The sequence below is a fragment of the Juglans regia genome, chromosome 2 (genome assembly GCF_001411555.2).
Source record: "Juglans regia cultivar Chandler chromosome 2, Walnut 2.0, whole genome shotgun sequence".
NCBI classification, from domain to species: domain Eukaryota; kingdom Viridiplantae; phylum Streptophyta; class Magnoliopsida; order Fagales; family Juglandaceae; genus Juglans; species Juglans regia.
In genome coordinates this window covers 33,100,786-33,241,290 of record NC_049902.1, presented here as the reverse complement: position 1 = coordinate 33,241,290, position 140,505 = coordinate 33,100,786, and the positions used below count along the sequence as shown (strand labels likewise).

At 36.2% G+C, this 140,505-nt stretch overlaps 16 protein-coding genes and 2 pseudogenes across 28 annotated transcripts in view; 12 read left to right on the top strand and 6 right to left on the bottom strand.

Moving 5' to 3' along the window:
• The window catches only part of LOC109011807 (NADH kinase), a 9,126-nt gene extending 39 nt beyond the window's left edge, over positions 1–9,087 (top strand). Inside the window, exons 1-5 of one of the 3 annotated variants that reach the window (XM_018993163.2) lie at positions 1–118; positions 6,838–7,083; positions 7,279–7,359; positions 7,812–7,963; positions 8,124–9,087. The exon at positions 1–118 is cut by the window's left edge and continues 21 nt beyond it. In XM_018993163.2, the coding sequence (XP_018848708.1) occupies positions 26–118; positions 6,838–7,083; positions 7,279–7,359; positions 7,812–7,963; positions 8,124–8,502 (951 nt within the window). In that variant the 5' untranslated portion in view covers positions 1–25 and the 3' untranslated portion in view covers positions 8,503–9,087. Of the gene's footprint in view, positions 119–2,639; positions 3,388–6,828; positions 7,084–7,278; positions 7,360–7,811; positions 7,964–8,123 lie in introns of those variants that run through there. The other 2 variants (XM_018993156.2, XM_018993167.2) reach the window with 2 other exon arrangements.
• A 134-nt stretch (positions 9,088–9,221) lies between these two features.
• On the bottom strand, positions 9,222–14,055 carry LOC109011830 (E3 ubiquitin-protein ligase CCNB1IP1 homolog). 5 transcript variants are annotated; one of them, XM_035687876.1, is made up of 10 exons: positions 13,892–14,055; positions 13,597–13,646; positions 12,211–12,352; positions 12,033–12,105; positions 11,692–11,737; positions 11,508–11,538; positions 11,055–11,310; positions 10,427–10,590; positions 9,719–9,989; positions 9,222–9,639 (listed from the first exon to the last, which is right to left on the bottom strand). In XM_035687876.1, the coding sequence occupies exons 3-10, from the start codon at positions 12,278–12,280 to the stop codon at positions 9,633–9,635; spliced, it is 918 nt and encodes a 305-aa protein (XP_035543769.1). In that variant the 5' UTR covers positions 12,281–12,352; positions 13,597–13,646; positions 13,892–14,055; the 3' UTR covers positions 9,222–9,632. The 5 variants fall into 5 exon arrangements, with proteins under 5 accessions (XP_035543769.1, XP_035543772.1, XP_035543770.1 ...); XM_035687879.1 differs by having other exon boundaries at positions 9,719–9,959; XM_035687877.1 differs by lacking the exons at positions 13,597–13,646; positions 13,892–14,055 and adding an exon at positions 13,044–13,110.
• A 275-nt stretch (positions 14,056–14,330) lies between these two features.
• Positions 14,331–21,620, top strand: LOC109011878 (B-box zinc finger protein 22). The gene is made up of 3 exons (XM_018993241.2): positions 14,331–14,710; positions 17,055–17,480; positions 21,039–21,620. The coding sequence occupies exons 1-3, from the start codon at positions 14,528–14,530 to the stop codon at positions 21,306–21,308; spliced, it is 879 nt and encodes a 292-aa protein (XP_018848786.1). The 5' UTR covers positions 14,331–14,527; the 3' UTR covers positions 21,309–21,620.
• A 1,776-nt stretch (positions 21,621–23,396) lies between these two features.
• On the bottom strand, positions 23,397–24,916 carry LOC109011798 (protein ROOT INITIATION DEFECTIVE 3-like). The gene has a single exon (XM_018993137.2). It carries the CDS (start codon positions 24,700–24,702, stop codon positions 23,479–23,481), a length of 1,224 nt encoding a protein of 407 aa, XP_018848682.1. The 5' UTR covers positions 24,703–24,916; the 3' UTR covers positions 23,397–23,478.
• Positions 24,917–26,292: 1,376 nt separating this feature from the next.
• On the bottom strand, positions 26,293–37,727 carry LOC109011776 (protein VTE6, chloroplastic). Of its 4 annotated transcripts, XM_035687786.1 has the most exons (6): positions 31,838–33,104; positions 31,644–31,754; positions 29,462–29,715; positions 28,260–28,383; positions 27,413–27,517; positions 26,293–26,781 (listed from the first exon to the last, which is right to left on the bottom strand). In XM_035687786.1, the coding sequence occupies exons 3-6, from the start codon at positions 29,689–29,691 to the stop codon at positions 26,695–26,697; spliced, it is 546 nt and encodes a 181-aa protein (XP_035543679.1). In that variant the 5' UTR covers positions 29,692–29,715; positions 31,644–31,754; positions 31,838–33,104; the 3' UTR covers positions 26,293–26,694. The 4 variants fall into 4 exon arrangements, with proteins under 4 accessions (XP_035543679.1, XP_035543676.1, XP_035543678.1 ...); XM_035687783.1 differs by lacking the exons at positions 31,644–31,754; positions 31,838–33,104 and adding an exon at positions 37,318–37,727; XM_035687785.1 differs by having other exon boundaries at positions 31,644–33,104.
• A 581-nt stretch (positions 37,728–38,308) lies between these two features.
• On the top strand, positions 38,309–47,338 carry LOC109010418 (annotated as a pseudogene).
• Positions 47,339–48,780: 1,442 nt separating this feature from the next.
• On the top strand, positions 48,781–63,575 carry LOC109011754 (protein FLX-like 1). 2 transcript variants are annotated; one of them, XR_001999377.2, is made up of 7 exons: positions 48,819–48,964; positions 49,545–50,223; positions 50,335–50,498; positions 51,003–51,085; positions 51,223–51,352; positions 58,181–58,237; positions 62,971–63,575. XR_001999377.2 is itself a non-coding variant. In XM_018993074.2 (5 exons), the coding sequence occupies exons 2-5, from the start codon at positions 49,622–49,624 to the stop codon at positions 51,313–51,315; spliced, it is 942 nt and encodes a 313-aa protein (XP_018848619.1). In that variant the 5' UTR covers positions 48,781–48,964; positions 49,545–49,621; the 3' UTR covers positions 51,316–51,553. The 2 variants fall into 2 exon arrangements, 1 of the variants encoding a protein (XP_018848619.1); XM_018993074.2 differs by lacking the exons at positions 58,181–58,237; positions 62,971–63,575 and having other exon boundaries at positions 48,781–48,964; positions 51,223–51,553.
• A 1,657-nt stretch (positions 63,576–65,232) lies between these two features.
• Positions 65,233–67,482, top strand: LOC109011747 (protein Jade-1-like). The gene is made up of 2 exons (XM_018993060.2): positions 65,233–66,328; positions 66,425–67,482. Exons 1-2 carry the CDS (start codon positions 65,327–65,329, stop codon positions 66,473–66,475), a joined length of 1,053 nt encoding a protein of 350 aa, XP_018848605.1. The 5' UTR covers positions 65,233–65,326; the 3' UTR covers positions 66,476–67,482.
• Positions 67,483–67,911: 429 nt separating this feature from the next.
• LOC109011765 (kunitz type trypsin inhibitor 104-like) lies at positions 67,912–68,837 on the top strand. The gene has a single exon (XM_018993087.2). The coding sequence runs from the start codon at positions 67,957–67,959 to the stop codon at positions 68,722–68,724; it is 768 nt and encodes a 255-aa protein (XP_018848632.2). The 5' UTR covers positions 67,912–67,956; the 3' UTR covers positions 68,725–68,837.
• A 3,032-nt stretch (positions 68,838–71,869) lies between these two features.
• On the top strand, positions 71,870–72,757 carry LOC109011739 (kunitz type trypsin inhibitor 104-like). Its single transcript, XM_018993051.2, has one exon. The coding sequence runs from the start codon at positions 71,955–71,957 to the stop codon at positions 72,576–72,578; it is 624 nt and encodes a 207-aa protein (XP_018848596.1). The 5' UTR covers positions 71,870–71,954; the 3' UTR covers positions 72,579–72,757.
• A 2,128-nt stretch (positions 72,758–74,885) lies between these two features.
• Positions 74,886–75,883, top strand: LOC109011731 (kunitz type trypsin inhibitor 111-like). The gene has a single exon (XM_018993038.2). The coding sequence runs from the start codon at positions 74,953–74,955 to the stop codon at positions 75,598–75,600; it is 648 nt and encodes a 215-aa protein (XP_018848583.1). The 5' UTR covers positions 74,886–74,952; the 3' UTR covers positions 75,601–75,883.
• Positions 75,884–76,469: 586 nt separating this feature from the next.
• Positions 76,470–82,458, bottom strand: LOC109011723 (mitogen-activated protein kinase 19-like). Its single transcript, XM_018993027.2, has 10 exons — positions 82,030–82,458; positions 80,383–80,791; positions 79,883–80,010; positions 79,695–79,754; positions 78,852–79,001; positions 78,530–78,685; positions 78,152–78,363; positions 77,946–78,047; positions 77,424–77,587; positions 76,470–77,103 (listed from the first exon to the last, which is right to left on the bottom strand). The coding sequence occupies exons 1-10, from the start codon at positions 82,051–82,053 to the stop codon at positions 76,697–76,699; spliced, it is 1,812 nt and encodes a 603-aa protein (XP_018848572.1). The 5' UTR covers positions 82,054–82,458; the 3' UTR covers positions 76,470–76,696.
• On the top strand, positions 80,100–80,217 carry LOC118347839 (annotated as a pseudogene).
• A 10,215-nt stretch (positions 82,459–92,673) lies between the features above and the next one.
• LOC109011716 (ribokinase) lies at positions 92,674–104,714 on the bottom strand. The gene is made up of 4 exons (XM_018993015.1): positions 103,980–104,714; positions 94,106–94,291; positions 93,174–93,369; positions 92,674–93,087 (listed from the first exon to the last, which is right to left on the bottom strand). The coding sequence occupies exons 1-4, from the start codon at positions 104,640–104,642 to the stop codon at positions 92,975–92,977; spliced, it is 1,158 nt and encodes a 385-aa protein (XP_018848560.1). The 5' UTR covers positions 104,643–104,714; the 3' UTR covers positions 92,674–92,974.
• A 295-nt stretch (positions 104,715–105,009) lies between these two features.
• Positions 105,010–109,289, top strand: LOC109011709 (peptide methionine sulfoxide reductase B1, chloroplastic). The gene is made up of 5 exons (XM_018993007.2): positions 105,010–105,365; positions 106,982–107,093; positions 108,548–108,613; positions 108,709–108,906; positions 108,995–109,289. The coding sequence occupies exons 1-5, from the start codon at positions 105,176–105,178 to the stop codon at positions 109,023–109,025; spliced, it is 597 nt and encodes a 198-aa protein (XP_018848552.1). The 5' UTR covers positions 105,010–105,175; the 3' UTR covers positions 109,026–109,289.
• Positions 109,290–111,432: 2,143 nt separating this feature from the next.
• On the top strand, positions 111,433–120,680 carry LOC109011699 (SH2 domain-containing protein A-like). Its single transcript, XM_018992998.2, has 12 exons — positions 111,433–111,757; positions 112,618–112,809; positions 113,388–113,597; positions 113,862–113,951; positions 114,766–114,843; positions 114,956–115,120; positions 115,585–115,950; positions 116,751–117,034; positions 117,483–117,645; positions 118,538–118,887; positions 120,275–120,352; positions 120,466–120,680. Exons 1-12 carry the CDS (start codon positions 111,611–111,613, stop codon positions 120,482–120,484), a joined length of 2,142 nt encoding a protein of 713 aa, XP_018848543.1. The 5' UTR covers positions 111,433–111,610; the 3' UTR covers positions 120,485–120,680.
• Positions 120,681–122,768: 2,088 nt separating this feature from the next.
• Positions 122,769–125,449, top strand: LOC109011671 (receptor-like serine/threonine-protein kinase At1g78530). 2 transcript variants are annotated; one of them, XM_018992962.2, is made up of 5 exons: positions 122,769–123,212; positions 123,312–123,650; positions 123,851–124,105; positions 124,193–124,326; positions 125,022–125,449. In XM_018992962.2, the coding sequence occupies exons 1-5, from the start codon at positions 123,077–123,079 to the stop codon at positions 125,208–125,210; spliced, it is 1,053 nt and encodes a 350-aa protein (XP_018848507.1). In that variant the 5' UTR covers positions 122,769–123,076; the 3' UTR covers positions 125,211–125,449. The 2 variants fall into 2 exon arrangements, with proteins under 2 accessions (XP_018848507.1, XP_035543428.1); XM_035687535.1 differs by lacking the exon at positions 125,022–125,449 and adding an exon at positions 124,914–125,014.
• Positions 125,450–125,573: 124 nt separating this feature from the next.
• On the bottom strand, positions 125,574–128,272 carry LOC109011678 (fatty-acid-binding protein 3, chloroplastic). 2 transcript variants are annotated; one of them, XM_018992972.2, is made up of 5 exons: positions 127,984–128,272; positions 127,412–127,504; positions 126,407–126,562; positions 126,094–126,308; positions 125,574–125,882 (listed from the first exon to the last, which is right to left on the bottom strand). In XM_018992972.2, the coding sequence occupies exons 1-5, from the start codon at positions 128,219–128,221 to the stop codon at positions 125,724–125,726; spliced, it is 861 nt and encodes a 286-aa protein (XP_018848517.1). In that variant the 5' UTR covers positions 128,222–128,272; the 3' UTR covers positions 125,574–125,723. The 2 variants fall into 2 exon arrangements, with proteins under 2 accessions (XP_018848517.1, XP_018848532.1); XM_018992987.2 differs by lacking the exon at positions 126,407–126,562.
• Between the last annotated feature and the right edge of the window lie 12,233 nt (positions 128,273–140,505).

The following is a 140,505-nucleotide window of genomic DNA, read 5'->3' as shown; positions in this document are numbered from 1 at the left end:
CACTCTACGTAGAGAAACAGAGAAAATGGCGAGGAGGAGACTCTTGTTGCTGTTGAAGCCGTTCGACCTTTACTCAATGCGCCAATCAAACAGTCATTCTCGGGCCACCAACCCCCAGGTAATTCCGTTTATATTCTTTGCTTCGTCTTGATCAAATGGTCGCCAGAACATGAGTCTGTGCGTGGACCCTCATTTATGAAGCAGTTCCTCATATTGGTTCTTTTCTTTTCCTTTTCCATTTTTTTTTTTTTTTGAAATTGATCACTTATGTGACCTATTTAATTTCTCTAATTCTCCGTTAGTTTTCGCTAGTATTGGTTTGGTATTTGCCTAGCATTCGAGTTGTTTGATGTATTGTGGAAGTTGGTATTTTACTTCAGCGCTATATGTATTTGCGTCTTTATTTCAGAGAAGAATCTGTTGGAAACAATAATTACGAAGATGAAAATCAGACGTGGGGAAGAAACGATTTTTTTTCAATTTGAGGCTTGCAAGAAATATGACAGACTCTGATATATTTGATCAAGTTTCATGCTAGTTGATCTGGAGGTTTATGATAAAGTTGTTGGTGCTAAGTCCTAAATTGGTGGTTTACTAGGTAGAATTGGGTTTCACAAATGATGTCGAAGCTTCAATTGTAAATTTGATTTAGATATGGCTAATGCTACCTGCGGCCGTGAAAAATGATTTTAAAGCTGACATAATAATTTAATGTGATGTGACTTTGTCCCGGACACCTGGTGCCAATAAAATAATAATAATGCCATGCGATGTTGAGACACCATACCACAACACGAGTCACCGCAGGTATCTGAGAAGGAGAGATTGTTATTGACATACTGGGTGGATACATGAGTGCAAACTGGACTTTATCAGTGATTCAATTGTAACTTCGAATCTTTTTTGGAGTAGAGCACAAATGTGGCTAATGCTTCCTTGGGTCATGACAAAGTCTAATATGTCTTCTTATTATGGTGGTAGGAGTCGGCCAGGTGGAATGAGTTGTTAACAGAGGATCTTGTGGAGAGATTATAGGGATTCTTTCTATTTGTTATTCGGTGTCCACTGATTATGGAATACCAATAATTCTAGCCTAGATTTATGTATGGTAGTAACTACCTTCCTAGAATAATTTTTCTCTGTACATACTTTATAAGCTTACTCTTGTATTCTGAAATATTATGAATGAATGAAAGATTATACCCTTTTTTAACATGGCATCAGAGACAAGGTTCTAGGACTCTCTGAGATTTTTTTTTTAGAGCAATGGCAGAACGTACTCCCTTAATAGAGAGTTCCCAAGGCGAGAACCCAATTCTTGTAGACTTGACCTCCAGAATATCACAAATGTTGAACCAGACACCAACCTCACCGAGCCACGAATCTGTTGGTGCACCATCGATTGTTATCAAGTTGGACGACACCAATTATGGACTTTGGTCCCAGGTTGTTGAGATGTACATCTCAGGCAAAGACAAGTTGGGATATATAAATGGGGATCTTCCACAACCCCAAGAGAGTGATCCTATTTTTAGAAAATGGAGAACTGAAAACGCAGTGGTGAAGGGATGGCTGATTAATTCAATGGATCCAAAACTGATCGGTAACTACATCAGATTCCCAACGGCGAAAGCAGTATGGGACGCTATCGCTACCATGTATTTTGATGGCACCGACACCTCGCAAGTTTATGATCTCAAGAGGAAGGTAACGAGGCTCAAACAAAGCGGAGGATCTATCGAGACATACTACAACAATCTTCAAGGTCTATGGAGAGAAATCGATTTTCGCCGCCCAAATCCGATGAAATGCGAAATTGATATATAGAGGTATAATTCTATTTTACAGGAGGATAGAGTTTATACATTCTTGGATGGACTGGATGATCGTCTTGACAAGATTCGAGGAGATGTGCTTCAAATTCAGCCATTTCCTACAGTAGAGCAGGCCTATGCACATGTTCGCAGGGAAGATCTAAGGCAAGCAGTGATGTTGACAAAAGGAGATACCACACCTAGTGCTGTTATGCTCTCAAAAGGCGGACAAAAATCCCAGCAGCCACTTTCACTTAATTTTTTGTCCAATGGAAAGCTTAACCCATCAACAAAGTCAAAGTCACAAGCAGAGGGAGGGGGCTGCACACATTGTGGGAATATGAAACATACCAAAGACACCAGTTTTAAGTTACATGGATATCCAGAGTGGTGGCATGAACTCAAGACAAAAAGAAGCGCGATGTTGGTGCAGACAATCATGGCCGAGCCACACTCGTGAACACTGAATCTCAACTATTCCCTGTACCACAAGGGGACTCCTTTCCTGTTGCTGCAAACAAATTTGTGGCCCTTAATGATCCAGGTAACCATGGTTGGATTATCAATTCAGGGGCAATCGATCACATGACATTTGATCCACAAGATTTTGTCGAAACCACTTAACAAAAACGGACGTGCGTTGCCAATGCTAATGGAGTGACATACCCAGTTACAGGGGCTGGAAGAGTGGCACTTTCACCCTTTTTTTCACTATCAAATACTTTATTAGTTCCATCTCTGTCGAATAAATTATTATCTATAGGCCAAGCTACTGAGGACCTGAATTGTTGTGCACTAATGTATCCAAGTTTCTGTATGTTCCAGGATATTCTCACCAAAGAGATTATTGGTCGTGGTACTAAAAGAGGAGGCTTGTACTACATGGATGATTTCGACTTCAGCCAGGCAAATACTATGCTTCGAACTGATGACAAAGAACGACAGATTTGGCTGTGGCATCGTCGACTGGGGCATCCATCATTTTCTTATTTAAAGCGTTTATTTCCAAGTTTGTTTTCAAATTTACATGAGTCTGATTTTAGGTGTGAAACTTGCATTCTAGCCAAGAGTCATTGTGCATCCTATCCCATAAGTTTAAAAAAATGTGAGACCCCATTTACGTTAATTCACTCGGATGTTTGGGGTCCGGCTCCCATCTTAGTTTCTTCAGGGGTTAGATGGTTTGTGATCTTTGTAGATGACTGCACACGTATGACTTGGTTGTATGTGATGAAAAATAAGAATGAGGTGTTTGGAATTTTTCGTTCTTTCCAGAATATGATCAAGACACAATTTTCTGCTAAACTTCAAATTCTTCGATCTGATAATGGTAGTGAGTATGACAATAATGAGTTACGAGAATACTTCCAAGCACATGGTCTTCATCATGAAACCACTTGTTCTCAAACACCACAACAAAATGGTGTTGCGGAGAGAAAAAACAGGCATATCCTAGAAATAGCCCGAGCCCTTTTAACAGCAGTACATGCACCCCGACGGTATTGGGCAGATGCAGTTGGCACTGCTGTTTACTTGCTGAATCGAATGCCATCTTGAGTCTTAAACTTTGAAACTCCAGTACAAGCTCTTGCTCATCATGTGTCATTGTCGTCTGTCTTGATGCTTCTGCCACGCATATTTGGTTGTGTTGCTTATGCTCATCTTCATAAAAATCAGCGAACAAAGCTTGATCCATGTGCTGTTCGTTGTGTTTTTCTGGGGTACGCAGCACATAAGAAAGGCTATAGGTGCTATGATCCCACTACCAGGCGTCTTTATACCACAATGGATGTCACTTTTCTCGAATCTGAAACTTTCTTTCCAAACCACGGTCCCCATTCTTCTCTTCAGGGGGAGCTATTATGTGAAGAACAGAATGTGGACAATTGGGAGAACTGGCCAGGCTTTGAGGATACAAATTTGGAGAAAAATCAAATTGATGAAACACTACTGTCTGTTCTGGTTGGGACTCAACCAAGGCATGATATTGATCTGGTTGGAACTCTCCCACTTCCAGAGCAAGAGCAAGACCAGCCCTCTCCTCACACTTTAGTACCAAACGATCACACTCCTGAGAATACTCCTGAGGTACAGTCTCTAAACCCTTCTCCCAGTAATACTATAGCTGATTCTGTTGGCTTCAAATTACCGTTCAGGTACAACCGTGGTAAGCCACCAAATTGATAATCACCAGACCATGGAGAAAAGAAGACGAAGTATCCGATTGCTAACTATGTTTGCACCCAGAAATTATCACAACCCCTTAAAGCTTTTGTGCACAAGCTATCTTCTGAGCATGTTCCGAGTACAGTACAAGAGGCGTTGAACGACCCCAAATGGATCCAAGCAATAACTGAAGAGATGATAGCTTTGCAGGAAAATGATACGTGGAAGCTTATGCAGCTACCCAAAGGAAAGAAAACAGTGGGATGTAGGTGGGTGTTCTCCATTAAACACAAGGTAGATGGGTTAATAGAGAGATACAAGGCGAGACTTGTAGCGAAAGGATATACTCAAACATATGGTATAGACTATCAGGAGACGTTTTCACCAGTAGCAAAGTTGAATACTGTCAAAGTATTGTTGTCTCTCGCTGCAAACTTAGATTGGCCACTACATCAGTTCGATGTAAAAAATGCATTTCTTCATGAGAATCTAGTAGAAGAAGTGTACATGGACATTCCACTAGGCCTTACTACCTCATCACAAACCGGAGTGGTATGCAAACTGCAGAAGGCACTTTATGGACTAAAGCAATCACCTAGAGCGTGGTTTGGACGATTTGGCTTGGCTATGAGGGAGCATGGGTTCAAACAAAGCAACTCGGATCATACTCTATTCTTGAAGCATCGACAAGGGATGGTAACGGCTCTAATAATTTACGTTGATGATATGATAATTACAGGAAATGATGAGGAAATCTCTAGTTTGCAGAAGCATTTGGCAACTGAGTTTGAAATGAAGAATCTTGGGGGATTAAAATACTTTCTGGGTTTTGAAGTAGCTCGGTCAAATCAAGGCATATTTCTATCACAAAGGAAATACGTACTTGATTTGCTAGCTGAAATAGGAATGCTTGATTGTAAGCCTGCATACACTCCAATGGTTCAAAATCATGGATTGGGAGAACACTCGAATCAAATACCCACGAATAGAGAAAGGTACCAACGGCTTGTTGGAAAACTAATCTACTTGTCCCATACACGACCGGATATTGCCTATGCTGTGAGTTTGATGAGTCAATTCATGCATAATCCTAGTGAAGATCACATGAATGCCGTGCTCCGAATTTTACAGTACTTGAAGTCTTCACCAGGAAAAGGACTCATGTTCAGGAAATATAATCATTTAAACATTGATGGCTACATGGATGTTGATTGGGCTGGGAGTATTACGGACAGAAAGTCTACATCAGGATATTTCACTTTTGTAGGTGGTAATCTAGTTACTTGGAGAAGCAAGAAACAAAATTTGGTTGCACTATCTAGTGCAGAGGCTGAGTTTAGGGGCATGGCTAAAGGACTTTGCGAGCTTCTTTGGCTAAATAGGCTACTGGAAGAAATTGGCTATTCATCTAGTTCTGCAATGAACTTGTTTTGTGATAATAAAGTAGCTATAGAGATTGCACAAAACCCAGTTCAACATGACCGAACAAAACATGTTGAAGTGGACAGGCATTTATCAAGGAAAAGCTTGAAGCTAAGATAGTTCAATTTCCTTTTGTAAAATCGGAAGAACAACTGGCAGATATTCTTACAAAGGTTGTCTCAAGCAAGGTGTTTTATAACTCACTAGACAAGTTGGGCATTGGAGACATCCATGCACCAACCTGAGGAGGGGTGTTGGCGTGAGTTGTTAACAGAGGATCTTGTGGAGAGATTATAGAGATTCTTTCTATTTGTTATTCGGTGTCCACTGATTATGGAATACCAACAATTCTAGCCTAGATTTATGTATGGTAGTAACTACCTTCCTAGAGTAGTTTTTCTCTGTACATACTTAATAAGCGTGCTCTTGTATTCTGAAATATTATGAATGAATGAAAGATGATACCCTTTTTTAGCAGGAATGTGGTGGTGATGTTGTGGAGTGAGGAAGGGGAGAGGGAGGTGGTGGATAGATGGAGGAGTGGGAGGTGGTGAGGGGAGTAGCGGCAGCAAAGGAGTGGAGAGGGGTTTGGGGAGGGGGCATATACCTGGTCTGTGAAATGGCTTATGGTTTATGCTTTAGTAAAGCCTGGAACGTTTTCCAATTTTTTGGATATAATTTTTGTTGACCATGCAAAGGTTATCCTTTGACCATCATTTTCAGCGGCACCAAACGCAGGAAAATACAGAATATAGGTTTTGGAAAATTAAGAATAATCTCACAACTGCGCCCTTACATTCACTTTACTTTAGGTCTTTGCTTTTAACATATCAAATACTTAAATCAACCTCCACATTGAATGTTCTTTAAAATCATTTTGTTACATACTATAGCATTCCCTAGGAAAAAAAATTAACTTTCTTTTTAGGGGAATTACACTTTCACCCACAAACTATCACAGATTTTTCATTTATGCACCATAACTACTAAAAGTCCCAATCTACACCCTAAAGTATCAATAGATTTTATTTTATGCCCTCCATTTAAATGTAACCGTTAAGATTTTTCCATATGACAAAATTTCCATTTATCTCAATGTTCAGATTTTAACTGATGGTGCAGATTGTAAAATATCTGTAGTTGAGGGTGTAAACTGAAAATAGGTGGTATTTTGTGGTTGGAAAGTGTATTTATTCTTATAATTTTTATCGCTTGTTTTTCCATTTTTTAAGGTTTTAAATTTTCTTTTGCTAAATGATTAGAGGAATTTTTATCTTTTGTGAACTTTTCACTACTGTCAAGGGTTTGGAGATTATGTTACAGTTAACTTTGTGAAGTATTTCTCTAACCTCTACATAGATTCTTTTGTTATCACCAGTGTTTTTTGTCAAATTGCTTCATCTTCATGGTTTAGTTTCTTTTGAAGACATTGCAGATGTTACATTACTCAGAGAATAGGCGTAAGGCCCACATGGATGCCATAAAATTCTGTCAGGATATTCTGCAGCAGAAGCCAGTTGATTGGGAACCCATATTACGTAACAATCTATCACAGCCTATCCGTAATGTGGACCTTGTTATTACAGTTGGTGGCGATGGCACTCTTTTGCAGGCCAGCCATTTCATGGATGATTCTGTTCCAATTCTTGGAGTGAATTCCGACCCCACACGAATTGAAGAGGTTAGTTTGTTTCTTGTTACTTACAAAAAAAAAAGTTTGTTTCTGGGTAACCCGTAGAATTTGGCCATCCTATCAACTTATTTGCTTTTGCAGTCTCTCTGTCCATTCTGGAACAATGGCATTCCAAACTTTTATTTTTTGGAGCAAGGACATCCTTATTGTGGAAGTTGATTTACTATATGTTCTTTGGTATAGGTGGAACAGTTCAGTAATGAGTTTGATGCCAATAGGAGCACTGGCCATCTTTGTGCAGCAACTGTCAACAACTTTCAACAGGTATGACTAGCCCGCCACTTAAAAATAAGTACTATTTCAACTCCTCATTTTAGAGTGCTTTGAAGCTGATATAAGGGACAAATGAAGCATCAATATGGATTTTTAGTGCTTCTGTTATGTTCAACCTTTTATTTTGAAAAATAACAATGAGAATCAATGTTGATCTGTTATAAATATAAGCACTCACTACATACTGCCTGCCTTGAAGGAGGTTAGCATTTTAAATATCTTGCCAAATCTAAGTTTGTATGGTGTTAAAGGCATCCACAGAGAGGCTATATCTGGATTCAAACCAGATTGCTGAGCAAAGATAAACATTAAAAGACTTAAAAGAACCCTGAATGAATAGTAAATGAGTATTAGTTGCATTATTTTCAGCGGAAAGCATAATATATATTTTATAACAGCCAAATCGTTGGCTTTGTGATATGGAAATGAGTATTTTCTTTCAGGTACTAGACGACATCCTCGAGGGTCGTAAGGCTCCTTCGGAATTAGCAAGGATATCAACATATGTAAACTCAAAACTGCTGTCAACATATGCTCTTAATGATATCTTAATTGCACATCCATGTCCAGCGGCACTTTCTCGGTTCTCATTCAAGTATGTGGCCATACATATATATATATATATAGTATATGTATGTATGTATGTATGTATGTATGTATAAAACTTATGTTTTCAAGTATTTGTGTGATCTTTTAACAATCGCTGTCCTTTTTATTATTGTCACAAAGTAATGAAAAAAGAAATTTATCTGCAGATTTAAAAGAGATGACCAGCCATTTTCCCCTTTAGTGAACTGTCGGTCAAGTGGTCTCAGAGTTTCAACAGCTGCCGGTTCAACGGCTGCAATGCTCTCTGCTGGTGGATTTCAAATGCCCATTTTATCTCGGGATCTCCAGTACATGGTAAGAGAACCCATTTCTCCTGGGGCAGCCTCTAGCTGGATGCACGGATTAATCAAATCTGATCAGTACATTGAGGTCGCATGGTTTTGTAACAAGGGTGTGATATACATTGATGGTTCTCATGTTTGCTATCCTATCCAAAATGGGGATACTATTGAAGTATCTCCCAAGGCCCCAATTCTAAAAATATTTTTGCGTGACCATTTATTAGCACAGAGTATATGCACATAAAGTTGAGGCTGCATATATTTTTCAGAAAGAAGTGCAAGTTTCTAGACATGAGTTGCATATGCAAGACCGGAATTTTGTAAAAATGAGTTGGTGACAGCACTTGTTCGAGGAAACTATTGATTCTATATGGAAAAGCTCAATATGTAGGTTGAGGTTGAGGTTGCGGTTGAGGTTTCCTTCCTAGAAAGTTGTACTGCTAGTATATTGGCTTGACCAGAATCATCCTGCATTTCTAGGAGGAACCTGGTTTAAGCTCATACGTTTGACAACTGTGGGCAGGCTGTACTTGTCTCTCTGGAGATTGAAAGCTGTATTTTTCAGGTGCCTCCTTAAACATGGGAGCGTTTGGGAAAAACTAATTTCTTTGGATATTCGGCTGATCTCTGTTGCGTTTCTCTTCTGCAAATGTATAGCGTTTACTGGTGTTAAGTTTCCACATTCAAAATGGAAATTCCAAGAAATTTCAAGGCCGTGTTTACAGCATTTCTTCTTCTTCTTTTTGTTGTTGCCCCTATTCAGTTTTTAATTCTGTGCGTTCATGAGCCCACCTGTTACTGATTGGGCTATATGGGAAATAATCGAATACATACTTTGAATATATTTATGCTGTTGAAGAAACTTGTGTCTTTGGATGTGACTTTCAATATCGAGATCAAAGATTTTGACAACCACGAGCTTGAAATTTTGGGAGCTAAAAACTCGAGTGGAACCCAGCAATGTAGATTTCTCAAGATTGGCTCATTGCCCTTTGGCGCGCAGACTCTCCCAAATATTTGAAGTTTAAGCAAATTGTAATTATCAGTTATTTACACACGTGATCTTATATTATCTCTTAGCAGGGCTTGGCAAGAAGATGGCTCAGTAAACTTTCAGATTCCTACCATCCAACAAATGGGTAATTACAATAATATTTCCATGTATTTCTACTCTTGTCTTTGTAATTCTTAGTTGGCAGCTGATTCGCCCAAAAAATGTAAGCTCGGCTGATCAGAACTTCAACAGGACTTCTGGTTCATGGTCCTTGAGAGATTTGCATCAACCTTTTGTGTTTTTTCCTTTTTGGGTTTGAAGTGAGGACAATGCATCAAACATCCCCAAATCTTTCAAATGGAAAACCCTCAACTTCAGGCCTAAAACCTGAAAAGACAAAGAATTCATGACATTTCAGTAATAGGTAGCAGAGCGGAACTTTGGCAGAATTAAGTTAGGGACTTACGTAAACATGTGATCAGGGCGGTTACGAGAGAGCTGAGGCCTCTTAATTGGGGAGAGTATCAAGTTCCTCAAAGTCGTTGAGGGGTTACTTGCTCCAGCTCCAAAAACAGCTTGAGAACTAACCCTTCTGTTACCGGCATCAGTTGGGATGGCTGGTTGTTTTGCTGGTGAGCCAACAGAGATATCAAAGGGGCCAGAGTTTGAGCTATTCTGTCTCGCTGGCCACACATCCTCTCTAGGCCCTGGAGTGTCAGGAGTGAAAAGCGGCCAACCTGCTAGAAATAAGTCAACTAGTTTTTGGAGAGATTCATGCTTCGTTTGTTTTAGATGACTTCGTTTATTTTAGATGAGTTGAGATTAAAATTAAAAATTAAATAAAATATTATTAAAATATATTTTTTTAATATTAATTTTATTTAAAAATTTAAAAAAATTAAATTATTTATTTTATTTTATATAAAAATTTAAAAAAATTATAAAAATTAGATGAGATAAAATAAGATGAATTATAAAATCAAATGAGTCCGCAAAAATGGGTTACCAACTATAAAGCTCAGTCTCATGATGGCATTGGAAAGCAAGACATTCTAACTATTACAAGCAAGCTTGGGAAATGAAAACTTGTTTTTTGGGTGACAATAGATGCCTTAAACCGTCTCCTGCTAATGTTAAAAACATTAAAAAAAAAAACAGAGAAAAAAAAGATTACCTTTTCTGACGGCGTCTCTGTTATCCAATATGTTAGCAGGGCTAGCGAACAAATCAGGTTCATTTCTTGGATAAAAGTTGCCAGCAGGCTGGATGGCCGATCGTTTCGTTGACTCATACTCGCTTCTCAATTGATCATACATTTCATCTAGCTTTCTCTTCTGCCTGGAATTGAAATAGCATATTGTATCAAGGCCCAAGAACCGAACCATTTAAATTTATGGATGTTTGGAGAATGAGATAAGATGAAGAATATATAAATAGTAATAAAATAATTTATAAATAATAGTAAAATTATTTGAATTAAGATATTTTATTAGGTTTTGAAAAATGAGATAAAAAATTGAATAAAAATATTATAAAATTAAAATATTATTACAGTATAATTTTTTAATATTATTTTTGTTTTAAAATTTAAAAAATTTGAATTATTTTTTGTGTTTTGTTTTAGAGTTTGAAAAATTGTAATGATTAAACGAAAAAGTTAAAAATTTGAAATTGAAAGTAATTGTATTTTAATGATATTTGAGAAGTAAATGAGATGAAACCATTTATATTTCCAAACAACCCGTTAGTATCAGTAGTTGGTATGGCCAGTGGCGAAAGATATGACAATAACAGAGGCTGACCTGGATTTCTCTGAGAACTTTTCCTGGAGCTCCTGCTTATCCTTTGACAAGCTCTCAATCTCTTGCTCCATCATTTGGCACCTCTTGGCCATTTTTTGGTATGCAGTATGCACCTGCTCCAGTTTTTCTGTGAACTTTTCTTGCATTGCTTCACATTTCTGCCGGCATTGAGCAACTATTCTGTTCATCTTGAACTGCATTTCCACTTCCTTTTGCCCGATGTAGAACATCACACTTCTGTATGCACTCTTCATCACTGAGTTTGTTCAAGGAAAGATGCGTAGCCAACATCTTACAACATCTATTTCTTTTTTGGGAAAGTCCCTAACAACATTTACAAGACATTCGACTCATTTAATTTAATGTGATGCAGAGCAAGAGTGACATGCAAAATGTTTTAACATTTATGTTACTACCCTGTCTAATTCACGGGGGAATTTGATCAAAGGATACATATCTGTGGAGATATTCCAGCCATGGCCATCTACAACAGAATATGTTGCAAACATTAGCAATAAAAGCATGTGGTAGGAAAAGAAAGGGCAATAGTAGGGAGCATGGTTGGAATTCTTTCTAAAGAACTAAAAGGTATGGAATAGCTGAACATAGATAGCACTTCAAATATATGCTTGCTTACATTTATCCATTCATCGTTTGGATTGATATCCACAGGTTTCATAAGACTGACAAGTTGAAAATCAGAACAAGAGGAAATGAGATTGTAGATTGTTGTATTTAAGTCGGAATGAAAGAACAAAAAGAACAATGAGCGGAAGACACTCTTAATGATATTGCAGGTATAATGATATTGCGGCATCTTGTCTCGGTTTCCATAGAATTCCTCAAAAAGGTGAGAAAGGGAAAATAAATCTAGAATCACATCTTCTTATGTTCGATTCTACGTGTGCACTCCAGGACATGTAAGCAATTGACTATTTCAAGAAAATAAATATTCAAACCACGTCAAAAACCTATTACCTCTTAGAGAGCACTTGGTCACAAATGGGACATGCTCCATCGTTACTGAGGATCTTGCTAGCATCATCCGTGCCTTTTTTGCTGTAAAGGAAAATTTATGCAAAAGCACCAACTGACGCAGTTTACTGAACTAAAAAGAAGAAAAGCCAAAAGGAAAATTTTCTTTAAGCTTGGATACACAGAAGGTGACCACATGTGGTGGAAATGGCTCGCCCTTCCAGCTCTCGCCAACACGCATTGCATCTCATTTCAGCTGTTGGTAATAATCTTTGACTTCATGGCATATATTGGGCTCATAGGAACTGTTAATCACTATACAACTGGGAAGAGATATTCAAAAAAGTTTAGGCCTCCCATTCAGAAATTTTCAAAACTAAGAATCAATTTCCTTCCAAGTCCCTTAAAAGGGTGCGACAAGCTCCGCAAAATAAGCAATGACGAGCAAAGAAAAGCAAAAGCTTTATCCCGATAGAGGCGAACTTATGTAATCTCTGACTTCGATTGCAAACTAGGAAGCAGCATAAAACAGCCCTTTGGATTGCGGAAATTTAAAAAAAAAAAAAAAAATCTACTGAGTGTTCATAGTAGAATTACGTGCATCAGCGGTTTTGAAATCCTTGTGTACCGTTTGAATATGAATTAGATTAAAGTTGAAAGTTTAATAAAATATTATTAGAATATTATTTTTTAATATTATTATTGTTTTGAGATTCGAAAAAGTTGAATTATTTATTATATTTTGTGTGAGAATTTGAAAAAGTTGTAATGATGTGATGAGATAAGATGAAATACTTTCACTATCCAAACATAGCTTAATCTTTGCTGCTATCCAGCCGCACACTTAAATTGAATTAATGCACAAAAGTTTTTTGTCAAATGATGCAAAGCATTGGGCGTGAAATTCAAACCATAACAATTGAAATTTGATTGATAAAGGACCTGTTTTTGGTCAAAAAGCATGTCATTGCAATTTTTCTTAAAGATGCCCAAAATGACAACGTTCAGATGTACCTTCTCAAAGTCAGAAATAGCTCCAGCAATCGGGATGAAAATGGATTTGGATTAAAAAAGATCCTCCAGAAATCTTAAATCATGCTCCATGTAGATTACAGGATCTATTGAGGTGGGCTAGGAAAGAACTTCAACGAAGATGAGTTCTGATAACATAGAATTTGAACTATTAATGCAGCTCTAGTCGTACAGAAATTTAATTGAATAACTTATCATCACTCCATTTTCCCGCACTAAACTTCGTATGAAAAGTAATACCACCTGCTTTCTCAGAGAAGAATCCATTGTCATTTCAAATCAATGTATCTGGTGCTCTAATATGCAGGAATATACATAATACTTAACACAAATCACCTTCAAACCTTGAATTATCGACTCAGCTAAACTAAGTCGTAGAGCTGCATTTCGTTTAATCAGGAATTTATCATTTTCTCAGGTCCTAAAAGGTAAATAATCTATGCTTCAGAAGCTCAAATTATTTTCTTATGCTGCATTTTCTCGGAAACCAAACAGAGTTAATTAGGACTTTTTATGCTTGTAATTAGAGCCATACCTAAAAATCATGAATAATCATTGCTTGTCGATCAAACGCTCACAAAATTCCTGCAATTGCAAAGTCGAAACCACATGAAGTCGAAGAAAAATACCAGCAAAAAGAGGATAATATGATTCCCAACTAATCTCCAATTTCAAGCTCTAAAAGAAAAAGGCGGGAAACTCTGAGGAAGCTGCGGAATTCTCAAGTGTGGTGGAATAGAAGCTCAAGAATTTCCTCTAAGGTCAGAAAAAAGGATCAACAGAATGAAACGGATCCAGAATACTGAGAAGAAATCTTTGAGCAGTTTTACCTTGAAACTCACTCGCTAAGATCTATTGCGCACGAAATTAGAAGGGAGCTTGAATCTTTTTTAGACTTTTCCTTTTTCTCCTTTCATTCTTTCGGATAGAAGAGAGGGCGGAGATAATACGCATTAAGCTTGAGTGCGTGAGACTCGAGATTTAGGATCGAAGATTTGGCGCGAAAAGTTCTTACTCGTTTCGGTTGCTCTGAAGGCAACGGTTGTGGATATATAGAACGTTATATATATCCACAACCGTTTTGGAACGGGCCGGTTCGGGTCGTTTTGAAACCAGTTTTATCATTTTATGTCCTCTAACTAGCGCGTGGAATAACGCGTGTTGTACGAAATGTGTGAAAGAGGGAGAGTAAAGTAGCCAAGAGACAGCTAGGTCGGTCTCCCAGGCCACGACACGATCCAGAGCGCGCCACGTGTACAGAGTCCCAACGCAACCTCAAAAAAAAAAAAATTGTCGAAGGTCGTCGGTCGGGTCGGTCCCCTCTCTTAAACCCTCCCTCCACTTATACGATATTACGATTTCCCAATCCCAATTTCTAGGATTTCGATTCCTCCATCGCCCTCAGTTATCCTGAATTCTTTTCACAGGAACAGGATTTTAACTGGAGAGTTGGATAGGGGGTAGGGATGAAGATACAGTGCAACGTGTGCGAGGCGGCGGAGGCGGTGGTGCTGTGCTGCGCGGACGAGGCGGCACTGTGTTGGGCCTGCGACGAGAAGATTCACACGGCCAACAAGCTCGCTAGCATGCACCAGAGAGTCCCTCTCTCGAGCTCATCCTCTCAGATGCCCAAGTGTGATATCTGCCAGGTATACTTTTACCTACATCTGTAGATTAACACTTGAGAATATCTGAGCCTGGTTTCTGAGTCATTCTGGAGCGCTTCATGTTTAATTCTCGTCTCATCTCATCTCTCTCTCTCTCTCTCTCTCTCTCCGTGTGTTGTTTTAGATTTTGGTATTTTTTTTCACTGCGGCTGGTTGCTGCCAAAAGACTGATTTGGTCTGTTTCTGAACTTCATGTCTTCAGTCTGTGTTGCTTGCAGACATGGAAGTTAAATTCATGTCTTCATTGTATGTTTTGTAATGTGTGTTGGGGTTCACGTCACAGGCGATGGAGAGTTTGCCTCAAATAAATCAAGTAGCGGTAGAATGGAAACGAATAGAAAAGGAAATCAGAATCTGACGTTTCTCGGTGATGGAATTCCTCTCAAACGCATAGTGAATGTGTAAACCCACTGAAAAGAGGGTTTACATGCTATATTGGCTTGGAGAAATTTATGGCATATGGGGTTGAACATGCCTGTGTATGTCAGGCATGCAAATTGTGGTATGAGCATTCGAGAAGGTAGGCAATGAGTTCTAAGTGTTAGAGAAAGTTTTGGTATAGCAAATGAGGTGGAAGGTAAGAACTAGGAAGTTAGAAGTGAAAAAAAAGAAGAAGTTGATCTTGTAAAGAAGCTACAACCACCTTTTTAGTGGAAGGCTATCTATATAAACAGAAGGGATGCAGGTTTTATATGAGGTGATTTCTGTGAAGAGGGTAGAATTCGGGTGGCATAAATACAAGCAGGGTGGAACTTCTTGGATTGGGTCAAGAAAGGTGGAGTGCTTCAATCATGAGGTCTAATCAGCTGTATTAGGGAAGATGTCGGGTATGGCAGATGGGATCACTTGGAATGGGCGTCTTTTGTGATTTAATGATTTAGAAAGATACTCTAATAGTTGGGGATTAAAGAGGATTCAATTCTATAGAACTTTCTTTCCATTTAGCAACATAGATAGGAAGGTGGATGAGATTAATGCCATTCTTCTGTCAGAAATTTCTATTGCAGATGTTAAAAATAGTTGTACTTTTGTGGATTAGCTAGTCTGTGGGGCTAGACCATTATACCTCGATGTACAGAAGAGAGATTAAATGCCAGGTAATAATTGTCCAGTGTGTTACTTGACTTTACCTTCTGCAGTCATCTCTTTAGCAAGTGTGCACAGTGAAGATATTTAAAACCCAAGAGGAATATGCAACTTGCAAAAATCCAGATGTTATAGATAAAATTACTCGACTATTTAGAATATGTCAGAAGGGGCTATGAATTTCATTCTCATCGCAATTGACCCCACACAGCTGAGTGGGAGCCCATGCGGAATCTTTTACTTTTGGCTGTATATATGTGGCTAAGCTTAACTTTGTTTGACCTCCTTGACTTTGAAAAGCTGCACTGCATCTTACAGTTTGGATTATTTTGATGCATTTTGGTGAACTGATCTAGTGATACGACATCATCATTTATTTGTTTATATGGAGTATGGACGTTAGAAGGTGGAAGAGTTTGAGTGTGGTTTTACCAATATGTACAATCCACAAGGATGCAACAACATTATTGTGGTGCAGAAAAGGAGAAGGGATTGCTTGCAACTAAAGTGCAAAATAGATGTTAATGTAGCATAATTTCAAGTGTCCTCAAAATGTTTCAACTTAATCCAAACAGAAAGGAAGTGTAATTTCTTGAATATCGGGAAGGTATCTTACTTATAAAGAGGGATCTTGGAATAAAGTATCATAATAAGGAGTGAAATTTTAATTTATCCATAATTTTTTTTTACGAAAAAAATGAATGTTTAAGCTATTTGATTTTCAAAATTGTGATGGTCACACACATTCTACTTTTATTTTCTTGTTTCACGCCAATTTATTTTTGTGTTTCATCAAATTTTGTTAAAGTTTACTTCATAGGATATTTTTCAAGATTATGTAGTACTTATACATTCTGAATTCACCTTTTGAGAAGTCTTTATGAAACAAGAGCACATGTTTAATTCTCTTTTCCTAGACAGCTTCTATTGACTTGAATGGGCTTAATCTCCATGATTTTCTTGTGTCGTTTTCTAATCCTAGATAGTTGCCTATCTTGTATACATCTTTTGCACGTGGATTCTGCTGTTTGCACTTTTTAATGATATTTATATTACTTATAAAAAATGTTGAGTTTTGGCCTTTGACAATATCCTTTTTTATATGTATGCTTCCTCAATGAATCCTTTTTATATGTATCCTTTTTATATGTATCCTTTGACAATATCCTGTTTCTTTGTCTTTTAAAAAAATCTACTAATATTTTGATAAACTTTTGCTGATATGTGAAACCCATTACAGGAGACAGTTGGCTACTTCTTTTGTCTAGAGGATCGAGCTTTACTCTGCAGAAAATGTGATGTTGCCATACATACAGCGAATGCTTATGTGTCTGCGCACCAGAGGTTTTTGCTAACTGGGGTAAAAGTTGGTCTTGAACCTACTGAACCTGTTGCTTCCTCTTCCTCGGGGAAGTTGGTCTCTAGAGAAAAAGTCCCAGAAACTGAAGCTCGCCCTTTTTCTAGAAGGGACTCGTTGCCATTGGCTGGGCAATACAATGAAGTATTACCCAACCTTGTTGGTGGAGTTGGGGACTTTGCATCATCAAAGGTGTTGTATACTGGGGGCTCCATGGCTGGAATCATCCCCCAATGGCCTATAGATGAATATCTTGGACTTCCTGAATACAATCAGAACTATGGCTACTTAGACAATGGATCATCTAAGGTATGGGTATGCTTGTAGCTATCTGTTACACATTAGATTGGAGGCCATGTATTTTTTTTTTTATAAGTAAAAATTTATTAATATCAATAGGCGTAACCAAGTACACTAACACTAGGTGTATACAAGAGAGAACACCTAGCCCATAATAGAGTACCCCTAATGACTAGTAAGTCCATCCAATATACACCAAGCCCGAGTGGGACAAAACGCTCCTTCCCACAGCAAAGCAACTGTAACTACCCCAACCCTTTGTTTCCACAAAACTAAGACACCACCCAAAACTCTCTTAGAAGCTGCATTCTACATACTACACCTGAAACTAATATTGCACCCCTTCCTACAAGGATGGAGGAAGGCTTCATGCCCTCCCTCTAGTCTTCCCTCAACTTGAACTACCTCCCTTAGTATTGTAATTGATTGTCCAAGTAAGACGCTTAAACTCCCTGCTCTTCTTAAATCTTGATTTCGTTTCAAGTAAGTGACCCGCCTCATTAGCAGTGAGTAGTGCTGTGAATTGGTCGTCAAATCCCCCACACGCTGTTATATTTTGTTAACCTTTTGCAGAACCCAATCCAATGATGAACCAGCTAACGGAGGAAGAGATATCAAGGGGACATCATCTTCCCCAGACTCGGCTCCCAACTGTACACCAGGCCTTAAACATTCCTCCTCACAAGGGTGACAAGCCCAAAATTTCCTCCACACCATCCCCTGCATTCAAATGTCATACCTCCTCAACAACACCATTGTTACTCTCACAAGATGCCTGAAAAGAGATACTGACAAATTGGTTCTCTCTGTCATGAGTGGTGAGGACATGGTCACCATTGGAGGTTCTGGGTTGGCAGCAAACCCACAAATTTCCACCTCCGATGTTGGTGTTGTCATTTCTTCGGCGAGAACTGGAGATGCATCACCCCCTGACGATCCATTATGTGCCACTTCGGCAGACCCTACATCTCCCTAAAGCCTCGGCGTTACACTTAGCTTCGATGAGGGGTGCCATCGTTTCTTCAGGGAGAACGTTGACACGTGGCAGAGGGCATTCCATTTCAGTTGTCTCTACATCGATACTAGAACCCACTTCGAATGACCTTGTTTTCATTTTGACCCTCCACACTCTTCTAGATCCGATTATAGGGACTGGGCCGAACCCAACTTTATGTTTTCTTTTATTTGATTTTAACGATTTTGAGCCTATCTTGAATTCTCTCTTATTGGGTCTTACAACCTTGTTACCTCTAGCTGAAAGCAAGTCTATTTTCATAGATAAAAAAGCAACCGCTTCCTCCAATTCGACAAGTTGGTTTTTCATTTCCTTTAATGTACTATGCATCTCTCTTTCAGCCATATTGCCATAGTCAGACTCCTTCTGCTAGTTCTGACCTTGCATGGTCTGCATAGTCTCCAGGCCACTTTCACAGTTCCCTTTCTTGCCCCTGGAATCAAATTGAGTAGCCAAAGCCTAACCCTTCTTCAGAGTTGCCACATTTGATCGTCTCGCCACCAAGATTGTGCTTGGGTCTGTTTGTTTCACCTCCAAATTAATGTTCTGATGACCGGATGTCTTCTCTTGGCTTTCCTGTCGTGACCCATCATCAGGTATGGATAGAAATTAAAAACATAGCAGCGGCTCTATGTAACTTGACAGAAAATTTCTCCCAACCTAGCCCCTCATACCCTTCCGGAATTACTAGATCACTCTGCCTACCTCCTCCACCATATTCGGTAACAGTCAGGTATCTACCATGTACATTGGAGCCTCGTTGAGCCACGAAGGCTATGTTACCTTTGTGCAAGTGTTTTGTGAATTCCAAGTTTCTCTCCGCCTGTAACACTGCTTCCACCATAGCCACGAGCCACCCTATACCATTACGACCCCATAACTACAGACCTCCAAAGCCTTTTGCTCTTCTCGACAATATTTATTGAGGACCCGCATGTTTCTGGTGAAAGCTCAAAGCCTTTTTTTCCATCCAAAAGCGCACAATCTGACCCATCTCAATCAGACCTTTTGGTTTCAAATGCAGAGGCTCCCAAGCTCCATTCCTCTTTGTTGCCTCGACGAGGATAGAGAGAGAGAGAGAGAGAGAGAGAGAGAGAGAGAGAGAGAGAGAGAGAGAGAGAGCACTGCAGATCTGAACTCCTAGCGACGAGAGAGATAGCTGCGGATCTGAACTCCCAGATCTGTGATTTACCTCCATGAAAGGCCCGACGAGAGATAGCTCCTGTAACCGGAGAAGATCTCGACGCCGGAGTAATCCCAGAAGAGTCACCGGACGCCGTTGACTTTTTATGTGTCGAACGACGCTGCCAACTGGGCCGTTGGGTATTTGGGATGCGACACCACGCACTTAGGGCTCACAGGACAGATAGATCTTGATGTCAGAGTTATCCCAGCACAGTCGCCATACACCGGCGACTCTTTCTGTGTCGTTGGTGCAGTCAAAGGAGCCGTTGGTAGTAGTGCCACCACTTTTCCTAGGAGCCGTCCAATCTTAACTTTTCCTAATAGAATCTGAACTTGACCTTTGACTTGTAAACAAAGTCCTAGGAGCCCCGTGAGCCCTAGTTTAAAAATTGAACTAGACTTGTGGAGGTGGTGCCAGAATTTGGAGGCCGTGTATTAGCAAGGGTCTTTCCTTTGCACATTAGCTTGTTGCTTTGGGAGTGTGAATTTTGTCTCTGTTGTGCTGGGAGTGTGAATTTCTTTCTACTAGGATGGTCATCGATGATTTCTATATCAGACTGGTTGACAGGCATGTGGACATTGCTTGTAATTTGTAAGACAATGGATTATAGTCCGAGGTGTCGGTTTGAATGTTATATATGGATTGCAATAGTGTGGTGAATCTCGCTTGTCATGAAATTGATTTTCGATCAAACATTCAAACCACCTTTAGTGACATAGTTCTGTCTTAAGTTTTTTAGAGTTGCACTTTGCATTAGCCGATCAGAGCGGATTGCATGAATTGCTGATGGAAATTTCAACATTAATTATTCTCTATAACTAGGAAGGATGTGGATCTAGGAGAACTTGCAAATTAGAGAAGTTTCATATTAACGAGTATATAATTTATTGTAAAAGATGCACTTATTATGGTAGTATATCTTTCTTATCCTCTCCTATTGTAATCCGTCTGCAACAAATTTTTTCCCCTATTTTTTTTATGAGTAATAGAGGATTTTATTGATGAGGAAATTGTTTACCTAAAATAATAGACATGTCTTCTAAAGTCAAATGACACGTTTGAATTGGAAGACATGTTTAACTCGGAACAGCTATCATGTATCGTGTTAGTATCTGCGATCCTCTGTGTTCAATATTAAGTCTGAGGTGTGTTTGTGGAATTTCACGAGTCTGCCTCACTTCTCTTTAGAAGTATCTATGCTAGTTGATTTTGCTAGCTCCTGGTTGTATACGGATATATGCAAATTGGTATGCAGTTTGAAGCTTTGTCATAGATTTGGTCTTGCATGATCTTCTTGTTTCACCTGTGCATGGATCAGTCATGGTCGACATTTTAGCCTTTTTTGATTGATGATTAATTGCACCAGGCTGATAGTGGCAAGCTTGGGGAATCCGATTCCCCAATTTTAAGAACTTCTGAGGAAGAACTGAATGATGATGAGTGCTTGGGTCAGGTGCCAGAGGCCTCATGGGCTGTGCCACAGGTCCCTTCTCCACCTACTGCCTCAGGGCTATACTGGCCGAAAAACTATCAGAATGCATTGGAGGGTACCCTTTTTGTTCCTGATATATGCCACTCACGTGCTCAGAATCCCATTCATTCTCAGCATAATGGTACAATCTCAAAACGGAGGTGACAACTCTAATCCCTTGCTGCTAGATTCCATAACTTGGATGTCTCTGGGTTTTGACTGAACCTGGTTTGGGCAGGGTGTGCTAATAGAATTGTTAGGTATTGTCCTCCTTCAGAGCCTAGTTAGTAGTTTAAAGTTTGAACTCTGTTTGTAATTCCAACTACATGTTTGTTATTTGAACTGTCACTTCCCTCTGTAATTAGATATTTCTGATTTTCCACTTACATTTTGATGTTTGTGAGATCTTGCAATAAACGACGTGTTTGGTCCTTACCGGACGAAGATATTGAGCTGTTATCACCATTGATGTTGCCATGCCCCCAACCATTGTCGTGGAAAATGACTCTGCCATCACGTTAATAAAAGATTACCTCTCCTTTTCGAATTTGCTCGCCACAACGGCAGTGCCAATACCTTCTTCTGGTCAAAAAGATAGTAAGATTATTATTATTATTATTATTATTATTATTATTATTATTGGTTTGGAATCAAATAGTTATTGGTTGAAATTTAGGCTATGTTTGAATAAAGAAACAGTTATTTTATCTCAACATTATAATTTTATCAAATTTTCATACAAAATATAATAAACAATTTAACTTTTTTAAATCTCAAAACAATAATAATATTAAAAAATAATATTATAATAATATTTTATTTAACTTTTAATTTTCGTCTAAAACCATCTTATCTCATCTTACCATGTCCTTAATGTTCCTTTTGTCTTTTGACCATCTTCTTCAAAAGTTTCTGTCGTTATTGCGTTTGAAATTGAAGTTATTTTCCATTTTTCGGAGCTTCCCAATTTGATTTTAGGCCCTTCGCTTCCTTTTTTTTTATTTTTTTATATGGAAATAGTCTCATTTTATTAATGAACTGAAGTTATAATTGTGACTTATCAATACATGAAAAAATTTAGACTATAAATTAAATTACGCATAAGCTCTAGGGCTTCTCCACACATAAATTTCTTTGTGGTGGACATTGTTTTAACTTCTCAATAAACTCTCTCCTAACAGAGAAAGCGTTATGTAAACAAAATTTGAAAGCCTCTCTATCCTCCTAGGGAGGAAAGGTACGGGACACTACTATGGACACTAAATCCAATAGCTTATTTCTATTTTATTAAACAGTAAAATAATAAAAAAACAAATAAAACACATAAACAACTAACAACTAAACTACAAAATCACAAGCCTCGGTGTGACCCGGACGTCACGCCCACCGCAAGCATCGGCATCTCGAGCCCTGACGGCACGAGCACACAGCTCACGCACGGACACAACAGCCTCCACTATGCATGTAACACCTACGTGCGAGTACTGGTCGTACAATATCACCAGCCGTGACATCGCCCTCTACCCTCGAATAGCTATTGCCCCAGATTGCGTCCGATCCTAAGGCTCAACACCTCACTTGGGTCAACATATACTAACACAATACATGATAGTTGTTCCAAGCATATGTTACCAATTAGTATGGAGTGGTAATTTCAAGCATATTTTGGGCCAATTTAAATACAACACTCTGTTTTTATTTTTATTATTATTATTTTTGTTGCAAGTATAGGAGTAGGGCTTCTCAAATTCTCGAGGATTTTACTGCGTCTTGAACTCTCTGTGTTAATTGTTATCGATCGTCTGGTCAAATAAATGCAATATGGCATAAAATTTATTATACAGCCTTAAACGTCCTTTGTTTCCACTCTGTAAGTACCAAACCAATATGGCATAAAGTGTAGGGCAAAAAGAAAAAAAAAAAGCAGAATCATTCTTATTAATATAGTGAATTGTTCAAGGTAATGGATCCTTTTAAAATGAGTAATGTTATATACAATACTTTCATCCTATTTTGATCATACTAAATAGTATATGATACATTCATCACTATTAGATGATAAAAAAACATGTAATAAATGATCATTTAATGGTGATAAATATGCCACATTATATTTAATGGGATGAAAATATGGTATATAAAATTTTCCTTTAAAAAGACACCAATCTGTATTGTATTAGGTTATAATTTAAGTGAATTCAATGAATTTGGCTTATTTCTTTGTTTGCTTGTGCTTTTAAATGAGATTAAAAGGAACCATCAAATCAGTTATGCTGCTTTCTTATTTGTTTGGATAACAAACTTAGCTACTTAAAGTTTACATGACATCTTTCTCTTACTCACTACCTGTGCCGGTGCCTTCCTTCGCTTCTTTGAGAATGAGTTCCAAGAGCTTCTCGTACATATCGATGGCAGATTCAAGCATGTCAATGGCTCTGCTCCTGTCCTTTGCCACCAAAGTCAATATCTCTTCCATTTCTAGTGTCTGCTTCATGGGAAAACTCAACTCTCTACCAGAAAGACTTCGATTCCCTGATTCATCGGTTGCAGAAGTCCCTCCAACGCCATGCCCCTTGCCATAACTAATCCTCCCTTTGCTCACCACCATATCACTAATGCTCCCCATCTCATTTTTAAGAGCCATAATGATCTCTCCCGTCTTGATTACCCGAATCCATACACTTCCATCTTCTGCTGCAGATACCAAATTCCGCCCCTCATTTGTTATCCCTAAAGATATGACTGCCCCATCATGTTTTTGGGTCCATTTCACCAGTTCCCCCCCTTGGCTAACAAGTCTTTTGCTTCCAACCATCAATGTTCCCTTGTAAATAGAACCATCTGACCCTGCTGCATGAAACTCAGACTCTGTTGGGTCTAGTGCAACTCCAAAAATTATGCATGGGAATGCCACTGTCCTAAGATGTGTCCCACGTGAAAGATTCCAGAACTTACATGTACAATCCAATGAGCAAGAGATTATTGTAGAGTTGCAGAGCCCCACTCCAAGAGTAATGTCAGTAACTGAATCAGCATGTGCTGGAAATTGATGCAGTATGATATTGCCTCCATTCTCATTTTTTGAGGCCTCTACAAGTAGAAAAATTGGGACAACAACAACAGCACCATCATCACCGCCCGATATCAGAAGTGATCCATCATTACTGATTTTGAGGCAAGAGACAGGTTTTTCATGAGCGGGAAGTGATTTGAGTAGGTTCCCTGAGGGGAGTGACAGGGCATGGATACTGCCTGAAAGGCCACCGGCAAAGAGATACAAACCATCGGAAGTGGCAGTGATAGGAGCAACAGGTTCGGGGAGAGGAAGATGGTGGAAGGCAGTTGAAGACCACCAATTATAGAGGTGGATGGAACCAGAGGCTGTGGCGGAGGAGATATGAGAGGCAGCAATGAAAGTTTTCCCAACAAGAACAAGCCCTTGACGAGGTGATCGGCTGCCAATAAAGCTGGCTAGAATGGCACCTGAGGAGGCATCATAGGCGATAATGGGGCCATCAGGAGAACTAGTGAGGATAATTTCATGCGAGGAAGATGACATTTTTTGCGCAGGCAGAGACAGTGTAAAGCAGAATAGAAGGTTGGTTGAGGTGGGAAAACAAGAAGGGCATGTTTAAGGAGGGCTTTCAGGTGGTTCTGGGGCGTTGAAAACTAGGTGCTCATCATCAACTTTGGCATCTTCTGGCAGTAGGTGCTGGGGAGTCATTTGTGTCGGAGTTGCTTACATGAATTTGCCTCTATCTTCATTTAATTAAATGGTTTTTAGGGTAAAGCTTGTTGATATATGGAGCTGTGTTTTTTTAGCCTTTAATAAATATTATGATTATTGCAACAGAATCACAAATCTCTCAGATCTTTCTACAGTAAGAAATTAATTAGATGTAGAAGTGGGTCCTACCCTAATAAATTTAGTTTACTTTTCTTTTCTTTTTTTCCTTTCCAATAGAATTGGACCAATCCATTATTTTGTAAAACATTTATTGTAAAAGGTGCCTAATTAATTAAATACATTATTTTGTAAAGCATTTTTCAAACGAGTTGTCTTTATCATGAACTTTCAAAAAGAGTAGTGATGATATTCACTTTTGGATAGCAACTTTTTCCTTATTATTTTATAGAAGTTAACAGAAAAAATAAAAAAATAGGAAAGTTATCTTTTTACCGATCAAAAGGTTGAAAGTGAGGTCTAATTAAACGGTATTATCTTTCCTGGCATTCAACCACGCAAGAAGAACGTGGGTTTATCACATGTTTGCCTTTCATCATCGACTCTGTTTGTTTAACACCAGGATGAACTTATTAGAGGATAATTGAAAGGAGAAGTGCTATAATCACAAGTAGATTTTATAAAAATAAATATACAAACTGACATAATTTCATATAATATGTTGAGTCTATTTTATAATAAAAGTATTTATAATAAATATAACTTTATAATATAACATACCACATCAAGCATGCCACGTCAGTTTATAAATTTACTTTTATAAAATCTGTTTATAGTTAAAGTATTTCTCAATTGAAAAACGTTTTAATTAATTTTCACTCATCCATCGATCAAGGTCCAAAATCTGAAAGAAAAATGTGTTTCCACAATTCTACCTCCTAGTCAATTCTATTTTGCTTAATCCAGACCTACTTGATTCTCTTAATCAATCGATCGAGTCACTTCCTTCCACTCGCCTTACAAGGACCTACTGTACTATCGGCTTTAGATAGTCATCTTCCTCTCCCTATCCTTACTTTTCATTCACTTCCTCTCACATTTTACTTGAGTAGTTCTCGGTTGCTCAACAGCTTATCCTTGAGGCTGCCTACCTTTCCTTCTCTTGTGTGGCCTAGCTTTGATCCGTAGGAGCTGGGGCAAAATCTACTCCTATATAATGAAATGCTATTGGATCAAATGACAAAGACATTATTGAAAAAAAGACGGATATTGGATTCGTGTAACAAGATAAAAGTCTCCCATTCCTTAACTAGAAAGAAGGTTGGTTCCTCTATATGTTCAAGCAAAGAACATCTAGAAGCTAGTCTTTGTCTAGTAAACGTTAGGAAATTACAAAGAAAACGATTACTAAAAGAATAATGAAGAACATTTTTCATAAAAAAAATATTCGAGCTAATATCCCATTAGAGTACCCCGAGTCCCTAACATTGAAATTGTTGTCAATAACAAACAAAAAGGTGAAATGAACAGGAGATGAGAAGAAAAAAATAAGATAGATTGCAATCTTACAACTATAAGAGGATTGATATTTTCCCAAATAAAAAAAAAAAAAAATGTTCTATTACAGCTTGGGGGGTGAAAGATCCAATGAATGTTGCACCAAGGTCTACAAAAAATTGGAAGCAATATTAACATCACATCAACAGTAGGAATCATGTATACATATTCTTGAAGTTGTTTTTTTTAATCAAATGAAGATGGAAACAATAAGAATGAGGAAAGTCAATGGCATCCTGTCTGCTACATTTCTGGAGGTCATTAATTCTTGATCTTAACCAATTCACTGATGTCAGGTGAATTTACATGTCAGTTTCGGAAAACAACCTGCTGCATGAGGACGGCTATAATGCTGCCCATGGATATATTGATGATATTGACGACATCATTGTTGAGCTGCAAAACAGAGCAGAAAGATGACCTTAGGAACCAGAGTTCATGAAAGTGAAAGTCAGAAGCAGACTAGCATGTCAGGCTGAAAGAGAGAGAGAGAGGCTCGAATGTAGAGTTAACTCAGTTAAGCAACAATAATATAAGAAAAAATGGACCCAATGAAATTCTTCATAATCCAATTATACAAAGAGGCAGAATGCTGAACATTAGAACTTTGTTGCCATATTCCCCCCACCCCCAAGAACAAAAAAACAAAGCAATGAACTGATATGACGAATTTACAATGTTGACGACTTATTTCTGATCTCAGCCACCGGCCCACCATTACCCAAGTTTTTGGGCTGATAACTTCAAATATATGAATCCTGTTAGTCAACCATGCCACAGCAAAACCCAGAAAAAAAGCCACACCTTCAAAACTTCTGCACGAACTTGCCTATATTCTTAATTAATTCAAAGTTCAGGCTGACTAATGGTATATTTACTATGTCATACAAAACCCAGAACCTCATATTCAAACAAACAGAACACCTCCACCACACACCGATCAGAATTTATAAAGAATAGGACTGGAAAGGTTTGCAGAACAATTGGGATACAAAGAAACCAGGTAATAATTGGAATGGCTGCCTACCCATTGAAATCCTTCCTTCTCCTGAAGCGCAGCACCTATTATGCTTTCCCCAACATTAGCAATCTGGGAAGCTATTACGCATATTATAGCTTCAGCTGCACCTAGCTGTTTCAACAAATAACCCCCAAAAAAACATCTCTCTCATGAAGACCAAAGTTTTAATTGTTACGTTGCGACAGTAATTTGAAATAGTAGTTAAAAGCGAGCTAGATACAGGAATGCAATATCACCCATGTCCATGAAGTCATAAAAGTTAACCTATTCATTCTTATCCAACAAATTAGAATAATGATTCCTTAAATTGATGTCAAAAAGCTTAATACATTTGATAATTCTTACGTTTTAACAGTCTCATATTCTAGGAGAGACTTTTCTATGAACAAAGACTTCTCTTTTCTTTCCCTTTTTATTTTGTTTAATTATATTTATAATAAAGTAGGACATTTTAACAATTAGTCATGATATTTTTTTTTTATAAGTAACAATTAGTTATGATATTAAATGTAAATCAAATGCATCCTTGAGGTTCGTTCAAAGAAACTTGATTATTTATAAGCCTGAATATTCACAAAGCTACAACACATCATATGGTAGATAATAAACTAAATTAGTAAAAGATCAAAGATCAAATTTTCGCTTAGTTGCATAAAAAATACTGTTTCATTACAAAAACGTCATGAATAAACAGTGATAACGAAAAGGATGGCCTCAATCCTTAAGAAACAAAGTGTTTTAGTTGTAAACTTCATTAATATCAATACAGTCGTGTGGTCAAGACTTTTGAAAAATGAAAGCAAGTTTCCAATAACAAGTACTAATAATAGAGTGACAAGATAGTAAAGGGTACCTCACCCATGACACAGCTACCAAAGGCAAGAAGAAATGATGCCAAAAATCCAGCAATGGTTCCCTCGACACTCACAGCCCCTTCTGTTCCCCTTGGGACTACCTTAAGCGTGGTAACTAAATACCTGATCAGAAGCAAAGATCAAAATACACACAAGGAAAAAGTATCCAAACAACGTTTTATTTTGGAGAAGGCATGTGCTGCTTTGAGCAAGGCCCACATATGGCAAACAATAAACCTTTTTTTACTAAGGATTCAAGTTACACATTGACTCACCAGATACACTGCAAGAACTACAAATTTGATGTGATATCAACATGCATTACTTAATCAGCCACCCATATAGTTCACTACCATATCTATTTTTTTAGCCTACTTTTAATAACTGCAGGAACTATAAAAGTGCTTCAAAAGCCGAAACAAACTTTAGTCAATTGGCTTATGCTAATAAGCTGCATTATATTATGTTCCAACACATTTCATACGGTTGGCCACAGTATTGGAACATTCCTACTACAACTATAGTCCACCCATTGAACTTTTGTCCATGACAGATCAAAGTGATGTCATTCCAAAGTAATACGATGAATTACAATTACATATATTACAACCAAGGCTAATTAGACAAAATTATCAATTGTACAGCAATTTTAACCATATGTAGAATCCTAGAAATGATGAGAGAAAGCAAGAAAAGAAAACAATATGGTGATTTCACAGATAGCACATCACAAATTATGATTCTAAAACCTTGCTGCTGAAGTTTGGTTCATAGTAGACTAACCTTAACAGCTTTATAAAAATCTGCAATAGATTGAGTAATGATAATGGCTCTATAACAGGGTTTAGAATTCCACCAAAATCTACTTTTGAATTTATTTATGAGCGAACTAAGAAGAGCATTAATAACTATTTTGATTGGCACTGGGTGTCCGGGAACAGTGTCCCAACTAATCCCGAGGGTACACGGCTTGGCAAGGAGTTTCCCACAAGTGCACCTCAGGTAATTCAAGGAGAAAATCTCTCAGTTAGATGGCCCCTAGAGATTGTTTGCACCCAAGGGGATTTGAACCTTAGACCTACGGGGAGCATACCCCCAAGCCCAAGGCCTTTACCACTTGAGCCAACCCCTAGGGGTTAAGATGAGCATTAATAACATAAAACTAAATTGCCCAAACCACACCAGAAGACGCATTACTTACGTTGTTTTGCCATATGCCTTCCCTATCTCACTTGAGACAGTATCACTCAACTTTGTACAAAAGCTGGCAACAAATCCGAGTTTCCAAACCTGAGAAAATGCCTCTCCCCCTACTCCAAAGATTGAAAGAAAAGCACAGAAGCAACCAGCAGCACTGGAACCAATAACACTAGCTGGTCCTCTCCTTCCTTTTCTCTTCTCGGCAACCCCCTGAGCCTCCTTTTGTGCCATTTTCACTTTTGTTGCTGCTGTGCCCTACCAGATTTTAAAATATATACATATCATTTAGAAATAGTCACTATAAGGAACCTTTTTTTTTTCAGTCAGAAAATAAACTTCAAAAATCATTTTTATGGTTTTGGTACAATCACATCATAGAATAACTAGATATCAACTTAGAATACACCAACAAAACCCACCATTAATAGACAAACACATGAACAATGCAAACACTAGGCCATCAACGAGCAATGAGGAAATAAACTTATTTGAGCAGAGTGAAAAAAAAAAATCGTGGGTACTGCACGACTCAGATTGTATTCAAGAATAGCTTGCTTAGTAATATTATTTATACCCTACCTTGGACCTTATTTTTTAGCATTATTCTATGACTTAGTTTTTTAACAAGTATTTTATAATTTAGTTAAGTTGCAAAACAATTAAATGAGTCAAAAAGCTGTTAGGGGAGTGCCGAGAAGAACAAGGTAAACTGCAAAATCCCATCCAATTTAGCAGAATCAATTAGTTAACATGTTGGTTAACCGTATTCTGAAACACAGAAAAAAATCATTAGCTTATCAAATTATCTATCGAGCTATGTGCATGAGGAAGCTGTGCTCAGCCTAGAATACAATCATGAAGTTGAAAGTACCAGAAATTCCTAGAGGCAACAAACACTCTCACAATGGTAAGCACTTTCATCCCTACTTGCTGCTTGCCAGGCCAAGTAGGTCTTCTTGCAGGGGGTTCGGGGGGTTCTACTGTCAGTTTGTGCAGCAGTTTCTGTTGTCTAATCCCCCCGAGGGGGACTTTGGGGGGTAACGATCCTTTCTAATATGTAACCAATAAGCTATGAGTTTAGTAGTAAGTAGTATGAGGAACTACCAACTAACTAATAGGAAATAAGAGAGCAAGGACAGAACAGAACTCATTAGATCTAGCCATGGTAGCTAGTCGAATGTAGGAGATAATATAACTGTCAAAAAAGAGTGACGTAGATGGTAAAAAAGTAAAATATTGGTTATGTAGATGTTGTGAATTTAGATTTCTTAGGTTTACCAGAAATTACGTTTGTAATATGCTAAACTGTCAAAAGAATTCAACTAGAAATCTATTTTCCCATGCTTTTCTTGGTTAACCGCCAAGCTACCCTAGTAAGGCCTCATTTGGTTACACAGATGAGATAATATGATATAAAAGTTGAAAATTGAATAAAACGTTATTAAAATATAATTTTTGTTTTAGGATTTGAAAATTTTGGATTGTTTATTATATTTTGTGTGTGAGTTTGGATAAAATTGTAATGATTATATGAGAAAAGATACCTAAAGGTTATATAATTTTTTTTTGACGAGTGTAAAGGTTATACAATCCCAGGTTCAAATAAAGCGGAAAGTCAAGCTCTCAATTGTCAGTATCCTTGGATGATGGGTCCAAGTACCTCCAGCAGTGGATCTTTGTAGTAGTAGGTTATACAGGCTTTGCTTTAGAAAGGGGTCAGAAGAAACTACTGTAAGCCTATATTTAGGAGGTTGATCTCTCACTTGAATTCTGTAAAACAATTAGGAGGGCGATCCCTCACTTCAGATTCTGTAAAACAGAAGTGAAAAAATGTATAAGAAAAATAAAGCAGTTAAATTTCACCCCCAAAAAGTTTTTTAAAAAATAGGATCACATTGCCGGTGTAAGTGAAACAAGTCAATACGATATATTGGAAGAAGCAACATGATTGCAGGTTGCCTTATCTATCGAGATTCTCTACTCTTGACTTCGGTGCACTTATTCGGTGTCTTCTGATTTGCACATTGCTGGCCTTCCTCTCTTCTTTATTTCTTTACCTCTTTAAGTTGTATTCTTTCATTTCTTGTCAATATTCATTCCTTGTACAGAGTACAATGTGATCAAATGTACATCAGTATATAAATGAAATATAGCTTATGGGTTTTGGTAAGTTGAACCAATACCTTTTCACAAAATCTTTCATGGTACCAGAGCCGCTATAGCTCACGCCTCCAACGTTCCTGTTCCCTTTGTTCTTCATCAATGGCTTCTGCTAACTCAACTGCTCCTTTGGCCTTCTCTCAACCAAACTTCTCTTAGTTAGTTTCGGTTAAGATGGACGGTACAAATTATCTCAATTGGGTCTCCCAGTTGCTACCTATTTTGCACAGCAATGACTTGCTTGGATTTGTGGATGGTTCTGAGCCCTGTCCTGAGCAATTTGCTTGTGACTCTGAAGGAAAGCCAACCAAGGCTATCAATCTTGAGTATACTCTTTGGAATAAGAAGGACCAGTTTGTTTTGGGCTAGCTCAATGCTACACTGATCGATAAGGTCCTCCCCTCTGTTTTTGGCATAACTTCGGCCAAACAAGTATGGGATTCACTGGCCAAAAGATATGCATCACACTCACCAGCACATGTCAACTGTCTCAAACGCCAACTACAAACTCTTCAACAAGGGAGTGCTACTTGCACCGACTATTTGGCCTCAGCTAAGTCTACCGCCGATCAACTTCTTGTTGTCGGCAAGCCAATGGGTGAGGATGATCTCATTTCCTATGTTTTGAGTGGATTAAATCCTATTTTCAATCCTTTTGTCACTTCCATCTCTTTTGCCTTACATTATGGTCCCATGAGTTTTAATTATTTCCAATCAGAATTATTGTCTTATGAACTTATGATTGAAAGCCAAATAAAGGCCACGGAGCAACCAACTTTTGCAATGCTTGCTGGAAAGAATCACAACCAAGGAAGTCAACTACAGTCAATTTCGCTACAAGTCGAATTTTCCTTCAAACTTCCCTCCCAAAAAGGGACCATGGCAAGGCCAGCACAAGCCACCTTATTCTAAGCCACAACAACAACCTATCAAGCCTAATGGATCCTCTTCAAACTTTATGTCCAATGACAACTCCTATAATCACACTCCATGTCAAATTTGTGGAAAGACAAACCACCAAGCCTTGGATTCTTATCATCATATGGACTACAGTTATCAAGGACGACATCCGCCAACACAACTTGCTGCCATGGTTGCTCAAAGCAACACTGTCCATGAAGAGGAGACCTTGTGGTATGCAGACTCAGGCGCAAATCAGCACATTACTAATGACATTGCTAATTTGTCTTTGCAGGAAACATATACTGGTAAAGATTTGGTGGCTGTAGGTAACGGATCTGGCCTTCCCATCTCCAATATTGGCTCCTTTTCTCTACAAACTCCACAAAAACAATTCTCCTTTCAAGATGTGTTGCACTGTCCTAATGCCATGATTAACTTGCTTTCTATCAATAAGTTTTGTGTGGATAATCAATGTTATTTTCTTCTAACTGACACTCATTTCTTTGTCAAGGACAAGACCTCGGGAGGAGCACTTCTGTAACGCTCCAATGGAAGGCCCAAACCACATGGCCTATACTCCAAAAGGACTAGTCAATGATACAATTGGAGCCCCATTAGAACCTTTTGAAGAGCAAGAACTTCTCCTTCCCAAGCAATGTGGGATCCCATACACCACCTACCCTTATCCTTATCATATGGGGTATCACAATCTCCCCCCCTTAAATTCCCGACGTCCTCGTCGGGCCTGTCCTTCGTAGGTGGCACGGCTCAAGTCCCACATTTCTGGTTGGGATATGCTCTGATACCATTTGTAACGCCCCAATGGAAGGCCCAAACCACATGGCCTATACTCCAAAAGGACTAGTCAATGATACAATTGGAGTTCCATTAGAACCTTATAAAGAGCAAGAACTTCTTCTTCCCCAGCAATGTGGGATCCCATACACCACCTACCCTTATCCTTATCATATGGGGTATCACAACTTTGGAGGGACCAAGTGAAGGTGGACTCTACCCTATCGCATTGAATAAATTTTCTCAAAATAATTGTCGTGCACGTGTAGCTCTCTTTGGGATCAAAACCTCTATTGATGCGTGGCACGCTAGGCTTGGACGTCCTTCCTCTCAAGTGACCAAGCACATTATTTCTACTTTCAAGCTACCTATTGTTGGGTCATTTTCTTAAGAGTCTGTTTGTTCGTCCTATCAATTAGGCAAAAGTAAGCGATTACCGTTTACTCAGTCTACTAGAGTGTCTATTAGTCCATTGGAACTTGTCCATTCCAATGTTTGGGTCTCTCCTATTTCTTCTATAAGTGGTTGTCAGTACTATGTTATTTTTGTAGACGATTTTTCTCGATTTACATGGATGTATCCTATTTCCACTAAATCAGAAGTTTTTCATTGTTTCGTTAAATTCAAAACGTTAGTGGAAAATCTCTTCTCTTGCAAGATTAAACAATTTCAATCCGATAATGGTGGAGAATATACATCTAATCAATTTATTTCTTTTCTTAATTCCCATGTTATTCTTCACCGTCTCACTTGTCCATACACCTTTCAGCAAAATGGGGTTGCCGAAAGAAAACATTGACACATAATGGAGATTGGATTATCCTTATTGGCTCAATCCAATGTTTCACAAAAATTTTAGGTCAACGCTTTTTCAACTGCAATTTTCTTAATTAATCACCTCCCCACTCCGACTCTACAATCGGACTCTCCTTATAGTCTTCTTTTAAAGCGACCACCATATTACTCTCATCTTAAATCCTTTGGTTGTGCTTGCTATCCCCTTCTTTGACCCTATAATTCCAACAAGTTCGCCTTCTGTAGTAAGCAGTGCATTTTTATTGGTTACTCTTCTAATCATCGAGGTTATCCCTGTCTTGATCCCATATCAAAGAAAGTCTATTTGTCACAGCATGTTATTTTTTATGAAAAAAAATTTCCAGCCAAGGATAAGTCCACTCTTGCTCCTCCACAAGGAAAATTTTCTTATGAGGTAAGTTCTACACTCTCTCCTTCTACGGTGCCCACTTCTACATTGCCTACACATTATGTTCTCACTTCCACAAATTCGGTGCCCACCTCACACGAAATTCTTGGCCCTCCCTCCACTGAAAATCTCTCATCCAATTTAATTTTTGATCCTCCTAATTTGTCTCCCACCAATCCCATACCTTCCTCTCATGAAGAAATTGACTCACTTACGTCTCTTCCCCCCACAAATCTTGAGCCCACCTCACGTCCCAGACCTCTCTTGCCATCCTTAGACAGCTCCAATTCATCTACTTTAGACACCTCTTCCATCGAATATCTCTCTTCAAATCACTCCACCGATTCCTCTTTACCACACATTAATTCTCTCCCTCCATCTCACCAAGTTGTGACTCGATCCCAAACTGGTTCCTCACGACCCAAACACTTTCCAGATTATGTCACAAACTATTCCACTCGACATCCCATAACCACCTTGGCCACAGTTCCCTTACCTAAAGCACCTTTGAATTTTTCACAAGCTATTGTTTCTATAGAGTGGAAGAAGGCGATGGATGAGGAATATGCTGCTTTGATTGCCAATAATACTTGGACTCTTTGTCCTTGTCCTCTTCATCACAATATTATTGCCACTAAGTGGGTCTATAAAACTAAACCAAAGGAGGATGGTTCCTTGATCAGCGCAAAGCACGGCTAGTGGCTAAGGGGTTTAATCAAATTAGTGGCATTGATTTTTCAGAGACTTTTAGTCCTGTTATTAAACCCGCTACAGTCAGAATTGTTCTAACTCTTGTTGTGTTCTTTGATTGGGATATTAAGCAATTGGATGTGTCCAATGTTGTTCTTCATGACACTCTTGAATAGGAGGTCTATATTTCACAACCTCAAGACTATGTTGACTTTCAACACCCCGATTATGTGTGTTGTCTTAATAAAGCTCTCTATGGCTTAAAACAAGCCCTTCGGGCTTGGTTCAATCGATTTTCTCAATGTCTTTTGGAGCTTGGTTTTCAAGGCTCTTCTGTTGATTACTCTCTTTTCACTTATCACAAATCTGACATTCATGTTTTTCTTCTAGTATATGTGGATGACATTCTCATTACTTGAAAATGAGAATGTCATCCATTTACTTGAATGTTGATTACTCTCTTCTATTTTACTTGAAAGACTTGGGGCCTCTCCATTATTTTCTCGGCATTCAAGTTACTAGGGACTCTCACGGGTTGCACCTCCGGCTCCAAGCTTGCCGCCTCAAGTGGCGACCCTCTTCCCCATGCCACTGCGTATCGACAAATTGTTGGTGCACTTCAATATTGCACTCTTACATGTCCAAAGATTGCTTACTCCATTAATCAACTTTGCCAGCATCTTCACTCTCCCACCACTACTCACTGGACGACAGCTAAACGTGTTCTTCGCTATCTCAAGGGTACGATTGATCATGGTCTCATGTTCTCCAAAGGCACTCTCCAGTTAAATAGTGACTCTGATTGGGCGGGTGATCCTGATGATTGTCGCTCCACCACTGGTTTTGGTATCTTCTTCGGTTCTTGCTTAATTTCTTGGTGTGCCAAGAAACAACCCATGGTGGCTCACTCTAGCACCAAAGCTAAATATTGGGCCTTAGATTTTTTTTTTTTTTATAAGTAAAAAATTTCAGGCTTTAGCAATGACCGTGGCCGAGCTCTGTTGGATTCGCATGGTCCTTAAAGATCTTCATATCTCCCTTGCTATGGTTCCTCACATTTGTTGTGATAATCTCGGTGCTATTGCTCTTGCTTCCAATCCCCTTTTTCATGCTCGTACCAAGCATATTGAAGTGGATGTTCATTTTATTAAAGAGAAAGTTATTAACAAGGATGTGGTGATTAAATTTCTCTCCACGTATGATCAAATAGCCGATATCTTCATTAAGGGCCTCACTTCTTCTCGGTTTCTATTCCTCAAATCCAAGCTCTTGGTTGGCCTTCCCCCCATTCGCTTGAGGGGGGGGTGTAAGTGAAACAAGTCAACACGATATTTTGGAAGAAGCAACGTGATTGCAGATTGCCTTATCTATCGAGATTATCTGCTCTGGACTTCGGTGCACTGATTCGGTGCCTTCTGATTTGCACATAGCTGGCCTTCCTCTCTTCTTTATTTCTTTACCTTTTTAAGTTGTATTCTTTCCTTTCTTGTCAATATCCATTCCTTGTACAGAGTACAATGTGATCAAATGTATATCAGTATATAAATGAAATATAGCTTACGGGTTTTGGTAAGTTGAACCAATACTTTTTCACAAAATCTTTCAGCCGAATCATGTAATAGAATTCTTTTCTCACTAACCAAGAACATGCTACCAAAAAATGTTCATGAAAGAAATAAACTGAAAAAAGAAAGTATTGACTTTCCAATAAAATCCTATTAAAAGGAAGAAAATTGCTCAAGTGATAAAGGCCTTGAGCATGGGGTATGCTCCTCTCAGGTCCAAGGTTCAAATTTCTTTGAGTGCAAATAATCTCTAGGGTCACACCCCCGGTGTAAAATTAGTGATTTAATCAGTTTCGTATAGAAAAATTTTTGAGGGTGTGGTGTACGGGACCGGAGTTTACTCTGCAGGAACGGATCCGAAGGCTCTGCCTTGGAGAGGTCCCCGACATTAAAAAATAAAAATAAAAATTCGGAACCCACAACCCAAATCAACAAAACTTAACAGACTACTAACTCTCAGAAAAATGTACAAAAAAAATCAAATAAGTACACAGTGAGTGAGTGAGAAAGCTAGATTTTGTTTTCTTGTTGTTGGCTTACAATGATGAAGTAAGTGGCAACGAGAAGGAAACCCGGGGGACCAAAGGCACGCCAAGTAAGATTGCCCAAAAGGAAAGCAGCACCAATGCCTGAAAGAGATAGCCCGTAGACCAGAATTGGTGAACCCAAAACAAAAATGAAGAGGTTGTTGAGGAGAGCGGACTGCCACGTGGGAGGGGAGGACCGGATCACCTTCATTGCCTCCGATACCGCGCTCTGCACGCTGCCTGCATGGGTCGCCATCATCTTTGGAGTTCTACAAGAGTCAGCGTTCGAACTAGGATTTTGGAAGAGAATTATGGTCCCTTTGAAGAGGGTTTTGGAGAGTGGGGAGCGGAGGGACTGAAATAGGTCTCAGCTGAAGAAGAGGTGACAGAGACGAAGCCATTGATCCTTGGTCTTTTTTTTTTTTTTTTATCAGTATTCTTGCGAGTTGCGTGTATCTTACTTAAGTCAAAAAAAAATTTTTTTTTTCCTTTTACCAAAAGAAAATCAAAATCCCAAACATATGTGAAATACAAATATTATTTATGTTGATTATTTATTTATTTGAACGGATTTTATTCTTTATTGTTTTCAAATAATTTACTCAAATGCGTAGATATTTTTATTTTATGTAGAATAATGAAATATAAATATTATTTATTTGGATTTTTTAAGACTTTATTTGTTTTTAAAGATGAAATGAGATTAATTGAGATTAAAATTAAAAAATTAAAAAAAATATTATTAGAATATATTTTTAATATTATTTTTATTTAAAAATTTTGAATTTTGAATTTTATTTTATATAAAAATTTTAAAAAATTATAATAATAAAATAAAAAATTTTTAAAATTTTAAATTTTAACCTCAAAAACAAACCAAACCTAAAGTCAAAAAAAAAAAAAACCAAGCCTTATTTATTCAAGTGATTGTATTCTCTATTTTGTTCAAATAAAATATATTGATGAAGAGAAATTCTATTGGCGACAGTGTTGACAGCAGTATAATGTCGCAAACACAGCCGATAATTAAGGTAATATTATTCTTATTGATTTGACATAGAAAATAAGTTTTTTTTATTTAATCCATAGTATTGATTAATTTAAAATAAAAATGTTTTAATCATTTTATTTATCAATTTTATAATTCTATATTTTATAACAAATGAATATTTTTAATTTTTAATTGTTTGTGACAGATATATGAGGAAGGAATAAATATTTATTATGTTAATAATATTATTTGAGGTGGTAAAGAAAGGAGTCATTCTACTTAATAGTAATTTTTTTTATATAGGATTGTTCTATTTATCATTCATACATCATATATTTTATAAGAAAAAAATAAAAAAAATTATATATAATGTAGAAATGATTAATAGAATTTTTTAAAAAATAATAATAAGGAAAAATATTAAACCCTTTGAATAAAAAGAAATGGATTGAAAAAACTCAAAAATAAAGTGGCACAACCTTGTATTTCTTGTTGATTCGTACCTCGCTTCCTCTCGCTAAGGTTAGGTTTGGATAGTGAGTTTAGATGAAATAAGTTAAAAATAAAGTTAAAAGTTGAATAAAATATTATTAGAATATTATTTTTAATATTATTATTATTTTGAAATTTAGAAAAATTGAATTGTTTATTGTGTTTTATATGAGAACTTGTGAAAATTATAATGGTAAGATGAGTTGAAAGTATTTCTCAATCCAAACTGAGCCTAATAATTCCAAGCGAAGCTTCCATGTTCAATGCCATGACCTCTCTCTCGTCCCCAAAGATCAACGGTGGATGTTCCGGACTAAAGTCAATGTCCCTGTAAAGTGTAAACTCCCCCTCTGTATTTTTTGGGAAATTATGTGAATTGAAAAGATTTTCAGCCCTAACGCAAAACGACATACTTGCAACTGACAACTTATGCTGAGTCATGTAATTCCATTTACATTCATTCATAGTTGGTATATGATTTTGTTGATTTTTATGTTCTCCGATAATGTCTTGTCACAATTATTAGCATGGAACCTACTGTCTTACATTAGCTCTAGAATATTCTAAAATAAGTTTTACATTTCTATTATCTTTATTGCTCACTTTATTCTCTTGTAGTGTATAAATACACACTGCCTTAATACAATGAAATAATAAGGAATTCAGGAAATCAGAGATGCTCGACTAGCAGTCTCCTTGATCCATGGCTATGCCTGTCTCCTCTCCTTTTCCATAGCCAACTTCTTCCATTATTTCTTCTTTCTCACATGTTATTTCCATCAAGTTAACAACAGAAAATTATTTACTGTGGAAAGTTTAAATATCGGCATACCTTAGAGGACAAGATCTCTATTGCTATGTTGATGGAACCCTTCCCTGCCCATATCAATTTCTACCTTCCATCTCAGATGACTTACCAAAAACTAACCCAGATTTTCTTTCTTGGATGCGCACAGATCAGCTGGTACTCAGTATTCTGTTTTGATCCCTCTCAGATTCTGTCATTGGCCATGTTCTCTCTACTAACGCTACTAGAGAACTTTGGCTCTCCCTCTCATCCGTGTTTGCCTCACACTCTCGAGTAAAAGAGTTCTAAGTACGTTTCCAGCTTACTAATCTTTCCCGAGGAGATCAATCTAGCTCTGAATACTTTGGAAAAGTTCAAACTCTTGCTGATACATTGGCTGCTACAGGTAACCCACTTCCAGATAAACGATTCGTCACTTATTTACTAATTGGTTTAGGTCAAGTTTATGAGTCCTTTGTGACCTCTGTCACTACAAGATTTGAACATCTCTCATCTTATGAACTATATCAGCTATTGGTAATTCATGAAAGTAGACTAACTCATACTGCCAAAAATATATTTGAACCTTCGGTTAATTACAATGCACATGGTGGTCAAGATCAACGCGACAGAGGTGTTTTCTGTGGTGGTCAACAAGGCATAGGCCGAGGTAGATTCAATGGTTGTGGTAGTCAATATTCCTCTTCTCGTTGTGGTGATGAAACACCACTCACAAAGGATACAAGTGCCTCGACCCCAAATCTAACAGACTTTACATCTCAAGAGATGTAAGTTTCAGTGAGACTTCATTTCCTCTTTCTCATTCGAAGCCGACTTCCCAATATTTACCCAATCTATCCAACATAGCCCAGACACATACTTCCTTCCCTCTCTTTACATCCTCCATTCTAAGCTCAAGTCCAAGCCCACAATAGCCGCTCCCTTCCTCTATTCCTTTCGTAAGCCTTAATTCTCCTGTGAGCCCTAATTCATTTATTCCTTTAAATTTTGCAAATCCTTCTCCCGATTCTCATTCTTTTCCTTCAATCACTCTCATAAATGATTCTTCATCTCTCATTCTACCAATATCTCCAATCATTACTCGCAGCCATACTAACTCCTCAAGACTAAGAGTTGGCACGGATGGCACGATCTCTTATCCATGACGACTCTCAGCACCATGATCGTTGTTTAGATGATCCCTCTAGCTTTTCAGCTGCCTCCAATTTTTCTAAATGGCAAGATGCTATGTACTAAGAGTACACTGCCCTGCTTCAAAATCAGACATGGAGTTTGGTACATTTTCTTCCTTCTTTTAATATTTTTGGCAATCGATGGGTATACCGAACCAAATTAAACTCTTATGGTTCTCTTGAATGTAGGAAGACCAGATTGGTAACCAAAGGCTATCATCAATAATCGGGCTTAGATTACCATGAGACTTTTAGTCCAGTAGTAAAATTGACCACCAACCATTTGATAATATCTCTTGCTGTTAGTCAAGGATGGTCATTGCGCCAAATAGAAGGGTTCATTGATTCGAATTATCCTCACTATGTGTGCAAACTTAACATAGCTATTTATGGCCTAAAGTAGGCTCCTCGAGCCTGGTTTGCACAACTCAATTCTTGATTGGTTAGGTATGGTTTTTCTGCCTCTCGTGCAGATTTCTCTTTGTTTATTTTGAATCATGGTGATCTACGCACCTTTGTTTTGATATATGTAGATGATATGGTTATCACATCTTCACAACCGAATGTTATTGATAGTCTTATTCGTGATTTGGCTACTACCTTTCCTATTAAGGATCTTGATTGACTATAATACTTTCTTGGACTTGAGATTGATTATTCTGCTTCTGGCTTATTTTTGTCTCAACGAAAATGCATCAAGAATTTTTTAATTAGGAGCAATATACTTCATGCCAAACCCATAACTTCTCCTATGGCAACTTCCATTAAGCTCTCTCAGTTTGACTCTCCTCAATTTGATGATTGTACTCTGTTCAGAAGTATTGTAGAAGGGTTACAATATTTATCTCTAACAAGACTTGACATAGCCTTTGATATAAATAAATTATGTCAATTTATGCATTGTCCCAAAGTGTCTCATTGGTATGTTATTAAAAGGATACTTCGGTATCTCAAGGCCACACTTAATCATGGTCTGTTTTTTAAATCCTCTTTCAGTCTTACTTTTCAAGCTTATACAGATGTAGACTGGGCAGGATGTTCAGATGATAGACGATCCATTGGTGGCTTCTGTTTATTTCTAGGTCATCACCTTCTCTCGTGGAGTTTTAAGAAGTAAAAGATTGTTGCTAGATCAAGCACGGAAGCTGAGTACAAGTCTCTTACATCTACTGCTGCTAAGTTCATTTGGTTACAAACCATGCTTCAAGAACTTGGCATCTTATTATCCCAGCCTCCCACATTATGGTGTGACAATATCGGGGCTACTTACCTCTATCTAATCCAGTTTATCACTCCACCAAACATATGGACATCGACTACCATTTTGTATGAGATAGAGTTGCTGCAAAAATGTTGAAAGTCTCTTTCTGTAGTTCAAAAAACTAGCTAGTTGATGTTTTCACTAAGCCTCTGGTCTCCAAAAAATTTCTTAATTTTCGTAAGAGTCTCACTATTGTTGACACCCCACTGGACTCGAGGGGATGTATTAGCATAGAATCCATTATCTTACATTAGCTTTAGAATATTCTAGAATAAGTTTTACATTTATGTTATTTTTATTCCTCACTTTATTTTATTGTAACTAAATCGATTCCCTTGTAAAGTGTATAAATACACACCGACTCAATACAATGAAATAATAAGGAATTCAAGAGTTTGCTAACAACAATAACATAGCGATTTTTAGTAATGTGCATAACTGCTTGCATTTCTCCTACTGGATTTTTAGACTTATGACTGCTCTTTTGAGAATTGTGAACTTATTATACGATATTACGATCTAAAGAATCGAAATGTTTTTTCTCGTACTTATCCTGTTCAAGTTGGTATTGCATTTATAATATTTTTACTCACTTTCCATGTAAACCTGTGATTGTGTTGTAATTTCTTGTTTACTTGTTTGGTATGAATATCAATCAACGAACCTTTTTATTTATTTTTAAGGACATTTGGAATACAACTTATCCCAAAGCTGCAGATCTTGTGAACACGGAAAACCATGGTACATCGTTGATGCTACAGACAAAGTTCTTGGGAGACTAGCATCAACTATTGCCATTTACATCCATGGGAAAAATATGGCTACCTATACTCCCAGCGTTGGCAACTTGGCATGGGAGCATTTGTGATTGTGGTACGTAATTCATGAAAAAATTTCTCGTTAGTCACTATTTGATACTCTACACCCCATACTTTATAAAAAGCAACCCTACACTCTAAGAAAAACACATCTACACCTTATAAAAAAATTATAGGCTTGGAGTGTGGGAGTGAATAATAGTTGATGAGTAGAATTTCTCGTAATTCATATACCAAAGCATATTTTTTTCTTCAAATTGGCAGCAAGGAATGTAAACTACATAATATGCACTTAGGATTGGGAAGGATCTAATTCTCACGGTCCCTAGTTTTGGTAAAATTAATATTTTTTTCATATTAGTGTTTTTAGCCTCAAACTTCAAATTTGTCTGGCAGCTCTTTATTTATTAGTCTGACATATCATGAAGATGGATCGTGTGGCGCCCTAGACCCCCATGTGTTATTTTAGTGGAGTTCGTGACACCGGGATGATGACCACATGGATCACACACCCCATCTACCAGTGCTTAGAGTGTGTACAACATGCAATAAGTGTACAAAATAATATTCGTAGCAGAGAAATAAAAAGTCTTTATTTATTAAGTACCAGAATTTATTCAAAAACAGTAAAATAACTTTATAAGAATTATACAGTCATCCGACAGATAAATTAAAGACATGAAATATCATAAGGAAAACAAATCCCAAAAACGCTGAACAACTAATCAGCAACTTATACTTCTGGCAGAGTCGGCCCCTCAGGTTCAAACTCGGGCTCTGCGTCAGACTCTACGGCACCATAAAACGGAACCGTAGGGTAAAACACCACAATGAGATTATAACATCTCAGCAAGTAATTAACCAAAATAACATCCAAGATATATATAAAAATCACAGGTCCCCATACGGACATAATCCACATAAAACAACAGCACATGTTCCTTTTCCCAAAATACCCTTTTTAAACCACTCACGCCAAAATCTCATTTTGGTCCAATCATAATCATTATTTTATTAAACATGCGCCACAGTCTCCCCTATGGACCGTCCGCACGACCTGGCTTTCTTCGTCACATCACAGGTAACGTCCGTGCATGAGACTTCATAACGAGTAATGCCTAGTTCCGCGCTCAGCACATACATGGCCAAGCATCCTCTAACCTCACCATCCAAAGGTCACGGAATCGGTACGAGAGTGTTACCATCTAGTTCGTTCCCGTCGTCGCCCTGCGACAATTCAGGGGACGTCACGTCAGTCTGTTACGATCTCGAGTGACCAGAGGAGCTCCGCCGAGATAATGCCTCATCTCGGCTTGGGGTCGTGAAACACACACACCCAGACAACAGAACCAATTTTCAACAGACAACGTGACATAACCGCACAATTTAATAAAACGATAAATATTCAATTCACCAATTTAAGTGGTATACACAATTAATTATCTCAAATAAATACAGAAATACAGTTGTATATTTACATGGGTAACCCGTCCTCCAGTCCGGCCCAAGGCCCAACATTAAATCCGACCATAAACACAATTCAACATTATAACGGCCCAAGGCCTAATTTCCAACACACCAATAGATTCAACCCAACCCGTGAGTTGTGAGGGCTGTTGGGCACTGTTTTGTCGTGTGCCGCCGCCTTGTGCAACTATTTTCCTTCCGCTTGATCTTTCAGATTTTTTTCATTTGTCGTGTGTATATAATTTTTCAGTTTTATTAATAAAATTGTTGTAATTGTATTTTTATAAATTGTAGTTTCTGTTAAACTGTTGATTGTATTAATCTGTTGGATTTGGGCCATGGGCCGTTAAAGTGTTGGGTTGTAACTATTGGTGTGTTGGAAATTAGGCCTTGGGCCGTTATAATGTTGGATTGTGTTTATGGTCGGATTTGATGTTGGGCCTTGGGCCGGCTGGAGGACGGGTTACCCATGTAAATATACAACTGTATTTCTGTATTTATTTGAGATAATTAATTGTGTATACCAATTAAATTGGTGAATTGAATATTTATCGTTTTATTAAATTGTGCGGTTATGTCACGTTGTCTGTTGGAAATTGATTCTGTTGCGTGGGTGCGTGTGTTTCACAACCCCAAGTCGAGATGAGGCATTATCTCGGTGGAGCTCCTCTGGTCACTCGGGAGTGTAACAGACTGACGTGATGTCCCCTGAGTTGTCGCAGGGCGACGACGGGAACGGACTAGATGGTAAAGCTCTCGTACCGATTCCGTGACCTTTGGTTGGCGAGGTTAGAGGATGCTTGGCCATGTATGTGCTGAGCGCGGAACTAGGCATTGCTCGTTACGAAATCTCATGCACGGATGTTACCCGTGATGTGAAGAAGAAAGCCAGGTCGTGCAGACTGTCTATAGGGGAGACTGTGGCGCATGTTTAATAAAATAATGGTTATGATTAGACCAAAATGAGATTTTGGCGTGAGTGGTTTAAAAAGGGTATTTTGGAAAAAGGAACATGTGCTGTTGTTTTATGTGGATTATGTCCGTATGGGGACGCGTGATTTTTATATATCTTGGATATTATTTTGGTTAATTACTTGCTGAGATGTCATAATCTCATTGTGGTGTTTTACCCTACGGTTCCGTTTTATGGTGCTGTAGAGTCTGACGCAAAGCCCGAGTTTGAACCTGAGGGGCCGACTCTGCCAGAAGTATAAGTTGCTGATTAGTTGTTCAGCATTTTTGGGATTTGTTTTCCTTATGATATTTCATGTCTTTAATTTATCTGTCGGATGACTGTATAATTCTTGTAAAGTTATTTTACTGTTTTTGAACAAATTCTGGTACTTAATAAAGAAAGACTTTTTATTTCTTCGCTGCGAATATTATTTTGTACACTTATTACATATTGTACACACTCTGAGCACTGGTCGATGGGGTGCGTGATCCGTGTGGTCATCATCCCGGTGTCATAAACTCCACTAAAATAACACGTGGGGGTCGAGGGCGCCACAGATCGTGTGGTTGACTTTTAGTTTAATTATCTTTTTCTTGGCTACTTAGTTGAATTATCATACTTTAGAAGCTCTCTCTCTATGTCCTTGTTTCATATAATTCTTTAATAAATAGTTTACTTCTAGATATTTGCTCACTGGAAAAAGTGCTTAGGGCCATCAGGCCTTGGGATATTTGTGGTTAAGGTGTTGAAGTCTTGCAGATCATGTTTCTTTCGCCCTTTCCCCCATTTTTCTTCCTATGATTGAATGTGGATGTTGGTTCTGGAGTCAGATTTGGCCATATTTACATATATTTTCTTGCATGGTGATGTCTCATATTGATAGCCCACATGTGCTTTGTTAAAAGGTAAATGCATAAAAAGTTGCTGTCTCTGGAAAGAAATGGACCCAAAAGCTCTATAGGAAGCATTCAGGATGACCAGGTGGTATGAAAGTGGAAAGATTTGACCAGCTACAATAGAGAATTGCAAAAAGAATTATTGAACATGATGTTCGTGGTGTGCTTCCCAAAGGAAGGGTGAGTTTGTTTTGCATATATGCATATCATTTTTTACTCTTTATATGCCAAAACTAAATTATTCAACTGGATCCAATCATTATTGTATACCAAATAAAAGCAATATGTAACCACTATTTCTTGCTCCGCGTGCATGACTATTGACTGTTAATTTCCATTCAAAGCCGAAGTGTTTTCCTCTATTTATGCTAGTTGGGTTACAATCCATTGCTATCTTTGATATATAGTTGTCGCAAGAAAGTCAGAAATGGATCTTGTATGTATTTATTAAGATTAGATGGACTGTGATAAAGAAAATTAGCCTTCCTGAGTCTTGTCAATAAGATAGCCTTCGAGATTTTTGCTGGAAATTGAATAAAAAGTATCTTGCAGACTTGAAATTTGAAAATGAAGATGGAAATCATTAAGTTTTGATAGAGGTTGAAACATAGCATCCATTGCCCCGTAAAAAATTGATTAGATCCATAAAAAAAAAAAAAAAGCATATTAGTTAATACGCATAAATTTGAGTCCCATGATAATTAGATACATGTGGTTGGTAGCTAGAGACTTATTTAAGGTTAAAATCTGGACATAAATTATGGAATGGTATGGATATTAACAAGAAAGGTTAAAAGCATTAAGTTATGATCATTATTAACAAGGACGTAGAAGGAAGGTCACCATCTATGTGGATGGTGATCTCCTCAAACTCTGGGAAATCCTCAACAGTCTAAAATTTTGTGCATATACACATGAACCTAAGGCTTTGTGAAATTTTCAACTGTTTGCCACTTACCAAAAACACTTTTAATTGTTTTCTATGCTTGATATGTGAGTTCTTGGTGCAGCTTGGCAGAGCGCTGTTCAACCACCTAAAGGTTTTACACGGGTCCAAATCAATCCACACGAGGATCAGAGACTGATTAATTTGCCAATAAAGGACAAAAGAATACAGGTAGAAAGATTGAAATTCCTTATGTTTGCACAAAATGCGGTGAGTGATCCTAAGTGAGTTAAAAACTCAACTATTGATCCAAAAGTTTTAAGATAGTTGGCTATTAATTTGGTTAAACATTTAACCTTCAGCATCATAACATTCCATCACGTTTCCGAATCCGACGTCCATGGTGATCCACTCTATCGACATTGACCCGACGGTAGCCATTTCTCTTTTGACAGCTTTACTCATTTATCAGTATTCAATGACTTATTTTTTTTTAATTTTGTTTTGTCAATTGATTGTATTTTCTGAGGTATATTGTGAAAAGACTGATATACCAGAGTAATTAAATATACTATCTCAATGAATGATATAGATTATTATGTTTAAAATGAATAGAGATTTTAAAGGACTATGATGCTTAAATTAGATTTCGGTTGCTGACTGCAAATGACATGAGGAATTATAAGAAAGAATATTCAAGAAGATGAGGTTGGATAGATAATGTCCCCTTTTCTATAGGAGGTTGAAGTCATGAGGCAGTTAATTTAGTTGTGAAGGGTCAAAGCCTTGCAAGTGTTGACACCTGTAATATCTTAAAGTGGACGAGACTCTTTAGGTTATGATTAGCGATTTTACAAAAATAAACTTATGAACTAATGCGATTCAATATGAGATATTGGATCTACTTAATAATATAATGAGTTTTACAATTTAACGTACCATATAAAATCCCATCAATTTGTAAATTTAATTTTATAAGATTTTTTGTAGATCAAGTTGTTCTCTTACGTATTGGAACTTCAGTGCTTGTTGAAAAGTACACCCCTTGGAAGTGCCAAAGTCCGAAAACATCTTAAGGGAGGATTGGATTTTAGATATCTTCATTATTAGCCTATTGTCTTCTTGTGATCGTTATAAAATAAGTAATAATAATAATAGATTGGATTTCATATTTTCTAGCTAGAAACCAACATCTCCATATTCCTTTTCTTAGTTGACCATCTCTCTCTCTCTTTCTAGCTGTTTGCAGGAATGCTTTTGTTGTTGGCTCTTAGAACCTCAAAAGATAAAAGTGGTTCGTGTTTGTGATGGCCTGCCCCATGTGTTAAGTAAGATACTTAGGATATGAGATTCATTTGTATGTAACACATGCATGTTGAGTACCTTAGATATTTGCATACAAAATAGGGTATTTTGGTGATCATGCGTCTACCTATTTCTGAATAAAATTGGTTCAAAATTGCTAATAAAAGGAGCAAAGTGAGGAAGAAAAGGTAAGTATGCATGGGATTGAAGTTGTTGAAATGGTGAACTTCACACGAGGTCCACTGCCAGTTGAGCCACTTTGACGAAAAACAAAATGCTCGACCTCAATTGTTACTGAATATAAAATTAAATAAATATGTAGTGCTTTTGCACCCAACTATTTTATTCTAAATAAACAGCAGCAGGCTCTGCGAGGCCCAGATCTAGGCCCAGTCTCTAACCCACACAACTCAAAATTCATCAAGAAGAAAAATAAACAAAAAATAAACGTCTTCTTAATCAGCATTTTCTTTATCTTTTCGTCTCCTCAAAGCTGGAGAGGAAATCGAAATCCCGAGCCTAGGGTTTTTGAACATACTGTAGTGTGAAATATCCGTGTCTCTGAATCTCTCAATCCACCGCGGACTTCAAATCCTTTACTTCTTAAGGGTAGTAATCTCGCACGGATTTTTTTATTTATTTGTCTCTCTCATGTTTTAGCGTTTTTCTTGATCGATCCATTCATTGAGTTTCATTGCTGCTGAGAAAACGGAGAAGAAAAAAAGATAATGGGATTTCGACTTGTGTGCTTCGTGTTGCCTTTCGGTTTGGACTTGTGGAACTCACTTCATTTTGTTTTCGTTTCCCGGCTGTCGCAATGTAAAGAATACCTGAAATCGATAATGGAATTCTGATTTTCTTTTCGTCTCCTCTGTTTTCTGGCAACCGGACGGACGGTTAGGGCTTTGGTTTTTCCAAAGTTTTATTATATTTTTTTTAATCAGAGACTTCTCTTGTTGTCGTTTCTTTTCCAGCATTTTCTTGGTAGCCAACAGTGCTTTTAAAACTTAATCGTTCAGCTGAATTATCTTTTACTTTGAAGATTTTGGACTTGATGATTGCAAGGGCTTTTTTCTGCGTCTTAAATCTCAATCTTTGCTCTGATATTCTATTGTTGTTTTTTTTTTTTTTTTTGGTTTATTTTCGAATGTTACATCTCGTAGTTGACTGAAATTTTTGGGTTATTCAGGGCCGTCAGCTGGAAAGTTTATCCCATAGTTCCTCACAGAAACATATTTTTAATAACCATATCTTAAGAAAGAAACGATGTCTGGAAGAAATCGAGGACCCCCTCTTCCATTGAAAGGAGCTCCTCATGCTGGATTGCCCCCTGCAGTTCGTGAAGTGCCATTTGGCAGGGGGGTTGGGCCAATGCCCCATCCAGCTCTACTTGAGGAGATGAGAGAATCCCATTTCGGAATGGGTCCCAGGCCGCTTCCTCCTCATCCTGCAATAATTCAGGAGGGTCTTGATGCTCAGTATCAAGAAATTCAGGGTCTCTTAGTCGATAACCAGAGGCTAGCTGCCACCCATGTTGCCCTTAAGCAGGAACTGGAAGCTACCCAGCATGAGTTGCAAAGAATGGGTCACTTTGCAGACTCCTTGCGGGCGGAGAAGGACGGTCAGATGAGAGAATTGTATGAGAAGTCTGTTCATTTGGAGGTGGATCTTCGTGGGGTTGAGGCTATGCGTGCTGAGCTTATTCAAGTTCGTGCCGATATTAAAGAGCTCAGTGTCGGAAGGCAGGAGCTGACAGGTCAGGTACAAGCGATGACACAAGATTTGGCTAGACTTACAGCAGATTTGCAACAGGCGCCAGCATTACGAGCAGAAATTGAGTCTATGAAGCAGGAGTTGCAACGTGCAAAGTAGTAGCTACATTGCAGTATTATAAATTTTTTGGTGTGATATTGAGTCTATGTTCTAGTTATGGTTTTGCTCATTACTGATAATTTCTATTTTCCTTTGTCGGCATTTAGAGCAGCCATTGAGTATGAGAAGAAAGGATATGCAGACAATTATGAGCATGGTCAAGTGATGGAGAAGAAGCTGCTCTCAATGGCTCGAGAATTGGAGAAGCTTCGTGCAGAGATTGCTAATGCAGAGAAGAGAGCTCGTGCTGCTGCTGCTGTTGGGAACCCAGGTATGCAACTGCTATGAGGTTTATCTGGTCACAAACAAGTCATCGCATGATGAAATGAAAAAAAAATAAGATCACCTTTTCAACAGAACGACGGCCTCGTTTGGTTACACAAATGAGATGAAAGTTGAATAAAATATTGTTAGAATATAATTTTTTTAGTATAATTTTTATTTTGAGATTTGAAAAAATTGAATTATTTATTATATTTTGTGTGAGAGTTTGGAAAAATTGGAATGATTGTATGAGATGATCTTGGTAACCAAACCAGGCCTTAAGGAGTTATTTGTATTTATAAGTGATTAATGGGTCAATTTAGGCCAGTGGTGATCCAACTGGCTGTTTGATTATTAAATTCTTCCTTTCATTTTATTTCCATATTTTAATAGATTTGTTAATCATGTGATGCTGATATTATTCCTCTTGAAGCTTGTTTTTCTGAAGCGATCATTGAGTTTTCTTTATATTATATTTAGGTTTATTTTTCTTATGGTCTATTTTATGCAGGGACAGGCTACAACGTGAATTATGGCAATCCTGAGGCAGGTTATGCAGGAAATCTTTATCCTGCTAGCTATGGCATGAATCCTGTGAGTTATCTTATACATTTTGAGTGTCTGTGTGGCTGATATATGCATGTTTAGTTGACTGTGAATAACCTCCATCTTCTGTCTATATTTCTTCTTGCTAAGGATTGGATGTATTGCTATGTCCTTGCAACTTGCAGGCACAGGCTGGTGCAGAAAATTTCCCCCATTATGGACCTGGTCCTGCTTCCTGGAGTGCCTATGAAATGCAACGAGCTCAAGGACACAGATAGACTTTTCTCACTATCACACCAAGCTGTGTTATAACCGGTATCTTGGCCTGCTACTCATTAGATATTTAAGTTTGGAGTGGAAGTCTCGGCTCATGATAAATCCTTGAGATTTGCTCATATATCTGGGTTTTTGTTGAAATTGTATCAGAAAATTGATAATTCATGTTAGCTTGATGGTGCACCATGCTACTTTTCATATGATATCTTCTAATGCAAATATTTTAACCTTTGCTATCTCTAATGAGTCTCGATGTGATTTCTTTTCCTCTTATTTTTTGTATGGGTAAAATATAATGCACTCACCTGTGATTTAAGGTAGTTACTTATTATCTGGCTTAAGAAGTGTCCAAAGTTTACGGCAAATTCTTACACACATTCATCCCCAGTGAAAGTAAAATTTTTGTAAGAGTAGTCTCTCATTTCTTATTTATATTCCCTTGAATAGGGAAGAAATCTAAGGTCGTTTGTGACCATAAAAGCAATGGACTTTGGGAAACTTGTTATGCATACTCTAAGTTCACCTGACATATAGAAGAAAGTAGCTTGGTTTTCTTGTTTCATGTTGTAGCAAAGGTGGTGTAAAGTCCCTAGAAGTGGGGATCAGGAGCCTACGATTCCCTTTGTTTATCAGGCTTGGCCTGGTATGTTCTTGCCCTTAAAATGCTACCCATAGCCCTGCCCGCAGAAAATGATTTTTTTTATTGGTCCTACCCCTGAAAACTTATGGACTGTTTTATAGTGTTATGCATTGATTACATATATCACACTGTTTACATGTTTCTATACAACAGCTTTTGCATATATTCATTTATTCTCAGCATTTTGGGTATATTTGTCTGTCTGAAATTAAGGGGATGTTTGGATGTTGGGAGTTCTCATGAATGGTATATAAATATTCATGAATAGTAGTGAAATTTTTTTTGATAATTAATAATCTTTATTGATGTGAATGAAATTAGGCGATGCCCAAGTACACAGGAAATATACTAAGTGAGGCACCTAATTACATTCTAGTAGGCTAGAAAGAAGATAAAAACTTATGAACATTCTCTCCCTTCAATACAATAGCAGAAAACCACTGGAAAATAGAGAATACAAAAAAGTTTCAGATTTCCCCCACTGCACGCTCCTTGTTACTAAAACACTTGTCATTCCTTTCCAACCATAAACACCACATTAAGCACAAAGGAATCATCCGCCACACGGCTGCTAGTTGGACACTACTATGAGGTCTTTTCCAGCATGCTAATAGGTCCACCACACTCTTGGGCATAGCCCAACTTAGCCCAGCTCTACTAAGGGTGAGTTTGGATATTGAAGTGAGTTGAGTTGAGTTGAGATGATAAAATATTGTTAGAATATTATTTTTTAATATTATTATTATTTTGGGATTTGAAAAAGTTGAATTGTTTATTATATTTTGTGTTGGAATTTAAAAAAATTGTAATGATGAGTTGAGATGAGTTGAGAGTATTTTATGATCCAAACGCAGCCTAAGAATACCAGCCCAAAGCTCCCCAGCCACCTCACAATGTAAGAGCAAGTGATCTACCGATTCTCCACTCTTTTTACACTTGTAGCACCATAGTGAAAATTTTTTAGATGAGGTTTTAATATTAGAGTTTTTTAAAACTGGTGGAACCCATTGAGAATATGTTGGAGGTAAAAGTTTTCTAAAAGAGGTTATATGAAGAGTGTAATAAATAATTTTTTTTTTTTGATAAGTAAGATATAAACTTTATTGATGTGAATGAAATAGGCATATACCTAGTACACCGGAAGTATACATTTGAACACCTAGATACATTCTACAAGTGTTAAACTAAAGATAGGAATTCATGTATATCATCCCCATTTAATACAATAGCTGAAAACCAAAGCAATAAAGTGTGCATAAAATAATTCTTCAGCTCCAACATTGTTCGTTCCTTGTCTTCGAAGCAGCGCATATTCCGTTCCGTCCAAATACACCACATGATACACAACGGAATCATTCTCCAAACTGCTGCCACTTGATGACTGCCCTGCAATTTTCTCCAACAACCCATGAGCTCCACCACTCTCCTAGGCATTACCCAAGCCACCCCGACCCGTCGAAAAATCTCATCCCATAGCCCTCTTGCTACATCACAATGTAGTAAAAGATGATCTACCGATTCTCCATTCTTCCTACACATGTAGCACCAATCCAATACAACACATCCTCTTTTCCTCAAGTTATCCGTGGTTAAGATCTTCCCAAGGGCAGCATTCCAAACAAAAAAAGCAACTCTAGAAGGCACTCGAGACCTCCAAATGTTCCTCCATGGGAATGAGGTGTGATCCTGAGAAATCAGAATTTTATAATACGCTTTTACTGAGAATTTCTTATGATCCTGGAGCCTCCATTTCAAGCTGTCTTGTTGTGCCATAGTAGACCCAAAAGAATGTAACAAGCTGAAAAAATCTGAAACCATAGATAATTCCCAATCATGAATATCTCTATTAAACAGAATATTCCACTGATGCGAGCCATGTGCAAATAATCGCACTTCCGCCACAGACACGTCCTTGTTAACTGCAATACGATATAAAGCTGGAAACACCCTTTCCAATGCGTGCTCTCCACACCACACATCTCGCCAAAAACTGATTCGGTTACCCTCGCCTGCGACAAAACGGATATGATTTACGAAAATAATCCACCCCTTTCTTATAAACTTCCATAGCCCCACTCCATGCCCCCCTCTCACTTCTTTAGAACACCAACCACCCCAATCAACTCCATGTTTAGCATCTATTATTTCCCTCCACAAAGAACCCTCTTCCATATGATATCTCCAAAGCCATTTCCCCAACAACACTTTATTAAAAGTTCTCAAATTACACACACCCAACCCCCCGTAATAAATAATTTAAACAATTGTTTTATTTAAAAAAAAAAAAACCAAACAAATTCAGTCACCCCGTGGTAGCTAGAGCATGACCGAAATTGGGCCACCTTTGTGGTGGCCACGGGTGGCCAAGTCCTAGGTCGGGCCGCCCTTGGTTGCCAGAAACTCTGGCTACCCCATGTGGCAGCCACCACAAGGTAGTTGTACTTTTGTTTAAAAAATATATATTATATTTGAGTGTGGTTTTTGAGTTATTTGAAAATCCTATTTGTTTTTATTATGTACATTTTTCATGTTTGGGAATGAAAAATTCTAAATGAAATAAAACACCAAAGTGCTATAAATTGCTTGATTGAGAACCTCATGGAGTTAAGTGAAGGATATAGCTTATAGTCATGAGATAAAATCACTTAATATTCATTTTGGAGTTTTATCATTTGGTTATGCCAGGTAGATCCAAAAATGCACTACCTTTAAATTTCACTTTCTTACCTATCAAAAAAATCTAACTTTCTGAACCAACCCTTGTTTCAAGTACTCTGGTTAACTGTGTTTTTTGTATTTGTCTGGTCAAGTGTATGATTAACTCCTTCGATAGAATTTGGTATTTGGTGTGCTGGTAGTATTCTGAATGTTGTAATCTATCATTTTATTGTTGGAATGCTCATAGAACTACTAATAGTGAAGTATGCAATTTTTTTGGTCCATCTGTAGGGGATATTGATATGTAGTCTCAATCAAATTTGTTTTGAATGCGCATGAAAGTGAGTTGGAAACAGTTGTGTCTCGTAGTTAAATTATTACTGAAGATAGAATGGATAAAACACTAGTTTCTATATAATTACCAGCCACATACGTAATGCAACGATTTTTGATTAGCCAGGCTAGTAATGCAATGGAAAAAGGTTAAACTTGTTTTTCAAACAGGCTGCTGTTTGAGTTGATGACATCAACTAGTAGCTTGCTATAACTCTTGTTTTTGGAAGCCCATCACTTGGCATTAAGCATTTCCGTGGGTGTGGAAATCTATGTGTATTTTGGGTATAGTTCTGTTTATGTCTCTTTTTAGCTGTAGATATTTCGATGCACAGCTCTATTGACTTCTTAGAGCGATGAAGAGAAGAAAACTGTTTCATTTAGTTGCATAATTTAATGCCAATATGATCTCTGTTTACTGTAGTGAAGTTTTTAGAAAGTAAGTTTATTGGTGAGGCTACGAGTTTTATTAAATGGAATCTATACCCTCTCTCTCTCACTCCCAAAGGAAACAGGAGTAAATTGCAAGAGATGGAGGCTATTGCTCATCCAATGGAAATTTCGTTTTGCCTCCATGTGTTTTGCATATGAGGTTAGATTGAGGATAAGTATAGTTTTACTCAACAGATTTGTACTAATAGAGGGACACCCAATAGTTGATTGAGTCTTATTCATTGTGAGGGGTTATCCTTTCATTGCTAAGACATTCAGAAGTGGGGAAACAAAATGAGTTCTTGTCAAGCGAGTGATTTGTTCTGGAAAGCTATCTTTTATATGTAATTTCTGGTTCTCTTCCTCTTGTGGCTCTTTTGTTGGTTATTCCGACTCTTTATCTCTCCCTTGTTTTGTCCATTGCCACTTAGTTCTTCTCCGTCTCTCCCTCCTCCCTTTTTTCCTTTCTTTGGAGGGCAAGATTCCAGTTTGTGGCTTGTGAGTGGCATGCCACCATATTTGCTCGTTGTATAAGGAACTAGGAGAACTTGGAAGGAGATATCTGCAAAGGTACAGCAGTAAATTGTAAGAGATACCTGAGTTTACCTCCCGAGTGGGAACAAAAAGATACAGGAAAACTCATGCAATGGGAATTTCTTTTCGCCTCCATAGGTTGTGGGTTCGGGTTTTGAGGATAAATATACTTTTAATAAATAGATCCCTATCTGTGTATGTTATCGTTTAAAAGAAAGGCAACCAAGAATTAGTGAAGCTTATTCGTTGTGTGAGGTATTCATTCATTGACAAGATATGTTCAGCAGTGGAGGTGCAAGATTTCCTGGTCAAGTAAGTGATTTACTATTCTGAAAACATCCACCTTTTATATCAAATTATTTTTTCTTTTCCCTTTTTGTTGGTTGTGCCCATAGAAAACACCTGTGTGCACACACCTTGTGTGTTTGTTCAATCAGACTGGTAGGTCGATTCGAATTTTTCTTATAACTACCTGTAATCATGATTGAGCTAGTGTTTTGTGTCATTGCATGAAAATCTATTGGCTTCTCATTGCAATGTCAAGAAATAGTCTGTCTTGATGGTGCAGCATGGAAGCTATTTGAACAATATCGCAAAATGTTCCTTGCGCCAAATGGCAACTCCCTCCCTTATACATAGGGATGGAGATTGGGGTATGACTTTAATTCTGTATGGGTGGGTGAATTGTATATTACATATAAATTGTTTAAGAAAAATCTATTTGAATAAAAAATTGAACTGTTTGAATTTACTTGCTGTTTTGATAGGTAAATCTTGACTGACGGAGTTGTTTCTTGCTGTACTTTTTTTCCCCAATAACCTTGCACATCATTGCTGTTGCTATGTTTATTTCTTTTTGCCTGCCTGTTTCTATAGCCTTTTTTTTTAATCAAAATTAGGAGCAAGGACTATGCAAACATATTTTCAATAACAAGTAAGGTGAAATGAAGTGGTGAAGAATAGATATAGTCTTTAAGGGAAAGGAATCTTCTAAAGCGAGATTAGGCATTATTTATTAGAAGGAATAAGCATTATTTGTAAAACGCTACTTCTGAGGTTAGAATGTGAGGTGCTTGTTGAAGTTGAGTTCTGAGTTATACTCCCATTTAAATAATCACAAGCAACCTTGAATCCCAATTAGTCAGAAATTTCTAAGACAAGAACTTCTATAGTGAACAGCTTTGTCAGTTATTTAGTTGCTGAAAATAGTGCTTCCAACTATGGAATCTTGAGTTTAGACATTCTGATTCATGGAGAAATTGTTGGGGGTTTTAACAAATAGGTCCAATGGCATGTATGATCTCTTCTATGGAATCTTTTTTGCAAGTATGCTAACTAGTGGGATGCTTGATGGATGAGATGAGAAATCTGTAAATAGTAGTGAAATTGTTTGAGTTATGATGTTTTATGGGATTTTGGGAAATGAGAGAGAAAAAGTTGAATAAAAATATTATAAAGTTAAAATATTGTTAGAATATAACTTTTTAACAATTTTTTAATTATAATTTTTTTAAATATTATTTTTGTTTTGAGATTTGAAAAAATTAAATTATTTTTTGTATCTTGTTTGAAAGTTTGAGAAATTTATAATGATTAGGTAATGATTAGATGAAAAGGTTAAAAATTTGAAATTGAAAAGTGTTTGTGTTTGAATGATGTTTGAGAATGAGATGAGATGAGATGGGATGGGATGGGATGGGATGAAACCATCCCATTTTCCAAACAAGCCTTAATTGGGTCTTCTTTTTCTGCCCTGGGTGAAAGATCTGTGAGACAGTTATTTTCTAGACCTCAATTTAACTTTTCCTCACATGAAGATCTAATTACTTATCTAAAACTTATCCTTAAGTCCAGTGTGTTGTCTTGACATTGTTTTCTTATCACAACTTTAAGTTATATGTTACTTGTAAAAAAAGGACTTTAAAGTATATGTGTTTGACCATATTACTTATCAAAAAATAAAAAAAAATGTGTGAGACCATATTGAATTAAATTTAGCGAGCTTTATTTAGGAGTAAGTTTCTCAGATATTAATAAGTTATTGCATGATTTCTCCTTTTAGTTCAGTGGCAGTAATAAATTGAATATTTTCAGTATTTTGGTCTAGTCATACTTGAGTAGTGATTTTAACAAGTTTGGTACTATGTCCTTTCATTTTTGGAGTTCTGTTTCCTTTTGTTTTCTGCCATATTTAGGATTATTTTTCTTGCTTGGTCTGCAACATATTTTCGTGTGTGCTTGACAGTTGACATGCATATTTTTATTTCCAGGTTTACAACCCGCTGTCTCTAAAAATCTTCTCCTTCTGCCATCCGTCAATCCATGAGGTAGATTATTCTATCATTTTTGTTTATGAGGCCATATTTGGATTTACATTTGACACCTTTTAAAAAAAATAAAGAACCTTTTTCTGATTGTCTGGGAGATACGGTAGTGTTATGTTGTGGTTCAGCTGATTATTCTTGTATCCAGTAATCCAACTTTACTTGCACACTATGATTGCTAATTGAATTTAAAAGTGATAGCTAGCTGGCTATTGGTTGGTCTAACCCCTTATTTTGTTTTGGTTCCTGATTGGCGATTAATTCTTATCTATAATTAAATTAAATTCCATTTAGTAAAAAGGGGGAGGGATGCAGGGCCTGTGTTACAGTATTCCCTAAAATTATATGGAAGTTTAGAAAATCTAAGGTGGGGGAATGAAACATGACTGTTTATCCAGGTTCCGGCTCGGGAACCCGGGTTTCGAAACCGGGCTGGAATCCTGATTGAAACCGGTTTTTAAAAATCCGGTTTTTTTTTTTTTTTAACCAAAGCCTATATATTATGAATATTTTTTCATGAAAAAAATGTTGATGCAGCATTCAAACTCTATTTATTTAATTTTTTTAAATAAAAGCCTACATGTTCCTTGACCACCAATAAAAAGCCATGCGGAGAAGAGAGTAAACAAAAAAAAAAAATCATAAAATGGATGATTCATTGGACATAATATGCATTTTCCTTTTTAGTCGGACCGGGTGTACCTGGGTTTTTCTATGTGGGTATCGGCTCGGATGAACAGCCCTAAAATGAGATAAGATGAGAATTTTGTGAATAGTAGTAAAATGTTTTATGAATAGTAGTGAGATAATTTGAGTTAAGTATTTATTGGGTTTTGAGAAATGAGAGAAAAAGTTGAATAAAAAATATTATAAAGTTAAAATATTGTTAGAATATAATTTTTAATATTATTTTTGTTTTGAGATTTGAAAAAGTTGAATTGTTTTTTGTTTGAAAGTGTTTGTGTTTGAATGATGTTTGTGAAGAAAATGAGATGAGATGAGATCGGATGAGATGTAAATTGTTTCCAAACATCTCCTAAGATTTCAAATTTCTCAAGAGCAAGAGCTTTACCCTATCAAGGCGCACCCTTGAAAACATAAAGGGCTCATGTTCCAAATGGCAGTGATTTGAGAGTTATTTTGAATGCCCCGACAAGCAAAAAGACCCACCATCCTTCTAGGCAACACCCATGCCATTCCAAATTTCCAATCTTATTAAAACCGTCATACCATAGTGCTCTTGCCACCTCACAATGAAGTAATAGATAACCGTTTTGCCACATTTTTTGCTAATGTAACACCAATTCATCATAACATTTTGGTTGCGTTTTGGTAGTGAAGTATTCTCAGGTTTTTTTTTTTTTATAGTAAAAATATTATATATATAAAAAAGAGTAACCAAGTACACTGAATGTATACAAGAAAAACACCTTGCCCAAATTAGAAAGCCCCTAATGACCCAAAAAGCCTGTGAAAAACAACCCAAAATACACTAAGCTCCAACCCCAACCCTTGAACTAAAAACCCAACACTACCTGAAAAACCCAACCCGAGCCCCTTGTTTCCTGTCTTCACAATGCTCTCCCTTTAGACTTCCCTCTAGATGAGCTACCACCATTGGCGTTGTAGTTGATTGTCGAAAAAAGATGTTGTAGCTCCTTGCTTTTCTTGAAACTTGATTTGGTTTCAAGCGCATGGCTTGCCTCAATCGCAATAATTAATTCTTTAAATTGGTCTTCACGTCCTCCATGTGAAATTTTCACGAACTGCTGAATCTTGTTAACGTCAGACAGAATCCAATCTGCTATTGGAGGAAGAGACACTAGAAGAGCCACAATATCCCCAGACACAGTATCCAATTGCACTCTCGACCCTAGACATTCCTCTACACATGGCACCAGCGCCAAACCCATTGGTTTTTCAGCAACTCCATTGGTCCCCCATTGGAGATTCTGGGTGACAACAAGTCCCTTTACCTCTGGGTGACAATGAATCCTCCTTCAGACCTCGGCAGTACACCATTTTCCTTCAACTTCGATGAGGGAGCTATAGATTCTTCAGGGACCAAGGGTGTAATACTGTCTATTGATCTTTCTTGTGTTACCTGAGGTGAATGGCGTTCCATTACAGATGTCTCTACATCGATACTTGATCTAGACCCCGCTTCAAATAACCCAGATTTCCTTTTGACCCGCCATACTCTCCTGAATCTGGTTATAGGTACAGGGCCGAATCCAATTTTCCATTTTCCTTTATCTGAGTTTAAAGGATTCAGGCCTATCTTAGTCTTGTTTCCAACAACCTTGTTGCCTTTGGTTGAAAGCAGGTCTATTTTTGTAGGCAAGAAAGTTATCATTACCTTCAACTCGACAAGTTGGGTTTCCATCTCCTTTAAAGAATTGTGCATCTCGATAAGTTGGTTCTGAGGCATGATTTGCAAACCTCTCTCACTCCGATCCTCCGAAGCATGACCCGTCTTTAGAACTGCTGCATATAATTGTCTCGCCACCGTGGATGTACTTGGGTCTTTATGATTCACCTTTAAGTTGATGTTCTCATTCTTCTTCTGGTTTTCCTTGACCCATTAACTAAAAGCATATTCGCAGTTCTGCGTAATTTCATAGCAAACTTCTCCCAACCCATACCTTCATACCCTTCAGGAATGACTACAACACTCCGCCGGCCTCCACCAACATATTCGGTGACAGTTAGAAACCTACCATGCTCGTTGGACGAGCATAGTTGAGCCATGAATGTTTTGTCCCTTTCTTTCACTCAAATGTTTTGAGAATTCCAAATTTCTCCCCACCTGTAATATTGCTTCCACCGTGGCCACCAACCATTCTATACCACTACTCCCCATAGCTAAAGACCTCCAAACTCTTCTGCTCCTTTCCACAATTTCAAAGAGGACCTCCATGCTTCTAGTAAGAACTCAAAAGCCTTTGATATCCAAGCTTCTAGATCAAATCTTCCCGAACTTCATTCCTGACGAATGTACATGCATACAATCACAGATCTGGTTCACCGAAGAAAATGCAGAAGCAAATACGGTGAGTGGGTGAAAATAGATTTGCACAAGCGAAAATTGAAGCAAAATAAGGTCGCCGGAGGAAGACCGACGTCGGAGGGTCCTTAATGGATTTGCCTGAGCCCGTTGCACTTGTCTGTGGTGGAGCAGGAACACAGAATGAAACCAACGGTGAGTGGGTGAAAACCAGAGCTGCACCAGCGAAACTAAGCAAAATTATGGCCGTCGGAGGAAGACCAATGTCGGATGGCCCTTAAAGGGTTCGCCTGAGCCCGTCGCACTTGTCTGTGAAGGTCCCTAGAGGATTAATGCCGGACGGCTCTTGGCGAAATTGCAGGGTCCCGTCGACCCTATTTGTGCTAGCGGCGAGGTGGTGGCGGCGTTATGTAGGTCAGCAGTGTTATGGGCTTTGTCGAGAGAAACTTACGCTCAATAGCAACACAAGTTCACTTGCAGATTTTAAATAAAGCAGCCACCTATTCTTAGGTATTTTGTGAATAGTAGTGAAAAAATAATGATAAAATATTAATATTAGTGAAAAGTAGATGAAAAGTAATTTATCATTACTTTTTCATTACTATTCACAGAATACTTGAGAATACCTCACTACCCAAATGCAACCCTACACTTCCTCAGTCCAACCAAAGAATACAACCTTGGATGGCACCTTGCTCCTCCATATACACTCCCAAGGAAAAGATGTACAACGTTCTGACATGATAGCACGTTGTACATAGATCCAACAGTTAACTTCTTATTTGCAAATGAATCCAAATCATCCTGTCCTTCTCAGCCCAACCAATACTCGCGGTGTACAACAATCTAAACATATCGGAAATTGCATCAATTTCCCAATCATGCACAGATCTAGTAAAATGCACATTCCACTGAGGGCAACCACTAGAAATGTCCAAAAGATCTGCCACGGAAGCATCTTGATTATGTACAATCCGGAAAAAAGCAGGGAATGTAACCTTAAGGGTGCCATACCATCATACCGTAATGCACTAACCCTGGAACCCTCACCAATTACCAAACTAACACGTCTGGCAAAATCTTGCAAATCACTCCTAATGTTTTTCCACAATCCCACACCATGTATACCTCTTACCTCTTTAGAACACCAACCCCAAGCACTCCCATATTTGGAATCGATCATGGCTCTCCACAATATCTTACTTTTCTAACGATACCTCCATAACCACTTCCTTAAGAGGGGGTCCTCCACTTTTGAACCCCCAACCCTCCACGAGACAATGGGGAACAAACCTTATCAGTTAATCCCAATTAACCAGGTGCAACTTGTCCTCCTCCAACACCTCCCCATAAGGTGATTAGAAAGAGTGGTTTTTATTGAGGTGATTCTTCCCCCTTTTGCTTATTTTACCCGAACATAACATCCTAAGGAAAAAAGTTACTTATCAAATGTGCTGTGGAATGCAAAATAAGCTTTATTTTGGCTAGTTGCCTGTGGGATTTTTCTAGACACTGTTCAAATCCAATTGTACAAAGAATTTTTGGTTGCATTACACTGACTGGCTGACAGGAAATCATTGGGGCTTTTTTTTTTTTTTTTAATCTTGTATTTTCTTGTGGCTGGATAAATAAAGTATATGAATGTTTGGTTCGCAATCTGATGACATGATTCCTTACGAATGCATTTTTGTTGATCATTATTCTTACAAGTTAGTATATCTATTTTTAGGTGGTTATCCTGTAAAGTGGCACAAGCTAGAAACCCGAGCTGTTTTATTCCCTGTGCCACCCCCCACCTAGCCTTTATAGGGGCTGCCTGAGATCAGTGGCCTGGCTAGATCAGACTGGTTTATAGAATCGTGTCCACGGACGTATATCACCAATATGGTTTCTATACAGCAGTGGGTTTTGATCCGTGCTTCTTGATCCATCATTCTGACTTGTATTTCTTTCATTGACGGCCTCACCTCCGTGGTTGCGCACAACAACGGAAATCGTCTTTAAATTTTAATGCGGATATGAAAGTTACTTTGGTTCGAACACCCATGGGCTGGTTTGTGAAGGCTCCTTTGTCAGTCAACTATGGTAATCATGACGAGGATGATGAAAATTAAATATGAGCTATTGGTTTTGGGTTTTAACAAGTAAACTCAGATCCATTGAAAGAGTGAGCAGATGATGAAATGCATCTGAAGAGCCTAGTTATGGTTCCCGTATGCTATTTGATGATACAACTCTTCTCATACTGTTTCCATCCATAGCTCCTGATCTCTTTTCTATGTTTTTATTTTTTTTATTTTCTTAGATCATCACGCGAGAGTTGTTGGGTAACTTCAGAGTAAATATAATATAAATATATATATACACCATTGATTTTATTAAAAAATTAGTGACAGTGACTGTTGGCAAAGTTGATGGGAAGTGTCGTCCTGTTAATATCTTAGAGTGCGTTTGTATGTTGAACTGAATTGAGTTGAGATGATAAAATGTTATTAAAATATTATTTTTTAATATTATTATTATTTTAAAATTTTAAAAAATTAAATTATTTATTATATTTTATATTGTGATTTAAAAAATTTGTAATAATAAATTGAGATGAATTTATTTACCAAACGAAGACATGATGAAATTTCGGCCTTGTTTGATTAAGAGTGTTTGGATTTAGATCTTATCATATCTCATCTAATTATTATAATTTTTTTAAATTTTCATACAAAATATAATAAATAATTTTATTTTTTTCAAATCTTAATTTAAGTTTTTCAAATTTTAAAATAATAATATTTCAATAATATTTTATTCAATTTTTAATTTTTATTTAAAATTATTTCATGTCGTCTCATTATCTAAACTAGTCTTGTGAGAGCATCTCAATCTATCTCATCTTTTTTATCTAATTATTATAATTTTTTAAAATTTTCACATAAATATAATAAATAATTTAATTTATTAAATTTTAAAATAAAAATAATATTATAATATAATATTTTATTTAACATTTTTTTCCCATGGACAGACTCGTTGTGGCTTTGGAAGTTTGAATTCACATATTGATTCTTAAATCTACCCTTTCTCCGTTTGGTCAGGTATAGATTATATTGATTGAACAAAGATAAATGGAATAGAATAAATTTATAAAAGTAAATTTATAAATTGATTTACTTCAAAATTATAAAATAGATTTGATAAATTATATTAAGTCACGTCAATTATAAATTTATTTTTACAAGATTATTTTGTAAACCTAATTCAAAAGAAATTTTCAGCATAAAAACATGACTAGATTGTGTGTTATCATGGATAACATTAAGGTTCGGTTTGGATAGTGAAAATATTTATTATATCATATCATTATAATTTTTTTAAATTTTCACATAAAATATAATAAATAATTTAATTTTTTAAAATTAAAAAATAATAATAATATTAGAAAATAATATTCTAACGATATTTTATTTAATTTTTAATTTTATCTAAAATTATATTATATTATCTCACTATCCAAACCGCACCTAATAGGTAAAATGTGACTAGAAGAGAGATGTTACTTCTCTCATATGTAAGTCATGCTTCATTATTTTATGTATTTTAAGTAATTAGTGTAAAAAAAGTTATAAATAGGTTACATAAATTGATATTAATATTTTTATTTAAGAAGATGATATTTGCGTTTTTTAAATATCTGAAAGAGATACTCTTATCACATTTTCACCCTACTCATATCGTACTATTTATATTGAAGTGACATTATCATTAATTATTATAATTAAGAAAAAAAACAAATTAAAGGATTGATTAATAGAGTCATCGTATTACATAACAATATTAATTATCCGAAAAAGAAAAGAAAACGTATTTTAAAGGGAGGGCTTCTTTTCGACCTTCCCGCCATATTCTTGTAAACTTTGAAACAGCAAAAACCCAATTTTCAAACTGATATAATTCGAATTTCGTTTTTAAGTATGTTATTCCCGGGTTCGCTTCCCACCACTCCAGCTCTCATATTCTATCTAGTATCTAGTCTATCCTTTATTTTTCTTCGCACCATCAAATCATTCACAACAATCAAAACCCAGAAACTCATGGATTCCAAACTCTACGGCCTGCCTCCTCTCAAAAGATTCAGGTTGATGCAACAACAACAACAAGAAGAAGAACAACTTCAACAACATACAGGGACGCCGGTGTTTTCTTCACCACTTCCTGCTAAGAAGCGAAAGGAATCCCGGGATTCACCTCTTATTTTCCCTGATCCCATTGCTGCCACTGACAGTGCCACCACCTACTCCTTGCCCGCCAAGAAAAGGGTATGGGCGCTTCAACCCAATTTCATTACCGACGAGGTTGTCTCGCCTCCTTTCGACCTCAATGTCGAATACAAACAGGCTCCAGATCTCGAGGAAGAAAACCTAGTCAGGAAAGAGGAAATCTCATTCGAAAAGAGTCTCGATCAATCTCTTCTAAATACTATTCCCGGAGAAAAGGGGGATGCTACTACTGCTGATGTTGTTCATGTTGATGGTAGTTGTGATGATGATGATGATATTTTCTGTGCTGTTTGCCAAAGCACGGATGGGGACCCCTCAGACCCAATTGTGTTCTGTGACGGTTGTAATCTAATGGTGCACGCCACCTGCTATGGCAATCCCCTCGTGAAGGGTATTCCCGACGGTGATTGGTTCTGCGCCCAATGCCAGATTTCTTCCTCTGAAACCGAGAAATATGGAAAGCCCTCTTCTTGCTGCTTATGTCCAACCAGCGGAGGTGCATTGAAGCCCACAATAGACGGCCTCTGGGCCCATATTGTGTGTGCTCTTCTGGTTCCAGAGGTGTTCTTCTGTGATGCAGAAGGCCGGGAGGGTATTGACTGCTCTAAGGTTCCAAACAAGAGGTGGGAAGACCAGTGTTATGTTTGCAATAGTATAAGTGGATGTGCTGTTCAGTGCTCGGAGTCCAACTGTACTTTGGCCTTCCATGTCACTTGCGGATTGAAGGAGGATCTTTGTATTGAGTACAGAGAAGGGAGGAAGAAAGATGCTATTGTCGCTGGGTTCTGCAAAAAACACACTGAATTATGGAAAAAAGTTAGTTTTATTTTATTTTATTTTAGCCTATGCCATTTGTTATAATGTTAGCGAGATTGAACGATGGAGTATTTAATCGGATTTTGTACTTTGCAGCAACAACAAACTGGAAAGTTCAAGATTGTGGCCAGGGATGAGCGCAAATAGCTTGATTGAGGTCTCATGCCATCCTTTTCTGGTAACCTATGGTTAGATCTGCTGGTTGGTATTTAGGAATAGGTTTTTTTGCTTTCGGCGGCACCGACAGATTCCTGTAGTTTTCACTTAATTATCTTAATTCACGTTTCAATGTGACATCTTTTATGCTTTTGATACATGTTACACGAACATAGGTATATAACCGTTCCCAACTCGTAGGGTGAATCTAAATGTATAAGTTCATCAAATAAGCGTTAATGAATTTTCACTAACCCAAGAAACATAGGTTTGCTTATAAAGGTGACTCATGGGGAAGGCTGAGCTTTAGAAACTTTAGCAAGGCTGTAGGAACTGGGAGAGTAGATTTAATGTCTATGTTCTGTTATTCTCAGGTTTTATAGGTAATAAAGATGAATTATTGTCGTTCTACGAGATCTTGTTCGAGATTTGGCTCCTCAATCTATTGGGTAACTTAACTAGGAATCATCTTTATAATCATGGATGGTGTCCAATCTTCTTAAGAGAATCTCTTGCCAAGACTCCTAACTGTGTCTGAATTACATCTTTGAAGTTACTTTTGCTGATATGTGATAATTGTCTCGAGCTCTTTTGTGTAAGAGTTCCTCCATTTACAGTTTGCTGACGATGATTTGAAGTCAGCAAGCTGAATTCCAATTGCGTTTTTGAACATCTATCAAAATCTCTCGTGTATTTAACTCCTGCACATTAATAAGGGTCTTATATTCATATGGTCAATTGAAGCAGCATGAGTACGACAGCCAACATCACACTTGATTTGTGGATAACACATTTACCATCCTTGCTGAATTGGAATTCAATGCCATAGGCTCCAGTTGCCTTGTTTGAAATGTTCAATGCGAAAGTTTTCCCCTGCTTTCTAATTTATTTAATCCATTGCTATGAGATTTTTGAGATTCCATTTAACTATAAATTATCAGACATGGTTGAGGCTAACAAAGACGTGTCAATTCATAGCCACCGAGCTATATTTATCCAAAGTCTAAAATGAATATAATTATGAGGAGAGAGAGATATATTATATGGGTCTTACAATATTTAATGTTTTTTTTTTTTTTTTTAAATATTTAAGTTTTGGACATTATAAATCTTGTATAAGCATTTAATGTTGTATTTATTTCTCTTTGCATTAAATCATCAAATTCCAATTTGATGAAATAATTGGAAATGATATGAATTGGTTCAGAAACTGTGGATAGCCATGGTTTGACATTTCGTTACTGATTTTTTGGTTCAATTTGTTCCCATGTTGTATCTTGGAACTGCCAAGACAGGTTCACCGCCCGGAACCGTATCCAATTGGAAAGACAACCTCAAACGCAGGTTCTAGAAGTCTTGTCTTCCGGTGTGCAATTACATTACTAGTTATTAATTACACGTGTAATATAAAAAAGTCAAAACAGGATAAGAGTAGTGGACTTTTCTTCACCACTCTTCCACGACTCATCTCAATGATACATAACACGTACGCCCCACACCAAATCTATAAATACCACGCCCTGGCCTTCGTCCCAGACACCAATTCCAAATACAAATTACAAACTCAGAAACCCAGAAATTGTAATTCATCTGTTTTGCGAGAATTAGTACTCGAAATGAAGTTGCTCGGATTGATTGGAAGCCTTGGCAGCATATGGCTGGTCTTGGCCATATCAGCAGTAGTAGCCCAGCCATCATCCTCTCCCGCTCCTGTTCTTGACAGTGCGGGAAGTCCTCTTGCACGTGGTGTAGAATACTACATCAATCCTGCTATTACTGAAAATGGCGGCCGTTTCACCTTGATTGATCGCAATGACTCGTGCCCATTGTACGTTGGCCAAGAGAATCTTTCAGGCCCGGAAGGCTACCCTGTTATCTTCACACCTTTCGCTGAGGAAGATACAGTGATCAGGGAGAATAGGGACTTGAGGATTGTGTTCTCTGCGTTCACGACCTGTGTGCAGTCAACTGCATGGAAGCTTGGCGAGAGAGATCCTGAGAGCCAAAGGAGATTGATTGTCACCGGAGAAGCCCAAAGCAGGCTAAGTGCCGGCAATTACTTCCGGATAGTGAAAGCTGCCGTCGGAGACAATATCTACGAGATTTCATGGTGTCCGACGGATGTTTGTCCCATTTGTAAGTTTGATTGTGGGACTGGTGGTGGTTTGGTTGAGAATGGGAAGAGGCTGTTTGCATTGGATGGAAACGTGCTTCCTGTTATGTTTGAGAGGAAGGCTTGAATTTGTTAGTGCTGCTTATAATGGATACTAAATAATGCTCAGCCATACCTATTTTAATTCTAACTTCAACTTGTTTGAAATAATATTGTATTATATATGTATTCAAAATAAAAGGGATCTCTTTCTCTCTCTCTCTCTCTCTCTCTCTCTCTCCAAGGAATCAACATCAAGCTCATGAAATGGCCACTCATTTGTACGTAAGCATGCATGCAGCAGTTGAAGCTGGGGTGAAGTAGTACTGAAGTATTATCAATTAGGATATGCTCGAAAACAAAACACAAATCTTCTTTTTTGGGATTTGGCTATCTATCTATCTTTCCACATAACGTACGTTGTTAACAAAATTGGATTTTATTTTGTTAAATTTTACATCATACCATGCATGCTATAATATTATTTGCATTTAAAAGTAATTAATCTTAATCCCACTTTCTATTTTTTATTTTTTATTTTGGTACGAAATTGATTCATGCTCAAACTAATTATTATCCATAACTTAATAAGTAACTTGTGCTGATTAATGGGAGGTTTGAATAGTGAATTAAGATGAAATGAAAGTTAAATAAAATATTATTTTTGTTTAAAAATTTGAAAAAATTGAATTGTTTATTATATTTTGTTTAAAAATTTTAAAAAATTACAATGATGAAAGGCTAATGAAATGAAAAATTTCTGGAATGCTTGGTTCGAGGAATTTGACATTCTTTATTTTTTATTTTTTATAAAAAGGACGGTACGTACTCTTCTTTTAAAAAAATGTAGTTAAAGTTTTAAACCAATATTTAGTCACACTAAAATCTTACACCATACAACATTAAAAATATTCAAAATTCGAAAAAAACAGTTCCATTCAACCAATTCAAATTGAATTTGATAAGAAATCAAATCAATTTTAATGAACATTTTGAATCGTTCATTGAACTACTTCAATTAATCAATTTAGACCGACTCTAGCTAATTTTAAACCGATTTGGGCTGATTCCAACTGATTCAAAATTGTATTTATTTTTTAAATTTTCTAATAATTGAGATTTTTATTTTTTTAAAATTTCTTGTAAAAAGTATGATAAAACTAAACATATATATATTTAATAAATTTTTCATCATTTTATTCAGCAAAAATCATAGAAAATCAAAACATAAAACATGTAGCTCTTTATTTTCTTTCATTGAACAAAAGAATTAGGAGATGAATGAATGTTATTTTATATTGAATTTGTGGTTGTGAATAAAATACTACCTTTACCCTGTGTTTATGACTTAATGATCTTTATCTTCTTCGTATATTAGGTAAAAAATTGTTGACAATTGAGGTTCAATTCATGAATTACATATTTATTGAAACTATTTAAATTCATATAATATTTTTATTGAAATTAGTCAATAAATTTATATTTTATACTCTTTTATATATATGATGTTAAATGTTTGAATTGCATTGTATATGATTTTTTTTATACTTTTTTATCAACATTGAAATAATCGATTTAAAATTCATGTCATGAATCTCCAAATTATGCAAATTGTTGAATCGCTCTTTATAACCCTATTACGATTTTCTGACCCTCGAAGATATTACATATATGGTGATATTAAATTAAGTAACCCAAATGCCACTAGAGAATATAATTAATTAAGTGACGCAAATATATATTGTCATACGACAGTCATAAAATTAATCGGTTTACTATGTACGGATTACATTTTTCTTTCTGTATATCGAAACAATAATTATAAGTGATCACCAAACTTATCTTCAATAACAAGAACAAAATAACAAGAACAACATTTAGAATCAACCAAAAGCATAATTAAAGATATATAGATATCAGAATATAATCTTACAAATTAAAACGAACTAATTATTACAATATTGTATCAATTAATGTGATAGTAGTACTTTAAGATACAAAATTTAAAACGTTTGTTAATTTCCAATATTTAAAATATATGAGATTGTAACCTTTAATTGCACCAACTAGCTAGCTAGGATTTTTGCAAATTAGGGTTAATCATAAAACATAAAGAGCGGTGCTACTCTGCCACCTGCAGGCGCTTGCTCATTAATGTGCCGCCTAGTGCAAATTGCACTTTTATTTTATTATTTTTTTGTTTTTTATTTCAAATATTTTTTAAACATATTTAAATATTTTTAAAAAATAAAAAAAATACAAATACTTTAATAGTTACTTCCTTAACCATTAAGAAAAAAAAATTTAAAAAAAATTAAATGCATGAGCTAGTAGTCAAAATGAGGGGGCAAAATGATAAGGCATAGTAGCAATATTAATATTCAAAAGATAAAATGTGTAATTTCTATATATGCGTAATATTCGCATGTGGAAAGGGCTATAGATCATCAGCAATATTGTTTTGTGGATACCATATATAGATATGCGATTATTAATGAAAATTGAATTCTTAGACATTATCTAGTAGTTGTTAAGTTTAGAAATGTTGTAATGATTAGTTTGAAAATTTTGTATTTGAATTATGTTTGAAAATGAGATAAGATGAGATAAGATGTTTATAATGAGATCTATTTTCAAACAAGAAATTAGAGATCCCCCAACAGTTGCCAAGCTTGAAATATTGGGAGCAAAAATTGCAGTTTTTTCCACTGCTTTGAAGATTCCCTTTAATTAGGCACCATCAGCCCGCAGCAGCCATGAAAGAGATAGATAGGCTTGTGTGTAGGCTTATTATTTTGTGTGAATATTGGGCTAGCTAGCTGCTGACATCGGGACAATCCAAGCTTCAAAATAAGTGGCCCAGCTCAGCTGAGTTTGTCCAAAACTATGTATATTGCATATTATCTTCACAACTGCAATTTTGGTGAAAACTTGTAAAATCTTCCATTGTTGTCATGTCTGGCCTCAAAACTCCGTAGACAATTTTGTTACCCAGAACTGTGTTGTACATAAACGACCACCTCGGCTCTCACACGTGCAGACTGCTTGCAGAAGTATTGGTTGTCACCTCGATGATCGTTTGGTACACGTAATTATGATTAAAGAAGATAAGAATCTTGGACTTTTATTCCCCATGCATTCTTTCACGACCCATCTCATAATTGGCATGCATGCAAACATACACGCACCGAATCTATAAATACCTCGCCATGGCCATTGGCCAAGACAGACACCAAATACGAATTAACACAAGTATTATTCTTAAAAGCCCAGAAATTGTTCCTTCGCAAATTCATTTGTTGTACGAGAATACTCGAAATGAAGATGATCGGATTGATTGGCAGTCTTGGCTCCATTTGGCTAGTCTTGGCCATCTCTGCAGTAGTAGCCCAACCATCATCCTCTCCCTCTCCTGTGCTTGACAGTGAGGGACGTCCTCTTGAACGTGGTGTAGAATACTACATCAATCCTGCTATTACTGACAATGGCGGCCGTTTCACCTTGATTAATCGTAATGACTCGTGCCCGTTTTACGTTGGCCAAGAGAATGTTTCAGGCCCGGAAGGCTTCCCTGTTATCTTCACACCTTTCGCTGAGGAAGATACGGTGATCAGGGAGAATAGGGACTTGAGGATTGTGTTCTCTGCGTCCACGATCTGTGTGCAGTCAACTGCATGGAAGCTTGGCGAGAGAGATCCTGAGAGCCAAAGGAGATTGATTGTCACCGGAGAAGACCAAGGCAGGCTAAGTACCGGCAATTACTTCCGACTAGTGAAAGCTGCCGTCGGAGACAATATCTACGAGATTTCATGGTGTCCTACCGATGTTTGTCCCACGTGTAGGTTTAACTGTGGAACTGCTGGTGGTTTGGTTGAGAATGGGAAGAGGTTGTTGGCCTTGGATGGTAGCGTCCTTCCTGTTATGTTTGAGAGGAACGCTTAAGTACTGCTCCTTATCAACCGGAGGCTCTGTCCCTCTCGATCGCTTGTGTAATATTATTGATCAGCACTGAAATTAATATTCAATAAATGGAGCTATAGCTGGCTCCTTGCAATAATAAATAAAGCTTAGGCATGTACGTTCTGTAACTTCTTTAATTGGAAAGAGTAATGCTACATACAGTCGTGGAATGCGTAAACGCCGTGCAGTCACTTTGAAAAAGAGTGGAGTCTACTATTAAAAAATTAATTTCTTTTCAGGTGGGTCCCTTATTTATTCATTTTTTTCAAAGCGACTGCACGGCGACTGCACGCTCACGACTGCAAGTATCATTTCTCAATTAGAAATTAAAGAGTACGTTGTAATACATATATATATATTTTTCGAAACTGAAAGGGTCGAAAATGTTAATCATCTCTTATCTCTCTCTCTCTCTCTCCCTCATGAATGGGATCATTATAATGTGCCTGCATTTCTTGGAATCATAAGGAACATATACATATACATGTTTTGTTTTTAAGGGCGATCGAAGATGAGTTGTTTGAGCGGCACGTCTGCCCTTGTGGTACTTAGGCTAGTGCCAAGCATGTGAGTATTGAAATATATATATATATATATATATATATGTATATATTTAAGCGAAAATATTGGGCCCAATTGCACGCACGTATGGTAGCATGCATGCATGCATGATGCAGATCAGAAGAATCAAGGATCTGCACAAAAACAAACACACGAATGTGTCCTTTAATTTAATTTTTGGATTTGGCTACTGCAATATTAATGGTCCATCTTTCACATATATATATATATATATATATATATATATTATATGTAATGTGATCATTGTATCAACGAATTCAACTCATATGATCCGCACGCACCAATAGTTTCTGTTAATTTAATCGTGTATCATGTCATGCATGCATTAAATTCGCCGATCAAGTTTAGTTAGGAGAGATAGATATATGAAATAAATATTATAATATTTATATTATTAATATAAATTTAAAACATCATTACATACTTAATAAATAATATTAAAAAAACATGCATGAGTTTGGACATAATGTTACAGTACATGATGCACTCTGTACATGACCACCAGTACCGTCATGCGCGCACACGGTTTCTGCCAGAATACTCCAAACAAAAGATGCATTAAACTATGCTAACGTAATTACTATTTTTGCATAATTGCATAATTGTGCATTATTAAATTGCATAATTTCATTATTATTTTTCAGTCCAAATATATAATATTCTGCGTCATCATGTGTCATGTATAGCTGAAAGTTGAGATCATGTTAGTAAGTTGAAATGAAATGAAAGTTGAGATATATAATATCCTGATTTGGATATTAATGAATTGATATGAAATGAAAGTTAAAAGTTGAATAAAATATTATTAGAATATAAATTTTTAATATAATATTTTTTTTTAGTTTTGAAAAAGTTGAATTGTTTATTACATTTTGTTTGGAAGTTTGAAAAAGTTGTAATGATTAGATGAAATGAAATGATAGTTTCACTAAACAAACAAGGCTAGCTAAGAGGCTACATGATTTGGATGTTGAAATGAGTTGAGTTGAGTTATGAATAATAGAATTTTGTAGATCTCATTGAGATGAGTTTAATTTTTTAAGTTGAAATGTATGGAGTAGGTTGAGATGAATTTAACATTTTTATAAAAAATTAAAAAAATAATGAATCACATCAATGATTTATTTGAGATGAGTTGATCGAGTTTAATTGGTTCAACAATCAAACACAGCCTAGACAAAGTACATCTTTCTTGACAGCACGCAATTACTTTTACTAATTCCAACGTTCAGATTCATCTTTGAAACATCAATATTCCATTAATTTCCACCGTGCAAGTTATTGGATTCTTCTGAGATCGACTATTCCTTTGAGATGATGTGTAGGCTGCCAGCCATTTATGGGGTTGGATTTAGCAAATAAATGTGCATGGCGGCTTTAGACCTTCATGGCAATTCAAAGCTCCAAACTTTGTATGGATAGGCATTGAAATGTCACGTTTTTATATGGTTCAACAATATCCTTTGTTGTACATATGCGACCGTGCGTGCATGCGTTCATATATGCAGTCAATGCCCAATTTAACTGAGTGTAAAAAGTCTAATGTATTGCTGTACCGGCAGTATGACACCCTTATGGTACAAGCAATTCCTGAAAAGATAAGATCTTTGGACCTGATCTACGAACCATTTTTCCACGACTATCTCAAGGATTAATACTCCAAAGCCTATATATATAAACCTTGCATACCACCACCAAAACATACATATAAATTTACATAACCCTGCAATATATATAGATCAGTTTCATCTGCTGTTTGATCAGAATCATCAAAATGGAGTTGACGCGATTGGTTGGAAGCCTGAGCTTCTGCATATTCCTAGTCATGATGGCCATATCTGTGGCAGCCCAACCGTCCGATGATGACTCTTCTCCTCCGGTGCTTGACACCTCTGGACGGGCTCTTGAACAGGGCATAGAATACTACATTAAGCCTGCCATTACTGATAATGGTGGTCGTTTTACCTTGATCGACCGAAATGGCTCTTGCCCTTTATACGTTGGTCAGGAAAATGTTTCGGGTCCGGATGGCTTCCCTGTCATCTTTACACCCTTCGTGGAGGGAGAAACTTTAATTAGGGAGAGCAGGGACACTAAGGTTGTATTCTCAGCAGCCACAACCTGTATACAATCAACTGCGTGGAAGTTGGGTGAGAGAGACACAGAGAGTGGAAGGAGATTAATTGTCACAGGAGAAATCGTCGTCACTGAAGAAAATGAAAGCTGGAGAAAAGCAGGCAATTTCTTTAAGATTCGGAGGACTGGAGCTGGGGATAATATCTACAATATCGAGTGGTGTCCGACTGAGGTCTGCAATTTTTGCAGGTTCGACTGTGGGACTGCTGGTAGTTTGGTAGAGAACGGGAAGAGGTTGTTGGCCTTGGATGGTTCAGTGCTTCCTGTTGTGTTTGAGAGGGCTTAAAGATTAAAGTCACCATATAAAATATAAAATGGGGTGGGGATAAATTAATGGAGTACACAGTAAAAGGGAAATAAAGGAAAAAGAATAAGAAAAATAAATGAAGCCTGATTCTATCTATTAGCATGGCTGAGAAGAATTTCAGACTTCCAGTCTGCATAATGATCAGATCAAGGCACGTAATATGCTGGTACCCTATAAAAGTACCAAGTTCTGTATACTGCCCTTGTTGGCTTTTTCATTGTATGGATACTAGAATGAATATATATATAATATATTGAAATACAATTTTCTTTCCATCGAATCTTTTCTTCCCCCCCCCCACCCACCACACGATAACCCGACAGTTTCTTTCAATACACTTGCCAATCATGAGGCTCATTAAATAATGAAGTTACTTTTTGTTCCGAGAATCGGTCTGCCACTATTTATTACCTTACATCTTATAAAAAATACTTCAAATAAAAAACTGTCATGAATAATAACTGTTCAGGACAGACTTAGGCTTCGTTTGGAACCAAAAATCCTCTCAACTCATCTCAACTTATCATTACAACTTTTTCAAATCCCAATACAAAATATAATAAACAATTCAACTTTTTCAAATCCCAAAATAATAATAATAATAATAAATAATATTCTAACAATATTTTATTATCTCAACTCAACTCAACTCACTTCAACATCCAAACGCAACCTTAAAGAACGGAAAATACAGCAAACAAGGTGATCAAAAGATTGGAACAGTGTCCCCCAATTATGGGAGCAAATTATTGCATCCCTTAACTGATTGAGCGCACAACATAATCAAACGATCCCCCCCTCCCAAACACAAAAGCACGGATAAGTCAGACAACGGAACACCAAGATCAGATCCTCTGAAAGTGTTAAAGAACAGCTTACTTTTTATTACCAATTTCAATGATGGGACATATTTAACATGTACATAATCAGAAACAGAAAAAGAAAAACGTAGATAAACCTAGAAAAACCTCTTTCAAGGAAGAGATCCTAACTGCCACCACCTTCAGCTCCAAACCCACGCGTAGATTGTCACCTGAACAGCTCTTGCATATCCACAAAACCACACTTAAGATAGTCAATACTGAAAAGCTCCAGCGTTCCTGTGGGCAGCTACAGCTACAGCAGCAGCACCAGCGGCTCCAAACTTTGACTGTGCCTGCAGCAGTTTTGCATCAATAGTAATTCGGTCCATTAATTGATCTGCCTTGGCATGTGGATTGGTGTTTACATCCATGACCATGCCTGAGGTTGGGTTGCCAGATACGTGGCATTGGGTTTGCGGTTTGGCTTGTAACAAATCCCTGTCTGCCTCTAACCCAGATTTCTCCGGATTTACGGTGCGACTCTTGAAGAACCATTGTGGAGTGCCCGCCTGAGGAGTAAGAACTGCATTTCTATCAAAGACCCTCGAACCATATTCATCTTTGATGTTTCTGCTATCCTCATAAGGTAGAACTGGTCCCACAACTCTCCCTGGTTTTGCTGTGCAGAGAAAAAAGCATCACCATGAGTACAGAATCTGAGAATATAATAATGATTTTGAACTCCCTTAAATGTAGTATGGGAACCAAACTCATATCTTAATACAATATGGGCATCAATCAGATTTATCTTACAATCTTCCATATTTAACAACATGAAACTCATGGAACTGGAAGTGTGAACAATTCCCAATTTTTGCTAGCAAACTCACATATGACATATACTTACAGAAGCCAAAATGTCCAATTACATTTTTCCAAGGAAAAAGTATTCTTGACAAAGAAAGGGGCAGAGTTAAACAAAATTACAGAATGCCATGCCTGTTGGAACTCTTGGTGGAGGCCGTGAAACCTTAGAAGCATTTCCAGAACTTGCATCCGCTGCCCTAAAATTTGTTGAAGTCTGCTCTGCAATTTGCCGGTTCTCATACAAATTCAAACTTTGCCTTGTGCTAGGAGGAATTGTATTTGAGTGAACAGTAGACCTGGAAAAAAAGGGTTTGTATTGGTAAACTACACTCGTCAGGGTTTGCTATAGCCATAGTGAAGCTTCATCATTAACTTAAACCACATTATGCTCTCTAGCAGTAAAATTGTTCAACATTTAAACCGTTTCATCATTAACTTAATAATTAGAGTAGTTTGTAGTTCTGCTCTCTGATAGCATACGTTGCCACAATGTGTGCAAACCCAGAAAATGTGCGCACAACACCTACACCAACTAGGATGTGGATGATTACAGTTTTTGAAAGTTTGACTTCCATAATTTCCTATAATAAGTGGGAGTCTAGTCATTACACACACAATATGTTGGGAATTATTGATCATTCAAACAATCTTTACCGGGGGAGAGAGACATGCTTCCTCTCTAAAGGAACAACCGGTGAACTTTTACCACCATTTTCCTCAAGATATGCAAATTGCTTTCTGAACTGGCCTATACCACTGCATTGAAGTGATATGCAATAAATGATCAAAAGGTATAAACCATAAAGCACTTAAAAGGGGAAAATTATGCAACTGCGCTCGGTAAGAAGCACCGTTAAAACCTAGGATATAGGAAATTTGTGCCTTCAGTTCCATTCACATAGTCTTTAAGCAGTTGAGGATGGTATTCTAGTATCTCTCGATATATCAGTTCTCTTATGTCCTCCTTCATGACCCTTCGCCTTTCAAACTCAAACTCCAACTTTGAGATTGGCTGAGCAGAAGGTTCTCTCTCAACTTTAGACAGTCCCTTAAAGTACGGATCAGCCAGTGCCTGAAGAAAGGAGAGAGGGGTGGGGGGCAGGGCAGGAAAAGAAAACAAACTGTTTCAGACATTGGGGAGAAAGGAAAATAAATCATAAAGATACTTGAGAGATTTATTGGCTAAAAGAATCTCAAGGGTAGTACTCAAAATCCCAAGAATATGAAAGAGAACAAACCTCTTCAGCAGTTGGCCGATCCTTTGGATCAAATGCTAACAGCCTTTGCAATATACTGAGTGCAAGAGGATCTGCATTTGGAAATTTCTGTTGAAAGGGCACAAGAGGTTTTTTTCTCATTTCTATCAAATATTTTCGAGCTCTCTCATTTCGAACCTGCATATGTTCAACACATTTTTTTTATCTGTAATAATATGTTCATCACATTAAAATATCAAGAGCTCAAAAAAGCAATACCTATCACTAGTGCAATCAGAATTGAGAGAGAGAGAGAGAGAGAGAGAGAGAGAGAGAGAGAGAGAGAGAGAGAGATGTATCTTACTGCGGAAATGGTCTCGGGTGAAGGTGTCCCAAGAAGATCAGTGATCAAATCTAATTGATGAATAATACTTTTGCCAGGAAATAATGGTTTTCCTGTCAGTACCTCGGCAAAGATGCAGCCAATACTCCATATATCAATTGCAGGAGTATACTGCAAAAAATTGATAAAACAAGTCAGACAACTTCTTATATTCACCAACATAAGAAAGCAAGCGCAATTGAACTGCTTCAGAGAAACAGACGTAACCTGACACAGTTACCTGAATGACAGATATTTCAACTTCCAGGACAGTTCAATAGTCCTCCCTGAACAAGAATTATTATAGTCTAGGTATTACTGCTTACTATAAGCACTCAGGATATATTCCAAAAAATGCATAATTTTCAATGTGGTACCCACTTTGTTTGGGGTAGAGGACAAACGACCTAAAGTAGCTAAAAGGAAGAGGAGACTATTCTAGATGCCCATGTAAAATACTTCATTAAAGAATGTTAAGTGGTAAAGACAGATGTCTGCAAAATAAATTACCAGAAACAATCAAAACACGACGATGAAGTATTGAGTCTGACAGAAGGAAAGAAATGCAGAAACAAAAGAAGTATGAAAAGAGAAACAAAGTTGCATGCATAATAAAATAAATCCATCAACTTAAGTCACACAAATTGGAGGACTGGCGTGTGGATCCATCCAGCTAACATAGGGGCAGCTAGAGCAAAGACAAAAGAGCATAACTGCACCAATTTGAACCAGTTTTTTTAGTCTAGGAAGCTGTGGGCCATACTCCTATAATATTGTCATTGGATGAAAATAAAGACTAGTTGTAAATGGATGCAAGCCATATACCTTAGCAAAGAATGATCCACACAATTCTGGAGCCCTATACCACCTTGTAGCCACATAGTCCTGCCAGGTATATCAGCAAAAAAAAAAAAAACCCTAAAAGATGATGATTCACTCACTACAGGGGGGAAAAGAATCATTAACTGAGTCAACACTGTAAAGCCAATTGCGAGTGTAACAAAAGAACATACCGTCCAAAATATTGCGGTTGGCATATCACTGAATGCAACTCTAGCTAGTCCAAAGTCGCAAACTTTGAGTTTGCAATTTGCGTTTGCCAATATATTCTTTGGCTTAAGGTCTCGATGATACACATTTGCTGCAACAAATCAACTTAAATCATGTCAATGGTTACAACTACTCCAAGACTTACCCCTAACTCCTCACTGACGAAAAGTTCATTTACAAGAGATTAATAAAATAAGGATCCCCTTGTAGGGAAGGGAACAGCCTTCGGGCTTACCAGCAACTACACATACGGTTAAAGCTTCCCACCTTCTATGGTGGATCTTATACCCAATTTTAAAATACTCATAAAAAAAAATATTAAAATAAAGATGACAATGTGCCGCAAACAAAGACAATAAAAACTGCTGCCAGTATTAAAAAAAAAAATCTAATTGCAGAAGTAACAACCACAAAAAGAAGCAATCTTCATAAACATAGGACAAGCATGAACACATAAAATTACCTGTATGCATAAATTTTAATGCACGTAGCATCTGATAAAGAAAAAACTGATGGTGTTCATGCGTCAAGTCATCATTAGCTTTAATCACTTGGTGAAGATCAGATTCCATAAGCTCAAAAACAACATAGATGTCTTTAAACTCCCTCTTCGATGGTGGCAACATGATACGCTTAATTTCAACAATATCAGGATGCCGTAAAAGCCTGAGCAACTTGATTTCACGTAGGATCCTTATAGAATCAGAGATATGCTCAAAAACATCATGTATTTTTTTTATAGCTACTTTTTCCCCAGTATGTGTGTCAATTGCTGCACAAACAACTCCATAGCTTCCCTTGCCTATAACTTCAAGAATTCTATACCTATTTGCATCACCATAATCGGTGAAAAAATCCATTTCTTTCATGACCTGACAAAAGAAAATTCAAATTTGTGTACATTTAGATCTAATTCAGGTGGTCAGTACACCGTACACAGCAGACAACTGATAACTACAAAGAATCAACAGTATACAATGCATAAGCCTGGAATTAATTTCTTCTGCCTAACCATATAACGAAACAGAAGCGTGACGTATCCAAAATTTAATAGCAGACCACAGATACCCAAACAAAAAAATACCCACATGAGTATAGCCTCAGATCAATAAATCGCCCAACACTGTCCTAAACAACAGTTTCAATCAGTGTTTCCCGACCCTTGTCACAGGTCCTAGTTTCTGATATCATCAGTCAATTATAAAGCCAAAATGGACAACTTTTACTGACCCATAAGACACTAAATTAAAGAAAAAAAAATACAACATTAAAATAAAATTCACAATAAATTAACCCAACAAAATACATTATTTGGGAATAGAATCTGGCACTAGAGACACAAAGCTAACAATTTGCAACAGTATATGAGCCCAGATTCCTCTCTTGTAATTCAATGACAGCATGGTCATACTTTAAAAAAAACTGTGAATAAATCCACATAAAGAAAGAATCTGCATATGCTTGTAGCTTTTTGTTGTTAGGATCAGTAACCACTAAATTTTTTTGATAAACAATTTAAAGACATCGAAACCAAATAAAACTAAATCCAGCGCACATCAATTAAAATCTAACATGCTCATTCGTTATTCATAGTTCCCTATAAGACTATATGGGTAAATTATAAAATTAAATCCAACGCACGTCAATTAAAATCTCACATGTTCATTCGTAATTCATAGTTCCCTATAAGACCATACGGGTAAATTCCCAAGAACAACAGGCGAACAAAAGTGGAAAAAAAAATTGCATGCGTTCTGTGGTTCTATGTTTTTCCAAAATTCTACAACGAAAAAAGAAAAAGAATACAAAGAATCAACAAAAGGAATAGTTATAGCGGCCCAGTTTATGTTTCGCAAATAATTTAACCTTCTAATTTTTCTTTAATTTTCTTGTACTTAGGTTTCATCAATTTAGACGCAGGGTTGGCCACGTTTATTCACGAACTTCGATTGCAAGTTCCAACGGCCAACTTCGTCCTCAAAACATCAAAAGATCGAAGAAAATACTACCCAAACCCACAATTTCACTTTCTTTCCCTTTTCCTTCAGTTTCTCATCAACCAAATAGAACACAGCCTTAAATCAAGCGATATAGAGAGAGGGACAGAGACCTTTTTCGGCTGATTGTGCTGCATACTCTTCTTGCTTGCTTGCCTGCCTTTTTCTTTCAGATCAAACTGAAACTCCAAGAATTCAGAGAAAATCTAACCGCATTTGCCCCAGCGAGACCTACTCCGGATCACGAGACGACAGCCCCTAGTCAGTTTTCGTTCCAAACCCTTCGTGGCACACATACAACACCAAATTCTCATCCAAATCTCGATCCCTACAACTCAAATCACAGATCCGACACCCTATCCTCCCCAAATTCACCATAAAGAAAAAGACCTCCTCACCACCAACAACAAATTATCTCTAACTCAACCGAGAACTTCGAATTCGAAACCTTGCTTTGGGACAAATCGGAGATTTTGAGAGCTGCAGAGAGCTTAAAGTAAAAAATGAGAGAGAGAGAGAGAGAGAACTTGTAGTAACTTTTGAAGTATCGTCTCGTGTTCTCTTTCTTATCCACTTGATATTAATCAAATTTTCTTTTCCTTTTTGCTGTATTTCTAATTTTTTATAAAATTATAGAAAGATTTTATAAACTAACGTTAAACTTATATTTTTAAAGGAAAATGCTATTGTACTGTCTGATTTTGATCACTGATGTATTTTATTTTAATTTTTTAAAAATTTATTATCAATAACTTTGTGTGCTTTTTAAATATTTAAAAATGTATAAAAAAAATAAAATGAACTAGTGTCAAACCCATTGATAAAAATTGGGTGGCCTAGTAACACGATTCATATCTTTTAATAAAATTTTGAATATCATATTAAACGTCGTATCGGTCAAGGCATTAAAATGAAATATTTGATATTGATATTGGTTGAGGATAGTCGATATATGAATAAATTATATATATATATATATTATATTTTAAAATAATAGTATATATATGAATAAAGTATATATAAATACATATATATAAATTATACATAGTCTAATCTGAATTAAGGGTCAAAAAATCAGCTTGTAGTTTGAAAAAATAAAAAATTAAAGAAAAAAATTAAAGGCCGAAATATCGACTGATACGAGTCGAAATACAGGCCGATATAGGTCGAAATATATGTAATATCTGTACCAGACTAGTGGTCGGTACGGCATATACTGGTTGTACTGGCCAGTACGGTACGGTATTTAAAATAATGTCTTTTAGATATTGTTTGTTTTTATAGATAAAATAAGATGAGTTGAGATTAAAATTAAAAATTGAATAAAATATTATTAGAATATATTTTTTAAATATTATTTTTGTTTTAAGATTTGAAAATGTTGAATTGTTTATTTTATTTTATGTGAAAATTTGTAAAAATTATAATAATTAAATAAAATAAAATGAGTTGAAATAAGTTATGACAATAAACGAGGCCTTATCCTCTTCAAGTATTTAATGGTTCCCTTGAAGTTCTAATTTATCAAATTCTAAAAATTAAAAGCTTTGCCATGTTCACAAAAATAATTCACAAAATAAAATTTATAAATTAATGTGGTTAGATGTGATGTGTTAGAGTTATTTTATAATAAATATAGTTTTACATTCTAATATACCACATTACGTCGAATTTTATTTTATGAAATTCTTTTGTAAATAAACATTTTTAAAAGTTAATCAAGACATTTTTTACTGTTCATTATCGTATAATCATGTTAAATATATTTGAGAACTCATAATAAATAACAACGATAAGTTAAATTTATAAATGGGTATAAGGATATTGAGATCCCTTAAAAAATTAAAAATAAATTTTTAAACTTTGAAGATAGGTCTCACCTAAACACATCTCAACAAAATGAATAGTGTGTCATTTTGTAATAATTTATAAGTAGAAGAATCAATAATAATATAAGACATTTCCTAGAGAGGTAAATAACAATACAAGACTTTTTTTTTATTTTTTTAACCAATGAATAATTCATTCCAAAGTCCTTATAAGAAATTGCCTCTATCAAGCCATACAGCTTGTGATATAAAAGAAAGACAAGAATTCCACCACATTACAATATCCTCAACATTTCATGCATTCCTCGTTAATTGGTGCGCTGCTACATTACCTAGCCTGTTCACATGTAGAATATGAACATGTTGAAACCCCTCAACATTCGTCAAATATATTGAATAAGAAATGCAAAATTTGTGAAAAACTAAGTTTGAGAGTTCAAAGCATTTACAAGAATCAAGCAATTTGTTTCCAACACCAATTTTTGAACACCCCTTTGAGCACAAAATTGTAAACCCCTCAACATTGCATTTGTATCAATAAATTCCGGAGAAGCAACATCACCTTCTAACTTACTACAAGCATTAACCACATAGCCTTGAGAATCCCAAAGTATAATTCCAATACCTGTCTTATGTTGATCAGGGAAGATAGCACCATCCACATTTAATTTCAAGAAATCCGGTGGGGGAGGAAACCAACAAAGCACTTTTGTTACTTCCTTACCAAAACCATAAAAAACTTGCACATGTTTGTAAGCAGACTGTATGGAGAGGGCATTATTTACCACAACTGAATATTGATGCACCACTTGCTCATATAAAAACTGGTTCCTACGATACCACAAAGCCCAACAAATAACAAAAAATGTTGCAAGCATTTCAGCACCACACTTATCTCTAACATGTAGCGCCAAATCCCAAAAAGATAAAAGTAGGTTGTAAGTTTCTCAAAGAAGGTAAATACTGCAGGAACATATCATGAATTACAGGACAGAAAAATAAAAGCATGGGCTGTATCTTCAGAACACAGATTGCCGAAAACACATGTATCTTCATCCTTTATCTTTCTTCGTCTCAAATGCTTAAAAGTAGGCAAGTATTCTTGGCATGCCCTCCAGGCAAAAATCTTCATTTTCTTGAAAATCTTCAACTACCATAAGCACTTCCAAAACTTCAAGATCTATCTACATCTTGACCCCTCACTTAGATTTAGAGAAGCTGCCCACTCTTGACTGGAGGGGAAAAACCACATCGTTCCTGAGCCCAAACACTCAGCTGAGCTCAGTCTAATTTTAAATTGAGTCTAATATCTAAACATCCAACTCTCAAATTACTAAACTCATCCCAACTCAAAATTTTTTTACACATGAGACCCACAACCTTTTTCAATTTCTCATAAAAAGAACTAAACACATATTAACATCCAAACATATTTTAAACTCAGTTTAGATGAGTCTCACATAATTATCTTCACTACTCAACTTATTACTATTCATAAAAAACTCAACTCAGCTCAACTTCCAAACGCAGCCTAAAACTTATTTAACTCTTAAGCAAATTTGAAGTCTCAAATTAAGTTATGTCAATTTATAAGCTTATTTTTGTAAAATCCCTTTGTAAACTTAACACTCTTTCAAATATTAGTGTATTTCGTACTAAGTATAAACAACTTATATATTTTTTTAGAAGTGCTACAACCACAAAAATATATTATAAAATTAAACTCACAAATTAATATAGCTTCACGTGATTATAAGTTAGATCTACTTTATAATAAAAATAATTTTACAATTTAACGTATCACATCAAGCCATACATTAATTTATGTGTTTATTTTAATATGATCTATTTGTAGTTAAAATATAACACTATTTTTGAAGTATGTCATTGGAGTTTTTATCGTATTTATCTTTAGATCCACGTACATGACAATGAAATGCTCAAATCGCAATTAAAGTTACAATAGAATTTATTCAAAACGCGCACTATATAATTCAAAGAATATTCTACTTTCATAATATACCATTAAAAATACCAATCTTTCATAGTTTTTGCATCTTAAATACATCAGCATGTATGTCATAAGTCAATCACAAAAGGCAAATATTAAGGTGAGCTAATTTCGTATACGTAGGTGCATGTGTTCAATTAGGACTGGTTTGGATATTGAGACGAGATGATTTTAGATGAGTTGAATAAAATATTATTTTTTTAATATTATTATTGTTTTGAGATTTTAAAAAATTGATTTATTTATTATATTTCGTGTGAAAATTTAAAAAAATTGTAATGATGAGATAAGAAGATATCGTTTCTCTATCCAAACAAGTCCGAATATATTAGACTTTTATTTGACGTACTACTTCTTTTTAAAATTTTATTTAACTCCAATTGTCTTGTAGCCTAGCTAATTATGGGATCAAATATTTCTTAGGGTTTTTATACGAATTTTAAAACATAGAATGAGAGAGTTGCTTTTACATTTCTAATAGGTTATAAAACGTTTATTAATTTTTCTTATGAGGCTATCTTTCTCATTCTAAATCCTTAAAAATATAGAACAAAAATTCTAATTAAAATATTGTAACCAAATGTATTATTCATTATTGAAAAATGTTATTTTGTCCACTCAGCTTATCTGCTCAGTTTGACACCTGATGTATTTTAACTTTTTTCTTTATTTAATAGTTAAAGAAGTGACTATTAGTGTATTTATATTTTTTTTATGTTTTTTAAAAATATTTAAAAATGATAAAAAAATATATATGAATAAAAAAATTGAAAAAAAATAAAAAAGTAAATTTGGTCTAGCTTTAAATTACAGTAGGCTACCGCAGAGTAGCACCGCTCTTCATCATTTGATGGGTCCAAGATCATTTTGTCAAATGGAAAATATAAGACTTCAGAGATGAAAAAATATTATACCATTTATGAAGAAATTATAATCTTTACTATTGTTTGAAATTAGTAGAACGTTGATCTTCCAATTTCATCAATAATGATATTCCCCATACAATTTCCATAAAGAAAAATATATAGTCACATTAATGTTACATGCATGATTTGACAATTCATTTTTATATCTAATTAATTAGGGAGCATGATCAACACATTGAAATATGATAACAATTTAATTAAAAGGTTATTTGTCTCGTGCATGTATATATATAGAGGGGTCAGGGGTCTCATTAAAATCAAACCTTTTTTAATGTATGTGATCATCATGTATTGAAGGTAATTTTTTTAAGGCTAATATGGGTTTATCTATATATATATATATATATATATATATATATATATATATATAAATAAAATTGGCTTCATTGAGTGGACAATCAAAGTGGAAATTTGAATTTTGAGGGCATATAAAGTGATCACATTCGCAGTATATATGTACTGCTTGTAGCTTAATTAGTTAATAGTCGTTAAATATACCCAGATCAAGATTATAATCTCAATTAAGAGGAAGAAGCATTGCATGCACAGATAATTAATTAATTACATGTCATGATTTTTTCTGATTCAAAAACCGTAATACGTCTTACGTACGTACAATGGCAATTTTCATGCAACGAAATGCAAATGAAAAATTCTATTTATAAATCTCATACTATACACATCATTATTTTTATTATTTTCTTAATTTTTTTCTTATCAAATATGTAATATATAGATGATAAATAGAAGAATTTAATTATTTTAAGAAGATTAAAACTAAAAAAAAAAATTAAAAAATTTTTTAAAAAATAAAAAAATTATGGTATATATGTAGTGTGTGAGGCTTATGAATAGTAAAACTCAATGCAAATATGACTAAATTATTTATATATATATATATATGTTACCCTCATGACGACGACTACTCTTATAATTTTTCTTACAATAAAATTATATATCCAACCTCGTATTTCTGCCATGCATGATATACGATGATCTGCCAATCCAAATATTAATTAAAATAGTTTTTGGCAATAAACCAAATTGGTACCATTCGATCCATTTTTTTCATGATTGATTTAATATAACTTAATTAAAATAGGGTTGCATCTAGTGAAAGATACATATAGATAGCTAGCTTAGAGAGTAATTAAAGCATGCATGGACCTGAAAGCTTTAATGTACCATCTTGATATTCACCTGCATGGTGGGAAGGAGAATCACGATATCTCAACCATAAAAAGATTTAAGCATTGTTTTGTTACGCAATTCAAATGAGATAAAATGAGATGAGATGTTTTATTAAAATTTAAATAAAATATGATTATAATATAATTTTTAATATAATTTTTATTTTAAAATTTAAAAAATTAAACTATTTATTATATTTTATATAAAAATTTTAAAAAAATTATAATAATTATACAAGAGTTTGAAAAAGTTGAATTGAAATAACGTTTAGATATGATTGATATTCGATATCTACCAACCCTATACAATTTTAAAAAGAACAAAACTGAAAATTAGGAAAAAAAAAACAGCTTATTATGTACCACATTATATATATATATATATATATATATATATATAATTATATTTGTAAGCCGGTGTACTGTAAAGCACAATACTCTCTATGCCGCTGACATGACAAGACTTAATTAATTTATAAAAAAAATTTAAAATTTAAATCTGTTATAAATTAAATCGTACCGTATTAATGGTGTAAAGAATGTGTTCACACTGACTTATATATATCATTTTAACATCTAGTTGTAGTTGTAAGTTGATTAATTAATTGCTCTTATCTAGCGCGCCGGACAATAAATACGGCAAAAAAAATCCTAATTTAGGTACAGAGCAAGACAAACGAGATCTTTTGCTAGTCATCCGTATATAATCTCGTGCATGCGCTGCCTTTTATTGTCCCCCGCGGCCTGATCCAAAACTCTAAGGAGATGTTTGAATTTGACTTGAGATGAGTTGAGATAGATTGTAAATAATAGTTAGATGAATTGTGAATAATAATGAAATTTATGAGTTAAAGTTGCTGAATAGTAATAAATAGTAATAAGATGAGTTGAGATAAGTTGAGATGAACTGAGATGAGTTTTGAATCCAAACGTCTCCTAAATAATATCAATCATTTTGGCCGTGTTGCAAAGGTCTTTGACTGGTGTCACTCAATTTGCTACCCTTTTTCCTCAAGTTGGCAGCTAAAACCGTAACAGCCACAATTGCAACAATGCATCTGTCTCCATCCATATCTGCTGGCCTGTACTGATCAGAAGACTTCATGGTTCTTGGACCACTTTGTATTGCATGCATTGCTGTTCTTTCTGGAACGAACCTCTAGCTGCTCCTGCATTAATGACATTCACATTGCACTAAAGATCAGCAAACTTCCCTCCGTACCTTTTCTTTTCTTGTTGAAGTTGGTGTCATTGCTCAATAATTGTCTGTGCCTACATATCTATCTGCTGGCGTGCAACTGTGCAAGCAAGCAAGCACGCACATGCGAAGGCTCTGCATTCATCTGCGCCCACACACATTATACACACAGATATATATACAAGCACACATCCGTACAGAAGCTGCATGGCTAGCTAGCAGACAAGTATGAGCGTACGTACATACGCACACAGGCAAGAGGGAAAGTCGAAACCTATTCTGCCAAGCCGAATAAATGCTCGTCGATCGTGACTTTCTTGGGCAATTTGTGCAATTATATGTGCATGGCCCATGCTATATATAGATCATTAAACTACATTTAGCAAGTCGATCGGCCACTTGAGTACGCCCATTGATGGTTAATTTATTCAAAGTGAGGACTAAAAATGGCCCTTTTCTTTGGCTCCATTTTTGTTTTTTCTAATTAATATTGAACCATTTTAGGGCTGTGATCGAAGAGACTGACCAGCTATTGATGAGCAATATTCAACATGTGTAAGCTTAGATAATTACGTTTGGATGTTGAGATAATCTCGAATAATCTATAAATAATAATAAAAAATAAATAAATAATAATAAGATAGTCTGAAGTTATTAACTATTCGAACATTACACGTTACAGTCAATTGTATATGGGGTTGTGAATTCACTGAATTGTTTGAGAGTTTTCTATCCGTAATCATTAGAGAGACGATTTTTCGAAAACTTTCTTTTTGACCAAGTTTTCTATCAACACAAATTGCATGGCATCTTTGAATCATAGACCTTTATTTTTGTCAAAAGGCAACAGCAATAACAGAGAATTTTACAAGCTATTTATGCTTTTGATGATATATAATGTCCTTTTCTGCTGTGCTCGAATTGTGAGATATAATTATTGGATTGAAAAAATAAATAACATATATTATTAATTGCCAAACTTTTGACGATGGCGTTGAAAGAGTTGCATGCATGATAAATCACATGCCATTTCACCTCGTTTCTGCGCAAAGCTAGATTCTCAATTAATAATATGGAAAACACTATGCCTACAGAAGTTTTTTACCGAAATTCTTTACCTAAAATAATATTGCAGGTGTGAGTCAAATCTTGCTTTCTTTCTCACTTTCTCGTTTCAACTCTTCTTCTGGCTTCACTATTCTTATGCATGTTTCTTTTTATTCTTTTTAATGATTTTCTCTGTTCAGAACATCATGTGTTCCACGTCACTCGCCATGAATTTCTCTACTCACCTGCAGTGGTATTTGTTTCAGGACAAATTGCAAGCTCGTTTCTCAAATCCATCGAGCTCATGAAAGAAAAAAAAAAGAAAAAAAAGAAATTAAGTCATCGTTTGGATAGTAAGATGAGATGATATAGTTTTAGATAAAAGTTAAAAGTTGAATAAAATATTATTTTTTAATATTATTATTATCTTGAAATTTGAAAAAATTAAATTGTTTCTTATATTTTATGTGAGAATTTTAAAAAATTGTAATGATGATATGAGATGAATTGAATTCTCAATCCAAACGGGACCTAAATAGTTGCATGCATGAGGCCTTGATTGACAAGTACTTCCATTGTTAGATATAATTTAAATGATTAAATTTATAATTTTGATAAATTTAAGTTCTTTTATGATTTAATTAACATAATATCGCATCAGTGTTGATCTTTGTTTGAATCCTTATAATCTATAGTTTGATGAGAAAAGCATTTTTTGGTCAATAATTTAAAGTTGTGAAAAGAAGAAAGTAAAATGTTGCTTTCTAGCTTTGCAAAAGTATTAAATAAATAAAGACATTTGTCAAAGACTATTCAAAACACTCATAATTGTTAAGCGTACCGTGATGAAGACAAGCGCATAGACTAAGATCATTGATCTTAGGATATCTATATATAACCAAAAAAAAAAAAAAAAAAAAGAAGGATAAACTCAAAAACGTCATGATCCCATGAAGTGTGTACGTCCTTATAATGTGCTAACGTTTGGATAAACTCTTTTTTATTTTTATAAAAAAAACTCAACGATTATTGGACAAATTATATAATGCCAAGTGATCAACAAATCGATGTTGACCTTTGAAATTTAAGGGGAAAAAAAAAAGGGAAAGAGAGGATGATAATGATCATGGCCTGTGTTCCCATTGACACAGCATTATACTGACAAAACTGCTAATCCTTTTGCATGTAATCCTATAATCTTATTACATATAGCTAGCTAGTGTACTTTGTATTGCAGAAGTAGTGAAAAAAGACAGGGAATTAGGAGTTACGGAATTGTACTTCTTGACTTGGGTATCCACCTTTGCTGCCGATCAATGGAATTACCGACAGGATTGGTTCCTGAATGTACTTCATGCAACACTTTCCTTCGGACATGATGATGATCACCTCCAACAAACGACTGGAAATTGAGAGTAATTGAGCGAGACATAACATTAATATTGCAGACAAATTAGAATATATAAGAAAGAAAGGAACTGCGATGGGCGTTAGATGCTCATGACCATGTCTCCTACGTTTGTTGAAAAATCTCTGATCACTTTGTTGACTTCAGCATCTAAAAATGGAGCGGAGAAAGTAATCATTACAAAATGAGAGAGAGAGAGAGAGAGAGAGAGAGAAGATTGCGTACCTTCAAGTATTCTCATGGCAAAGCTCGAATGGGGAAGGGAGACTAGAAGGATGAGGAGAGAAGATATGGTCAAATTCATAGCTTTGTTTCATGAGCGAGATCAAAAGCATGCAGCTTTGATCAATCTTTGGGAATTTAAAAGAGAGAGGTCTTAGTAGACTGAACAGAAAATGAAGGATCCAAGTGAGATGGGTTTTAAGATCAGAGCAGGGTTTGAGCTGTGGTTTGCAAAAGAACTGGATGTAATGCTTTACCTGGGCTGAATCGCCATCAAACTCAAATCAAATGGGCAAAATCTTCTATTGCTGTGACAGGAGGAGGAGCTCAGATCAGGCTGAAGCCCCAGTACCCTGTTACTGTATAATAGGTATGGGCATATGCACCGACGTACGCTCGCAAATCTATACTACTCTCTTACTTTTGTGCTAAAGGTCTTCGTGATGTGAAAGGAATAAGACGCTTCCGATCGAAACCAGTGGATATTAGCTCTGTATATATGTGTAATCTCTAGTAAGATGAGACGTAATAGCCCAAAAGCATGTTGCATCAACATTCGAGCGCGGACTTGGTTTCTCAAACATAATATTTATCAGATTAATGATGTAATATCCCAAGATGGATTGGATTGAATTGGCCATGAATGTATTGCATAAGCATTTAGTAAGTTCTCTGGGAGCTAGATGTGTGATATAATAAAAAATAATTAATTTAATTATAGTAAGTAAATAACAACAGTGCTATTTACATTCAGTAGTTTGATTTCTCATTCCACCAATTAGATCATAAGAATGGCCAAGTTGAAAGAACCTCGTGCAACTTCTCCAGGCAGAAAAGCCCTTCATGTTCCGAAACATCTTCGCCACTGGCTTGTCGGCATCCAAAAGGTAACACTTATACAATAGGAAAAAGAAGGGGGAAGAGTATCTGCCAACATAGCTTATAATACGCTGTAATATGTAATCCTATGTAATATACAAGGGTATAGAGATATATGAGAACACGTTTGTAATGAGCAAATTGCATACAATGTAGACATATCCACACAAAAAACCAGAGAATCCAGAAATATTTTATTTCCTGGGGAAATTTTTTGAAAAGTACTAAGAACAACAGTGATGAGTCTGAAAAGATCTTGCGGAGATAGTACCATCAAGTGAATGAGAACCTGCCTGCCCCAGGGAAGGGCGGGAAGACAGTTCTGAAGGAAGAAGTTGATCTAAATTTTCACTTATGACGAAGATCAGTAACCTGAGAATGAAGAAGATCCAAAACTGATTTCCTATCAGGCATGCTAGGAATAGCTCCCTTCACTTGAACACAAAGAGAAGCAGCTGCAGCTGTATCAAATGGCAGAGAATTACCATAATCCGAGGTATAACTAACATTTTCAAGGATAAAATAGGAAAAAAGCTGCCAGGCATACCAGCAAATTCCAAGCATTCCTTTTTGGACTTGCCCTCTACAAGAGCCACAGCAAAAGCTGCAGTAAAAGTATCTCCAGCTCCAGTGGTATCAATGACCTTTGCAGCAGATATGGCAGGTTGTTTAATCGGTTCTTCACCTTCTACAAAAAGGGCAGACCCTTTGGCCCCGAGTTTCACAAGGACTTGCTTAACCCCCTGAAAGAAGATATATTTAATAAAGTTATGATGAACACTCTAGAATTCCTGGCACCATTTCCAGATGGGTTTCGTATTCAGAATGCAGCTATACACTTGGTTGCTAGACAAAGTTGTTCTATTACTAGTCCTCTTGAATATACCAAAAACCAAGCAAAGTGAATCTTTCTGCATGTCCCTTACGAAGAAAGAAGGAAAACTGAGAATGATTTAAGTACAATGATTATATAATAAGAATATGGTACATCTAATAAGAGCAGTAAATATGCGTGCTATTTTTTTTTTAATAAGCATGAAAGCACAAAATATTTCTTATGCACTAAATAAAAGTATTTTGAAGTCAATTACTTGGAATGGCTGGAACGCCTAGTAGGGGCACATTTCCACAACAATTCAAAAATTGAATGGCCCAAATCTGTAGTTCAAAAATAAGGCCTTCAAAGAAAAGAAGATCCATAAGAACTAACAGTAGCAAAGAGGGTATTGGGATTAATAGACCTGATATCAGCATTACAATGGTCCCATTGATTAAATGCGTGCCGTTTGCGCGAATTTAAGGTTATGTGTAGATATGAACGTAAATAACACAAACAATCAAATTCCAGTTTGCCCAAAAATGCTGCAATCCTTTTCTTTTCTTATTTAAATAAATTTCCAGTTATAAAAATGAACTTCACGAAGGATAAGGCACAAAGCCTTCAACGATGATGGTCATTTTGGGTGTGCAAAAACTCACCATTTTATGGCATTTACCAACAGCTTGAGTAATCAGCTCAAAACTTTCAGTTGGACTTCCTGTCAAACGACTAAGTTCACTTTCATTTGGGCAAAAAATATCAATGAAATTTAATAATTCTTGTGGGAATGGTGCATCCATTCCCCCAGCATCCAAGATGACTGGAACCCCAGCACTCCTTGCAGCCTGTATACAGAACATGATACCAGATTATGCAAAGGACCTAAAGATAAAACAGAGAGAGGATATAAATCTGCAAATGGAAATTGAAACAGAAAAAAAAAAAAAAAAAATTAAACTGCAAGAAAATCAAAGCCTGTAGAACCAACATAAACTTCGATTAAACTTACGAAACACAAGCCGGTCAAAAGAACCAAGATGCAGAAACATTTCTAGGAATACCATGTATCCATTCCTTTTAAAGAGTTCAATAATGACCAGAGGAAGCGTAACAGTCAGATTTCACATTTCCTAATGGCAAGAACTTCCACTTTTATTATGTCCATTTGGCGGAGAAACTAATGTCCTCATAAAAACATACATTTTAAAGCAAAAGCAAGTTACAGTTCTAATTTTGTATTGAACTCTCAAATGATATGGACTGGGACGAAGGCTTTGGGCATAATGATAAGAAGTTCTAAGGGAGAAATCACTTCTACAACCTAGATAGGTCTTTGTCTCTTGTATAACATCTTGTGTACTTTGGCTTTGCCTATTCTTATCAATAATATCGTTTACTTAAAAAAAAAAAAAAAAAGAGAAGAAATATTTTTTTTTTTTGATAAGTAAAATAAGAATATATTCATCCAAAAGTGTCAATTACAAAAGTATCTACTGCTCCCATCCTAACTAGGTGGGAACATTAGAAACTAGAAACTCATGAAATTCCATACCATTAAAGTCCACAGCATGAGCCCAAGTACAAAGGGTCCTAAAAAATAACATTTTTAGCTCCGCTATTGATCTCTCTTTGTCTTCAAAAATCCTCTCATTGCGCTCCTGCCATAAGTACCACATAATACAGTTTGGAATCATCTTCCAAACCGCTTTAATCTGTCTCACTCCTCGAATTGAGGTCCAACAGGCCAAAGCATCCATCACAGTTTCTGGCATAACCCATGCTAAATCTATTCTGTTAAACACCGCATCCCAAATAGTCCTGGCTACCTCGCAATGTAAAAGTAAATGATCCCCCGATTCACCCCCTCTTTTACACATACAACACCAGTCTGCTATAATTATGCTTATTTTTCTCAGATTATCCGTAGTAAGGATCTTTCCAGAGCCGTTGTCCACACAAAGAAAGAAGCTTTGAGAGGAGCCTTATTGTACCAGAGCTTTCTCCATGGAAATTGTCTGTCAGGAACTTGTGTGAGTACCTTGTAAAAGGAGCTAACAGTAAAGACCCCTTTCCTTGTAGGACACCACCACAAATCATCTGTATGCTGGGTATTTGGGCGACAAGAGTATAAAAGGCTATAAAAATCTAAAAAACTCCCCATCTCCCAGTCATGTGCTGCCCTAAAGAAATTGATATTCCAATGGATGTTTCTACCTACAACTTCCATTACCTCCGCCACCATGGCATCTTTAGCATTTGCAATCACAAAAAGTGTAATAAACCTGTCTTGTAGAGTACAATTGGTACACCAAACATCCTTCCAAAATCTGATCTTTGAACCTGTACCCAATTGCAATCTTGTATGTTGATGGAAAACCACTCATCCTCTTCTAATGTGTTTCCATAGTCCCTTTCCAGCTGCCCCTCGAACATCTCTAGTACACCAACCCCCCTCTAGACCTCCGTATTTGTTCTCAATCACAATCTTCCATAAGGCATCCGGTTCCTTGATATACCGCCACAACCATTTGCCAAGTAGAGCCCGATTGAACATCCTCAAATTTCTAATACCCAATCCACCATTGGAGATAGGACGACATACAATTTCCCACTTGACTAAATGGAATTTGAACTCTTCACCTAGGCCCCCCCACAGAAAGTCTCTTTGTATCTTCTCAAGACGTCCCGCTACACTAGCCGGTATAGGGAATAAGGATAAGAAATAAGTGGGTAGATTAGAAAGCGTACTTTTGATAAGCGTGATTCTGCCCCCTTTTGACAAATACATTCTCTTCCAACCTGTTAATTTTCTCTCTACTTTTTCAATCACAGTATCCCAAATAGAAAGCGCCCTCGAGGCTATACCCAAAGGTAATCCCAAATAATTCATAGGGAGAGACCCTATCTTACAACCCAGTGTACCAGCCAATACCCTTAAATTTTGAACTTCTCCAATAGGCACCAACTCAGATTTATCATAATTCACTTTTAAACCAGACACCGCTTCAAAACAAAGCAACAATGCCCTCACAGCCCTCAACTGATCTAACTCGGCATCACACATAATAAGCGTATCATCTGCAAACAGTAAATGTGAGATGGTAGTGGTACCCCTACTCGGCGATCCAATCTGAAAACCACTCATATAACCATTAGTCACTAAGGCTGAGATCATCCTGCTTAGTGCCTCCATAACAATAACAAAAAGTAATTGAGATAATGAATCCCCTTGTCTCAAGCCACGAGAACTCGGGAAGAAACCCTCTGGACTGCCGTTGATTAACACAGAGAATCTTGCCGTGGAAATACACCATCTGATCCATGACCTCCATTTTTCTCCAAATCCGCACCTATCCAGTAGATATAGAAAGAAATCCCAATTAACATGATCATATGCCTTCTCCATATCTAGCTTGCACATAAGCCCTGGGCGACCAATCTTCACACGACTGTCCAGACATTCATTAGCAATTAGAGCCGCATCAAGTATTTGTCTACCCTTCACAAAGGCATTTTGGGGCTTAGTAACGATCTGTCCCAAGACCCCACTCAGACGGTTAGCGAGTACTTTAGCAATGATCTTGTACGTACCATTCACTAGACTAATAGGCCGAAAATCAGAGATCTCAGAAGCCCCTACCTTTTTAGGAATTAAAGCAAGGAAAGTGGTGTTGAGGCTTTTCTCAAATTTGCCAACCGAGAAAAGCTCCTGAAACACCTTCATGAGATCCCCCTTTATCACCTCCCAACATTCTTGATAAAAATCCATGGAGAAACCATCAGGACCGGGTGCCTTATCTTAAGCCATTTTCTTTATTACATCATAGACCTCTTCCTCTTCGAAAGCCCTTTCCATCCTTTTGACTTCCTCCAACTCTATAGTACCAAAAACCAATCCATTCAAAGTAGGCCTCCACCCCACCTGTTCAGTAAGAAGCTCACCAAAGAAATTTACCACATGGTTTTTTATTACTTCTTCTTCTCTACACTCGACCCCTTCAATTTTCAGCATCTCAATGTTATTATTTCTTCTATGAGAATTTGCAATTTTATGGAAGAACTTTGTGTTCCGATCCCCTTCCTTTAGCCAAATGGCTCTTGATTTCTGGCGCCACGACATCTCTTCTTGTAGAATTATTCTCTCAAGATCTGCAACCAGCAGAGTTTTATGTACTTGTTCCTCCTCAGTAAGTGGTCTCCCTTCTTGGAGTCTTTCTAACTCCTGTATTTCCTCCCACTTTGTATTTTTATTATCTTCTACATTGCCGAAAGTATGTTAGTTCCACACCTTTAGATCTCTTTTTAACTCTTTCAATTTACTTGCAAAAATGTAGCTAGGTGTACCTTCAAGATGATACGAACTCCACCATTGTTTGACCCTATCCATGAAACCTTCAGACTTCAACCACATATTCTTAAACTTAAAATATCTTTTACTGCTGCGAATGCCTCCACAATCAAGCAAAATCGGCCAATGATCTGATGCTAGGCGTGCCAAACGAGTTTGCCAGATATCAGGAAAATGACTTTCCAACTCAGGTGAAATTAAGAAACGGTCCAAACGGGACCAAGTCTGATTATTTGACCAAGTTGCTACATCCCCAACAAGTGGAAGGTCGATCAAATTCAAGTCAAAAATACACTCCGAGAACTCCAAACTTGCTGGTCTCAATCTTCTACTTCCAGAACATTCACTTTGAAAACGAACCACATTGAAATCCCCTCCAATGCACCAAGGGAGCTCCCACCAACTATACACCCCTACAAGCTCATCCCACAACATGCTTCTGTCTAAATCTAGATTAGGCCCATACACGCCTGCAAATGCCCACGAAAAATCATCTGAAACACATTTAAATGCGCAAGCTATCAAATATCTCCCTATATATTCCTCCACTTTCTCCACCACTCTCTTGTCCCACATCACCACCATACCTCCCAATGCCCCTGAAGAGGCCAAATAAACCCAGTCTACATATATGTTGCTCCATAAACTCCTCACAATCTTCCTGTTGATCATTTTCAGTTTTGTCTCCTGTAAGCACACAATGTCCGCTTTCCACTCACGAATTAAATGTCTAATCCGAAGACGTTTTTCTACCACATTAAGGCCCCGAACATTCCAAGAAACAATCTTGGGCTTCATTGAGAAATATTCAGCCCCTTCCCTTTTGCCCTATTCCTACTCGAACCACCTTCCGAATTCATCGACCACACATCAATCTTTTCAGTTCCCGACTTTTCTTCGATTCCCCCTTCGTATTATGGCGGTGACCAGCTTCCATAGCAGTTAACAAAGCTATGAACTGCTCCTCAAACCCATCACAAGTTATCCCTACCACATTTTGAATTTCCTTTGCTTTGTGAATTACCCAATCAGAGACTTGGTCTAGAAAATAAAAGTTCAATGGGATTGGATTCCCCACTCTGTTATCCTGAAAACTAACCCCTACCGAAAGCTCATCAAAACCGCAAGCTTCAGGGATGAAGAGTTCATCCTCCACGGAGTGCATCAAATCATCGGAATCATTCTCCTCCTCATCCACCTCAAGCTCCTCCAAATGTCTCACAGAGAGGTCCACCGGAGTCGAGAACCCCCCCTCCCTTCATCGGCGGTTTCTGTCCCGCGTGTGGCGGAGAAAGACGATCCTCGAAACCCACCAGCGCCTGTTGCGCGCAGAACACCGTCGTCGCTTCATCGGCGACATCCTCTGCCACCGTCGGCACTGTCTGTGTAACCGTCGGATGACCCAGCACCGTCGGTTGGCTATCCGGCACAAACCCGAGGCTGCTCAGCTCGGGTGGAAGGTTGCTAGGGCTCGAGGACGATACGGGTTGCTCTGACCCGAGTCCTGTAAGATTCCTGGGCTGGGCAGGCCCAGGCCCAACAAGCTGCTGTCCAGAAGGCCTAGAAGGCCCAGCCCCATCAGCCCGAGTGAATACGGGCGGGCTCCTAAGAATGGTTTTAGGCCGCGCCGGCCCACTCTTTTTTCTCCACACAGCCCAGCCCTTTCCTTTTTTTGTTTTCTGCTGGGCCTTGTTCTGAGTGAAACCCGGCCCATGATCCTTTTCTTTCCCTTTTAAAACCCCCGTCTCCTCCATTGCCTTAAAAGACCCAGTAAACTTCACTATTACAGCCACATCCCTCTGCAGTGAACGCAGCTGTCCCTGCATTTCCGCCAAGTCCTTTCTGACTTCCCACGTCTCCTGACACAAAGCATGGCACGACACACAATTTGGATGCAGCGTTCCTTCCCTCTGCCATGGCCGTTGTCCTCTACCTACAGCTCTCGCACCTTCTTCACGCAGGTTCCCACCGCCATCGCGCAAGTTCGCACCACCCTGCCGCTGGTTAATATTCACGGACAACGCCTCCTTATACGACCAATCTTTATGTCTCAATGCCCCACTACCGAGGTTCCGCCCCCCTCCTCCATGCACACCATCCCTTTTTGAGCCATCCATACCTTTCTCTCTCAGCTTCTCCCTCATCTTCCTCCATCCCCCTCCGTTTTCACCCTCAGGAATACAGATGACATTTCTCCTCCCTCCCTGATTGTACTCTAATATTTCAAGAAATCTCCCTCTCCAGTTAACACATCGATGTGCTATAAGACTAGAGAATCCATTCCGTGTTGCCGAATAAACCTCCTTCTTCCCCTTGCTTAAGCACTCCTCCAGTACCTTCACAAGCCACTGAATTGAAGAGTACCCCAGCTCCACCGAGTACTCTATTTTCCAACTTCTCTCTGTTACTCGCACACCCCCCTCTCTAAGTTTTGACAAGATGAAACATTTGGACTCAATCACCACTTCAACATATTGACCCATCATAATCTTAAAACTTACATAAATCACTTCAGTATTCTTGCGCCATTAACGACTCACCAAAATGAAAAAACATAGTATTTCTTGAAGGGAGAAAGCTCATTTCTTGAAGGGATTATCCCTCCAAATTTGTTTACCCTCTAAGAATATGTTTCATAGTACTTTGAAAGCACATTCATAAGTCAAGTTCGACAATGTAATTTTTTTTTCTCATTTGTTTCCCCTTTAATTCTCCTGGGCATTACCCAAGACTAACCCACACAACTTAAGAAGTCACTCCACATAGCACTGGCAATCTCACAATGGATTTAAAGATGATCAACAGACTTTCCACTTCTCTTGCACATGCAAAGAAGATTAAAACGCACACTAGTAGTAATAAAGTAACATTTAGTTTTCTGCAGACACCGTTGAGTTCATGTTCCATTTGCAGCACAGCTATCGTTGTCAGCTGGAGATCTAGAGTTTTTTCCCCCCTACAGGATTACAGTTTATGTGTTCTACTACATACAGTCACTTTTGTGTACTCTTTGCGCACTCCACTAATGTGATTGGTCAAAATAGTTATTTTATATTAAAAAAAAAGTGACGCAGCCAATCATATTAGTGGAGTGCGTAAGGAGTAAGTAAAAGTGACTACATATAGAGTTTTTGTTTCTTTTATAAGTAAGATTAAACTTAATTTTTAACAACTGTTATGGTAAACTTCAATATAGCTTCCTCACTATTCATTCTACCATTTTGGCTCTGTCATTTCCTCTAAGGATAAGCGATAAACTATAGCTCAGGAAATTTGATCATAATGGCATGGAAACTTATTCCTTTGCGTTTACTTACTGGCCACTTAATTATTCTTCCCAGATTTGAGTTTGCCTAGTATTTAGACATTTTCTAAGCACTTCTAGCCACACTCTAGAAAGAGGGAAGTCAAACATATATGCTCTCTACATTCAACCTTACTTTCGTAAAACAAACATAGCATATCGGCAAAGTAGCCCCATTAAGCCAATCAGTCCCTTGTTCCACCAGTCAGCAACAGGAAGGTTTTCCTAACAGCTTCCCAGGTTTCTGCAGTTGCATTTTTTTTTTTTTCAATCTTGGATGGCAGACAAGAAACACAATCTTTCTGAAAAACAAAGCATAGTGTAGTCTACCTTAAATTTCAAAAAGTCATCAGATCTAGGGTGGCCACCCCTAGATACTTTTGCATCACACTGGGTACCTTTGGAATTCAGCTGCATTCAGCACCATATACGAGCCTATCTATGACCCCACTTTAGGTACAAGTGCCCTTTTGTATGCCAGTTGTCCAGCCAAAGGAAAATGGCCTCACCATTGAATTTCCAAAAATGGGAATCTAAATTACCATTTAGAATAATTCTCATTTGAGGGAGACGATGAAAGCGATGATTCATGAAGTTAGTGCAAATAATGAAGTACCTTGGAGATTACATTAGATGTAGTACACGACAACATAGACTTGTTAAGAGAATTAGAGATTGTTGAACATGAAATAGCTTTCCCATTTGTATTGCTTGAGAAAACATGTGTCATATGCAATGAGAGCATGACTTCTACCTAATGTTGGGAATGGGGATTACAAAGTTTTGTGACTCAAATGATCTGTCACCATCATCCTACTTTACAGTGTAATATTTGGATGTCCCAAATATCTAATCTCAACAATTAGATGTGCTTCTGCACAGTAAATTAATCAAAGGGTGGAGGGTGATTTATGCCCATATTGGTAGTATTTGCCTATCAGAAAAGCTAACCTAATCTGAACACTTGTATAACCAAAGCTAATGTTGCCTACAACCCACAACTTCACCCTTTATCCTGATCTCATAAGGACAGTAGGTGTAATTGAACTATAGCTCATTGGCCAGATCCACTATATTACTGAAAGTTCAACTCAATTCCATCCTTCCCTATTAATAGTGCTGGCACCGCCGACAACATGTGCTCAAAGAATATGGTGCTGAAGGATAGAGGCAGCAAGATAAATTAATCTAAATTAGGGTCTGCCCAGATCGATATCTAATAGTTTCTCCATTAACATACAACTCAATCCTTTTTTGATAGGTAAATGATATTTTATTTTATTTTTCTATAATAAAGGTAAACGAGAATTTTATTGGTAACAACCTACAACTCAACAATCAATCGAGGTACTCATGAGTCATCCATATAATTTGCGTACATGCACTTGACTTACTACTTAACATCTCAAAAATGCAAATTTTCTCCTCTTATAATTCTTAATATATATTTTTTAAAAGTATTCTATATATATATATATACATATGTGCCCCCCTAACGAAGTTAGTTTGTTAGGGGGGCACATGGCGTGGGATTGTGGAAAAACATAAGAGCTGGATGGGACAGATTTTCTCAATTTTTCAGATTTGAAATTGGAAGAGGCAACAATGTTTACTTTTGGCACGATGTGTGGTGCGGCGACACGGCTCTTAAGCAGGTGTTTCCTATGCTTTACCAAATTGCCTGTGATAAAGAGGTTGTTGTGGCTGATTTATTAGTACGCTCCAATGGTGCTGTCCATTGGAATGTGAGATTTTCAAGAGTGGCTCAAGATTGGGAGCTGGACATGTTTACTAGCTTCTTTGATTCGTTATATGCTATGTCGATTGGCAATGAGACGAGGGATAGGCTGTTGTGGAATCCAAGTGGAAATAAAAAATTCTCGGTGTGCTTTGCTCTTTTTATAAGGCTCTCTTGGGATTTTCTAATGATCATAGCTATCCTTGGAAGGCTATTTGGAAGTGATAGGTACCTTCCAAGATTGCTTTCTTCTTTTGGACTGCATTTCTTTGGCGGATTCTCACCTCGGATAATCTGAGAAAACGTGATCTCATTATTTCAGATTGGTGCTATATGTGCAAGAGTGATGGGGAGTCAGTTGATCATCTCTTTTATTACATTGTAAAGTAGCCCAGTGTTTATGGAATGAGGTCTTTAATAGGATAGGGGTGGCATGGGTCATGCCTGGAAGAGTCAGGGACATTATGTGCTGCTGGAAGAGTCAGGGACATTGCTGCTGTGTGGAGAATGATCCCTCACTGCATTATGTGGTGCTTGTGGTTGGAGCGAAACAAGAGGTGCTTTGAAGATATGGAGCATTCTTATGGATGAGCTGAAACGATTTTTCTACAATACACTTCTTTCTTGGGCTTCGGCCATTATTTGTAATACGGACAGCCTTCATGATTTGCTTGTAACTCTTACTAGTGCTTAGATGTAATTAGGCATGTTCATTGTATACTACTAGTGTACTCCGGCGATGCCACTAATATCAATAAAATTTACTCTTTTTTTTTTTTTGATTGGTAATAAAAGAAACAAGTTAAATCAATAAAATTTACTTTTACCTATAAAATATATAAATATATATATATTATTCGACAATAACAAGCAATCTTTGTGTGTTCAGCTACCCCATCCACAGACCACAGTTTTCCATTGCTAAAAATTCTTCTTATTATTACCATAAAAATATCATGATGAAAGAAACACAAACTAAAAATAGGCATGGCAACTGGCAAGAGAACGACAGGATACATTTCTAATTGCTTGACAACAGCAAAGATAAAGAATGTCAATTATGAATCTCATTCACAAGTTAAAACATCAGGGTAGAAGATCAACCTTTTAAAAATAATAATTTAAGAGCCACAAAGCCCTGACCTTCGCAACCTGAATGTTGACCGAATCTGGAATCTCCCTCTGCAGCAAAATAATCCCAGCATTCTTCACCACCTCCAACGCCTCCTCAGAAATGGTCTCAGGCCAACAGTTCATGTTGGCACCACCAACAATGATGATCGAGTTTTGCCCATCAGACTGGAGCATCACCACAGCATGCCCAGTGGGTGCGGCGGCCACAGTATTAAGATAATCCAGTCGCACCGCACCATTTTCCAGAGCCTCAATGATCAACTTCCCATGGGCGTCCTCACCCACCTGGCCCAAAAAATAGGTTGGGTAAGAGAGCTTGCCACCACAGGCAGCCTGGTTGGCACCCTTGCCTCCAGCAAGTGTCTGGCCGGTCTTGGCCGAGATGGTCTCACCCTCCTCCGGCAGCCTCTCAATCTCCAGATAGATGTCTGCATTGGCTGATCCAAAAACTACAAGTGGTGGGCTTGTGCCGGGATTTGGGGTTATTGGGGTCTGTGTCTTTGAGGGATTTATGGCAAAAGACAGGGGTGGGTGTCTTCCATTTGATGGGTTTTGCGTCTTGTTGAATTGAACAACTGGGTTTAGGTTGATTGTTCTGTCTATTTGTTTTATGGGACTGTTTTGCGTGTGGAGATGCCAATGGTTTGATGGCGAAATTGCCGTTCCTCTCATCTCTCTTTATCTGTCTGACGTTCCAATTCTGCTCTGCGAAAATCGTTCGTAACACTGGAACTCTGACTTTGACTTTTGATATTGTATCGTAGAGCCGTGGAGGTTCGTTCGGAAACACAACACAAGCAATCGGGCCTAGTTTGGGCCTAGTGGGCCGATATCTCTGTAAGACTCCACCCATTGGGCCTCTAGTTCAACAACCGTACTTCAAGATCATATCCATTAACATTTTGCCCACGTGGCCGATGCAGGGCCTCTTTTGTCCCTCTCAATTCCTACAACCGCCACGTTTCACCAGCACAGATCCTCTGTCCCAGTTACCACCGAACGTAACTTATCTCAGCGAGTCATGACTCATAACAGAAGCATCCAATGGATGTTCGCTCACGTGCTTGAATCTGACGGTTTCCGAAGTGAAAACCATCATCATCAATCCTCGAGCAGTGCACAAAACTATTATCCAGAAACAACGAACGACGTGGAGGATTTGGTCGTTGGAAGACGTATTAGGTATCGTTAAAGGTCGGTCGGCAATGGCTTCTCATAGTTTAAGCTTAGCATCTCCAAGAATTTACATTTCCACGAAAAGCCAATTAGAACTGGGCGTCAAATCCAAGCTTTTTGTGTTCGGTTCTCGAGGCCTGAGAAAATCCAAGACGGTTTCTTTGTCTGCCCGTGCCATGGGATCCTCAGCTTCTTCCCAGAAACCAGACAGCACTCAAGGTACCTCTCTCTCTCTCTCTCATGAAGATTTTCGTTTTTCACTGTCCTTGTCTGATTCATCTAATTCACACTCATAAGTGCTTGTTAGTTGTTCCCCCCGTTTGCTTGGTGAACGGAGAGTTGGGTATCAATATAAGAAGTTAAAAAAATCAATCCCGGTTTTGACATGGTGGTAGCATCCACCCAGTGGGAGAAATACTCATCTGAAAGTGTAAATCAATGAACAAACTGTTATCAGTTGTTCTCTTCTTTATAACTTGAAAAGGAAAATGCTATATACTAGACCGTATTCCAACTCTCATCCAACTTGAAAGAGGCACTTATAATAGATTGTCTTAGAAGTTTTTATAAAGTGACGGGGAAACCAATAAGTTGGCCTCTCATCAGTCATTAAGTATTGATTAGTGACTATCGTCTGAAAATCTTTAATATTGCAGTTAGCACAATAAATTTGGGGGTAATAAAAAAAGTATTTGTTCCCCATTTTAGTATATCCAGGATCTCAAAAGTTAAAAAAAGTTGTCAAAGCTTCTTTTTAATCAAAGGGAAATTAATTTCTTATGGCGTGATTTCAATTTATGGAATGTAGTGCAGATGAGATCCGTGATTGTTTTTGTTTTGGCCTGTTCTGATATTTCCAGTTGGTGGTTTTGTTGGTTGCCTTCAATTAAATACATGTGGCCTCGTTTATTTTCGCAGATGAGATGAGTTGAGATAAAAATTGAAAGTTAAATAAAATATTATTTGAATATATTTTTTTAATATTATTTTTATTTTGAGATTTAAAAAGTTGAATTGTTTATTTTATTTTGTGTGGGAATTTTAAAAAGTTATAATGATTAGATGAGATGAAAATAATTGTGAAAACAAACGAGACCCATTTTGTCTAGCACCTTGAGTGAGACAAGCCTACATGTTTATATCTTTTTTTTTTTATAAGTAAGAGATAAATATTATATATATGAATGAAATAGGCTTAGCCTAGGTGCATAGGAAGTATACAGAAAGACACCTAAATACATTCTAAGAGCGGTAAATTAAAGACAAGAAATCATGAACATTATCCCCATGCAATACAATAACAGAAAATCAACACATTAAGGTGTGTAACACAAAATTCTTCAACTCACCCAATGTGCATTCCTTATCTTCAAAGCAGCGTGCATTCCTTTCTGTCCAAATACACCACATGATGCACAATGGAAACATCTTCCATACCGCTGCCACTTGATAACTTCCATGTATCTTTCTCCAACAACCCAACAAATCCACCACCCTCATGGGCATAACCCAAGCAACATCAACCCTCTGAAAGATCTCATCCCACAACACCCTTGTTACCTCACAATGAAGTAAGAGATGGTCCACAACTTCTTCTTCCAAGGGAACGGAGTATGATCTTGTATTGTCAAGATGTTATAAAACGCCTTAACTGTGCATATCTTGTGATTATTAGACCTCCACTTCAATCTATCTCGTTGTGCTATAGGAGTCCCTTTGGAATATAATAGGCTGAAAAAATCTGAAAAAATAGATAATTCCTAGTCGTGATAATGTACTTCAATTTTTCAGTGGTATAAGGCTAATAGTGAGTGGTTTTTTCTGTCATGGTGCAGAGGCGGGAAGCGCCGACTATAAAGCTATAAGTGATGAAGAGTGGAAGAAGCGACTCACAGGCGAACAATTTTATATTACTCGTCAAAAGGGGACCGAGAGGGCTTTCACTGGGTATGATCACAAGGGCGTACATTTTGTTAACTTCTATATTTTTTCAATAGTTTTTTGGTGGACTAGTTTTTTTGTTAGTCTTGATATACAAAGAATTTGGTTTCTATGGGAGGTCCCAAAGGCACAAGGCAGATATCATCATGAGGAATGAAAGTCGAGACCTATGATCATCTAACTATAATGTACTAATTAGAAAAATCGTCTTGCAAGTCAAATAGACACTTAAGAGACAATGAAAGAAAATTGTTAGACCAGTTAAAAACTTGGCTTATTTCTTTAGAACCATTTTAACAATTATGTACCCATGTCAATTTGTTTACCCATTTTAACAATTATGCACCCATTTCAAACAGTTTTTAGACTTGCATAGAGTTGTGGAATTGTTTTTCACATTTGTATGTAGTTGGTTGGGAGGGAATCTGGAGGCCACTCATGTATGTCAGTTATGAGGCATGTATTATAACACCCCAATAGAAGACTCATATCACAGGCCTATACTTTAAAAAGACTAGTAAATGATACAATTGAAGTTCTATTGGAACCATATAAAGAACAAGAACTTATCATTCTCAAGCAATGTGGGATCTTATACACCACCTACCATTTATCCTTATCATATGAGGTATCACAATCTACTCGCCTTAAATTCCCGACGTCCTTGTCGGGCCAATCCGTCATAGGTGGCACGGCTCAAGTCCCACATTTCTGGTTAAGATAGACTTTGATACCATTTATAACGTTCCAATGGAAGACTCAAATCATATGTCTATACTCCAAAAGAACTAGTCAATGATACAATTAGATCCCCATTGAAACCTTATAAAGAACTAGAACTTCTTCCCAAGCAATGTAGGATCTCATACACCACCTACCTTTATTCTTATCATAGGGTTTACACATGTATGGCTTGCAGGACAACCCGTTGAGTAACCTACTTCATGAATGTTTCATAAAGTTTGACAAAAATGCATCAAAACTGTAGAAAACAACCTATACTTTCAGTTGATTGCTCAGCATTCACTAGAGGTTTAGTCACTTGAGAAACAGGAGCTAGTCAAGGGCCATGATGCACTTTTTGGAGATGATGTCAGGGTTGGGCATGGTGAGGATACAGGCTTGCTTTATCCCAATATGTATATGAGCCTACGCCTAAGTCAGGATGGTATTCATATATTTAGTGCTCTGAGTTTATCCCATTCCAAAGCCGTCATCTTCTTTTCCCTTTTCCCTTTTCCCTTTTTCTGTTCAGTGCAAAGCCACCATCCTAAGCCTACAATGTTCTGCATAAATCAGGAGAATCTTGCATGTCAATTAATTTTGTTTCTGGAGAGAGGCTGGAGGTTCTGCTCATGCTGTACATATGTGATAAACTGGACCTGATGCTGCCAATATAACTGATTCTTTTGATTTGTGATTTTTCTAATTCGTTTGCTGTTTTTCCTTTCAATGTTCAGGGAATATTGGAACACCAAAACCCCTGGAACTTACCATTGCATATGTTGTGACACACCTCTATTTGAGTGAGTAGTCAACTTGTAGAGACTCTCATTGGACCTAATAGGTTTTGCTCACACAGCTACCACTAAAACTAATTTATACGTATTTCCTCCTCCAGATCATCCACTAAATTTGATAGTGGAACTGGTTGGCCTTCTTATTACCTGCCTGTGGGAAACAATGTCAAGTCAAAGGTAGATTTGTCAATTATTTTCATGCCTCGCCAAGAAGTTCTCTGCGCTGTTTGTGATGCTCATCTTGGCCATGTCTTTGACGATGGTCCACCTCCCACAGGAAAACGTTTTTGTATCAATAGGTAAATATTTTCGTCTGGCCTGTGTTCCTTTTCCCCAATATATTCATTGGTATAATGGACCTGCTGTAAAATATGACTGTTCTTGCAGCGCCTCCCTTAAACTAAAACCAAAGCCGTAGGCAGGCACAAGCAGGAAAACCAGAATGATATGATGCTCAAATCAGATGCGACACTCGTATTGTATCTGCACATTCCGTTTTAAATCTTTTATTTGGTTAAAGAACTGTGTAAAATAATATTCACTTGGCCGATGTATAAGCTGGGTCTGATAATGTGTAAAATATATCATATTTTGGGTCTGATAAAATATAAAATTTATCTTCTTGTGCTGGTATCAGTATCTCCTACTGTAACTTTGAAATGAGAAAATCAGATGCTTGTAATAGTGGGATTTTGTTTAACATGTTTCTTTAGTAAAGTCACAAAGAAGCTCATTGGATTAATTTTCCTACTATTATGGAAATACTGCAGTCAAAAGTGTTTAGGAGATAATTATGCCCTACTTAGGTATGCGGAAACTCGGTTTGGCTGCACCAAATTGCAGCCAGACTGTTGGGAAGGCAGATGCTTGTTTAGGAGACAACACCGACTGCAAGCTGGTGCTTAGAGATGTGAGACATGTTCTACGCATCATCTGGCTCAATTTTATCTACACTGGAAAGCTTGATGATGAAGGCAATTTTAACCACTTGGGTAATGGAAAATGCTAGATCTTCACTCGGATGATGGAAAATGTAAGATCTCTAAGGACTCTTTTATGGTGGTCAGAGGAAATAACCATGGCATGCTGGATTTGATGCAAGCAAAGTTGAGCAGGGGAATGGTGAATACAGTTAAGAAATACGAACGACTCCACCAAGTTTTGTCACAAAGGGCTTGCTTCTCTTCTCTAAGCATGAAAGTTAAGCCCCTGAAAACTTGTTTCGTTGTTTAGCAGACAAACAATATAGAGTTGCATTTCGTAGATTCCCTCCATTCAAAAGGAAGAGTTTATAATTTAGACATGGCTCATATTGATATTGGATGCGCTACTCGGCCACCCAGAATGTACCGTTGGCCATGCTTCTAGTGCATTTGCATTTCTTTTTTTTTTACTTTTTCTTTTATACATTTTTGTAACATATTTAAACATTTTTAAAAAAATACACAAATACATTTGTAGTCATTTCTTTAACTATGAAGGAAAAAAATTTAAATGCATGAACGGCTAAATTCAGGAAAATCCTCAGACAAACTAACATTTTCCATTGATTTTTGCTCCGTGAATGATAAAACAACTGGAGTTGCACTTTATTTTGTTATATTTGTTGATAGAATTAAAAGAATGGCTGTTGAAAAAGTTTCATGCTAAGGTTGAAAAGAAACAAGGAATAATTATCATTGCCAAGACAGTATTTCAGGCATTCAAAATGAAGAATTTATTTCATAACTTGATATTGAATAACCTTCATAAAACATATAGCTGACATTTTAATTTACAAATAAAATTATAAATTGAAACATTTTTAGGTGATGTATTATAATGAGAAATTATATATATTACGATATCATCTTACTTTCATCTTGATCCTCTTATGATAAGGTGATATTATTCATTAACCTTCAAATATTTTTTAAAAAAGAATTGAAGATGACCCAAATGTGATAAAAGTGTCATATTTTATATAATATGATGAAAATGTGATGAAAATGTGATATATAACATTATTCTAGGATACATGTTATCTTGGTTCATTTTTCACTAGTGAAATGATTTGTACAAATCTCAAATAGACAAATATCACTTAGTCCCTTTATAAAAAAGGTAGCCCACGATGTGAAAGTGCAAAAAAGTATTTTTTTTTAATGAGATTCATATTTTTACAAAAGGCTTACATAAGATTTGTTTATTTAGAACTTGTATATAATATTATTCTTTTAAATGAAAATAAATGGAATAAATTGATTTTTTAATTTATGAATTTATTATGCATCAACTACTATTTACTCTCACACCTCATATCTATAGTTTTTTTATAGGGTGTGGGTGTTTTACATAGAGTATGAGGTGTTTTTATAGGATATAGAGTGTGAGGTGGTTAAAAGTGACTGATAAGAATAATTTTTATTCTGAACAATGACCCTTTAGGGCTCGTTGGATATAAAAATTATTTCACTTCATCTTATCTCATCATTACAATAATATTTTATTTAATTTATTTAAAATTATCTTTATCTCGATTCTATCTTATCTTATTAGGTAAGTCCTCGGTAGTTTTTACTAGACATCTTTAATTGGGCTCAAGTATGGACAGGGCCCTAATACCAAGACCCTTCCTGGATCTCTTGCCCTGAGCAATGACACTAAAAAATACAAAGCGGCGCCATTTTTCACTCAAACTTACACTTTAGTTTGTGTCCTGTTATTAATCGCCACATCACACTATCTCCTTGTCTTTCTATTTGCAAAGCTGGCGTACTTACCATTCATTGGTTATTTTAATCTTCTCTACAATCTGCAAAGCAGCAGATCTCCAACCCTTTTTAATAAAAGCAGAACCAGAACGAATTACCAACCGTTACTTAACAGCCGTCACCGAACATTTGTGTTCTTGATCTTCTCCAGAGCGAAGAGAGTTGGTGGGGTTTAAGGTTTTTTTCTTGAAAAGGTTGGCACAAGAGTAAAGAGGCCTTCTTGAGCCTGTTTGATCAGAGGGCGGACATTATGGTAAATGGGGTTGTAGACAGTGTAGAGTACTCGCTTTTGAAGGATTTGAGGATGGAGATTGAAGGAGATGAAGGCGCCTTCTCTCTTTGCTTTTGGGTTTACATTATGAGCTCCTCTGCATTCCCTGCTACAATCATTCAACAGGTCTTCACTTTCTTTTACTTCTAATCGTTTATTCTAATTTGTTGTTTGTAATTATTATTTTTTCGTTTCGGTGCGATTGACGGGTTTGTGTTATTTTGTGGGCTTTTTTGTTTTGATGATCACTTGCCATTCCTTCATGTTTTTTGTAATATGCTACATGGTTGTGGCAAATTGTGCCCCTTTTATGTCCTTTTTAGCACTTTTTGTGGGTCAGTCATAGGAACTTTAGAATTTGGATCTTTCTGGTTAGTGGAGTGCAAACGTTGTACATTGCTGTTGCTAATTCTACATCATCACTTTTGATTCGCGTATTAATCACAAGTCCACTTCAGTTGCTAATGATGAGCGATAAGTTTTGTTTTTAATGGATCTGTATATTTTACTGGTTAATTAAAGTCGTATTTTAAGAATTATACTAAGGACTGTTTCTTAGGATTTCTTTTATCATTATCACCGTATAAAACTACCAAAATTTTCCAATCCACCAGCCTAGGATTTCCCTTCTTCTGTCAAATAAGCCTTAGAGATTTTAGGATGATCACTTTTAAAAGGAACTGAACATATGTATACTCCCTGTACTTGGATTTTGCCTGTTCTTATGTATAAAGTACCTTGATTACCGATAAAAAAAAAAAGGAACTGAACATATGAGTGATGATCAGGCCTATTAGTTCTTTGCAAACTATGCCAATTTGGATTGTTAAAAGAATTTCTTCATGTTTGCTATGTTGTAAGATAATTTTGTCTCTAAGGATTAGGGTTTATGGGTGCCATTGTTCAACAGTACCTTTATAATACCCTACATAATTTTACTCTTGTAGATTTATTTATTTGTGGATAACATTCACTTGATCATGCAGTTGCACTCTGATGGCATCAACGGCACTCCTTTTCTTGTTTTAAATGAAAAGAAGAGAATGATGCTTCTGCCGTTGCTTCTCTTACACAAAGAAGCTCCTAATCCTGGAAACTTCACCTCCTTGACTGAAGTTCCACATGCATCCATGGAGATTGAGTTTCCTTTAGAAAAATGGATTCATGTTGGATGTGAGGTATGTGATTCTGAACAGCTAGACACTTCAACTTTAATAATGGATTGTTGGTGTTGTTATCATTATTCTTGTATAAACTTTAATGGTCTCAACTTTCATGATTTCCTTGTATCCGTTTCTAGTTCCTAACTAGGTGTAATTTCATGTATGCCTCCTGTGTACTTGGGCTATGCCTATTTCAATATCAATAAAATATATTCTTACTTATTCAAAAAAATTATTATTGTTGTATGGGTTGATATAATATATGAGATCATTTGTACGATAGTTTTCCACAAACCGTTTTCTATTGTTAGGAATAAAGGGAGCTAAAATGTATTGACAGTTATGTATAAACCGTTTTGTATTTTTAGGAGCAAAGGGTGCTGAACTGTATTGACTTTACTTCTTCCATTCTCTTACCACGTCCGCTTTCTTTTCTTTGACAACTAGTGTTTTCTTTGGCCTAGGGCTGTTACTGAGAAAATTATCTTTGCATGAGGCAATTTAGGTGTTCCCCTCTAGTAGCATTTGTGAAGGTGATATTCTGTATTTTTTTGGAGTTTATGAAAAGCTTAGTCTTGAAGTGTTCGTTTCAGGTTTCTACAGATTCTCTTCGGCTTCATATTGATGGAGAGATTGTGGGAGAGAGGCCTTTGTCTTCCGTATTCAACAAAAATTCAAGTTTAAGTGGTTCAAGGAAGATAACTTTGGCTAGTATTGGTGGAGATGGTCGCAGGCTGCTGGGTTATGTCCACAATCTTGAAGTCTTGCCTCCAACTCTATCCATTAAGGATCACCAGGGAAAGGTGCGTTACAGTTTGACAAGTACTATAGCCACGAGAGATCCCATAAAAGTAAATTCACAAACTGACATGTATTCATATGATACGTTAGATCTATTTTACAATAAAAGTAGCTTTACAATCTAACGTATCACCTCAAGCTACATCAGCTTGTGGGTTTACTTTTGTGAGATCTTTTGTGGCTAAAGCATCTTACATGTTTAGTTTTTGAAGTCTCACAATTATTAATGTTCTATTTTACTTGGTAAAAACAATGTCTGATCGCAGGATTTGCCTCTAAGACTATCTATTGATAGTTCAGATGCCTTTGAAATTGAAGTCGGCAGCGATGGTGTTTGGAGTATTATTGGTGGCAAGGTTAGAGAAAACTTCACATATCATGTTTCTTGGTTTTCCTGTTGTATGCATAAACCTTTTTTTTCGTTTTTTGGTTTGGCGTGGAGTACATTTTTTTTTTTTAAGTATTTGGAGTGAAGTAAATTTGTAGTGATTATTTCGATTTTCTTTGACAGAATTAGTTATGGTACATAAACTTGGTGTGTATCTTCTGATATGCCTCCAATATTCATCCTTACATCAACTTCTATGCCCCTTGTTATTGTATTTTTCAAATTGATCAGTCAAAATTGCCTTTGGTGACATCAGTTGCCTCCACTGTGTTACAAATGTTGTAGCTTTAACATGTCAGCCCTTTTAATTGTATGAAACTCATATTGATGTAATTATGTAGTCTCTGTGCATAAAAGGAGATTCTCACTTACATTTATTGAAAAGAATAAATCCAGGTCTTGTCATTTTAGGAATTGCTGAGGGAACATTTTGTTCTGACACGAAAAGGAAAACGTCTGATTACACCAGAGCTAGACGTGAAGTTTGCTTGGGCTCATTGAGTTTGTAGATTTTAGTTTGCGAATTCATTCAAGTAGTTGTTTCTTGATCCCATCCATCTTTATTCCCTCATTAGTTGTAGCTTTACTGCTTTTTTGTCCCATTGGTTTCCCATTTCCCTTTTAAACTTCAATTTTGCTTTTTAAGTTATTACAAGCAGCCTGTCTCATGTTAAATGCCTCTTTAGCACAAAGTTGTACAAGTTATAGTCTATTCGAATGTAACGACCTGCTTTTACTGCTCTCAAATTTCTTCTGATGTATATTGTTGCCTCTGTTTACAGGCATCTTGTCGCCGGAACTTTTCTTTGGATGTTGTTTTGTTAGATACCTTGGGCCATTCAGCAACCAAGGACGTTGAGGTTTATATCTCTGGCTTTTGCATAGTATACGATTCATCACCATCTTTAATTGGAAGTTTTACAATTAAGTTACGTATATAATTTAAACCTTGCTTGTCTTGACTCTTCACAGGTTATTGCTTCTCTTTTGTATGCTGACAATGGGGCACTTGTGGAGAACACGACTGATGGGGAAGCTCCTCTTCTGGCTAGCTACGATGGAATTGAATATGCTTCTTGTGAAAGACCAAGTAAACTGTTGCAAGGACGTGCATCCTTTAAGCTCAAGATATCTCAGGTGCTAATGTCATGTGTAAAATGTTGCTTTAGACACCTTTTTAGAGAATATAAATGGAACTCTGTCCCCTAGAAGTAGGACAATATATGAGCAACTTGCTTGTATGCATGGTCAACAAGGTTGTTAATACTGTTTCAGTAGTGTTTTGGTTTTATCCATTGGGTGAATGATTTACCCATCCTAGATTGTACAGGTGCCCATTTCAACTTCCATGACATGAAAGAATACTTACTTTCAAAATACATAGTCACATATATGAAACAACTAAATAAGATAAAAATAAATATATCCAACTATATATTCAAATGTTTTCCAGTAGTTTCATATCTCTCACACATAAAAGAGTATGAAGAATCAAGGTAATACAAGCCAGAGATCAATTTTAGTCTTGGATTTATGTGCCTCCCAGTTGGTTCTGTGTACCTCTGGAATTCATAAATGATTTCTCTTCTTTTTAATTTCAGCTTTCATCGAAGTGTGATAATAGGCTTTTCCGCATCAGATTTCACATGAGAAGTGGAAATTACCCATTCTTTGAGGCTTTCTCCCCTCCAATTCGTTGTATATCACGTGGCCGTAATATCCGAGCATCCTCTCTAACATGGAAAAGATCAACTTCTGCTATCCAATCTGTTAATTTATCTGAATCATCTAGGATGGATGTGGGCTCCTTAGAACTTCAGCACAGCAATATACATGAAGCAAGACCCTGCCCATCATCGAAGCGGGTTAGATCAGGACCGGATAAATTATGTGCTGCTTTTAAGACTGATCCTAACTTGGAGCGACCTGATGAGAAATGTAACTCTCATGCTGGGACAGCTAATCTGGTATTACTGGTTTTTTTTTCTTAGTTATATTTATTTCATCCAGAATCTTTGCTGATAGATAGATCAATTGAACTGAAAATGGTTTGTGGCATAAAAAAGTTTGCCCTCCTTTTATTTTCTCTTTTATAAATATCAGCTGTAATTCCTTGCAATTATGGTTCAAGTGTCATGTGGACACCACATAATGTGCAACATACACGTGCAAGATTTAACATGACAAGGATTTGGTTGAGGCATGTGTCCAACACTCATTAATGGTTAGATACTAAAACCAGAATGAAAAGATAAAAAAAAAAGGAAAATTGATTAAAACAGAGTTAACTGGTGTTCAAAAGAGAGGAAAAGATATATATTTCAGTGTCAGTGAAGTCCCTGGTTTGTTTTACATATTTTGTATAGACTCCATATCGGTTTACAAGTTTGTATTATTTAACGCCCCTGTTTTCCATATTTTGTAAGCCTATTTTGCTGCATATTGCAGTACCTACTGTTTTGCAATCGAGGTTGCATTTCTAGAACTGTAGATCTTCCTGAATAATACTTAGAACTCTGTTGTTGACAAAATATGATTATATTTCTTTGACAAAGTATGCTTTATATTTCTTATTTTTGTTTCGATCATTTTCTTTTTGTCTTTTTCAGCATGAGCTAGATCCTGTGACCTTTTTTCCTTTTGTACATATTGCATATGCCAATGCAAACCATTTTTTGTGATGATTACCTTTGAAGTTTCACTTAGATAGATGGGACTTTATTTGTAGTATTCTCATATAGACATATTGAATATTATTCTAATGTAGGTTAAGAATGAGTTTGGAACGAGTTTGGAGGGAAGACCTGAAAACCTTGAAGAAGTGGATGATTCACAATCTGATTCAGAGAGTACTGGAGAGAGAAATTCACCTTCTAAGAGTCTGTCAAGTAGAACAAGTCCAATGTCGGATATGAACATTTTCAAATACTCCCTCTCAGGCTTAACTGAGAGATCGTTTATGCTCAAGGAGATTGCTTTGTCTGCTTCTGACACTGAACTTTTAGAATTTGCACATCAGGTGTCTCTCTATTCAGGATGTTCACACCACGGGTAGGTAATCTGTGAAAGCTTTTGGTTATATTAGTGACCATATTCTTGTTGGAGTTTTAATATGCACATCATAATAACACTCGGTAGGATGATCTGCCACTGAATTTTTGTAGTGGCAAAAAAAATCACACCAGCATCTTCATTAAAAAATACTCTATAAGTTTGACTAATAGCTCACTGATTCTCATTGAGGTTTTCTTTTCAAGTCTCAAATTACAATTACACTCTTTTCTAGTCTCAAATTACAATTACACCCTTTTCAAGTTGTAAACTGACCCTGGGAATATAAATAATTTTTTTCCTCTTCTCACTCTTTCCTGTCTCTTCATCTCTACCTGTTAGGATGTAATGGAACAGACTTCTTCCCTATCAGGGCTTTATTAGATCAACTAAACAATCACTACAATCCTTTTGTCTGTTCTTCATTTGTAACAACATTCTTTCTCAGGCGCCAAATAAGTATTGCAAAGAGACTGATAGAGGAAGGAACAAAAGCTTGGAATTTGATTTCACAAAACAATCATCAGATTCGTTGGGAGAATGTGGTTTTTGAGATTGAAGAGTACTTCATGAAGATTGCTTGTTGCAGTTCTAGATCTCTCACACAACAGGTTTCTTCTTCTTTACACTCCTCCCACCCCTCACTCTGTCTCTCTCTCACACACAAGTTACTGTCATGAAATTTAGTTCTTAAACATTTGTGGCAAATTAATATGACTGCTTGTTGGAACATGTAAAGGTTTGAGTCATTATGCTGATATTGATGAGGCAGATTTCTACATTATCAATAGTGTCTCCTATTGTGAAGGTATGCGTAAGTGGTACATGCAGATGAGAACTTGTGGGGATTTTCTGAAAGATTGATTGATTTCTTATTAGCATCTTGTGTTCCAGAGGAAAAAAAATAAAGGAAAAAATAAAAACAAATTCAGTTTTGCTAGTTTGTAAAATGGTGTTAGTGCAGTTGATTCACTATCTTGTTCTGTTGTCTCTGTTTCAATAAAACATGCAACCAACGGGATCTTCATCCTTCATGCAGCTCTGATTACTTTCTGTTCGTTGATTCAAGTATTTCTATAACTTAATGATGAGCTATCCTTGTGCTTCAGAATGCTGTTTATCAATTTGTAATTCTAGTTTCTTTTTTGCGAATTGTGGTTCACTTGTTTAATGATTCAATCATCTTCGTTCTATTTAATTTTTGTGATTGTGGTAGACAAGAGCTATAAGTAGTATTTATAAGGGCTTTATGTGAATGATGCTGCACCATATCGTCACGATTGGATTATATTTTGGTTTTTGGGGCTATATTAAGGTAGAATATGTGGGATAAATCTCTCTCTCTCTCTCTCTCTCTCTCTCTCTCTCACATTCGGAATCTGTTTCAGCCAATTCTTGTTTATTTATGCAATTATCTTTTCGTTGTTAATGGTAGTTTTTTAGAATAGGTTTTGGCATAAAAGAAAGAAGGGGAATATTTTCCTGATTTTATTTTTATGTTAGGACTTTGAGCTTCTGAGGAGAATTGCTGGATGTCGAGAGTATCTTTCCCAGGAGAACTTTGAGAAGATGTGGTGTTGGTTATACCCTGTAGCTTTCACATTATCAAGAGACTGGATTAATGCAATGTGGAGTTCTATGTCACCAAAATGGATAGAGGGATTCGTAACAAAGGAGGAAGCAGAATCTTCACTTCAAGGTCCGAGGGGCCTTCAAGATCCTGGCACGTTTGTACTCCGGTTTCCTACTTCAAGGAGCTGGCCCCACCCTGATGCTGGCAGCTTAATTGTGACTTATGTTGGCAGTGATTACACTCTTCACCACAGGCTGCTTTCCCTTGAGCAGTTTTTTGGGTAGTTCATTTTCTCTATTCATTCTTAATGATAATTCACATTATATTCATTTATTTACAAGAATACTATTCAACATATTCTCTCTTGAAGTAAACTCAAGCAAGGACAAAGTGCAAAAATTAGGAATTACAGATTCAGGAAATAGCAAGGTTTCTCAAATTGATGTTAGGAGGCAAAAACATGATGCAATAGCCTTAGCATGTTTAGAGAAGAGTGGAAATTATATTGAGTTGTTGTTGGCAAGTCTCCACCTTTAAACAGATAAACATCACTGGAAAAGAGTGAAGTCGAACTTAATGCTTCAATAGAGAAGACACTTTGAATCTTTCAGAGTAAATTGAAGTTTCAGGATTTTTGCATTCCCCTTATAGAGGAAGCTTGAGCGCATGGTCAAGTATTTTTCTCTGAACTTACTGCTCGAGTAATTGGAGAATTTGAAGCAGTTTTGTATACATTTCTGACTATCTGATTAGCAGTCACTAATATCAGACATAAAAGTTGTAAGACAAATCTGGGGGCAGTAGAAATCTACCATATTGATTCCACCTGGAAAATGTGCAAAACTTTTCTTATACCCAGTAGCATTTGGCCAAACATTCAATTGGTTGTAGTTACAGAAGAAACTTTTAGATTTATGTTCAAAATCTCCATTGATGTATCTGATGTAGACTGTCTGTTCAATTAGATTCATCAAGTGAGAAAATTGCAATTAGCTCCAGTGATGTTAATGACTGTAATTCAAAATGGCTTGGACTTTCAAAAAGTGCGGGGGAGGACATTGCATTATTACCAAAAACATGGAGTCCTCTTACAAACAGCATATTTTCTGAATGTAAGAGTTAGTTTGCATTTCACTTTTGTTTGGACATGAGTGTACTGAGTTAGATGCTGAAATCATTGGGTTTTCAGTGCAATTTCATTATAGCATAGCCTTATTTCTGGCCAAAGTTAGGTGACTCCCATATTAGCAGGGAAGTTTCATGTATGCAATTCATTAAGAGAGATAAGATCTTAGAATTTACTTATAAACAAAAAATAAGATCTTAGAATGGAACCGTGGAATGTATTTGATTAATCAGCCCATCCAGTTGAAGTTTAATGTTGTCAGTGACCTCTCAACTGTATATGGCATATGCTTTGGATCTGGTAACGTAGCCTATGCGGCAGTATCTGACGATGACATGAAAATTTGTAGCACACGGGCACTAACACTCTACAATCTATATATTTTTTTTTTTCCTTTTGACCTCCAAATGTAGTATATTCAGTATATCTCTGTCATTTTATTCGAGAATCTATTGTGTTTCCAAAAATTGAGAAAATGAATGTGAAAAACCTGCTTGCTATTGACGAAAATAGAATTGAGTTTCTTCTTTTGTTTTTGTAGTTACAGTGAAGGAGAAATGAATGTAAAACCGCTGCAAGATATGCTACTGGCAGAGCCGGAGCTCTCTCGATTGGGAAGGCAAGATATTTCTCAACCACTAAATCAATTATTCTTCTCTATACAGATTGAATGCCAGACATTGCATTCATAAATATTAACCATGTATACATCTGTTGCTTGAAAATTTGCAGGATAATAAGAAGTCATTAAGTGTGCTTGTGCCTTGTGTAGCATAATATCCATCCGCTTCCAATCTAGGGTTAGCATTCCTGTGCGTTCATTCCCATTCTTAGGTTTTTTGTATTGATCTTCTTGTTATTCTTTGCTGTCCATTATGTATATATGCATATCAATATATTGAGGATGGAATGTCAATAATCTAAAATAACCTTAGGTGATTTTAACAGTGCATTATCCATTATGTGTAGCCGCCAAAATACCAAGCACCATTTTTCATGCCTTTAGTTTTTTTGTTTGTTTTTTCTTTGGATGAATGAGGTCATTCCAAAGTATTGAAGTTTAAAACACAGCTACCCAGATGAGGCCTCGTTTGTTTTCATTGTCATTCTCGTCTCGTTTCATCTCATCTAATCATTACAACTTTTCAAATTTTTAATCTCAAAATAAAAATAATTTTAAAAAATATATATTTTTAATAATATTTTATTCAATTTTTAATTTTTATCTCAATGCATTTCATCTCATCTCATACGCGAAAAGAAACGAGGCCAATCAACCTACCAGTAAGAGAGACAATAAACTCTTAAATAGGGATATAAACAAACCTCATTTGCCAAGTAAAGAAAGGGGAATTCACCGCAGAAAACAAAAGGTCCTATTCAATACAGACAGGAGTCTTTACATGCGATGAGATGGTTTTTGAATCTACACTCTTTAGAACGAACTAGGCCGCCAAAAATCTTGCAGTTCCTTTGCAATTCTTGCAAGAATACACACTAGGGATCATCCCACCCCCCTCCCCTCATTGCAGCAATCCCTGTCTAATTAAAATACTGATTCGGACTACGCATTGGCAAAGAGCAAAATCATCTGGTTTTTGTAAAATGGGATGGTGAAAAAGTTGTAAACAAGCTGATGTGGTGAGGAATTTGTCAAGACCTTTTCCTTCAAATTTTCAATAAAGAATAAATATCCTTCAGAATTGAGAGCCCATTTGCAAGATGACAGATTGTGAAGCGTACGTGTGGAACAAGATTTCGTTCAACAAGTCTCAAACCCCGTAAATTCAGGAGGGTATAAATCATTTGTTTTTCGTAAGCTGGAAGGTGAAGTTCTTTTTAAGTCCCGTTTGGATAATGAGATGAAATAATTTTAGATGAAAATTAAATAAAATATTATCAACATGTTATTTTTTAATATTATTATTATTTTGAAGTTTGAAAAATTTGTAATGATGAGATAAATTGAGATGAGATGAAATACTTTCACTATCTAAACGGAACGTGAAAGTTAATTTGATGATGACGTATTTTCAGGTTTTTTCACAGATTCTCAATAATAACTATCCTTTCAAAAATAGGTTTTTTTTTTATAATTATTTTTTACAGATCAAGCATTTTCCTTTTTCACTGATCCCTCATTTCTTTTCTTTCCAGTTCAGTGTAAAGTTAAAAAGTTTAAATCAAAAGCATGACGTTTTGACAAGAAATATCATTTTCAGTTCAACCAATGAAATGTTGTAGCATTCCGATATATAAATGCCAGATATTTGAGCTATTTCTCACTCAAAAACTAATAAAATCATGGATTGAAAGCTAGAAGATAAAGTATATCCCCTTACCAATCGAAATAATTGAAAAATCCAATGAATTATTGCCGTCACACAATATTGACTATAAAAAAGTGTATTGAAGGGAGGGAAAAGGCAAAAAAAACAACGTGATCCATATTCGTGGAAGTCGTGGAGATTCCTTACACAGCTGTGTTCGTATCCATGAAAAAGTGATGTACTGTTGGGTACGTGAATTCTCAAGTTCTACATGAATGGGGAAGGACAGGTGGTCAAGAATATATGGCGACAGCCTAGAATTTCACATGATCTTCCCTTTACCTTTTTCGTTTTTGACTTTTGTTTCTTGTGCTGCTTGTATTGCTTTCCACTCTTTAAATGGTGTGTTGAAATTTAAACTTTATGATATGTTTATATGTATATGTGAAATGTTTATGCTCAAAAGTTTCGTCCTGTCGGCACCGCATACCAAAAATGCTACCGCTACGTACATTACGTACCAAAATAAGCTTTGATTCGCAACCTAACCTCAGGTGACGTAAATATCCATGATCCAAAGCACTATATTTCCTTTAGAAACTCACTCTCACATCATGGAGTTGTCCTCTCCATCAAGTCTCTTCTGCCATGCTTTCTTTTCTAGAAACTTTCCCCTCATTCATACCTGAATCTAGCAGTTGGAATTCTCATAAAAGACTGCTTTTTTTAAAATTAAAAAAAAAAAAAAAAAAGCCATGATGGGTTGTTTCTTCTCTTTACAGTGTGAAAGAGAGGCTTGCATATGTACATCTTAGATTATTACTAACATGTTCCCCCACTCTTGATCCAATATCTTTAGTTGGTTTATGCTCTGAAACCAATTGACATTTAGGTCTGTGAGGAACCTTGATTCTTGCTTTTTAAGTCCTTTCTTTCGTTTTCCTTTTTCGTTTTGGTGTTTTCCATGTCCAACTTAGACATTCAGCTCGATACATTAGATAAGAAGCGGGGACAATTTTTAAACGATTTCTGATTCTCTGTAATATTTTAACCCTGCTCCTCTGAATTTGCAAATGGGCAATTCCATGGTCTTAGCGTTCTACATCACAGTAGGCTGCGTTGCTTTTGTTATATCAAAGATCATCATTTCAGTCCTCCTCTATAGAAGATGGAAAAGAAAGCATATGGTTTACGAAGATGGCTACTCAGGTATGGGTGACAACAACATATATACAGATTCTCCAATTCAACTTGTTTGAAAGGAGAAAAAAAGTTAAGTAAATTTAATGCGGTACTGGGCATATGCAGGTGGGAAGATTGTGATGTTTAGGTCTCCAATGATGCAATCTCTAACATCTGATGCATTCTTGAAGAGGACACTGAAATTGACCAACAAAGACATCATTGGCTCTGGAGGCTATGGCACTGTTTATAGATTGACTATAAATGAATCCACAGCCTTTGCAGTTAAAAGACTGAATAGGGGAACTGCAGAAAGAGATAGAGGGTTTGAGAGAGAGTTGGAAGCAATGGGAGACATAAAGCATCGAAATATTGTAACTCTTCATGGATATTACACAGCTTCTCACTATAATCTACTCATATATGAGCTGATGCCAAATGGAAGCCTGGACAGCTTTCTGCATGGTATGTTTTTCAATATAGTATCAAAACCAAGCTTTATATTTTGGTTTTCAGCAACAATATCAGAGTTGAGATATTTCGGAACTGTCTTTCTTTCTGACGATCACTTACAGGATCATCTGGAAGTTAAGATGATTCCATAGCTTAATTTTCCCATTTTGTTTCCTCCATTCCTGTAGTTCTGATTGTGGATTCTGTTGCAGGAAGATCTATGGACAAGAAGCTTTTGGACTGGCCATCCAGATACAAAATAGCAGTAGGTGCTGCAAGAGGATTATCATACCTTCATCATGATTGCATCCCTCACATTATTCACAGAGATATTAAGTCGAGCAATATATTGTTGGATCAGAACATGGAGGCTCAAGTTTCTGATTTTGGATTGGCCACATTGATGGAACCAGATAAGACTCACGTTTCAACATTTGTTGCTGGAACTTTTGGATATTTAGCTCCTGGTATGAACAACTCCACCATTGTAGTCGGTCTCTCCGAATCTTGGTTCTTGTGCCTGGTTATGCTAAGTGCTCAGTTCTGTCCTGCAGAATATTTTGATACAGGAAGAGCAACAGCAAAAGGGGATGTTTACAGTTTTGGGGTCGTCTTGCTGGAGCTTTTAACAGGGAAGAAACCAACCGATGAAGCATTCCTGGAAGAGGGAACTAGGCTTGTGTCCTGGGTAAGTTATGAACATCCAGCAAAATTCCTGTAGATTCTATTCTTAAATAGAAACAATCATTGCAGTCTGGTATTGATTGATTTAGCCTACAGCTTTTGATGATTATTTAAGCTTTATTATTATTTTTTATCATAATTTAGAATGTTCTCTTCATTAGCTTGGGCACTCTTACACCCCAAGGAAGGGGTAAGTTCATTTTATTTCAGATGAGGTCCCTCTCCATAAGTATCTGATTTAGTGAGCTAAAGAAAAGATAAATGGGATGTGATATTTGTTGAACTCATCACTCTAATAGTAACTTACCTAAAGCAGCCATTGGAACGATTTCTTCGTACCATGAATATCCATCAAATCATCCATGAAAAGTTTATAAGTTTATTGTTCAGAAAACTTACCAAAACAGAGGAAATCAACACCAATACAAATTACTAGGAAATTATTAAACTAAATGCGAATCAGAGATGTGACTTTTCAACTGCTACAGTGGCAGAGCAAGAACTTTATGATGTTACTACTACATCTATCTGATACTGAGTTACATCTCATATTTATTTTATTTTTATTTTTGATTTTTTGTAATTGCCAAGGTAGGTGAGTAAAAGCAAGTGTTCTTTGTTTGAAAGTGCCTGAGTGATGCCCCCATCCTTACAGATTAGTAGACACTGTATTGAATTGTTCTATGCACGTTGGCGCAGGTGAAGGCAGTTGTTCAAGAGAAGAGGGAGGAGCTTGTACTCGACAGTAGCTTAGAAAATTGTCCTGAGGATGAGATTAACAGTGTATTCAGTATCGCCTTAATGTGTCTTGAACCAGAGCCCTCCAGGAGGCCTACCATGGCTGAGGTTTTCAAGATGCTCGAGAAAATTAAATCAGACAATGTTTGAACAGATTTATAAACCTTGTTTAAAGCAATTCTATCTCATCATCATATATTCCCATCATTGTACCACATTTGTCGATGTTCAATGCCACAAGGACAGAGAATGCAGCTTAAGGCAGTATACAATGCAATTAAGATGTACAGACAGAACAATTTGCCCAGCACAGAACAAAATGGCCGAAGAAAATCATTGCGGGAATGTCGAAAATGTTAACGGACGATTCATTATTATGGTTCTTGGGAAAACAGGAAAAGAAAACTTTGAAAAAGAAAAATTTGCAGCTAAGGAATTGCCGCTCAAATGCCTGTGAAATTTTGCCTGCAAAATCTTTATCCCGACTCTTGAGAGCATTATTCTGGCGATTGAGAAATATGCCTTTTCTTTTAAATTCTACAACAATTTCCCATCCAGGTTAGATATGTTGACAAGATAGACAGTGGATCAAGTAATCAAGCAATTACATACATATCTGAAAACCAAGTCACCAAAATATTTTTGAAGAAACTAACATGGCATCTACTTGAGGATTGTTGCCAACCCACTGGCTACTGAATCTTTCAAGGAAGGAGAAACGGGTGTGTTTCCAAAAAAGACATCGAAAAGAGCGAGAGTCACATGCTCTGACTCAATTTCAGCATCCACACTAGCTGGTAGCCCATCTGATGACACACAAACCTGAGCATTGCAATAAATCCAGACGAATCAGTTCCTATAAGAGAAACTACATCGCAGTTCCAAAATCAGAATAAAACCAATCGACTGGTGCACATTTAGTAAAGGGTGTGGGGAGGAGATGAGGATGGAGCAAGAAATTGTTCAGGTGCACAAATATCTGTGTAGAATGGATGCTCATAGCAAGAATGCTGCATGTAAAATTCACACTTACAAGCATTTTGGATGGGTCCAGCCAGGTCAAATATATGAAAGTTCCTTTCTTCAGGGGTCGCCCTTGGAAGATGCTACGGAATGTGGACAGTGCTAATTCATCAATGGAAGTCGGTGCTTTAATCCTCGGGGAGATGGCATCATCTAAGGCATCCCAGAAAGTTTTGCCATCTACATCTCTAACCAGTACAATTTGTAATGATTTCTCTAAAGGAGCTGTGATTAAAAGAAGTTCTGTTATCAACTTTCATAAGTTACTCTAAGCAACCTCCCTCCAGAGCAAGAAAGCATTGATGATTTCTTTTTGTCCTTACATTGAAAAATTGAATTGAATAATGAAGAATTTTCTTGAATCTCAGCTGCCGATTTCCCTTTCCAAGCATTCAATTTAATTAGAATAGATTGATTTACATAAAGTCCTGCAGCATAGATCTTAACACCAATGATAGCAAAGACTTTCTCCCTGTATCCTGAAATCATTTGAAAGGCAGGCCATGAAAATAGATGCTAACGCAGACAAAACTATATTGTAATCGAAATCCCCCTTAAGACAGCCCTGAACTTAGAAATCCTCTAGACAACACTGGGATTATTCAATGAAACAAACTTTTGGAGAAAAGGCTACTGCAATGTAAAGACTTCTTACAATAACACTCTCACATCTATGAAGAGAACAAGTTTCTTATTTGGTAGCCTTTTTGCTTTCTCAAAGCTATTGGGAAAACATATGTAACAGGCTAAGAGTAGTAGTGATGAGTGATTTTGGCCCTAGGGGAGAGAAAAGGGAGGGCAAACTTCGAACTTGTGGCCTCCACTCCACGAATGGTCCCCATCCAACCTTTATATTTCTTGGGTTAACAGTCCCAATCTTTATGAAAACGTTTCATGAACGAAAAACTAAAAAGGTTTCAACCCCAATAGCCATTGATTTTCCAATGTAGCACACAAGTTCCCTGATTTTTACAATGGAAAGAATAAAAAGATGCCTCATATGAGATGAGTGAGGTCAAAATTAAAAGTCTTATCTCCCAAAACAGCTTACAACAGAAGTTAAACTCAGCCAAATCCTGCATTTTGGATAGCCAAGGAAAATATTTTCGAATAAAGTATCTACAGTCCTTCACCCATATACAAGAGAAATAAGAGAGCCAATTTTTCTTTCCCAATATTCGCTAATAATCCATTGCAGGTATATATATAAACAATGCCGATATTTCCCTATATTCTAATCAAGTATATTTATTTCATTGGATCTAATTCTATGCTTGACTATCTTCATTTTTGAGAGAGAGAGAGCGGTGTGATACTAAGCAGCTGACCTGTTCCAATTAGAGACAATAAACTCGAGCAACCCGGCAAACTGAGAGACCTTTGAAATTTCACATTGGTGGTTGGTTCCTCAGTGTATTCCACTGTAGCCATGAATATAAAGAATAATAAACACCATACCTTTTGTAACTAATACAATTTAAAAATCGAAATAGAGAAAACAAAAGGAGGAAGAGAGAGAGAGCAGTGATAACACGTCCTTTTGTCCTCTCATAGACATCCAATACATTCATTCAAATCGCATATATCTTTACTTCACCAATTTGACATGCATACCAATATGAATCCACTCCCACATCCACTCGGATGTTATCTGTCCGTACTTAAAATAATGCGTGGCGATTCTTTCATATGATTACCCATGAGCAGACGATTGCTGCATCATTTTTTTTTCCCTTCCATAAACTGTGGTTTGCTTAATTATATGGTTACATTTCCAGCACTACAAGTTCTTTCACATCCAACTAGGGTTAATGCATTTTGGTGATACGCAATAAGAGAAGCAATAAACCAGAATCAGTTAATGGCTTTTCCACGGCAAATAAATTTCAATAAAATTTACCTGAAGATGAAGAAGCGGCATTTGGAGATAATTGTGCCTGCGGTTTGCTGTCCTTAGAGGGAGAAAGATGGAGAGGGTATGAGGAAAGGTGAGAAAAATACTGGGTTTGGGAGAAGGACGCTGTTGGATTTGAATTTCTTCTGAGAAAGCAAATTCTGGGAATGGAATTGCAGTTTCTGGGGGGAATGCTGGGTGCAGAAAGCCATAGTGGGGTGGAAATTGCTACTTCTCCGAGCATATTTCTAGACTGTAGCTTCTGAGTAACGATTTTCCCTTGTTTTTTTAGGGCGATATATTACTCGTTTAAGTTGTAACGAATAAATGACATAAATCTATTATTAAAAAACTTAAATTTATATTTTTAAATTTATAAATTATTTTAGTGTTTATATAAAAAATTTTATAAATTAAATATGATGTAATATATCAAATTATAAAATTATTTTTATTATAAAATAAATCTAACGGATTACAAAAAATTAAAATAATTTACTAATTTATTTTTATACAATAGCAGTTATTCTCAAATTTGCCCCTCAAAATTCAAATTGCGGTTAATGTATTTTAGATTTTTTTTTTAAATGTAACAAAAATTACCACTAATAAGTTCAATTTCACCCTTATTGCTTACCAATAAAAGAAAGAAAAATGCAAACAATATAATCTGATTGTCAATGATTTGTAAGTTTGTGACTCGAACAAGTAATAATGAGAAGCTACTTGTCTTTATATAGCTTATTTGATCAGATTTAGGCCTCGCTTTTTTTTAGAAAATATGTAATTTTATTTTATTTTTTTAATTTTTTTAATTTTTAATATAAAATAAAATAAATAATTCATTTTTTTAAAATTTTAAAACAAAAAAATATTAAATAATATTTTATAATAATATTTTTTTTAATTTTTTAACTTTAATCTCAATTTATCTTATCTGTAAAAATAAATGAGCATGTATCAATATTTTAAATTTCGTACCGTACCGGCCGGTACGGTCGAAATTTTTCGTTTCGGCCGTCCGGCCGGTACAGGTACTATATTTGTCCCGTACCGGCTAAAATACTACCGGCCATACCGGACTAAATTTCGGCCTGTACCGGCCTAAATACGGCCGGTACCAGCCATACCGGACTAAATTTCGGCCTGTACCGGCCTATATTTCGGCCGGTACCGGCCGATATTTCGGCCTGGGTGTTTTTTTTTTTTTTTCATTTTTTCAAACTACAAATTTATTTTTTAACCCCTAATTCAGACTAGACTATTTATAATTTTTATATATATGTATTTATATATAATTTATTTATATATAGACTATTATTTTAGAATATAATTTTTATATATATTTATATATATAATTTATTTATATATCGATTATCCCGAAATGTTATCCCGAAACGCTATCCCGAAACGGTACCGGTACCGAAATATTTCGTTCCAGTGCCTTGACCGATACGACGTCCGGTACGGTATTCAAAACATTGGCATGTATACTTATAAAAATAATTTTGTTAATATGTAATAAATAAACAGGGAAAATGGGGAAAAAAAAAGTACCCCTTAGAGCATTGACAATGGTCTAATTATTGCCAAGTCTAAAATTTAGCTAGAATCTTAATTTTTAGCTATAATATCAATTTTTGACTAGGTGAGTCCACATTGGATTAACCATTATAAAGTTAAAATAATAATATAATATTATATATATATATTTTTTGTAAATACAATTTATATATTTTTTATATCTTCATGCTTTGTAGAAATAATGTGTCTACTCTATCAATCAATAAAAATAATGTGCATGCCATGCATGTTTTACCATTCAAAGAGAGAGTGAAGTGATTAAATAATTAAATATTGCTTTTCATTGTGAATAGTAGCTAGCATTATTTGGAGAGGACTTAAGATTTACTATTCATCAAGTTTTAAGTTTTGGACTATTGGCTAGTCTAATATGGAGGCTTTTTTTCACATCTAGCTAAAGTTTGAAATTGCATTGATATTTAACTAGTCTATTACCAATGCTCTTACAAATGCGTGTGTTACGATATATTAATGTTGTTCTCTCCCTTTTTGTTCTTGCTGTTGAAGTTTAGTGGAGAAACTTTAATTTCTTTAGTCCTTTTATATGCAACTGGGGTGGGAACCGTTGGGAAATAGTAAAAAATAAATAAATAAATAAATAAAAAATAAGAAGGCAAAAAATGCTAAAAAAGAGTATGAGAGAGTGTCGTCGCACATTGTGGATATGATCGATCCAAATTGAAACTAGCAATCTGATCCACCAATAGCCAAATAAAAGTGCATAAAAATGTAGTGAAATTTTCACAAATGCTCTATTTGGTTTGCAGGAAAAAGTAGAAAAGAAAACTAATAGAATCTAATCTTACATCATTTTCACATTTGAGCAATTATTTAGTTAGTTGACCGGTCGTTGTCAATCCTTGACACCCATGCGTCAAATCCAAATTCATTTGTTCAAACTTTAGCAAGCTGGTGATAACTTAGTTTTAACTTCAAAATGTAAGAAAATAAAGCAGCTTGTGTTTGTATGGCTGATGCATTGACTTATATAACTTTACAGAGGAGTATTACAGTTTTCATACAATATGTATAGAGTAAATAAAAGTAAACCAAACGTAAATCTCTTATTTACAATGAGCTGAAAATTTGTAGGGAGTGAATCAAGGAGGGAGAGATCTCTACAGTTATTTGAGGAGAAGCATAATTCACGAATATACGTTTCTACATTCCCCCTCAAGCTCAAGGTGGGACTGGTCGAATGCAAAGCTTGTTGCGATTTGGAGTGAACTTGAAACTGGACAGAGCTTTTGTAAATATGTATGCGACCTAAGCATGGCCCAGAATGTGAGCAAGAGTAATGACACCACATGCTACCTATTCTCGCACGAAATGAAAATCAATTTCAATATGTTTCGTGCAATGGTGGAAGACTGGATTTTTAGCAATATTCAGGACACTTATATTATCACAGTGTAATATAGGAGCTGGAAGTATGTAGCCCAAGCTGTGAAGTAAATTCATAAACCACATTAATTTTGCAGTAGTAGATGCCAAAGCTCGGTATTCAACGTCGGCAGTGGATCTAGATACAATTGCTTGCTTCTTGGCATCCCATGACAATAAATTTGGACCCATAAAAATAGCAAATCATGTAGTTGAGTGCATGTCATCCTTAGACCCTGCCTAATCCGCATCAGTGAAACCAACAAGAGGAGACATGGGTGTTTTAATAAACTGAAGGCCCAGATTTACAATACCCTTTTAAATATTGAAAAATTCTTTTAACTGCAACTAGATGTGAAGCACGGGGAGCTTGCATAAATTGGCAGACAAAGTGCATGGTATAGGCTATATCTGGTCATGTTAAAGTGAGGTATTGTAAAGACCCCACCATTTGCCGAAATGGAGTTGGCTCCGTCAGAAGAGAACCATCAGTGACTGAAAGTGAATTACTAGACGTCAAAGGTGTTGGAACAGGCTTGACTCCTTTAAGTCCAAATTTGTTGAGAAAAGAGAGTAAGTACTTGATCTGGCATAATGTGAGAATATCATTGTCACGTGAGACTTGAAACCAAGGAAATAATGCAAGTTTCCTAGATCCTTCATATGAAGTACTTTTGACATATGAGAAAGAAAAATACTAATGGATGACTCTGAAGAACTGGTAATGATGATATTGTCCACATAAATAGGAAGAAGTATAATTTATGTACCTTGATGACGAAAAAATAAGGACGCATCATATGGACACCGGTTGAAACCCATTTGTTGAATATAAGCACTAAACTTCATGTACCATGCACAAGGAGTCTGCTTTAGTCCATATAATGCCTTGTGAAGCTAACAAACATAATGGGGATAAGTTGAATCCTCAAACCTAGGTGGTTGAGTGAGATAGACTTTTTCTTGTAAATCTCCATGCAAAAATGCATGACTAACATCAAGTTAGCGTAATGGCCAATTTTGAGAAATAGCAAAGTTGAGCACCAATCGACTCATAGCAGGCTTAACAACAAGACTGAAGGTCTCATCATAATCAAGATTGTAAAGTTGATTAAAGTCTTGTGCAACAAGACGAGCTTTGTATCTTTCAATAGAACCATCTACTCGTATCTTGATCTTAAAGACCCACTTACTGCTAACCAAGTTGACATCTGTTGGTGGAGGAACTAGAGTCCAAGTTTTGTTGGCATGTAATGCATCTATTTTAGATTGCATGGCCTTTTTCCAAATAGGATTCTTGAGAGCATGTTTATATGTTTTGGGCTCAGATGGCTGGTTAATATGTGCAGCAAGAAAACAAGTTGGAAGTGGATGTCTGCTGGAGAGAAATACCTTGGGGTGTCGTGTCCCATCTTGGTTTCGGGTAACCATTGGATGGATGCGAGATGGGGCGGGATTGGGAGACACTGACACAGCTTGGAATTTGTAGATTCCATTTGTACAAAATCAATAGAGGAAATTGTCTGCGGCTCTAATTGGGATTGGACATGACATGTAGGTGAGGTAGATTGAGACACGGGTCTAGAGGTAATGAGAGCAACTGGAGCAGAATTTTATGAAGAAGAGTGGGGTTGACTCGAAAATGAAACAAATGAAAAGAATTATAAGAGGAATCACATGTGGCTCTAATACTATGTAAGAAAATAACGCAGCCTGTATTTGTATGACTGATGCATTGACTCGTATAACTTTATAGAGGAGCATTATAGTTGTCATATAGCCTGTACAAAGTAAATAAAAGGAAACCAAACGTAAATCTATTATTTACAGTGAGCTGAAAATATGCAGGGAGTGAATCAGAAAGAGATAGATCTCTGCAGTTATTTGAGGAGAAGCATAATTCACAGATATTTGTTTCTACACAAAATACATTTAAGAAAACTAAAGAAATAGGTAAAGCCACCTAGAAGTCTAAGATTTTGCAAGAAACTGGAATGCAAGTTTAGAACTGACACCTTTGCTCTTGAAAGCAGATGACCATATTTGGATTTGCACAAAACGCAGGTTCTTTAGCCCAAAATAATTCGAGCTTTTGGGTCAATCTAGTTCATATGAACACTTCCAAACAGAAAGAGAGAGGACGAAAGAGAAGCACGAAGTAAATGCAAACTCAAACTTCGACACACATAATAGAATTGCACCTAAATAACATTTTTCAGATCTAAAGAGGTAAGAAGCTGAAACCGAAATAGAGAAGCATTGTGCTAGGGTTATGAGGAAATGATATCATTTCCATTTAATGCCATGTGGGATGCGGTTACACCGCAGTTCCCCCGCAGTTGCCTCCATAATTTTTCTTCTTTCTGTGGAGGGTTCGGGGTCGGAATCCCCTTCGTTGCATGGCCACGTTTGGTCTCCTAGAAAATGGTCCCAAATCTCAAGCATTTGTACATAGTAATTGTGTATTGGTGAATTGCGAAATTCAAGTAAAAGTCATGACTTGCTAATTTGACTAACACTGAATGAAAGGCTATGATTTTTCCGGACAAAGAATGAAATATAAATATTTGGTAAATATTACCGATTGAAACTTTCACATGATTTAATATAGTATGTCATATTATAAAATATAAATAAAAATTTATAAGCAGTCACTTTTACATATTCTTTTGTGCATTCCCTTAATGTGATTGACTGTGTCCTTTTTTTAATATAAAATAATTATTTTGAACAATCACATTGGCAGAATGCATAAATAGTATGCAAAAGTGACTATAAGTAGTATAAGTCTATTATAAAATATGAAAAACTCTAAAGAAAGTTGTTTTCGCACACCCCTTGTGCACGAGAACGATATGTCAGGCCACGGTAACAAATGAAACGATGCATTGCGGGAAGCTTACGCCTTACAAAACGGTGCATTTTGTGCCTTACTGAACCAAAACGAGATCTTCCTCTTGCCATTCCCATCCCTTCTCTTCTCATGCATATGTGAATCGTAGCCAAAGCCATTGTTGTTAGGGGTGAGTTCGCTCCGGTCCCGAGAGGTTTTGTAGACCAGACCGGACCTATTTGGTCCAGAGTTCTCCCACCTTGGACTGGACCAAACAGCCTAAGAACCGGTCCGGTCCAACCTTTTTTTTATATATAAATCAATTAATAATAAAAAAAATTTATTTAAAATACTAAATTAAAATTAAGTGACTTATTAAATAAAAATTACATAAGAAATTGTACAATTATTAATATATACTATTATTATATATTATAGTTATACATTAAAGAATATAATAATACATTGATCTAAATATATATAGTTATAGACTTAGTACCAATACTATAACTAATAACTATACTAGTAGTAATACTAATATATTATATGTTAGTGATAAATTGGTAATACACTACTAATAGTCTAATACCATATTAAATAATACTCTATGTAGTTATAGCAATTAATACTAACATATTAAGTTAATTATATTAAAACTATTATAAATTTATACATATACTATAATTTATACTATAACTCTTATAATATGTTAATATATTAATATATGCTAGTATTATATATTATAGTTATACATTAAAGAATATAATACTTATGTAATATTGTGATATATTAATAATTATTTATATAAATAATATATATATATAAATAATAAAATATATTTATATTTTTTTAATTTTCATTCGGTCCGGTCCGGGGTGAAAAACCCCTAGATTGGGGACTGGACCGAATTCATTTGGTCCTTTATAATTTGGACCAGACCAATTTAGTTCGGTCCAAAAATGGCCGGTCCGGTCGGTTTCTCCAATCCAAACCGGCCGAATCACACCCCTAATTGTTGTGGCCATTGCTTATTTAACATTCAACTGATAAGAAAATAGAGGTAAACTCGGCCAAAAATAGGAATAAGAGTTGAAAAAGAGTTCAACTTAACTGATTAGAACGGGAAAGTTCTGATTGGGCCAAAATTGTTGGGGGAAAACTATGGAATTTGGGAGAAAAAAAATAACAAGAATCACAAACTATGGAATTTTGGAAAAAAAAAATAACAAGAATCACAAACCCAAAATTGTTGGGGGAAAACTTATTTGTGGTAATCAATAATCAATGGAGTATTTGACTGTGCCACAAGTTCACAAACATGGTGCCACAAGTTCACAAACATGGATTGAAAGAAGAGATGGAAACTGCAGAGAATGGAATAAAGGATAAGTTTCTTGATAACTTCTTTATCTTTCAATTCTGTGGATTATGTGGACCCACTTACAGTTACCTTCGCCCAAATAGCAAAAATATAAATATTTGATTCACAGATAAAGATGCAATAAAATTAAGAAGAATCTTAGTATATCCTCTCATTTTCACCACTCATGTATTTAATTTTTTTTATTTACTAATTAAGAAAGTGACTATTAGTGTATTGATATGTATTTTTATTTTTTAAAGATATTTAAAGATGTTAAAAAAAGTGAAAAGGAAAAAATAAAAAACAATAAAAAAGATGAATTTTGCCTTGCAGCACTCCCAGCGGTCACAACCTAACATTACTCTAAAATTAAACTTGACATGGTTTTAAATAACCCGTTTAATCTGTGTCATGATTCTAGAAGCATCAGTTTCGGCTTGAGTCTTATGTTAGTGGGTTTGTGTATGTGGGATCATGAATTATATTAGTTGGGTTGTGTTTTGAAGTTATGTGTTAGTAAGTTTGTTACTTTAAGTGCGTCACATTGTGATTGAACATGGGTTGTTGCCTTGGGGCTAATATCGTATCCGTAGTGGGTCAGTCATGTAATTATCTATTTATGTTTTTTAAGCATACCAAAATGAAATCATCAGTTTGCATCCAAGATTTGAGTACTGTTAGAGGCCTTAAGCATCTCGAATTGCCTACAATTGATTAATTCTTTATTATACAAATTTCATACCATATAAGTACATAAACAATCTGAGTGCAAGTGGTGGAGATTTAGGGGTAGTCCACCGAGTGCAAAAATGGTAAAGATCTGTCGAGTCCATGGTCTTCGTGCTTTTCAATTTTTTTTTTTAATAAAACAACCGCTTACGTAGATAGTGTGCGCAAAGGGAGCGCGAGATTGACTGAGAGTAGCGGAATTGATAAAATATATTTTGGGCTTCATTTATTTTTGCAATGAGATGAGATAAATTGAGATAAAAGTTGAAAGTTGAATAAAATATTGTTAGAATATATTTTTTTAATATTATTTTTATTTTGAGATTTCACAAAATTGAATTGTTTATTTTATTTTGTATATAAACTTGAGAAAATTATAATGATTATATGAAATAAGATGAAAATGATTTTAAAAACAAACGAGATCGTGTAAAGTAGATTTTAGGTTTGTTTGGATAATGAGATGGGATGGAATTCATGTAAATAGTAATAAAATGATTTGTGAATAATAGTGAAATAGTTTGAGTTAAGATGCTTCATTGAGTTTTGAAAAATGAGAGAGAAAATGTTGAATAAAAATATTATAAAGTTAAAAAAAATATTTGAATATATATTTATATATATATTTTTTAATATTAGTTTTGTTTTGAAATTTGAAAAAATTGTATTATTTTTTATGTTTTGTTTAGAAGTTTTGAAAAATTGTAATGATTAGGTAATTATTAGATAAAAAAATTAAAAAATTAAAAATAAAAATTAAAAATTAAAAAATATTTTTTATTTAAATAACGTTTGATAAATAAATTAATAAAATTTTTGAGATGAGATAATATATTCTCAATGAGAAATGATACTTGCAGTCGTGAGTGTGCAAGCGTCGTGCAGTTGATTTGAAAAAAATGAATAAATATGAGACTCACATGACAAGAAATTAATTTTTTAATAGTAGATCCTACTCTTTTTTAAACCGACTGCACGGCATTTGTGCTATAGCATTACTCATTCTCAATACTCATCACGCTTCTCAAAGAAGGCCTTAACGTATCACATTAGACAAACTGCGTTCTCACACAAAAAACATTACGATCGTATGCCAAGGACCTTTAGGTTACATCATAATTGCTAGAGAAATATTTTGGGTCTCGAATTTCGGATCCAAAATTTATCTCGAATGAGATTATATTTTTTTACTGAATGATTAAAAAATATTTTTTAATGATGTTGTGAATTTTTTATTTTTTTTTAAAATATTTATGATAATTAAAAAAATATATTAAAAAAAAGATGAAAAAATATTACACTATTCGGAAAAAATTTTGGAATTCGAATTCGGGACCGTAGTAGTGTTCTAATTGCTATTTTTCAACGTAAGTACAAACTGTACCTTGTTTGGTAAAGAAGATATGAAAAATGATATTCGCATAATATTTTTTTATAATATATTATTATTATAAAATCATTTATAAAAATAATATCATATTAAAAAATATATTTATTTTAAAAATATATTTACCAAATATATTGCGAAAAGTATGGTGAGTATCATTATTCCCGAGATAAATCCAACACTAGCAAAGAATAAAGAATAAATCCAGCATCTGGCTGTATAACTGTTTTTACTTCCGTTGTTTTGCTCTCTTTGCGTATGCATTCGGGCTGGTTGGTTAGTGCCTTGACCTTGCGGCACCTCCGACAAATAAATCCAAACCAAAACCCCCAAAACCTTAAAATTTAATTCCAGTATCCCTTCGGCTACCAACCATGGTGTTGCATTTGGTGCCATTAGCCAAGCTCAATCTCCTGTCCGCCTTCCGGAATCCGTGCCCCTCCGTAACCAGCTTGTTATGGCCTTTTCTGCTCAGACTGTCCTTCGGTTTGAGACTGGTTCGTGGAACTTACCCAGACGTCGTCTATGCAGCCAGGCTCTTCTTTTTCCGACTGGGTCGGATTGCCTTGAATGCTGAGCCGGAGCCGGCCTTGGCCAACAACTCTAGACTGGAACGAGCTCTGCGGTTGGTCATGTCCCAGAGGGTGACCTATGCTACACGATCACAGACCACGCAATCAGATGCGGATGACTTCCATAACCTCTCCATGATCGCACTTTGAGTTTGGTCGAGTTCTCTAGGTCGGGTGTAAATTTCTTCAACAACCACGAATTTCTGTGCTACTTTATCTCCTTCTTTCTTGTTTTTGTATTTGTTTTCTGGGTGGTGATTTGGTTACAGTACTGGAGCTTGTAGTTCAACAAGATCGAACTGACCAGCCTTCGTTCTACTAGGTTTCTAGTTCTGGTGTTCTTGATTCTCTCCTTCCCTTTAGGATGGCTGGTACTGTTGATTTTTTTTTTTTTAAATGATTTATGTATAATATTTTTTACAATATGAAGAGTATTTTTATAAAATATCTTATAAAAATAATAATTATGCATATATTATTACTTTTTTTTTCTGGGTAGTGATAGGGTAGGGCTATCATTTTCCTTTAATTGCTTTGTAAAGATATGTCTGTACTTGTCTGACATGTCTGTATCTCCTATTTAATGCCATTATCGCTGGAAAATTACTTGACGCTCTCAGAAAATATGAAGTGATCAACGATGTGGTTGAAATTTTATAACGACAATAGTCAGATTCTTTTTTTATTGTTTATCGGAATTAGATTCGAGAAGAACATTTCGACTAATTTCAGAAATTTACAAGCCCTCGATAATTAGCGATAGATCTTAGAGATTGTCTACATCCAATAGCATTCGATCCTTAAATTTTAGATCTTGATAACTTGTTTTTTATTTTTTTTATTATTTATTTATGAAAACGGTGTCGTTTGAATTCGAATATGAGTTGAAATAAGTTGATATATGTTATGAATAATAATGAGATGAATTATAAATAGTAATAAGATTTATAAGTTAAAATTGTTAAATAATAATAAATAATAATGAGATAAATTGAAATAAATTGAGATAAATTAAAATAATCTGTAAATACAAATGAATTATAATGAAGGACGTTACATCCGTTGACTTATTAATTCATGAAAAATTTGGATTGTTTTAATTTTTAAATGGTTTAGAAAATATTTTGTTTAATTTCGTTAAAACATTATTCTTCATGGGAACGGCAGCAGTACCTCTTTATGAGCCAACTTCTCATTGGAAGACAGGTGGTGGTACGAGATGCATCAAAGCCTAACACATGTTCAACCATACATTTGTGAAAAATTGCACTTACACCTACCAGCCTACCATTCAAAGGGTCATACATGTGGCATCAACCTGCTCCGGACGTAACAAACTCTTATATTTTATATATAAAAAAAATTTCTATATTAGTTTATACATTTGAGCTAAATAATAATAAAATATTATTATTATTTTTTATTTTTTATTTTTTTTTAAAATTATTTTTTATATATATTTTATAATTAACATTCATTTTGTATTATTAACTTAATACAAATTTTATGTATCAAAATCATCTTAATATAAATTCTATAAAGTTAATTTTAATAAATAGGAGAGAGAAAAAAAAATAATAAAATAATATTTAAAGAATGAATAGTACTTCTTTAAATTTAAAGAAGAACTATTTATAGTTATGTAAAAATTTAGAGATGCATAAGTTAATGTAGATGAATTTAAAGACATATTCTTTAAATTTAGATTTAGAGATAAGTTGAAATAGGTTGAGATGACTTGTGAATAGTAGAATAAAAGTTGAATTATTTATAATATTTTATGTGAAAATTTGGAACAATTATTTTGAGATTTGAAAATGTTGAATTGTTTATTATATTTTGTGTGAAAATTTATAATGATAAGATGAAATGAGTTGAGGTGAGTTTTGAATGCAAACGAAGTCCTAAAAATTTGTTAAATGATAAAATTCTCGTGTTTGGAGGAACGCTCTTTCAAGTTTAAGGTTCAAATTTCTTTTGATGTAAACAATCTCCAGGGTCTAGCGGCTTGTTATTGGATTGGAGAAATTTTCTTTTAAATTATTTAAAGTGTACTTGTAAAAAATTAATTGTCGAGATTCTATGCATTTTCGAAATTAGTTGGAATGTTGTTACAAAATTAAGAAAAAAAAAACCTTCCAGAATATTTCCCTTTCATTCAACTGATGTACGAGACCTTAACGGCCTAGTTTTTTTGCGGGTAGCTCTTGTAACATTCGGACAAAATAATAATAATTTCTTGTATGTAGCTGGGTTTCTTAAAGAAAGTTGGTTAGTGTCAAGTGATGGGAGAGACTCGAATTCCACATGGCCCAAATTAATTATTTTATTTTATAGCACTTGCTGCCAGAAAAGACAAGACATCTGTGGAGAAAATGTGCAAGTATGTGCAACGAGCTTCTTTGGATTGAAAGAGCATCTCAAATTTTTCTCTCAAAAAATAAAAAATAAAAAAAAGAAAGCATCTCAATTCAATTTATTTAATAATTATAATATTTTACATAAATTATAATAAATAATTTAATTTTTTTAAATCTCAAAATACAAATAATATTAAAAAATTATTTTATTCAATTTTAAAAACTTTTATATTATTTTATCTCATCTTAACTCACTATTCAAACTTTCTTTAATATCAAGACTATAATTCCAAGCGGTAAAGACGGAGAAACATCCT

Coding starts and splice junctions, on each gene's coding strand:
- LOC109011878 (XM_018993241.2), top strand. CDS start 14,528: ATGAAGATACAGTGCAACGTGTGCGAGGCGGCGGAGGCGGTGGTGCTG. Junction 14,711..17,054: donor CCAAGTGTGATATCTGCCAG/GTATACTTTTAC, acceptor AACCCATTACAG/GAGACAGTTGGCTACTTCTT. Junction 17,481..21,038: donor TAGACAATGGATCATCTAAG/GTATGGGTATGC, acceptor TAATTGCACCAG/GCTGATAGTGGCAAGCTTGG.
- LOC109011709 (XM_018993007.2), top strand. CDS start 105,176: ATGGCTTCTCATAGTTTAAGCTTAGCATCTCCAAGAATTTACATTTCC. Junction 105,366..106,981: donor GAAACCAGACAGCACTCAAG/GTACCTCTCTCT, acceptor GTCATGGTGCAG/AGGCGGGAAGCGCCGACTAT. Junction 107,094..108,547: donor ACCGAGAGGGCTTTCACTGG/GTATGATCACAA, acceptor TTCAATGTTCAG/GGAATATTGGAACACCAAAA.
- LOC109011716 (XM_018993015.1), bottom strand. CDS start 104,642: ATGAGAGGAACGGCAATTTCGCCATCAAACCATTGGCATCTCCACACG. Junction 94,292..103,979: donor TCAACATTCAGGTTGCGAAG/GTCAGGGCTTTG, acceptor TTCTGTATACAG/GCTGCAAGGAGTGCTGGGGT. Junction 93,088..93,173: donor GGAATGCTTGGAATTTGCTG/GTATGCCTGGCA, acceptor CATTTGATACAG/CTGCAGCTGCTTCTCTTTGT.
- LOC109011798 (XM_018993137.2), bottom strand. CDS start 24,702: ATGTCATCTTCCTCGCATGAAATTATCCTCACTAGTTCTCCTGATGGC.
- LOC109011739 (XM_018993051.2), top strand. CDS start 71,955: ATGAAGATGATCGGATTGATTGGCAGTCTTGGCTCCATTTGGCTAGTC.
- LOC109011754 (XM_018993074.2), top strand. CDS start 49,622: ATGTCTGGAAGAAATCGAGGACCCCCTCTTCCATTGAAAGGAGCTCCT. Junction 50,499..51,002: donor TGCTGCTGTTGGGAACCCAG/GTATGCAACTGC, acceptor TATTTTATGCAG/GGACAGGCTACAACGTGAAT. Junction 51,086..51,222: donor CTAGCTATGGCATGAATCCT/GTGAGTTATCTT, acceptor TGCAACTTGCAG/GCACAGGCTGGTGCAGAAAA.
- LOC109011830 (XM_035687876.1), bottom strand. CDS start 12,280: ATGAGATGCAATGCGTGTTGGCGAGAGCTGGAAGGGCGAGCCATTTCC. Junction 12,106..12,210: donor CACATGTGGTCACCTTCTGT/GTATCCAAGCTT, acceptor ACAGCAAAAAAG/GCACGGATGATGCTAGCAAG. Junction 11,311..11,507: donor TGGAATATCTCCACAGATAT/GTATCCTTTGAT, acceptor GAACAAACTCAG/TGATGAAGAGTGCATACAGA.
- LOC109011723 (XM_018993027.2), bottom strand. CDS start 82,053: ATGCAGCACAATCAGCCGAAAAAG. Junction 78,048..78,151: donor ACAAATTTCCTATATCCTAG/GTTTTAACGGTG, acceptor ACTTCAATGCAG/TGGTATAGGCCAGTTCAGAA. Junction 77,104..77,423: donor TCCACCAAGAGTTCCAACAG/GCATGGCATTCT, acceptor TTCTCTGCACAG/CAAAACCAGGGAGAGTTGTG.
- LOC109011765 (XM_018993087.2), top strand. CDS start 67,957: ATGATACATAACACGTACGCCCCACACCAAATCTATAAATACCACGCC.
- LOC109011678 (XM_018992972.2), bottom strand. CDS start 128,221: ATGCTCGGAGAAGTAGCAATTTCCACCCCACTATGGCTTTCTGCACCC. Junction 126,563..127,411: donor ATTGTCTCTAATTGGAACAG/GTCAGCTGCTTA, acceptor AAATGATTTCAG/GATACAGGGAGAAAGTCTTT. Junction 126,309..126,406: donor ATTCAATTCAATTTTTCAAT/GTAAGGACAAAA, acceptor TTTTAATCACAG/CTCCTTTAGAGAAATCATTA.
- LOC109011699 (XM_018992998.2), top strand. CDS start 111,611: ATGGTAAATGGGGTTGTAGACAGTGTAGAGTACTCGCTTTTGAAGGAT. Junction 112,810..113,387: donor GGATTCATGTTGGATGTGAG/GTATGTGATTCT, acceptor TGTTCGTTTCAG/GTTTCTACAGATTCTCTTCG. Junction 118,888..120,274: donor TCCCTTGAGCAGTTTTTTGG/GTAGTTCATTTT, acceptor TTGTTTTTGTAG/TTACAGTGAAGGAGAAATGA.
- LOC109011671 (XM_018992962.2), top strand. CDS start 123,077: ATGGGCAATTCCATGGTCTTAGCGTTCTACATCACAGTAGGCTGCGTT. Junction 124,106..124,192: donor TTTTGGATATTTAGCTCCTG/GTATGAACAACT, acceptor TCTGTCCTGCAG/AATATTTTGATACAGGAAGA. Junction 124,327..125,021: donor GAACTAGGCTTGTGTCCTGG/GTAAGTTATGAA, acceptor ACGTTGGCGCAG/GTGAAGGCAGTTGTTCAAGA.
- LOC109011731 (XM_018993038.2), top strand. CDS start 74,953: ATGGAGTTGACGCGATTGGTTGGAAGCCTGAGCTTCTGCATATTCCTA.
- LOC109011747 (XM_018993060.2), top strand. CDS start 65,327: ATGGATTCCAAACTCTACGGCCTGCCTCCTCTCAAAAGATTCAGGTTG. Junction 66,329..66,424: donor ACACTGAATTATGGAAAAAA/GTTAGTTTTATT, acceptor TGTACTTTGCAG/CAACAACAAACTGGAAAGTT.
- LOC109011776 (XM_035687783.1), bottom strand. CDS start 37,563: ATGATGGCGACCCATGCAGGCAGCGTGCAGAGCGCGGTATCGGAGGCA. Junction 28,384..29,461: donor AAGGCATATGGCAAAACAAC/GTAAGTAATGCG, acceptor GCTTCTGATCAG/GTATTTAGTTACCACGCTTA. Junction 27,518..28,259: donor GTAGCTGTGTCATGGGTGAG/GTACCCTTTACT, acceptor TTGTTGAAACAG/CTAGGTGCAGCTGAAGCTAT.